General features: G+C 46.5%; 4 protein-coding genes across 6 annotated transcripts; 3 read left to right on the top strand and 1 right to left on the bottom strand.

The window, feature by feature from the left end:
• Positions 1–72,533: 72,533 nt before the first annotated feature.
• Cldn5 (claudin 5) lies at positions 72,534–76,612 on the top strand. The gene has a single exon (XM_075969376.1). The coding sequence runs from the start codon at positions 75,342–75,344 to the stop codon at positions 75,996–75,998; it is 657 nt and encodes a 218-aa protein (XP_075825491.1). The 5' UTR covers positions 72,534–75,341; the 3' UTR covers positions 75,999–76,612.
• Positions 76,613–78,972: 2,360 nt separating this feature from the next.
• On the bottom strand, positions 78,973–113,361 carry Cdc45 (cell division cycle 45). 2 transcript variants are annotated; one of them, XM_075956005.1, is made up of 19 exons: positions 112,848–113,361; positions 112,637–112,696; positions 111,439–111,531; positions 110,198–110,335; positions 108,952–109,095; positions 106,816–106,871; positions 99,465–99,513; positions 96,281–96,342; positions 94,616–94,666; positions 93,123–93,242; positions 92,169–92,300; positions 91,886–91,984; positions 90,608–90,769; positions 84,285–84,423; positions 84,125–84,208; positions 82,440–82,558; positions 82,205–82,281; positions 80,384–80,450; positions 78,973–79,090 (listed from the first exon to the last, which is right to left on the bottom strand). In XM_075956005.1, exons 1-18 carry the CDS (start codon positions 112,896–112,898, stop codon positions 80,386–80,388), a joined length of 1,701 nt encoding a protein of 566 aa, XP_075812120.1. In that variant the 5' UTR covers positions 112,899–113,361; the 3' UTR covers positions 78,973–79,090; positions 80,384–80,385. The 2 variants fall into 2 exon arrangements, 1 of the variants encoding a protein (XP_075812120.1); XR_012908825.1 differs by lacking the exons at positions 78,973–79,090; positions 82,440–82,558 and having other exon boundaries at positions 112,848–113,026.
• A 252-nt stretch (positions 113,362–113,613) lies between these two features.
• Ufd1 (ubiquitin recognition factor in ER associated degradation 1) lies at positions 113,614–135,241 on the top strand. Of its 2 annotated transcripts, none has more exons than XM_075969353.1 (12): positions 113,614–113,739; positions 116,682–116,788; positions 117,176–117,208; positions 119,919–120,040; positions 122,043–122,173; positions 124,115–124,187; positions 127,915–127,983; positions 128,777–128,842; positions 129,273–129,320; positions 130,026–130,114; positions 130,657–130,738; positions 134,388–135,241. In XM_075969353.1, the coding sequence occupies exons 2-12, from the start codon at positions 116,782–116,784 to the stop codon at positions 134,460–134,462; spliced, it is 795 nt and encodes a 264-aa protein (XP_075825468.1). In that variant the 5' UTR covers positions 113,614–113,739; positions 116,682–116,781; the 3' UTR covers positions 134,463–135,241. The 2 variants fall into 2 exon arrangements, with proteins under 2 accessions (XP_075825468.1, XP_075825477.1); XM_075969362.1 differs by having other exon boundaries at positions 113,615–113,739; positions 116,682–116,814.
• A 2,204-nt stretch (positions 135,242–137,445) lies between these two features.
• Positions 137,446–142,230, top strand: C1H22orf39 (chromosome 1 C22orf39 homolog). The gene is made up of 3 exons (XM_075969342.1): positions 137,446–137,565; positions 137,643–137,810; positions 141,362–142,230. Exons 1-3 carry the CDS (start codon positions 137,512–137,514, stop codon positions 141,485–141,487), a joined length of 348 nt encoding a protein of 115 aa, XP_075825457.1. The 5' UTR covers positions 137,446–137,511; the 3' UTR covers positions 141,488–142,230.
• Positions 142,231–142,707: the final 477 nt, after the last annotated feature.

Genomic DNA, 142,707 nt, shown 5'->3' with positions numbered 1-142,707 from the left:
AGGAGAGGGGGACATGTGGGGTTAGCCACCCAGCTACACAGCAAGCCATGGAGAAAGTAAAGAAAGGTATACAGAAATAGAGAAATATAAAAGCCCAGAGGCAAAAGATAGATGGGATGATTTAAGAAAAGCTGACAAGAAACAAGCCAAGCTAAAGTCAGTCATTCATAAGTAATAATAAGCTTCTCTGTGTGATTTATTTGGGGAGCTGGGTGACAGGCCCCCCAAAAAGAATAAAGAGTAGTAAAAAACCAACAACTACAAGAGACCACTTCTTATTCATGTAATGACACAGTTTAACTTAGAAACCGAATCCTGTGAAACCAACAACAACAGCCAGTAAGAGACAGGACGGCGGCGATGATTACTGTGTATGACTGTGGTCGCTCTCAAAATTATCCACACCCCCTCCTCTTTCTTCCTTCAGGCCAGGCTGGCCTCAGCGTCACAATTGTCCTCACTGTGTTTCCCAGGTACCGGGGTTATAGGCACATACGCGCAATAGCCCAGTGTCGAGCACTGCGCTCCTCAGCACTCTCTCCACACTCTGGGGACTGGCCACAGTGCCACCACCACGTGCTAGGCAGTCTAGACAGCACGTTGGGTTGCCACATGGCTCCATCTAAAATGGGAACAGTCTCTGGGGCTCTCTGTCCCTTGGAAGCTCAGGGCGGGTGAGGGCACAGGGGCAGGTGGTGTGGCCTGCAGGGGGTAGGGCGGGGGCATGGCTGATGATGTCTGGTTTTGTTGTCAGTGCGATGGAGAAGAAAACCGAGTCACTCATTTGCTGTGTATCACAAGCTCATACTTGGGGAATTCTTGCTGCTTCGGGTCCCTGCTGGTGTTGGCCACCCAAAGCCGTCACCTGCTGCTTCCCAGCACCCCAGAGAGCATCATGCTGCACACTTCCAGGGCTGGGGTGATAAGAAAAAGATCACAATTAAAAATGAGCTGGAATCGGGTGGTGGTGTATGACTTTAATCCCAGCACTCGAGAGGCAGAGGCAGGCGGATCTCTGAGTTCGAGGCCAACCTGGTCTACAAGAGCTAGTTCCAGGACAGGCTCCAAAGCTACAAAGAAACCTTGTCTCAAAAAAAACACACACACAAAAGAAAAACCAAACCAAACCAACCAAACAAAAAACTCCACAAAAATAGAAACCAAAATATGTAAGTGGAAAAAAAAACACATAAAAAACAATCCAAAACAAAACCACACACAAACACACAGAGTTGGTATGTAAGGTCTTCTTCATGACAGTAAAAAAAAAAAAAAGACTTCATGATGACATACAGACCCAGAAGCACTAGAAAGGGCAAACCTGAGATCGTAGTCACTCTAATCCCACTCTTGTGAGCCAGCCGATGGCAGACACCTGCCTCCGGTGTCAGAGCTCTGGGTTTCACTCCCCAGCATGCAAAAAGAAAAAAAAATCACATTCTCTAAATTAAAGGAAAGAGGAGCCACAGCCTGGGAGCCAACAGAGCCTTGGAACTTGGAATAGTCAAGGGATTTTGGCAAGGCAGCAAGATAAAGACCTTCAACCCATTTAAAGGAGTTGATAGATTGCAGATTGGAGACAGAATGGACGCAGAAGTATTATAGTAGCTCTCTTTCTGTCTGCCAGTGGAAGGTGACCTGGCGCAGCTTGGCTGGAAGGCAAGGTGGCTGTTGGAAGCACCATCCAGAGGACTCAGCAAGCTTATTTCTATCCAGCTGTAGAACGTGTTGGCATGTTGAGCAGATATTCTATGCTTCCCTCTCAAGTACCTGTTATCTGTCCATCGACCAATCTGAACAGACCGTATGACCCACAGTGATGAAGAAATAAGAGCTCAAGCATGGTAAGAATCACACGTGAAGGCATGGGGGGGGAGGATGCTCTGCCCGTAGGCGGGGAGGGGACAGCCCTTGGCAACAGCCCTGAGACGGGCCTGAGCACTATTCTAGGGCACCTGTGTCTTGACTCAGAAACCTGAAGAAGGGGAATCAGCTTTTGAACAACCTTTTCCTGGATGGCCATTGCCAGTCCTCCCTGGCTCAGGGAAACTGCTCTGGGACATGGTGGAGGCAGGTGGTGACCAGGACAGGGCTTCCAACAGTTGGCTCTTAAAGGGAGCGCTGCTGGGTTTTCTTTCCTTTTGTTCTCTGAGAGAAGAAAATCTCAGCACAGGGCCGAGGGCTCTGAGGATTGCTGGCTTACAGGTGAACTTACACGCTTAAAAACGCTTAAGACCATGAGGCATGGTGCTGCCCTCCTTTGACGCCAGCCCTCTGGAGGTGGAGGCAGGTAGATCTCTGTGAGTTTGAGGCCAGCCTGGTCTATACTGTGAATTCGAGACTAACTAGGGCTCTATATCAAGACCTTGTCTCAAAAACCAAACCAAACCAAATCAAGCAAACACAAAACAAAACAAAAAATTAAGAGTGCTGGCTCTGTGCACAAACCTACTTGGGAGGCTGAAGCAGAAAAATCTTGAGTTCAAGTTCAAGGCCAGCCTGGGCTACAGAGTGAGACCTGTCAAAAGGAAGGAAATGAGAGACGGGACAGAGGAGGGAGATAATTAATACCTTTTGGAGCTGGGTGTGGTGATGCACGCCTTTAATAGCAGCACTTGTGGGGTAGAGGCAGATAGATCTCTATGAGTTTAAGGCCATCCTGGTCTATAGCCTGAGTTCCAGGACAGCAGGGCTACACAGAGAAACCCTGTCTCAGAAAAACAAAATAAAACAGAGAAAAGACCTTTCATTTTATGCTTATTTTTTACCACAGTTTTTTTTTAAAAAAATGTGTTTTGTTTTTTGTTTTCTTCACTCTTTTGAAATGCGGTCTTAAAAACAAGCCTGCTTGGTTGGGCCTTGAACTCCAGATTCTTCTGCCTCCACCTCTCAAGTGGGATAACTAGAGCTGATCAGACATCTCAGCAATAAGAGTGCCAAGGACCAGAGTTCAGTTCCCAGCTCCCACACTGGGTGACTCGCAACTGCCTGTAACTCCAGCTTCGGGGACCTGATGCCCTCTTCTGGCATCTGTGATAACTGCAATCACATGCTTAAACACACAGGCATACAATAACACCACCAGCAAGGTAAAAGCAGAGCCTTAACAGCTCACTGCTCCCAGCCGTCAATCTATTTTCTCCTGGTGGCTGTCCTCAATTAACCATCCCTGGCTTGAAAAACCCTCTCTCCAAGGAGGTCATGAACAGCCCTCTGCAGACCTAGTCCCCTGCTGGAGGTGCTGAGCTCCCAGGGACGCCGTGCTGAAGCAGGATGCCCATACGCAAACTCAGCCCACAGAGTGGGGACCAACTTCAGCAGTGAGACCTGTGGAGATCGTGCAGCTTGGTGACAAGATGGGTGCCCATGTCTCCTCAGGGTCAGACTCAATCTGATCCTAAGTCAAGCAGTCAAGTGGAGCAGCCACCCCAGTGCAGAGAAACTGACCTTTAGGGGAAAGAAGTGAACTAGAAACCAGTCTTTGCCTGCCTAAGACGCTGAAGTTCTAGACTCAAAGCCAGAGGCCTAAGGAGGTGACTGCCTGGAGTGGACCCTGTTGTCCTGAGGCTGTGGAGGGAGACAAGGTCTCCAGGGCTCTCTTTTGGCCCAAAGGAGGACGGCGGCAGGACTGGATCAGGTTCCTGGATGACTGTGGGCAGTGCTGTCTGGGCAACATCCTCATTGACCCCATGTCACCAGTCAGGTCCCATTCACTCATGGGTATGTTTTCCTAAGAGAGAAGACCACCACACCCTAAAGAGGCGCCTCTCTGCCCTCGCCCTTCTGAAAATACTTGCACACTGCGTTGTCTTCCTCTGTCGTCTGGTCTGCTCAGCACCCTCTGTCACGTGCTAGCCGAAACAGCTGCTGGGGCTCACAGTGGAAACACAAAGCTTTTGCTGGTGCCCTCACAAGCTGCTGTTACAAAGTATCCAAGCCCAAGGGGAGGGGGAACCACCTCACCATACTGCCCATTCCTCACCAAATCCCCCCCCCCCCGCCAGGGTGCCGGAAGGCAGCTTTCTTTCCAGGTTCTTCAATAGAGGGTGATATGTTCTTAACTGCACGAGGATTCTGAGGTTAGACCACCCTGTGGTAGCTGAGGGTTGGAGCAGGGCACTGGAGACAGGCCAGAATAGCAATTGAAGCTCCAGCTTCGGCAGCCCAGGCTGGACTTGGGAACAGTCCTCCAGACAGCTGGATCAACCTCCCGGAAGCACCTGGCCTGATACCATCCAACTGTCCTGGAGCCGAGGACACTGCATCCTGTGCTAGGTCCCCCAAAAGCAACACAGCAGGCCTGGGTTGGGGGAGGGGTGCGGCACAGAGAAATGCCGCGTTAGAAACACGTTTGCCGATGTGGACCCTCTGCTTCCCAGACTCTGGGGAAGCCAGCATGAGTGGTGGTGGTGGGGGGTGTTAGTTCACCAAACCCCTTCCTTCCTGTCCTCATCTTGAGCAGTGAGGGCAAGAACAGGCACCTCTCTTCCATGGGACAGAAACCTAGAGGTGGGTGGGGATGGACTGATGGGAAAGGGTGAGGAAGAACTTTCCAGGGCGGCAAACCTTTGGTTTGGCAGAGATGTGAGTGTGCTCATCTGCCAGAGGCCCGTCAAGGGGAGGCAGCTGTGTGTTTCAGAGGAAGTTATGGGTTATCTAGGAGAAAGTCAAACAGAACAGAGCCACCTCTCACCCACTGGCACGGGCAGGGGCAGCGAAAGAGCAAACAGCAAGTGTGGGACAGGACGTGCCGAGGCTCGGGACCTCGGGCTTTGGGAGCCCACTTCTGCTGGTGGCCCCCAGAAGGCAAAACAGGCTGGGTTTCTCCCGCATGCATTCAGTCTTGGGTTCCATCCAGGACATAAGGCAAAGTGGCCCTTGTCTGTAATCTCAGCACTTTGGAGGCAGAGACAGAAGGATCAGAAGGTCAGGGTCGTCCTTAGATACATATTGAGTTGGAAGTTAGCCTGGGCTAGAGATTGTCCTCTTTTTTTTTTCCTGGAAATAAATGACTACAAGCGAGAAACCCCCTTTTGGGTATATATCCAAAAGAATTAAAAACAGGACGCTGGGGATGTGGTTCAGTGGTAGAGCACACAGCATAAGGCCCTGGGTTCCACACCCATGTGCAGAGCGAATTACTCACAACACCCAAAGGTGGACGCCAACTGGTGTCTGTTAATGGGTGATTGGATAAGAAAAGGCACTGTGCTTCTATGGGAACATTACTCAGCCTTAAAAAAGACTACATCTCTAGACCAGGGTACGGAAGTGTGTGCCTTCAACCCCAGAACATGAGAGCTAGGTGGATCTCTCTAAGTTTGGGGCCAGTCTATTCTACGTAGCAAGTTCCAGGCCTGCCAGAGTTACACAGTGAGACCCTGCCTTAAAAAACAAAAAAGTTCTGACACCTGTTAGATCAAGGATGAACGTTGAGGACATCACAGAAAGGAACGAGCACGTCTCTAAAACCAAGGGCCCTGGGTCTATTACAGGAAGCACCTAGAGGCTCACGTTAGAGACAGACAGAATGGTGTTGCTATGGCTGGGCCGAGTGGAGACAGGAGACATTGCTTATTGGATGTGGTTTAGTTTGGCAAGGGAAGCGTTCTGAGATGCATGGCGGTATTAGTGGCACCTGTGGATGGTCTCAGTGCCTCTGAGCCGTGTGTTTACAGTTGATCAGGGCTAAATTTTACATTCTGCATATTCTACTATAACTGAATAAAAATTAATTGTCACCATTTCCTAGTGTTAGATTAGGTCAAACCTCCCCACTTCTCCCGATGTTCGGACTCTTGCTTTTCACATGGCAGCCAAGGACAGGCAGAAATGTGCTGTGCCCTGCAACCTGACTTCTTTGTGAAGGGATAGTGTCTTAGGGTTCCTGTTGCGGGGACAGCGCCCCATGACCAAAGCAGCTTGGGGAGGAAAGGGTTTATTAGGTTTATTAGGCCCACACTTCTACACCACTACTCTTTATTGAGAAAGTCAAGGCAGGAACTCAGTCAGGCCAGGATTCTGGAGGCAGGAGCTGATGCAGAGGCCATGGAGGGGTGCTGCTTACTGGCTTGCTCCCCATGGTCTGCTCAGTCTGCTTTCTTACAAAAGCCAGGACCACCAGCGGAGGGGCACCACCCACCATGGGCTGGGCCTTCCCCCATCAAACACTAATTAGGAAACCGCACTACAGCCGGATCTTGAGGAGGCATTTTCTCAATTGAGGCTTCCACTTCTCAGATGACGGCACCTTGTGTCAGCTTGACATTAAAACGAGCCAGCCCAGACAGTCAGGGCAGACTCATGAGAAGCCCAGGGGTCCCCACAGGCTAAGAATACCAGGCCTGCTTCTCATTCAGCTAGCTTGGAGTTGTCTGTAAGAGCCATTTTCTCCCTCTAGTCCTGGATGGAGGTGTCACTTCCCAGAGAAACACAGTCACATCAAGAAGACAATGCTGACTTCTCAGGTTCCAAATGCCATTGTCACACAGGGTAGTGGTTTAAATGAGAATGGCCCCCATAAACCCTCAGATTTGAAATGCTTGGCCACCAGGAGTGGTGGAAGGACTAGGAGGAGTGGCCTTGTTGGAGGAAGTGTGTCTGTCACTGGTTTTAAGGTTTCACAAAGCCCATTCTGAGCCCAGTGTCTCTCTCTTCCTGCTGCCTGGGATCCAGATGTAGAACTCTCAGCGATTTCTCCATCACCGTGTCTGCCCGCACGCCACCATGGCCCCACCATAATGGCAATGGACTAAACTTCTGAGGCTGTAAGCAAGCCCCAATTAAGTGCTTTCCTTTACAAGGGTTTTCAGGGTCATGGCCTCTTCACTGCAATAGTTCCACTGACTAAGACACACAGCAAGGCCGCCAGCACGGGCAGGTCACCAGGGGGTGGCTCTCTCACAGCCTAAGAAGTTGTGTTTCCAATCACTGTTCCCTGAAGAGCACAGCAGATCTGGTCTTCCCGGTCATGATTCAGATTGTCCCTAAGAGACCTTGGCCAGGAGCGCTTCAGGGACAGGCAGCTTTAGCAGCACCTTGCTCAACCTACCCCCTCCCAGTCTGACTAAGGACAGTGGTTGGGGCCAACTGTGTGAGATGCTGCTACATGCTGAGTTCTGTCAGCACAGGAAGGCAGGAGGCTCCGTGCCCAAGCTTAGCCAGCATCTCCCGGAAAGGGCTGGGCAGTCAGTAGTTTCAGGCTGGTTGTGTGGCCTCACAGTTCAGCTCCACCACTGCAGAGCAGCAGCGAGCACAGTGTGGGAACACTAGGCTGACCGTCCCGACAAGGCTTTATTTCAGCTCTGAAGGTGGCGGTTCAGACCCTCTCCACAGGTTGCAAAAGCTTTTGCTAATTTTTTCAATTGACAATGCCATAAACTAGGCCATAGGATATTGGTTTGCTCTTGCTTGTCCCTCCTTGCCCCATAGGGTCAGGTGATGGCAGCATCTGCTCTTGCTCTGCCCCACAAATGAACCAAGCCTAGCCCTCCCCCTACCTGTTTCTCACTGCCCCTTCCATGCTGGCACGGATTGAGGAGGAAGCATAAGCGGGCAGTGAGGAGGAACGCCACAACCCACATCCCAGCCTGGCCTGTGTCTGGTTGACACTGACCCTCAGAACAGCTCTGGCTCAGCACCCTTCACTGTCCTCTGTCTACCCCTCACATCACTCATACAAACTCTCAAAACACAGTTCACCAGAAAATGAACTTTAAAGTACAGAAGGCACTGAGGGAAGACACCCTCAGACACACACTGGGATTTGATGAGAGAGGTATGCTCATGATCAGAATCCCAACCCCACAGTACAGGTGATAGTGGTACCCAATAGGCATAGCCCAAATCCCTGCCTGGGAGCCTCTGGCTGATGGAGACCCCTCCTGGCTCTCATGCTCTGCCCCCTACCCACCTCCATTCAGCCTGTCTATGGTGCCACGTGCAGTCAGTGTGTTCGGGCCTCCAGCCTCATTTTCAAGGGGACCGGGATCTTAGACCCATGCCTTTGAGTTGGTTTCTGTGCCTGTTTTCTTGCTCACACATGGGAGTGAGATATCCATGCTTCATCTTGTGGGTGCTTGTGGGGATGGGAGCCAACACAGAAAGAAATAGAGGCTGAGTCTAGTACCAGGCATAACTCCACCTAAGTCAGGGGCCAATTAAATCCGTTTCCTATGGGATCTACATTATAAGTCCAAGACAAGTCGGGGGAATGCCAGGGTGGTCGGCTCTGGGAGTTGGCAGCTAGGGACACTGGGTGGAGACACTGTTACACACTATGATTTGCAGAGCCCAAGATCTTCTCAGAGTTCTCCCCTCAGGCAGAAAAGATGTCAGTATAAAAGATGGAGTACATCAAGGGCATGTTTCAGGGTCTGGGGAGATGGCCGAGTGCTTGTTGCACAAGTATGAGGACCTGGGTGTGAATCTCCAGCCTAGGTACAGAAAGTCAGGCACGTGACACAGGGGTCACCTGGCTGTGGGGTGTGTGGAGACAGGAGGATGGCTGCCGCTTGCTGTCTGCCAGCCTAGTTCCAGGCTCAGGGAGAGACTTGGTCTCAAGAGAGTGAGGTGGAACTTAACAGAGGAGAATGCTGGAGTCTTCCTCTGACCTGCACACACACATGCACACATGCACACATGGGCATATGCACACACACACATATGCGTGTGCACACACACACTGTGCAATACAGCCACACAAGAAACGGTCTTCACACAGACTGAAGAGCAGACTTAACGGGACATGAACACATGAAACTGAGTATGATCGCCAGCATGGAACGAACAACGCTTTGTGGTTCACACCTAAGATACCAGCAGCCAGAAGGTGGAGGCAAGATCGGAAATTCAAAGCCATCCTCAGCTACTAGTGAGTTTGCAGCCTGCCTGGACTCTGGGGAAGATGAAGGGTGTGACAATAGACCGTGAGAAGGGCAGCTCAGCCACCCACGGGAAGTCCTGCTTATTAAGGACTTATTAAGGGTTGGACATAGCTCAGTCACAGAGCATTTGCCTGGTATGCACAGGGCCCTAGCTCTCATTTCCAGCACTTTGATAACAATATAAAAGTTGATGCTACAGATACTTTGCCATAATTTTTTTAAACAAAGGAAAAAATCACCTAGTGGAGGAAAATAAAATCTGGAGAAAAGAAAAATAAAAACCTGGGAGCATTTCCAAGGTCATACTTGGTTTCTGCTTTCCAAGCCAGGAAATATGCAATTTTGCATTTGATTTATTCTGTTCCATCTTATCAGCACTTCCAAAGAAGCACAAACAGGCGATTGTAACTCTCCTAGCAACCAGGCAAAGATGGACAGAAGATAAGCCCTGGGGGGGGGGGGAGGCAGCCTCCAGCCTACTTCCTGTGCGCAGGGGTGTGGAGCAGGCAAACAGGGAGGCTCCTGCTTTGCCACCTTGAGATAGGACGCAGCCAGTCCCGGCTTGGGCCAGAGGAGTTGAAACCCCAGGTGACTAGGGCCTCTCTTTCTCTTGTGTCAGATAAGATGGCACCCGGTGAACCCTCCCAAACCGTGCTCCTGAGCAATGTGTGTACATGCGCAGTTGAGTCTGCGCTGACAGCACCATTATTCCGGACACCGCCGTTATGCTGAACTGCTACCCTGCTGGAATGTTTCAAACAGAGCTTTCCAAAGACGAATGTTAAAATAATGAAACATGCTTCAGGTCTGGGCGGAAAGGGCCTTGCATATGGCCTTACCCCTTCCCCAGATACAGATTGAATTGTTCTGGAATCTTACCAACGTGATGATCACTTCATTTACAGTGAAAACACCTTAACTTCCCCTGCGACCTTTTACCCCAGCTGTGATCCCATCCAATGCATGGACCACCTTATATCACCCAAGTTCCTTAGCCATCCTTTGAGACGTATATTTTGAAGTTTCCAGAATCATACACCTTTGAGATGTGCCTTCAGAAGGCCCAGATTCACCGTGTGACCCTCTGGAGAAGCCACACCTTCGCTTCCGTGTGTTTTAACCTGCCCGCCCAGATTCTCTATTAACCTTTCTGTTGAAATCTATGTTAACGTCTCTCAGAAAAGTCCAACAGAGCCTCATGCCCACTTGTCCTGAAATTGTTTCTTTGGCAAAGTCAGGAATCCTGACTTCTCCTGAGTGTAGGTCTCTGAAATGAACTCAGGCCTGGGGAAGTGGGCGCTGCCTCCGATCTGACCAAGAAGGTATTTGTAGTTGATACCAGCTGGGAACAGGAAAATCGGTTTTCTCCAGTGGCGTGTAAGCCCCTTGCCCAGGAGTAGTTGGCCAATACACAATAAACTCCATGGTGGGTGTGTGTGCGTGTGTGTGTGTGTGTGTGTGTGAACTTTTTGTTTTGTTTTGGCATTTTTGTCTTATTTATTTATTGTTTATTTGCTTTAATTTTTGCTTTTGTGTTGTTCTTTAGTGTTGAGAGGGAGAAAGAGAAAATATAAAGTTGGGTGGGTAGAAAGGTAGGATCCAAAAGGGAATAAATTAAAAAAAAATTATACATAGATCTATGGCTATGGACATATATCCATTCATGAAGAAATAAGGCTGTGCGTGTCTACCCCAAAGTGCTAACAGCTTATCATAGTAGACTACAGTTGATTTTCATTTTTTCTATTTTAAAAAATGTGTTGCTGTTCTTTGAGACAGAAGACAGGGTCTCACTATGCAGCCCTGACTGTCCTAGAGCTCACACTGTAGACCAGGCTGGCTCAAATTCCCAGAGATCCACCTGCCTCTGTGGCCCAGATGCTAGGATTAAAGGTGTGTGCCACTATGACCAGCTATTCTTTTCCATATTTGCATTTTTCTATGTGCTATGTAATGAGCACGTGTTATTTCATCAAAAATAAAGTTATTGATATAAGAATAAAAAATAGAAAAACAAAACCCGAAGCTGCTGAGACCCTGGTTTTGAGATCCGTGGCCCGGAGAATGGATTGTAAGGAGAAGCGTGTGGGAAACGAATGAGTTCCTACAAAGCAGTGTTCTAGGCAGGCATGGCAGTGTACATGTGTAATTCCAACACTTAGGAGGTGGTGGCAAGAACATCACGATATCAAGGCCAGACTTGGATATGTAGTGAGTTTGAGGCCAGCCCTTTCTACCGAGACTCTGTATCCAAAGACAAAACCAACCAAATAAATAAAACCACCATAAAAATACCTATTTGTTCAGGCCAAAGAACAAAACTGGAGCCTTCTGAGGACCACCCAATATCCGTGATAGGCACGTCGAAGAACAAGTTCAGTCATGCTGTAGAGAAGGTGAAAAGCAAACCCTGTGACTTCATGTGAATACATATTCTGTGCACTTTGAAACTTTCCAAATTAGCACAGGGCAAATGCGAAGCTCCCTGCCGCTTCTCCAGAAAGGTCTCGAACATTCCGTTTGCTTCTACACAATGCACTGCTTTGAACTGTTTATAATCTAATACAACAGAGGCCGGATCGCTCACGAACACAACAACTCAGCCCTTTGAAGCTGCCTGCCGTCCCTTCTTGCAAGGCAGGAAGTAGAAGTTTCTGCTTTGATTTGTTTAAATGAAATTAAACATAACTGGAGGCCATGTTTCCTCTTATTCAGGGGACATTACAAAAGGCACAGAGCACCAAAAATACCAGGTGACTTGGAAATGATGAGACCGTCTTTTTATAAGCCCAAAGCAAACAAACACCGGCCTCCCACATGCACTCGAAGGCCTCCTGTGCGTGAGCCTTGGAGAGCACAGCCCTGTTCAAAATCATTAGGAAATATGTGCTTCCTTTAAGTCAGAGGGCAAGTTGTTCAAACAAATGTAGAATCAAACTTTTTTTCCTCCTTTAAATCTAAATCTGCACTCAACGTGTTCAGCTGCAACCTTAGCTAGTTTAAAACTTTCTCAAGGGATACGATGACAGCCCACGGTGCCCTGGCTCCAAGGGTCGCTCCTCAGGGAATACCTGGTGTCACGGCTTGGTTCTGGGCAGCACAGAAGTGCAGACCTGAACAAGGGGCACAGACCTAAGACCTAGGTACGTCGGTCTTCTGAAACCTATCTCCCGGAGGAGAACCGGCCACATGGGGTTCAGGTAGTTAGAGGGGCTCAGCCTAACACCCAGCCTCTCTGCCCACCCCACAGGAACTCAGGGGCAGGCTTAGGCGTTCACTTTCTGAGCCCTCTCAAGTCACAGTCAGAACTCCATTGTGAACATGGCAGTGCACACAACTGCGTCTAAATCTCAGAGTGGTGGAGAGTGTGGGCCTTGACTCTGGGAACAGGGTCTCAGTTTTCCTGTTTGTGAAATGGGAAGGAGGCTTGTGAAGAATTTTGGGCAGTAAACTCATGCTGGGACCACCAACTGTGAAGAGGGAGGGTGCCAGGGTTTTGTTCTAGTTTGCTGGGCATGAACTGCTGACCTGAGTACTTCCTAGGTGGGATAGCTAATTTATTTATTTATTTATTATTTATTTTGGTTTTTCAAGACAGGGTTTCTCTGTAGCTTTGGAGCCTGTCCTGGAACTAGCTCTTGTAGACCAGGCTGGCCTCGAACTCACAGAGATCCGCTTGCCTCTGCCTGATGAGTGCTGGGATTAAAGGTGTGCGCCGCCAATGCCCATCTTGTGATAGCTAATTTTAATTTTCAACTTGACCAAATTTTCCCCCAGCTGGTCAGGTCCTTTAACTCTGGCACTCACGGCCGGGGAAACCGGCACAGAAGACCAGTCACAACCACAGAATAAAGGAAGTACCACATTTATAGACTTTAGAGAGTATAGAGTGCTACCCTAGCAGATTACTAAAGGTTCTCAATAGGACAAAAAGTAGTCATTTAGGGAGTCAATCCTATTCCCATCATACCTTGGAGACATAGCAGCTTTAGAAGGTTCTAGAAAAAGACAAGATTTGACTGCTGCTTTTCTGTGGATTGCCTCTCTGATCTACATTCCAGTCATTTTGCTGATATAAAAAAAGAAACAGCTGCATGGAACAGGGCTTAAAAGGAGGTGAGGGCCATGGGTTTTATGATCATCGCTTTCAATTCTTGTTACTTCCTGCTGAAAATTGAGGCACTGTGAAGATAGGGCCAACTCCCCCCATTCCCATGACTCTCAGTGATCCCTGAGATGGGGCTTGTGTCTGTATTTATACACTGAGAAAATGATATTTGTGTTAGTCTGTGTGGCATGGGGGATGGTGATGTGGGTAAAAAGGACTGATTGGTTTTGAACGGGAGTTTGGGGTCCCCCAGAAGGCAACAGGAACAGGTGGAGCCAGCTGAAGGGTGGCTCTCCGAGGGGCTCCTTTGGAATGGAATCAGGAGTTGAACTCCCTGGGCCTTGAACTCCAGCGTGGCTGTAATTCCAGTACTTGGGGAGCAAAGGCAGGTTATTCAAGGTTATTCTGGTCAACACAGTGAGTTCCAGGTCAGCCAGCCAGGGTTACATCATAGACCTTGGGGAGCTGGGATAACTACACTGACCCATCCCCTTCCAGGTCCTCACCTCCATAACCACTGAGCCCTTCCTCAGCCCAACTCACTGACCCATCCTCTTCCAGGTCCTCAGCTCCATGACCACTGAGCCCTTCCTCAGCCTGACCCATCCTCTTCCAGGTCCTCAGCTCCATGACCACTGAGCCCTTCCTCAACCTGACCCATCCTTTTCCAGGTCCTCAGCTCCATGACCACTGAGCCCTTCCTCAGTCCCTCTCTCCTTGTTTAGGGCAGCAATCACCTGGCACTTTGACCTGCTCCCTGGTGAGCAGTAGGGAAACATCAGGGTCATGCCTTTGGTCCTTCCCTTGTTTGTCTCTCCAATTCTCAAGTCTGAACTGAACGGAGAGCATGAGACACCTCGAGACCAAGTTCTCAGCACAAAAGAGATTTATTTGCCCCAGAGACAAAGGGCAGGGAATAAGAGACAAAGACGGGAGATAGAGAATGACAGAAGGGGAAAGGACAAGGGAGAAGGGGGAAGGGATATTTGTCCCAGGAGGACACAGGACTGCCTCTGGATAGACAGGAGACAGACAGGGCCCATAGGCAAATAGCAGTTTATAAAGATAAAACGGGAGGGCTGGAGAGATAGCTCAGTGGTTAAGAGCACTGGCTGCTCTTCCAGAGGACCCAGGTTTCATTCCCAGAATCCACATGACATCTCACAACTGTCTGTAACTCTAGTTGCAGGGGATCTGACACTCTCACACAGATGTATATGCAAGCAAAATACTAATGCATATAAAATAAAAATAAGTAAATTATATATAAAAAACATACAGAGGGAAACCCTGTGTTAGTATGAAGTGTTTAATTTTGATTGGGCATGTTAATTAGATGAGCCAAAGGGGGGGATTTTTTTGATTGCTGGACTCCAATATTTTGATAGCTGGACCTTGGTAGTTAGCCTCAAGGAAAGGAAGTGGCCAAACAAGGAAATAGACCTTAGTGGCTAGCTTTAGGAATGTAACCTAACAGTTTAGCAAGAAAAAAGAGTGGGGGAAGGGCAAGGCCTGCCAGAGCCCTGTTTGCCATGCTCAGGCCCACCAGAGTCCTTCATGAACTTACCACTCTGGTGTCTTCATCACCCCATCTCCCGGAAGAAGTCTATACCTTCCCACAACACCCATTCCCACCTCTGAGATTTCCACCTTTAAGTCTGGGAACTTCTCCTTGGGACCCAGACTCCTTCCTTGACTCTCATCTCAGGTCCTCAATTCTTCCAACTACCATGAACAAAAATCAAAACTCAAACTCCAAACAACCCACTCCCCACTAAAGAGTGAAATTAATTGACCACATTTGCACAGGGTCATCTTGTAGTCTCTTTAAATGGACATAGATGTTAGGGTCCCACACTCTCTCTGGATGACTGTGACTTTGGTTTATGCTGTTTTGTTTTATGAAACAAGGTCTCATGTAGCCCAGATTGGTCATGAAATCTCTCTGTATCTGAGGCTGGCCTTGAACTCCTAATCCTCCTGACTCTAGCTCTCAAGTGCTGGGATTACAGGTGTGGGCCACCCTCAAAGCCATTCTGTCCGTGGAGCTTCATGTTTTCCCTGTGAATTTTAGCATTGCTCATTAATTTCTATAGTAAAGGCTGCTGGGATTTTGTCTGGAACTAGGTTCAGTCTCTAGATTAGTCTGTGGACATAGCCAAGCTACTATAGTTTGGGTCTTGAGTACCCCTCAAGGATCTAAATGGTAAGGGCTTGATCTCCACCACAATGCACTGTAGTCGGAGGCTGTTGGTTCATTCCCAGCCACTCAGACTCGAAATAATCACACAGAAACTATATTATTTGTGATATTGCTTGGCCAATAGCTTAAGTGCACTTCTGGCTAACTCTTATATCTCAAATTAACCCATTTCTATTAATCTGTGTATCGCCATGTGGCTGTGGCTTACCGGCATGGTTCCGGTGGGTTCCTGTGGAGGCATCTGTCTCCTGCAGACAGCTACATGGCTTCTCCATGACTCACCTTCTTTCTCCCAGCATTCAGTTTAGTTTTCCTGCCTAGCTCTATTCTGTTCTATCACAGGCTAAAGCAGCTTCTCTATTCATTAACCAATAAAAGCAACACATATACAGAAAGACTTCCCACACCAATGTGCTAGGGAGGTGTGACCAATTGGTGGAGTTCAGGCCACTGGGAGCTTTATAAGCATCCCAGGACCCCACTCCTCTTTCTTTCTCTCTCTCTCTCTCTCTCTCTCTCTCTCTCTCTCACTAGCCACATGCACCTGCTAAGGAGTGCCACCTTACCTCAGGCCCAGAAGCAATGGGGCCCATTGATCAAGGGCTGGAACTCTAGGGTCATGAGCAGAGACAACTCCTCTCTGTTTTGCAGATCGCCTAGCTCAAGCACTGTTATCTCAGCAAAAAAGATGTTACTTTTCTCATTGACGAGACCAACTCACTTCAGGTAGACAGCTTAAAAGAAGCAAAGGTTTATTTCAGCTCAGTTTCTAAGAAGGGAGAACATGGCAGAACCCCCCAGTTCCTCTCTTGTCAGACCAGGAAGCAGACAGCAAGACAGGAAGTAGCCCAAGGACCTGTCCCCTGTGACTTGCTTCCTCCAGTTTGGCCTCACATCCTAGTGACTCCACAGCCCCAGCAGCTGGGAGCCAGGTGTTCAAAACGTGAGCCTGTGGGGACCGGCACACTCACATGAGGAGACCCTGCTCTGTTTGAGCCAGTCTCACTGTGGAGCTGCAGCTGGCCTGGAACTTGCTTCAGCCTCTGTACCTGCTCATCTCTTCGTTTGGGGTGAAGCTCTGGTTTTTCTCATCAGCGCTTTTGTAATTCTCAGGATCTAGATCTCGCATGTATTTTTTTTTTTTTAGGATTTATGCCTAAGTAGTCCTTGTTTTTGCAAATGGAAGTGATTTTCTTTTGTTGTTTTTTGTTTTGAGACAGTGTCTCTTTACACAGCCTTGGCTGTTCTAGAACTCACTATGTAGACCAGGCTGGCCCTGAACTCACAGAGTTCTGCCTGCCTATGCCTCCAGAGTGCTGGGACTAAAGGTATGTGCCACCATGCCTGGCTTGGAAGTGTTTTTACTTTAATATCTGCTTTTTGTAGACTGGCAGCTAAGTCTACCTATGCGTTTTATTAGCTGTGGTGCAAATTTCCTGATTTTTCTACTTAGAAATCCATCACCTGCAAATTAAAGACGGCTAGAGTTCCTCCGATCAGTCTGTGTGCTTGGGCTTCTTGGCCATCCTCGTGAACTTGCTAACTCTCCAGTGCGACGGTGGGCAGAAAGAGCAAGGGCAGACATCAGCCTTGTTCCCAACCTGAGAGGAAAAGTGACGAGACAGCCGAAAGCTGCAGGCTGTGGGACCTGGCAGATGCTCCTGTTAGTGACGCTAAGAGGACGCGCAGGCAGTCAGGAGCCACAGGGATCCTAACTCACCCGTAGATGTCGAACGCAACATAACCTGGATGAAACTGAGAAGCAAAAACAACATTTAGGACAGATGGAAAATGAGCGCCAGGCTTTCCTACTCCTACCCCCATCCCTGCAAGTGGCCACTGCAAACCGTTCACAGCCAACAACCGAGTGTTAGAGAAACCGAGTCATGCCGTCAGGCTGTACTCTTCAAACCCAACGCAACAATAAGGTCACTGGGCAGGCTTCCTGTGGCTCAGGCTGCCTGGGGCTGAGGACAAAGCACAAGGGCTCAAGAGCACACTCTCCCATGAGTGCAATTCGTACAGACTTTAAAATGAAAATCTAAACTTGGATGGGCTTGGAAACCCATGGTGCAAGGAACATCTATTTTGTGTGGACACTGCATATAGCTGCATCCCCTCTCGATCTCTCTCCCCTCCCCCACTCCTGGTGTCTCAATACAGTCCTGAGTGGCCTCAGTCTGTGGGGTCCTCTTGCCTTCACCTCTGGAGTGGTGGGGTTACAGGTGTGCACTATGGCATCTTGTGTATGTGGCACTGGGCTCAAACCCATGGTCTGGAGCCTGCCATGCAGGCGCATGCGTTCTACCAGCCTCTGGGGCTTCTTCTGTGTCAGCTGGAGTGGAGCCATGGGGCTACCCAGGCTGATGTGCTAGGCCACACGTGGTGTGCTGGTCGGGGTGTTGTTCTGTGGGGCCTTGAAGGAATCACCAACAGTGGTGAGGACAGCCAGGTGTGACCCAAGGCTCAGACCCAGGGACATGGTGTGTGTTGTCTCACCTGGCTTTGCTCCTGGGGTGTTTGGCAGCAGGGGTAATAGGGAGGAAGGATGGGAGGGACCTGCCTAAGTCCCAGCAGCATCAAAGAAATGTGAGCTGGAGGAGTATCCCAGCCTGTGGGAGCCTCTTTTCCTGTGCCCTGTGTTGAAGGAATTGCACCGTGTGGAGTGACAGTCTAAGGGCAGCTGGGCTTCTGAAGCAACGCAGGCTATGCTCTCCCTGCCATAGCTACCTATTGTGTGTCTGCAAGGAAGTTGGCTGTTACGTTCTTATCTCATGAGCTCAACTGCTGCAGCTAAGCTCGGAGCCCTGCCCTGCCCTTGGTCCTTCCACCGGGGGCCAGGGGAGGGTGTGGATGGTGAAATGGCAATTCTAATGAGTACAAGAAAGCAGGGGCAGAAGCTGGCATTGACGACGACGGCATCTGTGCTCACGGGCTCTGTTCTAAGCACGTACACGCATCCGCTCTCTCAAACTTGACAACCACCTTGAGAGTAACCATCTCTCACCTTGTCTGTGATTTGCAGGCCCCAAAAAGAGGCTGCCCTTGAAATCCACTTCATCACAAGCATGCTCACAGAGTTTACACAGACTGTTCACTGTACCCAGTTTTGAAGCTTTCTGTGTTGCTTGTGAGCAGGTGAAATGGGGCAGTCACCATGGAGAACAGTCTGACAACGTCTCAACCCTTAAGTATACAGTTATATCCAGCAGCATTCCACTTCAAAGCAAAGGGAAGGAAAACAAGAAGTGGGACCGCTCCAGACACTCACATTCGTGGCTGCACTAGACGTAGGGCCCAGAGGCAGAAGGAGCCATGTTTCCCTCACAGGTAAGTGTGTGAACAGAACAGAATCTGAGCAACACAACATTGCGCAGCCTCAAAAGGAAGGAATCTGAACATGTGAAACAGCCTTAAAAACTGCACAGAGAAATGACCCAGACACACAAGGACAAACTGCATGGTCCGCCTGTGTGGGTACCAAGCCACAGGAGACAGAAAGTAAATGGACGTTTTCTCAGCTGAGGAGAGGAGGTTCAATAGGCACAAACTTTCCGTTTAAAGTGTTGAAAAGCTCTCTCTCACTCTCTCTTACACACACACACACACACACACACACACACACACACACACACACACACACACACCCTTGGTGTCCGTGAAGCACTGGTTCCAGGCCCTCCCATGGAAACCTAACTGCATGATGCCCAAGTCCTTTGTGTAAACGAACAGCATTTCAGTATAAGTAATGGTCATCCTTTTGTACACTTTAAATAGCTTCAGGATGGCTTTTCAGGTCTAACACAGTGTCAGTGCTCTGACTATTGTCTAGGGAGCAATGGCAGATGTAACTTCTGCTGCTGTTTCAACAGAGGGTCCTTGAATTCACAATCCTCTTGCCTCCACTTCCCAGATGCTGAAATCATAGGTGTCAGATACAAGATTTGGAAAATAGTTTCATTCTGAAGTTGGCTGGACCCGGGAGCACTAAGCCCTGGATGCAGAAGGCGAGCTGTTCCTGTATGTGCACATAAGGAGTGGCTGTCACTTCCAGTTTATTCCAGTTCAGATTGGAAACGTATTGGTGGGGGTCAGAAAGAAGGCTTCTGTTTTGTTGGTCTGTTCATCCTTGGACTGATTTCTGTCCTGGGTTCTAGGATTTGCTAACAGGACAGTTGACATCTCTGCCTGTAGCTGTGTACTTACTTTCTTGGTTATGGCCGTTTTGCATCTTTGTGTTGATGCTGTGTTGGCTGGGTCCATATCTGGAGAAACTCTGATCCCTTCTGTCTGAGACTCATACTGCATGCTCAGGACTTGGTTTGCAGCGTGTACCTGGTAAAACCACCTGTGCACAGATAAAGTGCTCAGGCCAAGGGCACTGAGGACACTCAGCTATCATTCAGATATCAGCATATCCACCTGCAGAACATTTCCATTGCCTCAAACTAAACCCATCAAATAATATCTCCCCACTTTCTGCCTTTGGTCCTTGGAGACCACCATTTTACCTTCTGTTTCCATGAACAAGACTCTGCCTGCTTACTTCACTTAGCACATGGTCTCCTCTGTAGCCAGTTAGCACATAGGAATGTCTTTCCTTCCCAAGTCTAAATAATTTTCTACCGTATCTATGTACCGCATTTTTCTTGCCTTTTCTCCAGTTCACAGACATTTTGGCTACTATGAGTAGCGGTATGTTTGTTTGATGGTATGAGAGTTTCCTTGCAGACCTGTTAGATTCTCCAGTCCTACTCCTGGCAGTGACTGACTCTGACTCTTTTTGAAGAACTGCTGTGGATCTTCCACAATGGCTGTGCCACTGGCTTGGGTTTTTTGTTTGTTTGTTTTGTGCTTTAAGACAGGGTCTGCTATATAGTCCAGGTTGATCTCGAACTGGTGATCTTCTTGCCTGAGTCTGCTCAATGCTGGGGTTATAGGCACTCTGGTTTTGGTTTTCTAGATAGTGGCCATTCTAATAGGTGTGCAGTAGCTTCTCATGGTGTTTTCTTCGGCTTTGATCTTTGCTGCCGATTGAACCCGAGATCAAATGTACAGTGAGTGCCCTGCCACTCATCTGCCTGGGTTCTCCTTTTGTTACTTTTATCTGGTTTCCCATGTGTGCATACATGTGAGTGTGCAGGGCACGTGTGCTGGTGCCCATTGTGAATTCATGAGGAGATCATGGGAGGATATCAGCTCGTTGGAGCTGTAGCTGGACTGGCAATGAGCAAGTCCCAGCGATCCCCCTGCCCCAGTGCTTGGGTCACAGCTGCTGGTACCACAATTGGCTCACATGGGTTCTGAGGATTTGAACTCAGGCCCTCATGGTCATGCAGCAAGTGCTTTTACTGACTGAGCCATCTCTCTGTCTTTTGGTTTGATGTGTATTCTGCCACTAACTAGGAACTGGGCTGCTGGGCTGTTTGTCCATCCTTAGAGAAATATGTATTCTGCCCTTTGCCCATGTTTGAATTGGTTCTTAAGTTCTCTCTTTCTCTCATGACTAGACATTGACTAGAATTCAGTCAGTGTCTCACTGTGTAGTCCTGGCTAGCCTCTAACTCACAGAAATCCACCTACATCTGTCTCCAGAGTTCTGGGATTAAAGGTATGGGCCTCCACGACTGGCTGTATTAGTCAGGGTTCTCTAGAGTAACAGAACTTATAGAATGAATCGCTAGATATATAGAGAAAGGGGATTTACTAGAATGGCTTACAGGCTGTGGTCCAGCTATCCTAGCAATGACTGATTGCCTATGAATGGAAGACCCAGGAACCCAGTCATTGTTCAGTCCACGAGGCTGGAAGTCTCAGCTGCTCCTCAGTACACAAAGAATCCTGAAGTGGGTTCTAATGCCCAAGAAGGAATGGACTTGCTAGAAAGGTGAGAGCAAGCAGGCAAGGAGCAAAACCTTCCTTTCCCCATGTCCTGTATACACTTCCAGCAGAAGGTGCAACCCAGATTAGAGGTGGATGTCCTGCCTCAAAAGATCCGGATCAAACATGTCTGAAAAGATCCAGATTCAAAGTGGATCTTCCCACTTCAAATTCAGCAAAAACCCTTCACAGGTGTACTTCATTTTTGGAGTTTGAGTTAATTCCAGATGTAGTCAAATTGACAACCAAGGGGCTGGAGAGATGGCTCAGAGGTTAAGAGAACTGACTGCTGTTCCGGAGGTCCTGAGTTCAATTCCCAGCAACCACATGATGGCTCACACCCATCTATAATGAGATCTGGTGCCCAAAACGCTATGTACATAATAAATAAATTAAAAAAAATTGACAACCAAGAATAGCTATCACACAAGCTAAATTCTGATTTTTAAAAACATAGTTTTTCATCAGGTCATAGAGTCACATGCCTTTAATCCCAGAACTAGGGAGGCAGAGGCAGTGGATCTATGAGTTCGATGCCACCCCTGGTCTAGAAAATGAGTTACAGGACAATCAGGGCTGTTACATAGAGAAACCCTGTCTGGAAAAATGCAATCTCCCTCCCTCCCTCCCTCCCTCCCTCCCTCCCTCCCTCCCTCCCTCCCTCTCTCTCTCTCTCTTTCTTTCTTTCTTTCATAGAGTTTTGTATAGCCTAGCCTGCCTTGAACACACGATGTACCTGAAAATGACCTTCAGCTCAGGTCCTCTTGTCTCCACATGCTAAGGCCATAGGTATGTATCACTATGTCCCCCTTAAGAAGCTGACTTTTTTTTAAAGCTACATTTATTTAATCTCTGCGTGCATGCGTCCGTGTGTGTGTGTGTGTGTGTGTGTGTGTGTGTGTGTGTGTGTGTGTAGGCATTGTGTGACATGACTTGGATGTGGAGGTTAAAGGACAATGTGTGGAAGTCAGTTTGGGGCCCTAGGGGTTGAGCTCAGGTCAGTGAACGTGGTGGTCAGCCCCTTAACACATTGAGTCATTTTGACAACCTCTTTCTGATTTTTTTTGACAAGTATTTTACCTCAGTTTGTTTTAACAACCGAAACCTGTTTTATGTTAAACTTCAGAAGCAGAGAAAGAGATTAACAAGTCATATTTAAAAGTTCTTTGTTTTTTTTATTATTATTATTTTTAACAAGCAGGATTTGGGCTCTGCGTGAGTGATCAGCCCCAGAGAGGAATGAGGGTCACAGTTCTCGTCTTAGCTAAGGCACCACAGGAGCCCTCTCAGCCCTGAGCAATTCAGAAGGTGGCATGTGCATAGTCTCCGAATGAAACTGCCTGGTCCTTTCTATCCGACCAGGACAGCTGCTGACCTCACCACTGACGCTCTCGATTGCAGGTCGCGCTTCCTCTGAAGCAGTGACATCAGTCCCATCATAAACCTCGTTATCAGATCGAAGACCCTCTTTTCCTGTCAGCTTCAAAACAGTGACAGGAAATGGGAAAGGGGAAACCACGTGGGAGTCTGAGGCCAGTCGCTGAGCCTCTGGCCTCAGAGGAAGGAAATGACACTGGACACCTGTGCAGCGGCAGGAGCCAGGCTGGTCCCACTTGGATGTCATGCAAACAGAATGTCGCGAACACACACTGAGCGAGGTCCCCACCCGCCCAGGCTGCTAATGTGGCTCCTAGAAATTCTCATCGCCACATGCTGTCCTCCTTCCAGAAACTTCTCTCGGGACATGAGTTCTTGCCTGACTTTTCCTTGGAAGTCGTGAGCAAATGTCTCTTTACCACTCTTGCTTGACATTTCCTTGGAAGTGGGTACCAGACCAAGGAAATAGTCCCACCCAAGTCCAGCTTGTGACCCAGTGAGTTTTCTGGAATTACTCACAGGAGCCTGGGTGGGAGCATTCACAGGTGGCAATTCCAAGGCAGCCACGTCACTGGAAAGTCCTGTTCCAACTAGAGGTAGGACTCATGAAAGTTGTACCCCTGGAGCTCCGCTTTCCTTTAACCTCCCTAGATTCCAGCACCCCACAGAACCATGAGCAACTGTGAGCCAGGAAGGAGTAAAGGCTAGAATCTCAGTGAGAGTCCACCAAACCTCCCTGCCTGCTAGTAAAAGGGTTATCAGAACCATCCCCCGTGCCACCACGGGCTCTGCGCTTTTCTGCTTATTTCTTTGCATGACTGTGGAGCCAAGCACTTGCAGGGGGACAGTAGTAACCTCTACCCCATGATGGCTGACTGTCATGTCACACCTGGAGGAAATCCCTTTACCCTACAGATGCTGAAATACTAACAGCATAGAATGATGCTTACGGCTTGCTTCTAATTAATTCAAGGGTCAGATCTCAAGATGATGTTAAATTATCTTGGACCTTTTGAGGCTGCCCCCTGGGCACGAAAAGCTGAGAATTATTCTATTGTGACTACAATTGCATTTTTTTTTAATTTTCTTTGTGATTTATTTATTTATTTATTTATTTTTGAGACAGGGTTTCTCGTAGCTTTGGAGCCTGTCCTGGAACATACTCTGTAGACCAGGCTGGCCTCGAACTCACTGAGATCCGCCTGCCTCTGCATCCTGAGTGCTGGATAAAAGTGTGCGCCATCACTACCTGGCTCACTTGTAGTTTTCTACACAAGTTTTCTAAACTTTTTTTTATCCTGGTTTTATTTTAGTTTTGGGTTCTTAATTTTTTTTTGAGATTTCTCTTTTTGCTCATGGGTGTTTTGCTTGCCTGCACGTCTGTGCAGTATGCATGTGCAGTGCCCACAGAGGTTAGGAAAGGGCAGTGAGTCTTCTGGAACTGGAATTAAAAATGGCTGTGAACCACTGCATGGGTACCCAGGTCCTCTGAAAGAGCAACAAGAGCTCTTCACTGCCGAACCATCTCTCCAGCCCTAGTTTTGGGGGTTTAGAGATGAGTCCTTATGTAGCCTCAAGCTTACTATGTAGACAAGATAACCTTGAACTAATTTACTCCTGATCTGCCTTCGCCTCCCAAGTGCTAGGATTAAAGGTGTGCATTGCCATGCCCAGATAATAAACTTGTTGTTGTTGTTGTAATATTAAGTTGTGGGTATCACCCCAGCCCTCTAACACCCCTATATCCAAGAAGTCTGGGATGATTGGAAGCTACTGGCCTGGGAGTTGTCCCAGTGTGGACTCCAACTCCCAGTCTGCCAAGTGCTGACCCCTCTGGGGAGGGTCAGGACCACTCCCCCAGGCTATTTAGGCTTGCACTGGAAAAGAACGTGTGGTTTTTGGGTTTGCTTGGGTCCCCCCTCTGTCTCTCTCTCTCCCTCACCATGCTCCCGGCCACCCAAGACTGCTGCATTTATTAAACGCAGGCATTTTAATTTGGTCTAATCTGGTTTGATTGGAGTTCTTTTGAGTTGGCAGAGCGGCTTCTCTTAAGATTAAACCAAACAGTTGTTGTTGCTTGTTTGTTTTTTGAGAATGGGTTTCTCTAGGTAACAGCCCTGGCTGTCTTGGAATTCAGGCTGAATTCACAGAGATACCCCCGCTCCTCCCCCCCCCCCCCCCACCTCTGGAGTGCTGAGATCAAAGGTGTGGCCACCACCATCCAGCTAATAAACTTGCTTTTAAAAAGGAAGGCCAGGGACCTGGAGAGACGGTTTAGCAGTTAAAAGCATGTGTTGCTCTTTCAGAGGACTAAGGCTCACCTCCCAGCACCCACATTAGGTAGCTTGAAATCATACAACTATAGTTCCAATGGCCTCTTCTGGCCTCCAGAAACACTAAGTATGCATATGATACATACACACACACACACACACACACACACACACTCACACACTCACACACATATATGTAAGTAAAAATAGTCATACTCATAGTTTAATGGGGGGCAAGGGCTGGACAGGCTTGGTTAGTAAGTGCTTGCACTGGGATGTGCACGATTCAGATCCCTAGCACCCACTAATCCTGCCAGTCAAGAATAAGACCACTACCACGATTTTGAGCCAAATTTGAAGCAAACTTTAATTAAATTCTAGCCAGGATGATGGACTCTGGCCAGTCCATTCCAGGGTTCCAGGAAATGGTGACGAGTCACATTTTGCAAAGGCTTATAAACACTAATCCATATGGCTAAGTATTTCCCATCAGGTCCAATCAGGGGCAAGCATATAACCTGATGTACTTCCTGCCTGTGAACCTCCTGCCTATATCCAATCTGGGGCAAGCATACACTCTGACGTATTTCCTGTCTACACATATGATCGAGCACATCCTGTGTAGTTGGGTCAAACAAACTTGTTTAGGGGAATTAAAACATGTGGTTTCTTATCTTACATAAACAATAGCCTCCAGTATTTCAGGAAGTATCTGTCCTTGGGCAAGGGATTTACCAGTAAGAGGCATTTTTGTTTTATGAATTTCTTAGGTACAGTAATTAAAGCTTAAAACATAACTTTGTCTCTCATATGCCTATTTGAAAAAATCAGGTTTGGAACAACTAGAGAGTTGCCCAATAGCTAAGAGAGCTTGTTGCTTCTTCTTCTTCTTCTTCTTCTTCTTCTTCTTCTTCTTCTTCTTCTTCTTCTTCTTCTTCTTCTTCTTCTTCTTCTTCTTCTTCTTTTGGTTTTTTGAGACAGGGTTTCTCTGTAGCTTTGGAGCCTGCCCTGGAACTCACTCTATAGACTAGGCTGGCCTTGAACTCACAAAGAGTCACCTTCCTCTGCCTCCAGAGTTCTGGAATTAAAGACATGCACACTGTTCCCCCCACCCCCGCCAAGAGCACTTGTTCTTACAGAGGACCAGGGTTCAAGTCCCAACACTCACATGGAGGCTCACAACCATCCACAGCTCAATGCCCTCCTATGATCTTGGTGAGAACTAGGCACATACGTGCTGCACAGACAAACATGTAAACAAACCATTCATACACAGAAAAATGAAGTAAATGTAACAACAACAACAAAATCAAGTTCAGCAGTTGTCTGGTCCCAAGAAATCCCTTTTCCCAAAGCCTGGCTTTTAGACAAAAGCCAGCGTCCCTTAAGGATGTGAGTAAAGAGCTCCCACCTTCAAAAGGGAAGCATTCTCCTTACCTCTGACTCTTCCATAACGTCTGCCTGTGCAGCCTGTTAGCACATCAAGGTTGATGTCATCTTCTAGGCTCCCCCAATCCCCACTCACAAGTACCTGTTTGTTTTACACTTCAATTCCTCCTTCCCAGTGTACAGAACAGGTTCCCCTCCTCCCAGGCAGCTGTTCCCTTTAAGACTCTGGAAGTACCCCTCTCCCCCTTCTCTCTGCTTTCCTTAGTGGTTTGGAATAAACATTTTGCTTTTCTACCTACACAGTGGCTATTTGGTTTCATTCAGCAGTGAGAACCTGTAACCCCAGCAATTTGGACGCAGAGACAGGCGGATCCCTGAGGCTCACCGTCTAGATTCTCCAGCAGTCTAGTTCTAGTTGAACTCCAGGTTCAGTGAGAAATTTCAGAAACGAAAGTGAAGGGCTGCAGAGACTGCTCAAGGTTTAGAGCACTTGCTGTTCTTGCAAGGACCCGAGTTTGATTTTCCAGCACCCGCTTGGCAGTCCACAATCATTCCTACCTCCAGTTCCAGACCGCTGCTCTGTATTTCCTCTTCAGACACCACGCATGCACCACGCATGCACAAAGTGCACATGCACATATAGGGGCAAAATACTCACAACATAAACTAAGAGAATAAATCTTAAAAAGATAAAGTGGAGAATGCTAGAAGAGACTCCATATTGATATGTAGCTTTTGCACACGCGTGCACACACACGCACGCACAACATGCACACACACGAAAATGTGCACACATATGCTCACCAAAAAAAGTAAAAAAAAAATTAAAAAGAAGGCTTACACCTCTCTCTTTTGTTATTGTTTTCTTTCTATTTATCATTTTAACTTTATGTGTATGGGTATTCTGCCTGCATGTATTTACATGTACCACATGCATGCATGTGCGTATGTGCACCACGTGTTTACAGTGCTCTCAGAGGCTGGAAAGCACCGGTTCTCAAAACTGGAGTTACAGATAGTTGTTAGCCACCTTGTTTATGCCGGGAACCTAACTATGGTACCATCTCTCCAACCCGTGTCCTTATTTCCCAAATATAACATTCTCTGTCGGGTTTGAACACAGGGCCAAACATATGCTAACTGTTAGAAACAAACAAAGAATAATCACAAACACAGAGTGTTTTGGCAAGGTATCTTACTTAGGGTTCCTATTGCTGTGAAGAGACACCAAGACCATGGCAACTCGTGTTTTGTTTTTGTTTTTGTTTTTTGAGACAGGGTTTCTTTATGTAGCCTTGGCTGCCCTAGAACTAACTCTATAGACCAGGCTGGCCTTGAACCTGCAGAGATCCATCTGCCTCTGCTTCCCAAGTGCTGGAATTAAAGGCATGCGCCACCACTGCCTAGCAAACATGGTAACTCTTATAAAGGAAAACATTTAATTGGGGTGGCTCACATTTCCAGAGGTTTAGTCCATGACCATCACGGTGTAGCACGGTGGTGTGTAGGCAGACACAGTGCTGAAGAAGGAGCTGAGAGGCCTACATCTTGACCCTCAGGCAACAGGAAGTGGTCTGAGACACTGGGCATGGCTTGAGCGTATATGAGACCTCAAAACCCACACCCACAGTAACTTCTCCAACAAGGCCATACCTCCTCCAACAAAGCCACACCTCCTAATAGTGACAGTCCTTATGAGCTTCTGGGGGCTGATTACATTCAAACTACCACACAAGCCAATTTTTATTGTTAAAATGGTTCACATGTCTCAAGTGGGGCTAGCAAGAACACGGGAGTAGGTTGCTTATTTGGGTTTTATTCCAACATAGGTCGTGATTGTGTCTTTTCTCCACTAGCTACATCTTTGGCAAGTCAAAGGTGAGGTCTGGGCTGGCCCAGGCCAGAAAGTTCTGGAATATAAATTTCCCAAACCCATAATCTCTCCTACCCTGAAAAAACTTTGGCTTATGCAAAGTCCAGCCCCGATTTGTAGATCTTCCTGGGGAATATTGGCTCTTGAAGTGCAAGCTATCCTAAAAAAACAAAACATTTCCACACTAAGCAAGCTTCTGAAGTCTCAATAGACTAGACCTGGCCTCCCATCCCAGGATGCTGATTAAAGAGAGAGGGAACAGCAGAAAGTAGAGAGAAGAATGTTGTCAGGGAATTGCCCACACAGCTGACCCACTGTGCCAATAAAGCAGCCTTGAATCCAGGACAAAGTCAGCAATGCTGACTAGAATTAGCCATAAAGTTCTTGGAGGACTTTGTGGGGTGGCTAGAGGGAACACGGAGACACTTGGGAGGAGTTTGAGGGACTTTTCTGATGCTGGAGGTTCTGGAAAATCCAGGAAAAAGGTCAACCACTTCGCTTTCCTTGGACTTTTTAGGTTTTTATCTCAATTTCTGACTCCTGAGTTTTTATTATACTAGAACAAATTAGTCAGTTGTTTTATCTGGCAGTTACAGAAGAATTAATCAGTTTGCACGGGGAAGAACAAAGAGAGGGGCCAAGTGAGCCCATGTTTACCTTTGGGGTGCTGCTCTGAGTTTCAAATTTAAATGGATGAAGACGTATGGCACAGAAGAGGTATAAGTAACCAAACTGTCCTAGTCTGGCAAGAGTTCAGCTCTGGTACTACCAGGTGGCCTGGAGGAAGTTGTTAATTGTTAAGGCCCCAGGCGGCCAATCAGACTCCAACAAGATCTGCCTCAGGGTGTAGCCTCTACAATGTAAATCAAATGCTCCCAGCCTGGGGGTGGTGCCTCTCGCCTCAGTTTCCCAGAACTTCAGAGCCTGCTGGTTGAAAACACTGACTTTTCTTTATGCCCCTAGCTAGGATGGGGATTCCGCTAGGCTGGGTGTGTGGCACTGAGCAGGTAAGGGATAGATGCAAAACAAAGGCAGCAATGCACTTTGTCCTGGGTTAGCGGCTGTCAGGCTGGGAGTAACACCTGCCCTCACAACAGCTCCAATGACCTTGGGCAGTAACACAAGCCCAAGGATTCAAAAAAAAAAAAAAAACCGGCTATAGTTAGTGAAGTCAGAAAAGGGCTATTCATTCTGTGTATGCTAACTGGGAAACGATCCGGTACCAGGGTGGCAGATGTGTGAGCTGAAGGTGCTGGATACCGAGCACAGAGCTGCAGACATGTTAGGCGAGTCCTGCTGATACGGGAGATGGGGATCCCCGCCTAGTGTCTTGGTCTCAGAAACAAAAAAAAAAAAAGAAAAGAAAAGAAAAGAACTCAAACAGAAACTCAAGGAAAATTTTTATTTTATTATTTTTTTAATATGTATGGATGTTTCACGTATCTGTATGTTTGTGCACCATGTGTGTGTAGTGCCTGCAGAGGCCAGAAGAGGGCATCAGATCCCCTGGAACTGCAGTTATAAAACCTCCATGTGGACTCAAGGAAACTAACCCAGGTTCTCAGGAAGAGCTGTTAATAGCTGAGCCATCTCTCTGGCCCCATGAGGAAAATTTTATTAGCGTTTAAAGGAAGAAAACACTAGGGTGGTTAATCTGTAGATGTCAACAGCTACCCAGAGAGAAAGGAAGAGCCTTGCCATTGGAGCCCTCACGGAGGCAGACACAAGGCCACATGGTGGGACCTATGGATGAAGAATAAGAAAGCCCAAAATTCTGGGGACCCCAAAGTGTCAAGGGAAGCCACTCAGAAAAGAGACAGACATGGGCATGACTGTCTGAATGCGTGCCAGAATTCTCCGCTTCTTCTGGAAGACACTTCCTGAGTGCGTACACCCTTCACAGGCGTCATGAAAGTGGCTTCTCAGCAGACTTGTGAGTGAATGGGTGAGGGAGTGCTACATGGGTGGCCAGTGTCAGAGGGGAGGAGCAGGAGAGGGACAAGGCACTGGGCCGCATAGGTGCAGCCACCCTGAGGTCATTGACTGTTGCTCTGAGTGAGTGGGAGCCATAGTGGGAGAGAGGAGTGCAGCGGTCTTGCCTTCCCTCAGGCGTCACTGGTAAGAAAATGCCTGAATGACGACTATTTAACCTTACTTCAGTGTTCCGCGGGGTTTCCTAGGCAAGCTGTGGCATGACGAGGGCTAGGGATTGAGGGTTCTTATACCGCTTCTGTGTGGATCCAGGCCACCTGGAGGTCTGTCCAGATTGCAGGGTGGAGAGGCTGTGGTCCCGACCACTACTGACACCCCAGAATCCACTCAGAGCCACTGTGCTCAGTTCCCAGAGCTCCAGGACTGTGACTCACCAGGGTCCAGGAGCACCCTGACCTGCTCCAGATGCTTGGCTTGGCTTGGGGACTCGTTCTTGGGAAATTCCAGCTCCTTGAGTACTACCCAAACAGGAACGCAAGCGACTCCACCCGAACTCTGACTAAGCTACCCCAGAGAAGTGGTGGTGGGGTGTACAGACCTTATAGTCATTAACATTGTACCCACAGCTCCCCAGTTCCTATATTAGATGAAGCTCAAGTGAGGAAGGGCACACAGCAGACGTGCAAACCGTGGAGCCAAGTACAGGCTGCCTGGCTTCTGCTACCATTGTGAAAGAAAAACGAGCCAGGTATTTGGATTCTATAAAGTGGTCTCTGTGTGCGTGTGCACGTGTGTGTGTGTGTGTGTGTGTGTGTGTGTGTGTGTGTATACACACAGAGGCCGAAAGCCAGCACTGGCTTCTTCTCTCTGACTCTCCATATTGTTTTTGAGACAGATTTCTTCCTTGCTTCCGTCCCTTCCCAACATTCAGGTTACACTCGCACTTTCGCGCCCTGTTCTTTACCTGGATCCTGAGGAATCAAACCCAGGTCCCTGTGGTTGTGCAGCAGGCACTTTATCCACTGGGCCGGTTTTTTGTTTGTTTGTTTTTGAGACAGGGTTTCTCTGTGTAGCCCTGGCTGCCCTGGATCTTGCTCTGTAGACCAGGCTGGCCTTGAACTCAGAGGTTCTCTGCCTCCCGCGTGCTGAGGTTAAAGGCATGTGCGACCATGCCCAGTCCAATCCCCCTTTCTTTGAGAATGTGTCACACGTAGCCTAGGCTGTCCTTGAACATGTAATGGGAGATGACTTGAAGTTTGTTGATTTTCATGCCTCTACTTCCCAAGTACTGGGATTAAGATGTGCACAAAGTGCTGAGGACTCTCCTCATGCCAGCAAGATCTACAGTGATCCTCCACTAAAATAAAATTTCCAAAAGGCTAATACATTGAGACAAGTTCATTGGTGGTTGAGAGGGTCAGGGTGGGACATGTAACTGTTCAAAGGTCACAGGGCTTCTTTGTGGAGTGTTGCCATGTCTTGACATTGACAGGTTGATGAGAGCTGTACAGCGCTGTTCATCCCAGTCACAGGAGTCATCATCAAGAGGAGAAGACAGAAGGGTGGTGATGGTGCACACTGTTAGCACCAGAGCACCAGGACTCAGGAGGTCAAAGCAGGTGAACCTCTGTGAGTTCAAGGCCAGCCTGGTCTACAGAGCAAGTTCAAGGCCAGCCTGGTCTACAGAGCAAATTCAAGGCCAGCCTGGTCTACAGAGCAAGTTTAAGGCCAACAACAAATATTTATGTGCAGGTGGAGAAGGGAAACCACTATTTTCTGCTGCTGAGGATGAAAATTAAGCAAAACCATTATAGAAATTAAATGTGGTCCTCTCAAAAAATTAATAGAATTACCACATGAGTCAATTCTTCCACTCCTGGATACATACCCAGGGATACCTGTGCATCCATGTTTACAACAACAAGAAAATGGAGCCAGCCCAGATGCCCATCAAGACATGATGGGATAACAAAAATGTGGCACGTATACACAGTAGGTTTATTTAGCTGGAAATAAAGTGAAATTTGCAAGAAAGTGGGTGGACCCGGAAAGCATTATATGAAGGGAAGTTACTCGATCACATGTTCTCTCTCATATATGGATGCTAGATTTAATATATATGTGTTTGTGAGCAGAGGGGAAGCGAATACTGCCTGTGGGTAGAAAGGAGGCGGTAGACTGGGGAAGAGAGGTGCTGAGAAAAGGTGTGAGTGAGTGAGAAGGCCAGACAGTTGTCCTGGAAACAGAGGAGGCTACAGGGAGGGGAAGATACAAGGTGAGTTTGGGAGAAGGAATAAAAACCAATTTTGTTTGAAAATGCCAGAGTGCGTTCTAATACTTTGTATGCTAAAGTCAACGACAGCAGGGGAAGAAGGGAGTGGCCAGAGAGGAGGGACACCCTTGAATGGTGGCTGCCCCTTCTGAACTGGCGTCAATTGCTAAATAACTAGATCCTCAAGTGCCCCCACCACAGGAGAGGAAATAGTAAAGGAAAATTAGAATTAACAGCTTGGAGCACACGGAGACCAAGAGGGGCCTCTAACACATCAGAGGGCCAACGGGAATTCAGTGGAACAATGGAAAACATATCAGTTGCTCTGATGGAAGTGTACTGTGTGTCTGTCATCCTGGCACTCAGGAGATAGAACAGGAAGAGCAGGAGTTCAGGGCCAGCCTGAGCTACATGGGACCCTGTCTGGAAGGAAAGTGAAAGGATAGCACAGGGAGAGTGCCCTTTGCTGCCTGGGGCGTCTCTGAGGGCGGGAAGCTCTGATTAGGGACCGTCCAGCGCTGGGTGTTCTCTAATGCTACTGTGGGCTGTTTGCTTGGACTGGACTAACAAAACATGCTGGACAAGTGTTCTTGTCTAAGAGGCTAGCTGTCCTTGTCCTGATTTCTGTATTAGGCTGCGGTTTGGAACATTTTCTTGTGAAGGCTTCCTCATGACTAACCCAGGTCCACTTTTGCCAAGGTTTGGTACAAGTGGTTCCCTTTTGAATCTGATTACTTTTATACAAGCTACCAGGGATGGGATGTTGAGGACCAAAGCCAGACAGAGGGATGCAGAGGGTGCAGGGGTTTGAGTGAGAAGTGTCCACATAGGCTCAGGTATTTGAACACAATGCCCAGTTGGTGGCACTGTTTGGGATGTTATGGAACCCTTAGGAGGTGGAGTCCCACTGGAGGAAGTACATCATTTGGGGTGGGCTGAGAGTTTATAGTTGGCCCCACTTCCGGTTCACTCTTCGTGCTTCATAATTGTGGTTGAAGATGTGATCTCTCGGCCTCCTGCTCCAGTCACTGGCTGCCATGCCTCCCTCACCCTGGTGGACTCTCCTTCTGGAACCATAAACCAAAATGGGATGTCTAGTCATTCTTTTGGTTAACATGTTTTAACACAGCAATGAAAAGTAACTAATAGAATGGACATCTTTGGATCAGAGCCCTATGGAAGATTCCAGAGTGTTTGGTAGAGGCATTGGGTCAGGACCCAAGACAGGTCAGCTAATGAAACCCAGATAGAATAGGAGATAAGATCCCCTTAGAAAATACACTCTCCTCCTGACTTACTCCATTATAGAACCACACCTCAAACTAAGAACCATCTAACGATGTTTCACCACCAGGTTTCATGGCTTTCTCCCAACAAAAATTATTTCCATGGTGTTTTAGTGCCTGGAAGACTGGAAGGTCCCACATATCAGGCACAGTGTCCACAAGAACTCCACCTCACCCTTCATAACTTCCTCAACTCATTTTGTCAAGTTTGACAGAAGTGACTCCATTTTGAATTTTACAAAGCTGTCAAAAATGGGAGGTTTGGGGACCAAAGCTAGGTTGAGGGGCTCAGCACTCTGTACTTTTCATGTTCAGATGGCATCTTGTTGACATCGACAGCCCTTCTGTCCCTAACTGGTCACCTGGGAAACTATACAAAGGCTGGGCTCTTGATATTAGCAGTAACAAGTCCTGAGCTGGGCCTGGTGATGACCCTTTTCAGTTCAATAAAAGGCTCTTTCTCTAACGTTAATAAACTATACACAATAAGAACAATTATTGGGTAAAGATTTCATTCACAATGTCCAGTCCATTTGTATTTGGCAACTTTAGAGAAGGTACTCTATTACATATACTATCTTGCAGAGTCCAAAGTTTTGTACCTAAATTGCCTTCTATCATAACTTGTATTACCAACTTAAAAATATCTTTTTAAACATTAAAACATTTTCTTATATAAACAATTTAAGCTTTTATTTCTCTCAACCTCCATAAACTTTATATCTCTTTGGAGAGTTTCTTTTCTGAATTTGGTTAACTAGGAAAAATGTAAAGCTATAACTATCTAGTCTTCAACACCATCATAGACCTGAGAATAAAATATTACCCGAGTAAACAGGAAGTATAGAGCAAGCAACTTCCAAAACTATATAAATGACAGAGCCAGCTATCTGCCTGGGCAGCCACCCAAGACTCCTCTGAAACATTGGAGCTTTCACTTTCGGGCTACAAGCCTGACAGACTTTTCTGTGAAGTGAGAATTTTGAAGGATTGACCTACCCTGTCTTGGCAAAGTTTAGCAGTCAACTTCCTTTCTGTACTCCTCATCCAGTTTGGACAGCATACTGTCAGCAGTTGAAGCAAGGGTAGTTTCTTGCCCAGTGGCTAGCTTTGCCACATTTGAAGAAAGCTCAATATGGAGATTCTTTGATGCCCATCTTTGAAGTAGATTGGTGCTGCCAGGAGCAGACCTGTCTCATTGTTATACAAAGACATGGTTATTAAATCACCTTAAATGTCATATTTTATAGATCCCTGAAGTGTTTGAAGACCATATCTCTATCTAAAATATATCTATTTAACCTTGAAAACATATCTAACATGACTAAAAATTTGATTGTTGTTACAAAGTTAGTAGATGACTAACTACTAACCTGCATTTCTTAACCATCCTAAAGAGTTTGTGTAATAGCTTTCAAGGACTAGAACTTTAAATTTTCAAATAAACTACATAGGAACTATGCCTTAAGTAAGAATAGAAACATATATACAGTATGTTGTAAGAAAAATAACCTTAAATTTGTATCAATATACAAAAATCCATACCAGTGTAAAATATTTGAGGCTAGCAGTTGCTTTTTAGCTTAAAAGTAGATTCAATAATCCACCCTTTTATCCTATCATACCTATATCCCTGTTTTTTCTTTTAATCCTGTACCCTTCTTTTTTCCCAAACACTAGATAGGGAGAAAGAAAGACAGAGAAAGGAAAGAAAGAGATACTTAAATTTAACCTCCTTTGTTTAGTTTTCTTCCTGACCATGACTGATAACTTGTAACGAACCCTTCTAAATGATGACAAACATCCATAACTCACCAAATGACCAAAAATTACCCATCCCACCTCTCAGTAATGTGGACATTATGTTTTCAAAATTGTTTCTTGATGTCTAGGAGGACAGCATCTTTAGGAGACCCTGAGAAAATTGGGATGATGGTCCTGGGAGAGCTAGCTGTGTTATTTGTTGTCAGTCTCTGTGTGATGGGAAAGTGCAGAACTTATCTGAAGTCCTAGCTGGCTGGACCCTCTCAGCTCTGAAGATGTCCTGAATGTTGTGCCCAAATCACACACCCCCGCCAGAGGGAGACCACCAGAAACCAGAGCAGACCGGACTGCAAATTGCAAGGTTAACTCTTTTATTACAAGTACAGGTGAGTACAGGCAATTACAGGCTAGCCAGGAACTTTCTCTTCACTACCTAAACAACAAGGTAGGGAGAAAAGTTAAAAACTCCTTTGCAGGGTTAGTATTTTTAAAGGTGGGACTTAAAAAAGGCCTTTTGAAGCTGCTTTGGCAGGGTGCAAGGTCTTTTGCTTTCTCCTATCCTGCTAAGTCAGTTTTCCCTTTGTTTTCTTTATCATCAGGTGGCTGGCTGGGCTGAGCTGAGAGTCCTTGTGCTTGGAATCTCTCAGATTGGGGGGGGGGGAGTGCTGTCTTTCTGGGAATGTGAGGCTAGTCTGTGTTTCTAATTTTAAAACATTCTGCTAGGAAATTCTCGTCTCTTTGAGAATAAGGGGTGAGGGTCTCACGCTGAATGCAGATTTTTTTGAGAAAATGACAACAGAGGTATTCTGTGAGGATAGATCATCTGGGCTATTTGACTTGTCTTCATTGATGTCTGTCTGGTTCTTTTGTTCTGAAAACATCCTAAAAGGCATCTGTCAACTTTATAAGTTCATTAGGACTGCATAACCAAACTGTAATATAAATTTCCATCTATGTCACAAGAAAGGTTGACATGTAATAGGACTCTGTAGCCAACAAGATTTATCAAGCCTCCTCCAGTCTCAGAGCATTCCCATATAGAGGGATCAGTAGATACCTCACCTGTCTTGCAGTTTTCCTTGTTTTCTTTCTTCATGTCTGTAGCCAAGATTTTTATGAGGTCTCCCCTAGTCAAATCTGATCTTTATTAATTTTGAAGGAATCCATAGCTTTTCATTTCCGCTAGAAACAAAGACATAACCTCTTCCCCAGTACAACATATTTCCTGACTTCCATTCTGCAGTTAAGGCATACTTAAACTGAATAGACTGATTTAATTCGGCAATCCCCCCCAACACACACACACACACACACACACACACACACACACACACACAATCCAATGTCTCTCAACAGCTGTTGTGTTTTGCTCATTGGTATTTCAAAAAATTTAAAGTTAATAAAGTACAACATAGGGGCCCATACACCTTGTATTATAATATTTATCATCCTTACATGCCTTATTTTTTATATTACTTTACTCTCTTTAAAGTCTTCACTTTATTATTTTCAAAGTATTTATTATTTTCTCTTAATGACTGTCTATGCCTATTTTCTTTTCTTTCTTCAGCACTTAGGCACATTTTTCAGGAACAGAGTACCTGTTCAGAGGTTTTCTCTGTCTGGACCTGGCTTTCTGCATGTCTGCAGCCATTCTTTGACTCCATGAGACAAGCCTTATAGGACCAGGCCATGCGCCACAACCTACCTGACAGGAAGGGGGTCTCGTGCAGCAGTGACTCACAAGGCTGCCAGAGAGACTGTGGTATTTGCACACCGTGGCTTTTGCGCATCTTCAGGCTCCTTCTGTGGTTCTGCTTAGCACCTGGTGCTGGCAGCTGGCTTCATCCCCTCGGGTCTATCCAGCGACTACTCCACTCATTCTGGGCTGCCACTGCTGCTTGCCCTTCCTTGGGAGCTGAGCCGCACAGTGGCTGCACTGACCCACCCCAGCTCTGGAAAGCTGCTGGTCCTGTGCTGGGCAGGCATTTCTAGCTAGTCTCCTGCCCAGTAGCACTCCAGATGCTCATGGTGCCCAGCTGCACAGCAGGGTCTTCTAAAATAACCTCAGCAAGTCACAAGCATTGGGCCTGCCTGAGAGACTGTGCTTGGTAGGAAGCCTAGGCTGGCTCCCTCTCAGGCCCCCGTACTTGGATTTAGGTACCTCCATGTTGGATGTCAAATACAATGGTCTTTTTTTTTAATCACTAGCTCTCAAATAATGAATACACGGAGATCAAAAACCAGCTGGGCAAACTCCAAATTTGGCATCTCCATGTCTGATGTCAAAACGCTCTTCAGATCTCCAACTCCTTTCAGCTTTTCTCTTGGGCTTGTTCCACTCCCTGTTAGCAGCTCTCCTTGGCAGATATCCCATGGCTCTGGTATCTCTAACATCTTGGGGTCTTTAAGGTATTATCTGAGTCACGCTGGTACCATGAGGGATGGTGGTGGATCACCCAAGGCCTCGGCTGGTCCCCTGGAGGGTGGCCTGAGGCCCCGTGGGAGACATACAGATAGGCCATGCAGACAGAGCTTGGGTATAGAGTTATTTAGTGGGTATTGGGAATGGCATAAGAGTAAGGGGTTATGGAAGGGGAGAGAAGGGGAATGAGAGAAGGGGGGACAGAGAAAGCAATGAGAGGGGAGGAAAAAGAAAGAAGGGGAAAGGGGAAGAGGAAGAGAGGCAGTAGTTACTTCTTCAGAAGAGGGTCGGACTGTGGGGGGAGGCTGGAGAGGAGGCAGGAGAAGCTTATCGGGCTGAAAAAACTTAACACCTGGGCCTGGAACCCACAACCCCCTTATTAATTACATCTTCACCATCTTTTTTTCTAATGGTTACTTTCATTCTCTATGCTTTGCTGTCCTGAACTTACTCTGTAAACAGACCAGCCTCAAAATGAGAGATCTGCCAGCCTTTGCCTTCTGAGTGCTGGGATTAAAAGCATGTGCCACTATTCCCAGCTCTAAGCTTCTCTTCAGTTCCCTTTCACAAATTGGAAACTTAGCTGGGTGGAATCTTCCCTTGATCACCACACCCTTTGTTTCATTTTTAATCTGTTTATCTCCTTGAACACAGGACTTAGTTCCATTCCCCTTTTTGTGTTCCTTTTCCCTACTGTCTTTATGTTCTGTGGTGTTTGGCCCTCCTCTTAAAGTTAACTGGACTAAGAGCTGGCTCAAACAGATGAGACTTAATCTGTGTATCTGTTGGGGCATTTCCAGGAAGACTGGCATGTTTGACAGTGACTAGGGGAAGAAATACGCCCTGGTTGTTGGTGGCACCTTCCAGCAGGCTGACACCTGGGTATTAAGGAAAGTTTGTGGAAGACAGCGTGTGTCACTAGCTGCCTCCCACCCCGAGTAAGTGTGCCTGTCACTGCTGCCATTAGCTGGCACAGACTCCAGCTTCTTCAAGCCTTTCAGTGTGGACTCAATGCCAGCCACTCTCCAAGGGTCCTCTGGGCTTTCAGTGATGGCTTAAAATGCTCAGGTCCACCCCTGAGTTGGGAACCTGGTTCTCTGTCTCTCCAGAATTGCCCAGTCTCTTCTTTCTGCCACTTGAGGATACACTTCCCATATGGCAGGGAAGCAGCAGCCAAAACATCCACACCAGACACCAAATGTTGGTGCCTCCATCTGAACTTCTTGGCCTCTAGAAGTTTAGGAGTTCATGTTTGCTGTGTATAAATTATTTCCATCGTTTGTATTTGGAGTGTCCCCAAGGTCCATGGGGTAAAGGCTTGCTTTCTAGGGCAGTGATGTTTGGAGAAGGTGGAGGCTTTAGGGGACATGATCTGGGGTGTCTGAGGTCATTGGTGGTATGACCTTGAGAGGGAACAAGAGAATCCAGTCCCTTCCTCTCTCTCCTTTACCTCCCAGGTACACAAGACGGTCAACTGTGCCTTGCCAGGGTCTGCCCTAATCACAGGCTTCAAAGCTGCTAGCCGAGTCTGTGGACACAAGGCTCGAACTTGGGCCAGAAGAGGCCTTTTCTCTTTATGAAGCTTTTTAAAGACCTTTTTCTTTATATGTAGGAATGGTTTTGCCTCTATGTGTGTACTACACATGTGCTTGGTGCTTAAGGAGGCCAGAAAAAGGCACCGGGTCCTCTGGAACTGGAGGTAGAGATAGCTGTGGGCCACTACGTGGTGCTAGGAAACAGAACTGGGACCAGGTGCTGAGCCCTGCTCCCTGCTCCCTGCTGTAGAATATTATTTTAAGGTGCATTACAATTGTTTATGTTCTGGAACATCTGTTTAACCATGTGAAGATGTGTTGCTTTTGTTTATGCTGCATTTGTTTAACTCTGTGGAACTGTGATTCTTTGCCTGTCTAAAACACCTGATGGTCTAATAAAGAGCTGAATGGCCAATAGCAAGGCAAGAGAAAGGATAAGCGGGGCTGTCAGGCAGAGAGAATAAACAGGAGAAATCTGGACAAAAAAGGAAAAGGAGGAGGAGCAAGAGAGAACAAGGAGAGGAGGATGCCAGAGGCCAGACACCCCATCAGCCAGAATAAAAGTAAGATATACAGAAGTAAGAAAAGGAAAAGCCCAGAGTTGGGTTAATTTACGAAAAACTGGCTTGAAATAAGCCAAGCAAGCTGAGCAGTGTTGGCACATACCTTAAATCCCAGCACTCAGGAGGCAGAGGCAGGCAGGTCTCTGTGAGTTCGAGGCCAGCCTGGTCTACAAACTGAGTTCTAGGACATCCAGGACAGTTTCACAGAGAAACAATGTTTTGAAATCCTCACACTTTCCCCCCGATAAAAAGAAAGAAAGAAAGAAAGAAAGAAAGAAAGAAAGAAAGAAAGAAAGAAAGAAAGAAGCCACTAAGGCCGGGCATTCATAAGCCTCCGTGTGTGGATTATTTGGGAGCTGGGTGGCAGGCCCCGTCTCCAGCCCCACCTCATATCACTTTGTTTTGGGGGGTGTTTGTGTGTTTGTTTCCCAAGACAGTGTTTCTCAGTGTAGCCCTGGCTGTCCTGGAACTCCCACTGTAGATCAGGCTGGCCTTGAACTCGCAGAGATCTATGGTATATGCCACTGTGCCTAGTTATGTAATTTTAACTTAAATTGTTGTTCATTTTTTTAAAAGACTGGGTTGAATGTAGCTCAATCAGATCTCAGACTCATTGTGTGATCAAAGTTGGCTTCCAGCTCCTGCTTCCATCTCCTGGTTCCATCTCCCAAATGCTGGAATTACAGGTGCGTGCCACCATCACGCTAGCCTTCAGGGCTGGTGTTTCCAATGCCTGACACAGCTACTGAGACTCAGATGCTGGCAGGCAAACAGAATACATGCTTGATGTTGGAACTAGTCTAATGCACAGACATGCAGAAACGGTAATGAGCCCCCACGTACTCATCGTTTGGCCTTAGGAGCTGCACGATTCTGTCATTTCATCCATTTGAGCGGCCGTGTGGTTAATGTGGCCTGTCACCTTGACGAGCTCTAGAATCATCAGGTGCATCAGCTAAATAAGCCTCTGGATTGTGATGAAGAAGGTAGGAAGACCCCCTTTACTGCGGACAGCGCCATTCCACTGGGTGGGGTCCTGAACTAACAGGAAAAGAAGTGAGCTGAGAAATAGCGTTCACCTGGCTGTGCTGCTGGCTGAGGCTGCGACAGGTCCTGCCGCCTCAGGCTGCTGTACCGTGGCTTCTGCCACCATAACGGACCATCCTTCCTATATAAATTGCTCTCTGGGGTGTTTTGTCCCAGCATGCAAAGCAACGAATACACAGCACATCACCCTTTCTTTCCCTCCCAGGTCCTCAGTATTTTAGGAGACGGATGCTGTTTTTAGGAGAAACTGTATGTGTATTGGAGGCCACCAGGCCCCGAACCATACACAGCAGGAACTCAGTGCCAAGGCCATTGCAGAGCCTTCCCTTGCCCACACTTCATCTGTCTGTCTGGCCATCCTGGATGCTGCAAGCCACAGTGAAGGAACGGCCTCAGGTTCAGGTGCTAAAGTGATTTGGCCTTGAGCCCAGTCCACCCTTCCAGGCCAAACAAACACAAAGAGATGCGTCCCACTGAGTCACCTACTTGGCTGAACTGTGCACCTGGTAACCTCCTTGGGAGCTTCCTCCTTGGATATTTTCCTCCACTACACAAAGTGCCTACGCCATCACTGGAGAATGACAAAAACAGGAAAGCCCCGTCTTAGGAGAGCTAAGCGTGAAGGCTGGCTGGTGTGGCGCAAACCCGTGACGAAGACGCGAGGGAAGGCGAAGGATGTCATTGTCCACCTCACGCTAATAGGCGTAGGAAGGAGAGCAAAGCTCACTTACGGCAACAACGGCTACACTTGCCGATCACAGAGTGGAAAGGGACAAAGGTGTTTGTCCTGATTGGTGCCACAAATCATTTCACAGCTGTTACTGTTGGCAGCCACTGCTGTGGAGGGCCTGCCGTACATTATCGTCACCTTAGGCAAAGCTACCACAGGCCAAAGTTCATTGTCATGGGGAGGAGGGGATAGATTTTTTTTAAGACAGGGTTTCTCTGTAGTTTTGAAGCCTGTCCTGGAACTCACTCTGTAGACCAGGCTGGCCTCAAACTCAGAGATCCACCTGTCTATGCCTTCCGAGTGCTGGGATTAAAGGCGAGCGCCACCATTGCCCAGCAAGGAAAAATAGATTTAAGGGAGAAGGTCTTTCTTTTTTGAGACCAAGCCCTATGCAACCAAGACTGACCTTATGTCACTATATGGCTGAGAAGGACCTAGAACTTCTGATCCTCTGCCTTCATCTTCTAAGTGCCAAGATTGCAGCTGTGTGCCCCTGTACCGGGTTTATATAGTACTGAGCCTGCTAGGCAAGCATCGTAGCCAGAACTTCTTAATAGCCAACATAAAAGTGTCTAAGGGCTGCTGAAGTGGTTTAGTGGGTAAGGGTACTTGCCACTAGGCCTGGGGGCGCGAGTTCATCCCTGGAACTGGGGATGGCAGGAGAGAATCAATTCCAGTAAGTAGTCCTCTGGGCTCCACATGAGCACGTGGTGTGCACACAAAGGTGCCCTAAACAAATACACGAACGGAGCCGTATATCCAGACCCATGGGCGAGGGCAGAGACTAGCACGGAATACCTGACTAGAAGTGCGACACCCAGACTTCTGAGTCCCGGTACCCGCAGGAAACAAACAGAACAATGAAGTCAGGCATCTGTGACAGCCAGTGGTTTGCTCATTTGTCAGTCCAGTCATACAACCATCACTAATGTTCTCATTTGGCCAGACGTCCTGATCAAGCCCAGCATGGCAGCGTTCACTGTAATCCCAGCACTTGTGGGCAGAGGCCACATGAGCGCTGCAAGTCTGAGGCCAGCCTGGGCTACACATCACTCTCAGGCCAGCCTGGGCTACACTGTAAGCCTTTATCTTGGTAAAACCAAAACCAAACAAAAGCCAGATGAACCTATAAGGAATCTTAGAAAATACACTGCAGAGAGGACCAAAGCCTGTCCCTATGGAACACAGGCTCTTCCGTCCACATTAAACCAGCTACCGCTGAGCCCCACGTACTTGTCTTCCTCCTGCAAGGGATATACACCCTTCTCCAAATTGGCCCCCTGTGTTGTAGCTAGGCCATGTGGGACTCAAGAGTCCTAAGAGTCAGAGGATCAAGTGACAGCCGTGTACGATATAAGGCTGGGGGAAGGAGGGGCAACAAAGACTGAGAAATCTGAAGGCCCAATGCTACTGAGTCTCATTCTTTACAAAAGAAATATTAATGTAGAAAACCCATCACTTCTTGGTCTTTGGCTAGCACTGGGTGTCAAGAAGCACTAATCCATGCACACGCTGGGCTGTCCTTCTCCAGCTGCCACCCTCTGCACCTTCCTCTCCTACCCGTGTTGTGTTGTCACCGCCACGAGCCAGGCGTGGGGTCCTCCTGAGGGCAGAGGCCATGCTAACCACTCCCTCAGCTCACAGTAGCACAGTCCCCTCTCGCACACCCCTGCTTCAGTTAAATGGAGGAGAAGACAAACTCTTGTTTGCACACCACGAGCAAGAAGTGAAAGAAAAGGTGTATAAAGGTACGTTACTGCAATTTGGAGGAGTTTCTTCTCAGTGCCAGGGGATACTGGGGGAATTTAGGGGTCCCTCTCAGGGAAACAAAAGCTCAAGTACAATTTTCTTAGTGTTGAAAGGAAAAGGCCCAAGTCAGACGAGCTGTACATCTCAGCAGGCTCCAGAGGAGAATGGAGGAGAGAAGGCATGAAGTCTATCACACAGCAGCAGGCAGCTGCACAGGTGTGTTGGCAGAGTTACTTTGGAGAAAAGAAGTTCAAAGTGTTAGGGAAAACATGCTTAGAACACAGAAGGAAGGAAGAGAAGGAGGAGATACAGTGAACCAGATAATCTGGAAAAGTTGGTCGATCTACGAAGCAGTGCGGCTGCAGCCTGGTAGTCTACTGTGCTGGGTGAGGAGGATGGAAGGGAAGTTACAATGTTTCACTAACTGTTTCACTAAAGGACTGGTTATCCACCCCTCTCCCTAGCTTGGCCGAGTCGAGCCTGTCTTCCTAGGAGTGCTCCTTTAGCCCAGCCACGTGACTCGCCTAACTTGACCTGCCTCCGCTAAGGCCAGGGATTCTATTCTCTTAGCCAGAAATTTTCCCTCAACCATCTTTGAGTGTTACTCTTGAAGTGACTAGGGTAACGCCGTCTTGTCCAGACTCCATTTTGTGTCTGTTTGGATGTTTCTCAGCTGGCTACCCACACAACAGCCATGTCTGTTCTGACAATCCATTTGTGATTTCCATGACCTTGACCATGGCCCAGATATATTAATCAAAATAATTAATGTTGGTGCAACCTAGACATAAAGTGAAATAACTGAAAAAGGTGTAAACCAAAGTTGTCATATTTATCTGAAATAACTACTACGTTCTGCCAGACACAATTGTCACAAGGTTAGTTTGACCCTCACCTTAAATTAATGTAATTCTGCTTTTTGTGGGGTTTGCCTTTTAAAATGCTGTACTCTTGAGCTTCGACACTAAGAGATTTTCTGAGGCATTAGGTCACTCTTAATTGCTGACCAAAAATTGACTCTTATACTCTTTCTTCCTTCCTGACTTCCTTTCTATCTCTCTCTCCCTTTCTTTCTTTTCTTTCTTTTTCTTTTTCTTTTTTCTGAGACAGCATTTCTGTTCATAGCTGTGGCTGTCTTGAAACTCTCTCTGTAGACCAGGCTGGCCTCGAACTCACAGAGATCCGCCTGCCTCTGCCTCCCGAGTACTGGGATTAAAGACGTGTACCATTCTACCTGGCTGACTCTTTTTTTATGAATATAAGTACTCTGTCTGCATGTAGCCCTGCATGCTAGAAGATGGCATCAAATGATGTTAGAGATGGTTGTGAGCCATGGTGCGGTTGCTGGGAATTGAGCTAAGGACCTCTGGAAGATGAGCCAATACTCTTAACTATGGAGTCATCTCTCCAGCCCTGTTTGGCTGACTCTTGTACTTTTAATTGGCTTAGTTATTGTGGTGGCCTGCTTTTTTTCTTGTGTGAATTATTTTACTCTAACATCAAAACTTGAATTTAGGCTGTTGAATTATAGCTGGTCCAGTGGGATCTCAGACAAATAAAATAGGGGAAGAATATGTCTGGTAGTCAAGGGCTTAGCCTCTAGGAATTATGGACCAAGTTTAAAACCTGGTTCTGCCTCTCTCTCTAACTGAATGATCTGAAACCAGTTACTTTCCTTACCTACTCTAACATTCTTACCCCCACCCCGCTGCTGTGGTTGGATGTGAAGGGTCTTCAGAGAGTCACATGGTGACCCAGCCATTGAGAGGTGAATGGATCATGGGGGTTCTGTCTTGGATTCATATTCATGGCCTCCTGTATACGAGCCAGGAGAGAGCTGGAGGAAGGCTGGTGGTGACTTGCCTTTAAAAGTTCTTTGCCTTTGACTGTTCCCTGTCTTTCTTAATGATGTTTCCATTGCGGTGACAAAATACACCAACCAATGCACCTTATAAAAGAAAGTGTTTAACTCGGAACTCATGGTTAGAGGGGTTGGAGTCCATGACCACCATGGTGGAGTTCATGGCGGTGGGCAGGGCACTGTAGCAGCAACTGAGGGTGCTCATCTTGAGACACAACCATGAGGTAGACCCTGGGAATGGCACAAGTCTTTTGAAACTTCAAAGCCACTCCCCCAAATGACACACATCCTCTAACAAGGCCACACCTCCTAATTCTTCCCAAATAGTTCCACCACGTGGAATCAAACATTCAAACATGAGCCTAAGGGGGCCTTTCTTATTCAAACCTCCACACTCTTCCATTTTCCGGCTGCCCTGAAGTGAGCAGCTTTCCCGACCTGACTCTTTCACCACTGCTTGCTCTTCCTGTCCATCGTCCACCTTGCCCAGCTCTCTACACTTCCGTTTACCTTAGACCACCTTGCCTCCAATTCCCTCTGACTGCTGGTGGAAACAAGTGATCGCACGGAACACATGGGAAGTTATGTGGGCTAATCAAGAAGACGCAGCTGGGCAGTGGTGGCGTACACCTTTAGTTCCAACACTCAGGAGGCAAAGGCAGAGGGTTTTCTGTGAGTTTGAGGCCAGCCTGGTCTACAAAGCAACATCTAGGACAGCCAGGACTGTTACACAGGTAAACTTTGTCTTGAAAAACAAAAACAACAACAACAACATTAAGCTGTCAGTGCTGAAGAGATGGCTAAGCAGAGGATCCAGGTTTAATTCCCAGTATCCACAGGGCAGGGCATAACTGTAACTCCAGTGCCAGGAAATCTGACACCCTCTTCTGGCTTCTGCGGGCATTGCATGTACATGGTGTGTGGACATATATGCAGACAAAGCATCCATAGTCTGGGATGGGGAGCACCACATGCGGTGGTGCACACCTTTAATCCCAGCACTCAGGAAGCAGAGGCAGGAGGATCTCTTAATTCAGTCTGGTCTGGTCCTTATAGCAAGTTCCAGACCAACCTCAGAGCTTCGCAGTGGGAGCCTGTTGAGAGAAAGGGGGAGGGGATGCAGTAGACAGAGACAGAGAGAGAGAGACAGGTATTTTTTGTCCTTGGAGCCATTCACAACCTCTTTGGCCATCAGTTCATACACTTTCTACACCTGACGCTCCCATTGCCTTGAAGTCCAGGGCTTCCTTCTTCAGGAAACCTTCCCCCCCCTACTCTGTCTTAAACAAAGATAGAAGATACCTGAGATTAAGTAGACGGTATTCTATGCACTAAAGATAAAATTATCTGGATATGTGCCTGCCTGTCACACTCAGTTACGAGCAAACTCTAGACCCTTTGTTTTCCTATCTCTGATGCCCACGCTTGGTGCCAGGTCTGCTCCGGATAGGAACTTAGCTGTCTTAATGATTGCAGCAGGTGTTTCACCCCAGACTCCACTTTAACCTGGAGCCACCAGGCCTGGCAATGACGAACTCAAATTTCTCTGGAACTCTGCTTCCTTCTCTCTCCTCTCCACACTCCAGGTTTGTTCAAGCCCTTTTTATTTCTGGAAGTCTGACTTAGGCCTCCTTCCTCTAACATTTGCTGCGCACGATTCCAGTTCCTGTCTGGTTCCTGACCTAGTGACTTCATTGAAGCACACATCTCCCATAAGTCCGCGCCTGCATACCCTCTGCTCACGTGCTTCCCATGTCTGCAGGTGAGGGAACATCCATGGCCTTTGACACTGCTTCCCACTTCTTGCCTTCTTACAGCTCCCAAACTATTCCAGCAGCTGTTCCCAGGCTGTTCCAGTGCACACAAGCCCTGTGCAGACTTTTCAGACACCCCCTTTGCAAGGAGCACCCCATTCCATCTCGTTCTTCAAGATCAAATTAGCCTCAGTAAGATGGTTTGGTACATAAAACCACACATCTGGCAAGTTTGTAACCCAAGTTCAAGCCCCAGAACCCACCCAGGAGGAAGAAAACAGACTCTAAAAGTCTCCACATGTGCCTTGGCATGATAATGCCCACATCCACTCACACATCTCATGGTGTGGGAAGTCCTCTGTGTATGAGTTGCTCTTATTGGTTAATGAATAAAGAATCTGTCTTGGCCTGTGATAGGGTAGAGTAGAGTTAGGCGGGGAAAACTAAACTGAATTCTGGGAGAAAGAAGGCAGAGTCAAGGCAAAGCCATGTAGCCCTGTCAGAGACAGACAATGGAGCAAACCTTGCCAGTAAGCCACAGCCACGTGGCAATACACAGATTACTAGAAATGGGTTAAATTAAGATGTAAGAGCTAGCCGATAAGAAGCTAGAGCTAATAGGTCAAGCAGTGATTTAATTAATACAGTTTCTATGTGGTTATTTTGGGGCTGAGCAGCTGGGAACAAACAAGCAGCCTCCTACTACAATCTCATACACACACACACACACACATTACATGTTTCATACACATTATATATAATTCACAATATTATGCACACATCTTATACATTATACACACATACTACACACCACACATATTATACCTACACACATATTACATACACATCACAGTATTACACACATCTCACACACTACATACACATCACACACATTATACACACACATTACACACATATCACACATTACATATACATCACATTATTACACACACATCATACACACACAACAATACATTAAAAGAATTACACATATGACATACACATCACATACACCACACACACACAGCACACAGTACATATCAACCTGAGGAATCTCTTGAGGAAGTGTGAGTCACAGCTCCTCCTCCCACGCAGATCTACTCCTTACCTCCATGCTGACCCCAAGCCTCTTTAAGAACTGTTATCCATTGCACTTTTACCCCAGCCCTCCTGGCACTCCACTGCAGCACCCAAAGCAAGTGCATGCAACAAGTCACTCAAGTGGCCATCCGTTTCCTTCAATTTAATAATCTGAAGAGTTCAACACGTTCGCTGCGTGCCCTCCTCATCTTAACAATGGGAATAAAGACCTCCAGGGATATGCCGTGCCTGGCCCCATGCCACTCTGGATGTAGACTTGCCCATTAGAAATCTCATTTCTCCATGGCACTTAGCATTTGGCAGGGGAAAGTGGGACTTGAAGACAGGGAGTGGTTTCCCAAGTGGACCGCAGGCCAGCCAGCTCCAGCGCACTTGGGGCCCTCCGTACTCAGTGGACTGCAATATCCTCTTTCCACAGCTGAGGCAAGCTGGGCTGCTGTCTCGATGGCAGCTGTTTGCCTGGCTGCCTGAATTGACCAACCCATGTAGCAGGAGAGCACACGTGCAGGCACCAGCTTACCCACAGGCCTCTGCTCTAGCACATGGCCTGACTCCCTGGCAGTCTTGTCACAACCTTAGGTTATGGCTTAGCCAGGTGGGCCTCAGGTCCCATGCAGATCTCAGGTGAGAGATGTGTGCGCCAAGCCCCCCTCCACTGTCTGTGCAGCCCTAAGTCAGGGAAGTAGTGCTACGTAGCCGTGAAACATTTCTGCACCCTGGTAAGCCTCTCCACAGACGCAATAATGCAAATCAGACCAAGTCAAATCAAGTTAGAAAAAGCTTAGATTTAAAGAATACCAGTGCTCCCGGATGACTTCCCAGCCCCCTAGCAAGGAGCCAGGGAAGGAAGATTGGAAAACCACGTGTTTGTTCTCTGGGGCACAGTTTAAGACCCTGTGGGAGTGGTCTTAAGTATCTCTGGGGAGGGGTCATCATTTGGCGGGCTTTCTTGGGGGTGGAGTCTGGACTGAGGCAACACCCAGGGGAGGAGGCTTGGGGTGGAACTTCACCCGAACATTCCAAATTCTTTGGATATATGGATGCCAAGGGCTGGGGTGAAGCATGAACCCAAGCATTACAGACTCTTCGGGTATTTGGCTGCCAGAGGCTGGGTGAGGCTTCCAGGATATTGGGCCAGCTATAGGAGGGTGTCCATTGAATGAATGCTGAGGATAAGGTTGTGTGTGTGTGTGTGTGTGTGTTGTGTTGTGTCAGTATGCTGACTGTCAAGCTGTGGGTCAGAGAGGATGGGCTGACATTTGTACCTTTCTTCCCCCTCTTTTGCTTTTTCAAGACAGGGTTTCACTGTGTAGCCCTGGCTTTTCTGGAACTTTGTGGAGGCCCCAAAAATGTGAGCCTATTTCCAGCTTGTCTGAAGGTCAGAGTTTTAGCTTATTCAAAGTTGTTGACAAGTGTGGCTATACACCCTGACCTAGGCTGTGGTTACTTGGTCTTTTTGACGTAAGGTGGACCGTATAGGTAGATCCTCTCCACCCTGACCAAAGGTTGGGATATTCGGCCATTCTTCGGCTCCGTCTTTTGAAATAGGAGGTCTGACCTTGGAGTGGCTACCTTCAGGATACTTGTTCTAGGGTGGATTCACCCCCTAAACAACAGAATGCTAATGACTTGATATCTCAAATTATTAAAGCAAGTAACTGTTCTAATTATTCTTTGTATCATGTTAAGTCTTTTGCCTTCTTCCCCTTCTGGTATTGAGGTATAAAAGTGTATGGAAAATTAAATGCAGGTGATTTCAATATTCACTGGAACTCCCTCCCAGTGTTATTCTATGTTTCTATTTTATTATTTTTATTTGTGTCTCCGTATTCTTTACTAACTCTTCTAATTCCCTACCCTGGTAAGTGGTATTTTTGCCGAAGGTGATCGCCAACGGAACTTCCTCTAGACAAGGCTGGCCTCAAAGTAAGAGACCCGCATGCCTCTGCCTCACGAGTGCTGGGATTAAAGATGTGCACAGCCGGGCGATGGTGGCGCACGCCTTTAATCCCAGCACTAGGGAGGCAGAGGCAGGCGGATCTCTGTGAGTTCGAGACCAGCCTGGTCTACAGAGCTAGTTCCAGGACAGGCTCGAAAGCCACAGAGAAACCCTGTCTCGAAAAAACAAAAACAAAACAAAACAAAAAAAAAGAAAATAAAGATGTGCACAGCCACTGCACCTCGTACCTCTGTGCCTTATTGTTCCTCCTTGTTGGCTGGTTCCCATTTAGCTTCGAATATGCAGCAAAACCATAGCTATTGTGGTAGCTGTTGGGTCCACGGGGTGGCGCAAAGATGGGGACGGACCACTGAAGTCTAGTAAACCAGAAGCAAACTTTATTCCAGGAAGAAAAAAAGAAGAAGAAGAAATAAAAACACCACGGGTCACCAAAGTTTGTCAGCTATCAGAGACCAGAGCTTGGGTTTCTATAACTGTGGCTAAAGACATTTCCAAACTCCCCCCTTTTATAGCAAGAAGCAACAAGCATTAGGTATGAACAAATTTTTGTATGGTTTTGATGCTCGTTTGGCTTTCTTCTATTTTGTCTTTTAAAAATGTTTATTTATTAAAGTTTGTGTGTGAGCCATATGCTTGCAGTGCCTTCTGAGGTCAGAAGAGACATCATATCTCCTGGAACTGGAGTTACAGACAGTTGTGAGCCACCATGTGGGTGCTGGGGATTATATCCAGGTCCTCTGCAAGAGCAGCCAGTGCTCTTACCTGATGAGCCATCTCTCCAGCCTATTTTCTATTTTCTATCTGGACTACAGTCCATGGCATGGTACCATCTGTAAGCATGGTGAGTCCTCTCTCCTCAGTTCAGCCTCTCTGGAAACTCCCTCACAGACAAGCTATGAGGTGTGTCCCCCAGGCGACTCTAAACACAGTCAAGCCGACCATGAAGACAAACCATCGCAATAACTAAATAAACCTACCACCAGTTGGAATACTCTCCGACTAAGGACAAGTTTCCACTGTATTTATATTCAGAAAACTTAGCAGTGCACCGGGCAGGCTAGTCATCTAACAGGCTAGGCATAGTTCTTTCGCCTGTGCCTCATGCAGCCTGGAAAAGATTACCACAGATTCCAGCCCCCGGACATTGCTGCCCTAGTGACAGCTGATCTCATCATTTCTGGCGTTGTCCCGATGGCTTCCACCTGCTTAGTCAGAGCACTTTCATTTTCTGAGTCAATCCGTGTGTGGGCAGCAAAGCTGCATATCTTCCTGTGGACCAGCTACCAGCACGCCTTCCCCTTGGTGATGTAATAGGGACCCCTTTCTTGTGACTGGCAGCAAATAGCAGGGCCACCAGCTGAGCCTTCTTGTTCTCCTAGGTGGTGAAGGATTGACCCTGGCTTCAAGAACAGGGTCTCTTAGAGGGGACATCCCCTCTGCCAGGAGCCTTCTGCTATGCACGGGCTAAGGGCCTCTGCGTCATCTCTGTCTCTGGCCTGTAGCTGTGGCAAAGCTAAGCAGGTGGATGCTGTGTGACAGTCCAGGGCCTGGGGGACTGGCAGAGCAGGGTGAGGTCTCTCTTGAGATGACTAGCCTGCCCGGTGCACAGATCTCAGGCCTCTTCTCAGAGCATTGGCCGTGTCGACTTTGCACTGCTTCACAGCGTCAGGGACAGATTTCCCTTCTTCCCTCGGCCCTTTTTCCTTTTGGCATCTTACTTGGCTCAGCTGGGAAAGTCTTGTCTGCTCCACCACAAACAGTGGAGAACTCTAAACTCCAGCCTTCATAAAAGCAATGAAGACATTAACAAAAATCCTCAGAACCAACTTTTTGTTACAACCATGGAAATGAATTAAGATCTTGAGGAAAAGGAGGGAAACGGTTCAGTAAGATGGCTGATCCTCAGTATGTAATAATGAACTCACTTTCTAGATTTCATCAGTTTTGAGGTGCTAGTAGAATAAGTTCTAGAAAGGCTGGAGAGACGGCTCAGCAGCTGAGAGTGCTCACTGCTCTTCAGAGGACCAGGTTCAGTTCCCAGGACCCATGCAGGTGCCGCCTGAATTCCAGTTCCGGAGATTCTAGAGTCTCTGGTCGCTGGAGGAACCTGCACGCACATGTGCAATCCTGTACACATGAACCAAAGTAAAAGAAATATGAATTATTTTTGATGAAATATCAAGATTCTCAGAAAGCAAAGGTGCTTGCTGTCAAGCCTGGGACCCACATGGTGGAAGGACAGAACTGACTCTTGCAAAGTGTCCGGACTTCCACATGAACTTAATGGCATGTGTGCCCACACAAGTAAACAAATACTTGTGAAGACAAAAGGTAACACAATGTCAAGTACAGTTTGTTTGGGTGGAAAGTCCTCCCCACCTCAAGCCCCTTCCCTGGGAGTTGCCTCAGTCCAGACACCACCTCCGAGCAGGCCCGCCAAATGGTGACCCCCTCCCCAGAGAGATTCAAGACCCCTCCCACAGGGTATTTAAACTGCCCACAGAGACCAAACATGTGGTTTTCGGGTCTTCCTTCCCATCTCCTCTCTGGGGGCTAGAAGGCCACCGGGGAACGCTGGCATCCATTAAACTGGGTTTTTTCTAATTCGGTTTAAGTTGGTCTGATTTGGATTATTGCATCAGTGGAGAGATTTATCAGGGTATAAAAACCTTTCACAATTGGGCGTTGTGGTACAAGTGCTTTTGGTCACAGCACTCTGGAAACAGGCAGGCAAACCTTTTTGAGTTCAAGGTCAGCCTGATCTTCATAGCAAATTCCAGAACAGCCAGAACCACAGAGAGAGAGAGAGAGAGAGAGACTTTGTTTTAAAAACAAAACAAACCCCAATATTTTCTAGCACAAACCCCCCAAGACCACAGACGGATTAGCAAACTCTGCCAGATCCTTAAAGATTATTATGTAACTTCTCAAATATTTCCAATATAGAGTGAACATTTGCAACTTTGTTCTGTGAATTCAATGTAAAGCTATGTCAAAGACAAAAAACCTAAGAAAAATACAGGCCAATATCCCTCATATGCATAGAAACAAAGCCCTCAATAACTGACCAACAAATCAAACCTATAGTCAAGTGAGATTTGTCCCAGAATGAAGAGTTAGTTTAATTTAATCAAGCAATCAACACATTGCATTATTAAAATAAAGAAAAGGGGCGTCTGGAAGGCTGGTGCAGCAGCTAAGAGAACTTGCTGCTCTTGCAGAAGACCCAAGTTCAGTTACACCACTGCTTGCAATTCCAGTTTCAGAGGCTCCGGTGCCCTTTCTGGTCTGTGAGGACATATGCAGCTTAAACACACACACACATACACACACACTCACATACACACAGAGAGAAAGAGATGGGGGGGAGAGGGGGGGCTTACAGGTGAGTATAATCACCCGTAAATAAAAACGAGGTTGGGTTAGCCGGACAGTGGTGGCACAAACCTTTAATCCCAGCATTTGGGAGGCAAAGACAGGTAGATCTCTGTGAGTTTGAGGGCAGCCTGGTCTACAGAGTGAGTTCCAGGACAGCCAAGGCCACACACAGAAACCCTGTCTGAAGAAACAAACAAACAAGCAAGCAAAAAAAAAAAATTCCAAAAAATCCAAGGCTGGGTGTGGTAGTGCATGACTTTAATCCCAGCATTTGGGATATGGACAATGCAGGTGGATTTCTGTAAATTCAAAGCCAGTCTGGTTTATATAGGCAGTTTTAGGCCAGCCAAAGCTACACAGTAAGATCTTAGCTAGGGTAAATAAATAAATTATAATTTTTTTAAAGAAAAGGAACCATAAAATCATCTATACAAATTTGGAAAAAGTTGACACAGAAACATTTTACAAAATAAAATTCCCCTTCATGATAAACTATGCAGCCAACTAGGAAGAGAAGAGAGAATCCTCAGTCTGGTAAGGGTGCCTAGGAAAGCCCACAGCGACAGACAGCTGTTCTGGACACCCAAGAAAGCTGTCACACCTTTCGGAGCTATGTCTACTCTCGGCTAGCCTCCTATTGCTGTGAAGAATTCAAACCTGGCTTTTCCTGAATTGCCAAACCCCACATGGCAACCTGTTTAAAGTGGTTTGTTTTACCTCACTTATGGCTGATAATCAAGCATCTCCCCCATTCGTGGTCTTCACTACCCACTCCATCTCTGGAGGAGGGAGGGACAAATGCCCGGCTCCTAAGGGGTCCAGTCATTCAAGATCCTGGAAGTCACTGGCTCAGAGTGACTTGGATGGGTTTGGAGTTTCCCAGGCCCTAGTTCTCTGGGTTAAGCCCACATGAGTCAAGAAATGGAATTGACCACATTCATAGACTCCACAAAACTGGTATCAAACCAGAACTTTGTAAACACATAGAAATAAATGGCGCTAAAGCACAAAAGGAAGGAAGGATGTCCTGAGTTCGAGGACTAGACAATTTACTATCAAGATCTTCAGATTAGCTGGGCAGTGGGCACGCAGGCCTTTAATTCCAGCCCTCAGGAGACAGAGGCAGGTGGATCTCTGTGAGTTCGAGGCCAGCCTGGTCTAAAAAGTGAGTTCCAGGACAGTCGGGGCTGTTACACAGAGAAACCCTGTCTTAAAGCACCAAAAATAAACAATAAATAAATAAATACAAATACAAATAAATAAATAAAACCCTTCATATTAAATGCAATCCTTATTTATGTTGCATTAGAAAGCTAGAAACAGGTAAGGTTATTCTAAGTTTGATATGGAATTGGGCAGGGCTTTTACTCCCAGATACTCAAGTCAAGGCAGGGGAATCATAAACCTGAGAAGTTCGTGGGTTGCAGAGTGAGTTTGAGGCCAGCCTGGGCAACTTAATGAGGCCTTATTTCAACATAAAAAGGGCTGTAGGTACTGACCCGTGGTCCAGCACTTGCCCTTCATGTCCAACCCCAGCACCACACATACACACACACACACACACACACACACACACACACAAAAGAACCAACAGAGAAAAACCAAAACAGTTATACAAACAACCATGTTGAAAGGTTCACTCCTGATCTGATAACTTACTAAAACAGTGACAGTAACAAGATTATGCAATTCTTGTGTGAGCATTAACGTAGACTCAAGGCACAGAACTGAAAACCTAAAGATAGGGAACTTTTTGGTTGATTTTGACAAAGCTGATTGGAACATTTAGTGGGGAAATAATAGTTTTTTTCAAGATGATATTGTGTGCCATAAAAAAGAAAACATGGACCCTTATCCCAGAACATATATAAAAATTAATTCAGCTGTGTAGCTCAGCTGTAGAACCCTGTCCTGGCATGCCTTTGATCTTCAGCAAAACAAACGGAACCAAAAGTGGCCTAACTATCTAAATGCAAAAGTTAAACTGCAAAACTCACATTAGAGCAGAGGCGACGTTTCCTCCACGCTGAAGGACCCTCTCCTGGAGCGAGGGAGGGAGAGACTCAGAAAGCTCAGAATCCTGGGGAGCGGAGTACGGAGATGGCAGAAATTACCTCTAAGGTTCACAGCCCCTCCCTTCCCAGGGCTTGAAAGCTGCAAGCCTCTGCTGGAGGACTCTGAGGGATGGCCTGCTGCAGAGCAGGGAGCTGCAGAGATGCAGCTTTCCTGAGTCATCACCTGTACTGGGGTGGACATTTGCGTGATACCACTGCATTCCAGTCGCCGCGATTCTGTGAGTGACCCGGTAAACTCGCCCAGCCAGATGTGGGAGCCTTGTTTTTCTGGTCTGTAGTTAATTGCCTGTCTGTGGTGAGTAGGGGTTTGTTTGTGTCTCTCTAGAAAAATCACACAGCAGGTGAAAAGTCTTCCCCCCAAACAAAAACAAAACTATAAGCTACCATAGTAGCGCAAGCCTTACAATCCCAGCATTTGGGAGGCAGAGGCCAGCATGATCTACACAGTGAGTTCCAGGACAGCCAGAGAGCTACATAGGGAGACCCTGTCCTGTCTCAAACAAACAAACCACCCTCAACGAAAACAAAAACTGGAAAACTAGGCATGTAACTCAGACCTGTAATTTGAGTACTTTGGAGACTGAGGCAGGAGAATCACAGCAAGTTCCAGAGCAGCCTGAACTACCAGCAAGATCCTGTGCTAGTCACCTTCCCCTACCACAACCCCACCCAAACAGAAACACACACACAGACACACAGACAGAGACACATGCAGAAACACACAGACGCGCACACACACACAGAGACACAGACACACAGAGACACAGACACAGAGAGACACACACAGACACACAGAGACACATGCAGACACACAGAGACACATGCAGACACACACAGACGTGCGCGCACACACACAGAGACACAGACACAGAGAGACACACAGAGACACATGCAGACACACAGATGCGCACACACACACACAAAGACACAGACACAGAGAGACACACACAGACACACAGACAGAGACACATGCAGACACACACAGACGAGCGCACACACACACACAGACACACACACACACAGAGACACAGACACAGAAACACACACACAGACACACAGACAGACACATGCAGACACACACAGACGCGCGCACACACACACAGAGACACAGACACAGAGAGACACACACAGACACACAGACAGAGACACATGCAGACACACACAGACGCGCGCGCACACACACAGAGACACAGACACCGAGAGACACACAGACACACAGACATACAGACAGAGACACATGCAGACACACACAGACGCGCGTGCACACACACAGAGACACAGACACAGAGAGACACACAGACACACAGACATACACACACGACTAAATTGGACACCATCAGAGTTGAAAACCTTTCTCCATCACAGGACACAGCTGATTAGTGTAGACATTAGTCTTTCCCAGGGAACTCCACGGGGAAGCTTGCAGAAGGCTCTAGGACCCTGACCTGAAGCTAGATTATCTTCACACTCAGAATTGATGTTTGACCCCTCTTCAAACTCCTTCAACGTGTCTATCGATTATTCTTGAAAATTGTTTTCTGAACTGCTGTGTGCTTACTAGCTCTCCATGTCTTCACTCATGTTAAATGGGACTTGGGAAGACAGGGAAGTTAACACACGGGTTCTGTCTGCTCTCGGACTTGGGTCCCAGCCCTGGATGGTCTGAACCCTGCCGCACTCCCAGCTCTTTGTATTTTGTTTTGTTTGTTGTTTGTTTGCTTGCTTGGCTTTTAGTCGTTTTTCTTTATTTGAGACAGGGTCTCAGATAGTCCATGTTGGCCTCAAATTCCCTCAGAAGCTGAGGCTGGCCTTGAACTTCTGCTTCCACCTCCCAAACTCTGGGATTACAGATTCCTGCATCTGTGTGGGTTCTGTTGTTTTGTTTTTTGTGGAGAGGATCAAACTCAGACCTCTGACTGTTAGACTGTTTGCTGCTGAGCGCCGGACGGAATGCAAAAGGGCATATTCTCTTCCTACACAGAGGCAGAAGCCGCTAGGATTTGCTGTTTTTTGCTGTTGTTGAGACAGGTTCTCTCTATTATTCAGCCCTGGCTGTCCTGGAACTCACTACATAGACCAGATTTGCCTTGAACTCAGAGACCTGCCTGCCTTTGCCTCCTGAGTGCTGAGACTAAAAGCATGCACCACCAAGCCTTATATACATATATACATACATACATACATACATATATCTATACATACATATCTATATCTATCTATGTCTTCCCAACTCTGTTCTATGTTAGTTTATTTCCTATTGTTATAACAACAAGTTAGGAAAGAGCACTTCAAAATGAAAGGATTTATTTCACAGTTTACAAAAGTGAGAATTCCAAGAATTCCAAGGTCAGGTGCCCCCACCCCCACCCCCAGACTGAACTCTCTGGTAGGGGCGCCTTTGGAATCACGTGATTGTAGAGAGCACTGGGTTGAGAGCGTGAGCTCAAGGTCCAGGAGTGAAGGTAAAATAAGAAGCCACGGAGCGGTTTAGGCTTTAAAGCCTGTCTTGGCCTTGCTCTCGGGTTCCCATGGCAACCGCTTTAAGCCTTTCAAAGGCAAGACCGCCCACTGTTCTGACCACCTTCCCCCAGGCCCAGCTTTTTAAAGGTCCTACTACATCTCAACACTGCCCACTGCCACTGGGCAGAGTCAGACCATCTCACAGTGCACAGCCTGCAGTGACTTGGTTTCCCCTTTCCTCACAGCTCGGAGCGGCCACATCGCTGTAGCAGTCTCTGCGGGGCTTTGGCCCCTAAGCTCCTTTCCTGGCCTCCACCGCCTTGACGCCCGTGCGGTTCATGGATGCTGCGCATGCCCGGATGCTCCCCCTGCTGTCTCCACCTCCTTTCCTAGGTGGTTGTGAACTGCTGATTTCTTACTGACTCCGCAGCTTCCTGGGTGGGTGGCCCTGTTCCTGTCATTTTAGGCTGAGGGCATCCTTCACCCCAGGGTTGGCACATTTGAGGCTGGAATGAGAACAAATGAGCAAAGCGTGGAGCAGTGGCAGCCTCCCGGGCAACTTGAGGCTCCAGAGAATGTGCTGCGGGTGAGCCTGATCAGGGCCACTCGTGCTCTAGAGGCTCCATCTTGGGTGTCTTCGTGTCATATGAAGGATAGATGGGTGGGTGCGCCCAGGCCCTGCTGGTCTCCCCACAGCTGAAAGGAGAGAAGGTAGAAGGGAGGCGCACCACATCCCAGGGTGCCCTCGTTTCCAAGATCAGATCCTGGTGAGGGTTGCAAGCCTGAGAGAGCGGCCTTATGTTCCTGGCACAGTATGGCCTGGCCCTGGATGCCCAGCTCTGGCTTCTGCCTTGTTTGGGCAATGCTGACCCAGGCCAGGTCTGGGTGCCAAGTCCTGAGGGCTGGACAAAGGCAGAGAGAGCAGATAGGATCTGAGGTCCAGCTCCTGGGAACTTGAGGGTGCCCGCCCTGTTCTTATACTGACTTCCTGCTCCAGAGATCTCTGTCTGGCAAGTTGGGCGCGGCCACAGTCTGAGGGTAGGGAGGTGGGAGGGGGGCATCCTCTCTCAATCCTCCTCATGGACTCTGCACACCAGGCACAGAGCAGTGGGAAGCGACAGTGTGTAATGGGGTTAAAAAACCCTAGGTTTCTGGTGTTTGGTGGGAAGGGGCCAAGGATACTGAGTTGATATGTTATTTTTTTACGTAAAGAGTGACAGCTGTGTCAGACACAGGACATGGAACAATAGGACAATAGGAAACACAACACACACACACACACACACACCAATTAATTTAAAAGAAGATAGAGTTGGCCTACCTTTAATCCCAACACTCGGGAAGCAGGTAGGCAGATTGCTAGGCGTTTGAGGCTAGTCTGGTCTACATAGGGAGCTCTAGACCAGTCAGGACCACATAGTAAGATCTTGTTTAAGAAAAGGAGATGGAAAGAGACATGCAGGGATGAAACACAGGTTATTATAAATGAATTCAAAATGCAGCTGTAATTACAAGATGTGAAAGGTCACAAAAGGTCAAGTACTCTGGGTCAGAAAAAAAGACTGCACACTGTAATGGCTTTATGCTATGTCTTATTTAATTTATGTTGCTTAAACAAAATGCCTGAGACCTGTTAATTTATACAGAATTTTTTTTTCCTCTCAAGTTTGAGAAGATCAAGAGTGTGACCTTAGGATGTGCTTGGCCTCTATCCAAGACCTCGTGTGGCTTCAGCTTGTGATAGGAAGAGACAGGACATGTGGGCACATGAATTGAAAAAAAAAAAAGTACAGGAGCAGCCTTGTTTCATGGTGGTAATTAGCCCAGTCCCAGGGACCAAAAACTTGCTTCTTTGAAGCAACATTAAGCCTTTGCAAAGGCCCTGGGTTGGCGCCCTAAAGACTTCTGGCTAGGAGCCACCTCTCAGCCCTGCTGTGCAGAACCATGACGTCTCAACAGGTGTACCACTGTGGCCAGGTGACAGGGGGCAGGCCAGCATAATGCCTGAATGCTAACACATACCACAAAACAAAACAAGCAAAAAAACCACCAGCGGTGTCAGATCAAACAGCAGGCAACAAGGATGCTAACTGCAAATTAAGTTCCTGGAAATTCTAGAAGAGGCAGGGAGGAGACACAGATGAGAACACAGAGAAAGAAAGGGGCTTTCTGTCTGTGGTATCTGAGTTGTGCTTCCTCTGTTGCTCAGGTTGACTTTGAACTCTTGGGATAAAGTGATTCTCTTGCCTCTGAGAAGTTGCTGATACTGTAGGTGTTATGGCCAAAGTCCAGAACCCAGAAATATCACCATGAGACTGAATCTGATGCAAAAGCATAGAGCCTTTATTGAGAGTTAACTCGGGTCCCTCCTTTTGTCCTGAGTGGCATCAGCAGTTGCTGCAACAGCAATAATAGCAGCTACAGGAGCAGAGCAGGAAAGACCCTGGTGGTAAGGGGGTGGGGGGTTTAAAGAGGGGAAGACTTGGGGAATTCCAAGTCTGCAGGCTTGTGGTTGGCTGCCCACTCTGGGCGAAGGTCCAGAAAAAGTTATGGTACAGCTGTAGGTTAGGGGTTACTACTTCCCTAGGCTTAAGGTCTATGGGGAGTTGTGTCTCTAGACTAGAAGTTACTAATTCCCTACTCAGGGATTGGTTGTTTTGTGTCAGGGGCAGAGATGGCTCTGATTTCAAGGCCAGACTGTGTTTCTTTCACTTGTCTGTTTTAGCTTTTAGGCTCCAATTTTAGAGCCAGGGCAAATTTCTTTAACAGGGTGTCATTATAGGGGCAAGGTATGTATGTGTTCTTTTGGCTCTGGCTTCGGGTACAGGGTGTTTTTCTCTGGCTTTGGGTTCAGGGATAAAGTGTTTCTTTTGGGGGGCTGGAGAGATGGCTCAGTGGTTAAGAGCATTGCCTGCTCTTCCAAAGGTCCTGAGTTCAATTCCCGGCAACCACATGGTGGCTCACAACCATCTGTAATGAGGTCTGATGCCCTCTTCTGGCCTATAGACATACAGACAGAATATTGTATACATAAATATTTTTAAAATAAAGTGTTTCTTTTGTTGGCTCGGGCCCCAAATCTAGGGTGTGTTTCTTTTACTGGCTACAGTGTTCATGGATTGTGCTAGGGCTACGGATCACAGATCTGCTGGGGCCTGGGTCTCCCAGTAGGCACCTGCCATTGGCCTATGTTGATTTAAGAGTTAGTGGGTATTTTTACATTAATTTATTCATTTTATTTTATGTATAAGTGTTTTGTCCACACGTGTGTATGTACACTATGTATGTACTCAGTGAGCGCCAAGGCCGGAAGACGACAGTCTGGGATCCTCTGGAACTGGAGGAATGGACGGTTATAACAAGCATGTGGTGCTGGAAACCTTAGTCTTCTGCCAAAGAAACCAGCACTTTTAACTGCTTAGCCATCTCCACCTCCGGGAGTCAGCCTTTGTGTGGGGGTTGGGGTGCATGAACACATGTGTGCGCGTGTGCTGAGGCTGGAAGTCAGGCTTGAATATCAATCCTCAGGATAGTCAAACTTTGCTCTTCAGACAGGGTCTCTCACTGGCTCTTGCCAATTGTGCTGGCTGACCAGGAAGCCCCACAGATCCTCCTGCCTCCGCTTCCCAGCACCAAGACCACAGTGTGCTTTTTGTGTGGGTTGTGGGAGTTGAACTTAGGGCTTCATGCTTGCAAATCAAGCACTTTACCCTGCTGGGAGCTGTGTGGTCTAGTTTTGGACCAGTATTTGAGTGCTTGTCCAACAAGTCTGCAGATGAGGCAAAGGCCACAGGACAGTCTCACTAGGTGAGGACCAGAGGACTTTGGGATAGAGCAGAATTCTGCCGGGACCATGTATCCTGTGATGATTTAGTGTCACTTTGTCAGTCACACATGGGACAGATGTGATCAGTCTTGGAAACCACATTTTTTTTCTAAATTATTTTCCCCTTAAAGTCTTTGGGAACTGATGCCTCTCAGGTTTCTTGTCTGGGGATGCCAGCTGTCACTCCAGACCCGGAGCTTTCTGATTCAGGGCTGACAGGATCGGAAGCAATTTACCCCTATTTCTGTAAATATGCTTTGTTAAGATTTGAATGGTATTGTTGTTCTTGAAACTGTGTGCCTATGTTTATCACCTTTTAGTTTTGTAAAGACAGGATGTGCCTGCTCGATATTTGGCCAGACTAGCAGAATGATAAGTGTTGTTTTTGGTTTAAAAGATGTTTTGATGTTAAAGTTGTGGAAAAAAACATATTTGACATTTTTGTTTTTGCCGAAGGTTAATGTTGGAGGGTAGGAAAAACATATCTGTTAGTATGGAAAACATGCTTGTTTTGATATGTAAATTAAGGACGCCTGGAGCTATTTGAGGGGGTCACTTGTGTGAAACTCACCTGGTGGTTGGACAGTTCATTTGCACGGACACCCCTTCCCCTTCTCAGGACCTGAACCCAGGCTGCGGCAGGAACTTTTGTGTCAACTTTTGCCAGCACAGTGAAGACAGATAGCCTGGATTTCTTGGGAAAACACAGTTTTCCAGAACAGAATGAAACTAAAAGAAGAATTTCCAATTGTGATGGTTTTACAAAATGATACAAATGTGGCCAGTGATTTCAAGGCTTTATGCACAGTCCTTAGTGGTGCTGAAACAGCTTCACAAGGAAATTCTGACTTTCAAGAAATCAATAATTCCAGTCACGTACCAATGGGTTTCAGAAACCAGAAAAGTAAAGAACACTCTTGTTCCATTTTTTAAAAATATTTATTTATTATGTATACAATATTCTGTCTGCATGTATGTCTGCAGGCCAGAAGAGGGCACCAGACCTCATTACAGATGGTTGTGAGCCACCATGTGGTTGCCGGGAATTGAACTCAGGACCTTTGGAAGAGCAGGCAATACTCTTAACCACTGAGCCATCTCTCCAGCCCCTCTTGTTCCCTTTTGAAAAGCCAATACGAGCTTGGTATGCAAACCAAGAAGAAAGGGACGAAAGACAAAATGATGCTAAATTCAGCTCACAAACAAAAATGCAAGCTGAATCTAATATGTGCAAAAAAGAAAATTCTTCACAGTCAATGTGAGGCTGGGCAAGGCATGGTGGCACACCCCTTTAATCCTAGCACTCAGAAGGCAAAAGTAGGCTCTCTGTGAGTTTGAGGTCAGCCTGATCTACATAGTGAGTACCAGGGCAGCCAGAGCTACACAGAGAGACCATGTCTCAGAAAGGGGGTGTGGAGAGCTGTAGAAATGGCTCAGGGGTTAAGAGCACTTACTGCTCTTGCAAAGGACCACGGTTTGATCCTAGAACCCACATGTTTGTTCACAACTGTACCTCTAATTCTAGAGGATCTGAGTTCCTCTTCTCACTTCTAAGGGCACCAAGTACATGAGTAGTGCATACATGCAGGCAAAACACCTACACACATGCATGTTTGAGTATCTGCATCAACAAAACAAAAGAGAAAACTTCAGAAACACTTTAGTAGATGCTGGAAATCACACAGGGAATTCAGTAGTCACTCACTGAACAAATTAGCAATGAAAAGAGGAATCTACTGAGAAAGAAAGAGGAGTACTCGGGAGATGGGAAATCCTGTGTAGACGCCATCACCCAAGACTATTCCTGAGAAGCATACCCATAAGCACCTTAAAGAAGGGTGGGTTTATTCTGGCTGTGGGTTTAAAGGTATCCATCAATATTCTAGAAATAGAACTGCAAAGCAGCAACCATAGGGGAGCAGGGCTTATCTCGATGTAGTGTCCTTGGGAACTATCCAAGTTGTATAAACCAGATTGGTCAGTTTTTGTTTGTTTTTGAGACAAAGTCTCCCTGCTGGCCTGAAACTCACAGAGATCTGCCTGCCTCGGCCTCAGGAGGGCTGAGACTAAGGTGTGCGCTCCCACTGGCCAGTTTTGGTAGGGCTGTATTTTGTGCTGTGGCTATAGCGTGGCACTCAATCCCTAACCTCCTTGGGGACATTTATGGTGTTTCCACTTTGGGCCTATCATAAATATCGCTACTCTGAGGGCTTCGGGGGAAGACTCAATGTTGGTAAAGTGCTTCTGCCTAAGCATGAGGACCAACTCCGAACCCACATAAAAGCTGAGCGTGGCAGTGCGTGTCTGTAACCCCAGCACTGAGTGGAGGGGGACCTCTGTGGCCACCGGCTAGCCAGTGTAGCTAAAATGACGAGATTCGGTGAAGGACCCTATCTCAAAAGATATGGTAGAGAATGAGAGAGAAAGGAAACCAATATTAACCTTCATTCTCCATCTGCACATCCGTGCATGCATCTAAGGGAAGATTTTTAAAAACTGAAAACCAAAGCTCTCATGAACAATCATGTATATGTTTTTGTGGGGACATGGTTTTCATTTTTTCTGAGATAAATTCCTAAATGTCCAGTTGATAGATTATGTGGTAATATACATTTAGCTTAAATTTTTTTAGATTATTATTTTATGTATTACGAGTGTTTTGCCTTCATGTATGTTTGTGTGCCACATGTATGCCTGCTGCTCAAAGAGATCAGAAGAGGGTATTGGATGCCCTTGGACTGGCGTTAGGGGTGGTTATGAGCTGCCATGTGGGTGCTGGGAACCAAACCCAGTGCTCTTAACCGCTGAGCCATATCCATGCTTAGCTTTAGAGGAAACTGATGAACTGCTTCCACAGGCGCTCAGCGCATTTCACTCCCCATCGCAGTGTGCGTTCTGCTTTCTCTGTATCCTCACAGAACTTGGTGGTGATGTTTTATGTCTTGCTGCATTTTTTTCTGTCCCATAAGGACCCTATTTTTCACGTGCCTGTTGGGCAGCAGTGTTGAAATAGGGGGCACCCGGCCGCCCCCACGGCTAGCTTTACCCGAAATAATTACACGGAAACTGTATTCTTTTAAACACTGCTTGGCCCTTTAGCTCTAGCCCTTACTGGCTAATTCTGATATCTGGATTAACCCATCTCTAATAATCTGTGAGCACCGGTCTTACCCGGAAGATTCTAGCCTAAGTCCATCCTGGGTCAGAGCTTCATTGTGTGTGTCTTCCCGGGAGCGGGGCATGATGTCTCTTCTGAGGCATCTGCTCCCGAGAGGAGAGCTGTCGAGTCTCTGAGCTCACTTCCTCTTCCTCCCAGCATTCTGTTCTGTTTACTCCACCCACCTATGTTCTAAGCTATGAGCCAAGCAGTTTGTTTATTACTTAATTAATGAAATCAACAGATTGATATATGACACTCCCACATCACAGCGGTGTAGAACCTCCTTTGCCTGTTCATGGCCATTTTCTCTGCAGAGAAGTCCTTCATGTCCTTTGCTGAAGTTCTACTTGGATTGATTTGGTTTTAAAATATTGAACTTGGGGCATGTTTGTGCATTCTGAATGAGAGTCCCTCGTTGTGTGTGGCAGTACAACTGTTTCTGTCTGTGTGCCTTTTTACCTGTTTCTTTCACAAACCAAAGGCTTGTAAATATGTAAATACATATTATGTATAATTGGTTTTTCGAGACAGGGTTTCTCTATGTAGCTTTGGAGCCTGTCCTGGAACTTAGCTCTTGTAGACCAGGCTGGCCTTTAACTCACAGAGATCCGCCTGCCTCTGCCTCCCGAGTGCTGGGATAAAGGCGTGCGCCACCACCGCCCGACACAAAGGCTAGTTTTTAATGAGCATCAGTTTTGTCATTTTCCCCTTTTGTTGAGCAGGCTTTTGATGGTCTTTAACACCTCCCCCAATTCTCTCTCGTTCTCATCTAAAAGACACTGGGGTTGCTCCCCATCTCAGCTGTGAGCTGTGGTGAACTCATGTCAGCGACAGCCATTGAGTTCAGCTCTCGCGTTGCTGAGTTGCTTAGAATGCTTGTAAAAATGTCAGTTGGCTAAACTTGGGTGGGCCTAGTTCTGGGGTCTCTGTTTCACTGAGCACATGCATCCATCACCCTATAATATCATACAGTTTTTCTGTAAGCCTGAAAATATGGTATTGTGGGTTAAGGGATGGCTCAGCAGTAAAGGCACTTTCTGTGCAAGTGTGAGGACTTGAGTTAGAATCCCGAACACCAATGTTTTTAAAAAACAAGGCTTATTAGGCATGGTGGCACACCTTTAGTCCCAGTACTCTAGAGGGAGAAGAAGGCAGATCTCTGAGTTCGAGGCCAGCCTGGTCTGCAGAGTGAATTCCAGGACAGCCAGGGCTACACAAAGAAACTGTGTCTCAGAAAACCAAAACCAACCAAACAAACCGACACACAGCGTGAACAACTGTAATCCCCATGCTTCTATGGGGTAATGAGAGAGAGAGGTAGAGACTAAAGAGCTCCTGGAAGCTCATAGACCAGCTAGCCTGACACAGAAAGCAGAACACAGCAAAGACCCGATTTTAAAACAAGGTAGAGGTGTTGCCTCCACCGCTCCACTCTGTTTACAGACGTTCTGTGTCTTCCTCCACGGTCTAGCCTAGTCTAACCTTCCCTACCTTTAGTGCAGAGAAGCTCCAGGTTTGGGCCAGGATCCTCCCTACCTTTCTGCCATTCTCTAGAACTCTCCCACCTCTATCTACCCACACACTCCCAGCCTGGAACAGGAAGCTCTGCCCACTTGTCTGAATACTACCCAAACTACTTCTAACTTCTAGCCTGCATCCATGCCCTCTCTTCTCTACCATCCTGCTCCATCCACAACAAACCTAAAACTGACAAAGGAGGGCCACATGCCCAGATCTCATTGCAAGGTGACAGCAATTTAAAAGATCAAGCCCGTATCTTCTCTTCAAAAGCAGTAGAAATGGCGGCCAATAGAATTACCTGGAGGAACTCTAGGACACAGAAGTGAACAATCACAAATAAATGGCTTAATGGTGTAACTCAAAATTTGAAAATAAGAAGAACAGAAACAAGCACAAGGAAATTGGAGAGATGGCCCAGTGGTTAAGAACACTGGCTGCTTTTCCAGGGGACCCGGGATCAATTCCCATCACCCACATGGCAGCTCACAACTGTCTGTAACTCCAGGATCCAACACCTTCACACTGACATACATGCAGGCAAAGCACCAATAAAATAAAAATAACAACAGGCCAGCCTGGTCTACAGAGCAAGTTCCAGGACAGGTTCCATAGCTACAGAGAAACCTTATCTCAAAAAACCAAAATAATAATAATAAAATAATAATAACAACAACAACAACAAGAAACCAAATCCAAACCCAGCCAAGAGTGAAAATAACAAAATCAAGATAGTGATGTCTTCTTAATTCACTGCCCTTGATTAGATGAAGTGTCTCTCTTCATCTCTTCTGATTAATTTTAGTTTGAATTTTATTTTGCCACATATGAAGCTAGCACTACCTGCCTACTTCCTGATTCCTTTTGATTAGAGTTCTTTGTCCAACCTTTACCCTAAAGCAGTGCCTATCTTTACAACTAAAGATGGTTTCTTGTAAGCAACAGACAGATGCGTTTTGTTTCTTGATCATCTACCGTTTTTTCTGCTGCCAGTTTTAAGTTTTAATTCATTGTGGTCAGATATGATACGGGGAGTGAAGACCTATCTATTGGAGAATTTGAGGTTTGTTTTTTTTTTTTGGATTTTTCGAGACAGGGTTTCTCTGTAGCTTTTGGTTCCTGTCCTGGAACTAGCTCTTGTAGACCACGCTGGCCTTGAACTCACAGAGATCCACCTGCCTCTGCCTCCCGAGTGCTGGGATTAAAGGCGTGTGCCACCACCGCGCAGAATTTGAGGTTTTGAATGGATTTATAGTTCACAGCAGACTCCTACTAGATGTTCAAAGAGCTACAGTCAGTTCTTCTTTAGCCATTCAAAAAACAAAACAAAACAAAAAACAAACAAAAAATAAGAAATAAAAGGAGCATTTCACTTCTATGAAGCCACTATAACACTAATACCAAAGCAGGTAAAGACACAATAACAAGAAAAGAAAACTACAAGCCAATATCCCTGATGAATACAGCCTCAAAAACACTGAATAAAACACTTGCAAACAGCTGAGTGGTGGTGGTACACGCCTTTAATCCCAGCACTGGGGAGGCAAAGGCAGGTGGATCTCTGTGAGTTCGAGGTCAGCGCAAGTTCCAAGACAGGCTTCAAAGCTACAGAGAAACCCTGTCTCGAAAAACAAAACAAACAAACAAAAAGAAGAAACACTTGCAAACAATGCAGACATACATTTAAAATATTATACAACACGACCAAGTTGGCTTTATCCCTGAAATGCAGGGATGACATACTCAAGTGAATAAATGTAATAAACTATATAAATGAACTTAAAGACAAAAATTACATGATCATCTCAAGAGACGCAGGAAAAAAGCCTATGACAGAATCCAACATGTCTTCATTATAGCAGTTTTGGATAATGTAGGCCTAGAGAGAACATATCTCAACATATGAGAAACCCACAGTCAATATCATCATAAACAGAGAAAAGATTAAAGCAACCCCACAAACGTCAGAAATGAGACAGGGATGCCCACGGTCCCTACTCCTTTTCAACACCGTGTTTAAAGTAGTAGTTGGAACAATAAGGCCAGAGAGAAATTAAAGGGATACAAATAGGGAATGAAGAAGCCACACTATCCTAGTTTGCAGATAATATGATCCTCTCTATTAGAGATCCCAAAAATTCCACCAGAAAACTTCTAGAAATGATCAACAAACGCAGTGTGGCAGGACATAGAATCAACTTGCAAAAAATCAATAGCTTCTCTGTACACCAACATCAAACATCCAGAGAATAAGATCATGAGCACACTCCTATTCACAACAACCTTAAGAAAATAAGGTGTCCAGGAATAAACCTAACCAAGGAAGTGAAGGACCACTGCAACGAGAACTTTAAAACTCTGAAGAAAGAGATAGAAAAAGACACCAGAGAATGGAAAGACATCCCCTGTTCATGGATTGATAGGATTAAGACTGTGAAAATGACCACTCTACCAAAAGCTATTTACAGCTTCAATGCAATCTCAATCAAAATCTTATCTCATTCTTCTCAGAAGTAGAAAAAAACTATTCTAAAATTCATATGAAACAACGAAAGACCAGAGAAAGCCAAAAACAATCCTGAGTCTCCCTGCCCCACCCCCACAAAGCTGCAGGAATTAACATTGCAGATCTTAAAAGATATTGTAGAGACAACATAACAAAAATTAATAAGGTATTGGCACCAAAACAGACATATAGATCAACGGAACAGAAATAAAGGACCCCAAAATGAGTACATGTAACTTTGGTCACTTAATGTTTGATGGTGATGCCAAATGCATCTCACTGGAAGAAAGAAAGCATCTTCTGGAAAACCTGGAAGTACCCATAAAGAATGTGATTAGACCGGTCTGTCACCTTGCACAAAAACTAACTCCTAATGGATTAAGGACCTGAAGTACTGAAATTGCTAGAAGAAAAGATGGGCAGTAGCCTATGTGGTACGGGTGCAGCAAATGACTTCCCGGATAGTATTCCGCTTGCCTGAGAAATAAGGCCAAAAACTGAGTAGTGAGAACCCATGAAACTTAAAAGTTTCTGCACAGGTTGGAGAGATGGTTCGGTGGTTAAGAGCCCTTAATGTTCATGTAGAGACATCTGACAACCTTCTGTAGCTCCAGTTCCAAGGGATCCAACACTCTCTCCTGGTCTCCTCGGGTACCACATGTGTCACATGGTGCACAGACATACATGCATGCAAACACCTATACACATAAAACAAAAATAAATAAATCTAAAATAAATAAACCCACAAATGTCCATTTTCTGTATTCAGGGATTATTAGCAGTAAGATGTGTTTTATACTTAATTTTCTAGGTTAACATACAAAGTATTGGATTTCACATTTTTTCACCTCTTTTACACTAGTTTTAAGCAGACTGTAATGCTGTCCTTTAGTGATGCATGTGTTTCTTGTACTTGCTACTTCTCCAAGCCCTTGGCTGCCTGACTGTTATGATGTTAAATGAACCTGATAAGTTCATCTGTTACATTTGGCTCCTAGTTGGTGGCACTATTTGGAGCAATTTAGAACCTTTTGGAGGTGGGGGCCACCTAACTGGAGGAAGTGGGAACCCTGGGGACAGGCCTGAGGGTCACAGCCTAGAAGCAGCTTCCATGCACCCTGCAGCCATGCTTTTACCATCACGATGGGCTGTACACCCTGAATGTATGAGCCAAATGCACCTCTCCTCCCTCAAGTCCGGTAGCCGGTCATACTGATAGGAAAATCACGAATACAATGGGTTTATAGAGTTGAACAAATCTGCAAATTTTCAGTTAGTGTTTCTTCAAGCACATATGTTTTATCTCCCTTGACTTTTTTAGAGACTCTAATTACATGTCCACTAATCTGTCCATGGTGCCTGGAGCTCAGCTTCCTCCCCACGCTGACAGCTGGTCCTTGTGTGCCGTAGTGGATTCAGTTTCTACTTTTAGGTCTGTATGTTCACTAACCATATCTTTTGCAAGCTATTCCAGATTTTTTGTTTGTTTGTTTGTTTGTTTGATACAGGGTCTCACTATATAGTCCAGGCTAGCCTCTAACTTGCAATCCTCCTGCCTCAGTCTCTTGAGTGCTGGGATTACAAGTGTGTACCACCGCATCCAGTGAATTAATAAACTTTTGAAACTGAGGTTGCCTAATGCTGATTGCGGGCAAGGAAAGGTGGCATCAGATAATAACACCGGTAATATGACCTCCTAAAAACAGTGAGAAAGTACACTGATAATAGTATTGTTTATAATAGAAATGTGTCACTTGCAGGGGCTCAGTATGTAGATTGCTTGTCAAAAGCAAAACGATGATCATGTATCAAAAGATGCCTGGAGGGATGGCTAAGTAATTGGCTGAATGCAGTCAGCTCTCTGGGTCTACAATCACAGACTCAACCAACCGTAGATGAAAATATATGAAGTCAGGTATGGTAGCATATACCTTTTATCCCACCATTTGGGAAGCAGAGGCTGGTGGATCTCCAGGCCAGCCTGGACATACCAAGTTACTGGACAGCCAGGTTTATAGAGTGAGACTTTGTCTCCACCAAGATAAAAAATCGGCATGTGAAATATATACTTACAATATATGTGTGAAGTAATATGTATTCATATTATATATACAAAGAAAATTGTATCTGTACTGAACACTTCTGTATGGTTATGATTCTCTGAGCAAAGTAGTGTACCAGTTATCCATACATCATCTGCAATGTTCTAGGCATCTACAGAAACCTAGATATGACTTAAAGTACACAGGGGAATGTCCGCAGACTGAAAGATCACACATTTATACACCAGCTCTGGGCATCTGTGGATTTGGGGAACGAGTCCCTAGGTGGCATCCTAGTTCAGTGTCCCTTTGAACCAGGGCTCGAGCTCCACTGATCCCTCTGGGGTCGTGGCCATTATCATCTGTGACTCTCAGAGCTTCAGAAGAGTTGGCCACATTCACACTCCACCTGCAAGTGTTGGGGACAGACACCACACTGGGCACCAGAAACATCCCTAATCATGTGGGTGCTTTTAACAAAGCAGGAGGTGTTTCTAATCTAGTGACAAAGGAGACTCCAGAATGACTCGGTGATTTCAAATAGACAAGGGTATAAAGTTGTGCGGTGGTGAGTGTGACAAAGGACAGAGGTCAGTGTAGACGCTAGAGAGTGGAGGGGAAGGGAGTGGAGGGAGCAGAAGTTGGCTTTGGGTCCTGGAGCATCACTGCTACCTCTCTGGGGCTTGGGGAGAGACCAGGCTGGGCAGCATGGAGACTGCATCCAGTGTGGGCTTTGAAGTCTACAGGACTCCAGGACTCTGTTACATGGAGTTCCCTACCCACCCTCACAAAACTCTCCTGTTCATTGGAGATGCTAAAACCACAGCGACCTCTGATGTTGTTGGTTAGTTCGCACCTACCTGGGCTTGAGGTTCAGTGAACTGCGAAGGTCAACTGAGCCAGTGAGTGACTTCAAGCCCCTCTCGGGCTCCCAGGAATAGCACTAGGGGCCTCCAGATTATAATTAGTCTCTTCTGCAAGTTTATAAAACTGAGGCAGGGGCCTGCACTATGAATGGAGAAAATGTGGCACAGAGAAGTCAAGTTATTAGCTCAAAGAGCAGGGGTGACTCTAACTGGGCCGCAGAAGACACCCAGGCCAGCAACTAAGAGTAGACTGCAGGGGCCCGTGCCCTCCTACCCAGGCCACCCTGGGTTTCCAGCCCAATGGTTAGTGACATGGGAGGTCTCAAGATGCTGCCTTGGGGCCAGCGAGAGCCCAAGCTCTTGGCTTCCGCCAGAAATGGCTCTGGGAAGAAGAATTTAGCGGTTCTGTAAACATCTGCTGGACGAGGGGGAAACATCCTGGACCAGAAGCTGAAAGATAGAAGGAAGGCTGGCTTTTCACCCCCTTTGAAATAAAACCTGTTTGCTACGAGCTTCCCAAATCCAAGCCTCAGGAACCTGGGGCCTAAATTTAGATTGTCCATGGAAGGTCAACGGATCCCCCCAGGGCAGGGTCAGCCAGCAGCTGCTGGAGATAAACTTTGCTTTTCTGCAGACTCAGGCCTTTCTCTCACACAATTAATGGGATCCTGTGCCACTTCCCCTGGGAAGGCAGAACAATAGCTATCAGGAGCAGGTGGCCGGCCTGGCAATCCCCTGCCAGAGACTGGGATTCATGTCCCCATACAGTCCCAGACTCCCTGGTCCTGGCTCCCTGCTGCGCTCTAGCCGTACTGACCTTCCCTACTCCAGGATCAGATCCCTTCAGAGCCTTCTCCTACCTCAAGGGCAATTTATTTAGCTTTATTTTATTGACAAGTGATGGAACTTGCTAAGCAAGTGCTTTTCTCCTGAGCTGCCTTGCCTAGACCCAAGCGCACATGTACACCAGGATCCGTCTGCTCCCTGGGAACTTCTTCCTGGAATTCTGCTGAGATGTTCTTCTTCAGGGAGCCCTTTGCTGCTTTCCTCCCTACCTGTGTGTGCTGTGTGCTCTGGTGGAAACAGTGTCCAGGGCACAACAAATTCCCAAGGAAGAAAAGCACTTCTCTTGGGTCTGGGATGGGTCACTTGGACCACCTTCAGTCTCAGAGGAGGCTTGAGGAAGCAAGGTGAGCCCTAGCTGTCTCTTTCTGGGGTGGTTCTGGTCCCGCTGCATGCTGGGGAATATGAAGTCTGAGATTCCACCGCCAGCTCCTTGAAATACCATGAGACTGTTACCAAAGGTATGTGAACTTGCTGGGACCACGCTGGGTGCCAGACTGAGGACAGTACCAAGATGGTGGAGAGGAGGGCAGGCAGGAAAGAGGGCAGCATATCTTGCTATTTGCAACCCCAACTAGGTGAAAGCAGCAAGCTGCCTCTTGTCTGGAACAAATGGATGGCAATGATCACTGTGCTGAGACTCGCGACACTGTTAGGAAAGCCAACAGGTAAAAGCTATCCTGGCTTGAACCTTTAGGGCCTGAATATAGGGAGATGTCCATCAGGTGTATCTATCAGTGCAACCTTGCAGAACAGCAAGGCAGACAGATAGAAAGATGGACGGACAGACAAAGAAGTCATCAGCAAAAGGTAGACCCACAGGAAGATGGATCTGATCAACGTGTGGAGTATATGCTCCTAGCCACATGGTCAGTCCAAAGCGCTCACAGCCACCTAAAACTAGGCTGCTCCTAGAATCCAGTTCTTTGTCAATGGGCAGTGAGAGCCATAGAAGATTGTAGATGAGGGCCTGTAAAGGTTGCTTTGTTGGGCGGTCTGAAGAGGCTTCAGTAGTTGCTCCAGGAAGATAATATGGAGCTCAAACGGAGGGGACTGGCAAAACGCATTTTCCTGGCCTGGAGCCAGGAAGTAGGATGGAGAGGGGAGCCTTGGAGTTCCGCACTATTGGGCAGTGGAGAGGGTCTGCAGAAAGGCAGGGAAGGGCTTACAGAAGGTGGAAGGCAGTAGACAATAAATGGTGGCTGGAGGGAGCTGTCCTATCCATCTGGAGAGTTGGCTGGGGACAGAAAGGGTGTGTATGTGAGCTTCTCCCAGCACCAAGGCCTGGCACCTTGTCCTAAGCATCTTTCCATGTAGGGTGAAGCAGGCACTGGGCTGGCTCCATTGACCTCTCACTCAGAGGCATCTCTGGAAGGAAGTTGGGGCCCAGAAGGGAGAGATTTACCAAAATTCCCACATCTGTGGCTGTTCTCAACAATGTCATCTTTTCTCTATAGAGGCCCTGAGTTCTTTTGAGCAGAGGAAAATAAAAAAACAAAACCCCAAGCACAAAGACAAAAAGCCCATCCGGAGTCTGGGGCTCGTTGGAAACAAAGAGAATGGGGAGGCGAATGCTGGAAAGCGGCTGGTGCCCTAGTTGGGCTGTGGGCTGTGGGGCCGGGTGCCCCCACCTGAGCCTCAAGGACCCAGAGAGTCCAACCCAGTGTACCTTTCAAGAAATGGCTGGGCCATTGTGCAGAAGAATGCCCGGAAATCCCGCGACTCCCTCCTCCAGCGAGGATGGGGCTTTTCCTCCTGGCCAGGAAACTCCAAGTTGGCTTCCGGAGGGTGGCCTGGGGGCTGGGGTGGCAAAGTACCACAGATGCTTGAAGGCATAGCCTCTTTACGCCCCTGTGTGTCTCTGCTGTGCTGGGATCACAGTCTATGTGCTGGAGGAGACTGGGGACTGAGTGGCGCACTGGACCTCAGAGGATGGAGGCAGGCAGCATCACAGAAGAGACAGCTCAGGTCCTTGCACCGCCACTTTGTGTCAGTCCCGAGGTTCCAGGGAAGGAGTGAGTGTAGACAGTGGTTGGGCAGGATCTTGGAAGAAGTTATATATAATATAACTAAGGGAGTGACCAACACAGGCTTGCCTAGCATCTCTGGTTGGCGTGCGAAGGACAAACAGTCTAGAAGTTTGTTTCACCTGTGCACAGGGGCTCCCGGAACCTCCATGACAAGCCGTTGCTTGAAGGGGTCGGAATGATCTGGGGTGTAGGGCGTGGAAATGGTTGGTGTAGGCTAGAGGTCATGCAATTAAAGTGGAGAGACGGGGCACGCAGATCGCCTGTGAACCAGTCAAGGAAAGCCCCGACTTGGACAGAAACCGGTAGGGTTTCAAACTGCTGCCCTGCTGGGAGTGCTGGGGGTCGAGTGGGACTTGTCCTGCGCTCTGTGGTTTCAACTGTAACTGCCAAGGGGTCCGCGATTGGCTGTAGGCTGAAGGTCTGCTCATGGATTGGCTGGCCTAGCTCGGGGGCTGCGCCCTGGGGGCAGAGACCGCCCTTCCCACCCCCAGACTTCAAATAAGAAATCCCCAACAACAGGCACTGAAGAACCGAGCTGGTGTTGGTGATCCTCCCTTCTGGTCCATTTCAGGAGGCTCCGGAACAGAGGCACCACAGAACCAGCTGAGCGCACAGCCCAAGCAGCGCCAAGCGCACCCAGCCGCCCCAGACGATCGTTCGATCTTTAACCATGGGGTCCGCAGCGTTGGAAATTCTGGGTCTGGTGCTGTGCCTGGTAGGTTGGGTGGGCTTGATCCTGGCGTGTGGGCTGCCCATGTGGCAGGTGACTGCCTTCCTGGACCACAACATCGTGACGGCGCAGTCTACTTGGAAGGGGCTGTGGATGTCGTGCGTGGTGCAGAGTACAGGACACATGCAGTGCAAGGTGTATGAGTCTGTACTGGCATTGAGTGCCGAGGTGCAGGCAGCTCGGGCACTCACCGTGGGCGCTGTACTGCTGGCACTGGTGGCTCTCTTTGTTACCTTGACCGGCGCGCAATGCACCACCTGCGTGGCCCCGGGTCCAGTGAAGGCACGCGTGGCACTCACCGGCGGAGCGCTTTACGCGCTGTGCGGGCTGCTGGCGCTCGTGCCGCTCTGCTGGTTCGCCAACATCGTGGTCCGCGAGTTCTACGATCCGACAGTGCCGGTGTCTCAGAAGTACGAGCTGGGCGCGGCGCTGTACATCGGATGGGCAGCCTCCGCTCTACTCATGTGCGGCGGCGGCCTCGTGTGCTGCGGGGCTTGGGTCTGCTCCGGCCGCCCGGAGTTCAGCTTCCCGGTCAAGTACTCGGCACCGCGGCGGCCCGCAGCCAATGGCGAATACGACAAGAAGAACTACGTCTAAGAGCGGGAGGCACGGCGGGGCCCTTCCCGCAGCCAAGCCCGTGATCGGAGGGACCGACGTGGGAAGCCGCACGTGGATGGCAACCACCACTGGTTTGCGCATTGCAGACTCCGAGACAAGTCAGGCTGGGTTCCTGCCAGGCTTTTTCGCGCCCAGAGAGTCCTCTGACCGTCACCATCTAGACTCTGCTTAGAACAGACACTAGTGAGGACTTGACCGACCTCATTTTCTATGCGCAGTTGGCCGCGGCATGGATGCGGCTCTCGGATTTCATCGGTGAAGCAGGCACTAAACTGCAGGTGACAGTTTCTATTGAGCAGTTCTGGATGCTGCCTTAATGTCCAGTAGCTCCTACTGACCTGAAAGGGCAGCTGGAGAACCCCAAGCCCGCAGACTGGGCTGCCAGAGGCATGTGCTATAAAGGGCATTTTCCTTGTTAGTGAAGAGGAGCCCATTGAACCAAAGGACTTGGTCTGAACCTCGTCTCACTCCAGTACTCCCCCAACGGGGGCGCCTGTAGGTACCAGAGCCTTAGAGGGGCTGCCCTCCTCGCAGCTTGGGGGTGGGGCGGTGCGGGCAAGAATTTGCTTAGTAAATGGTTTGAACGCTTTCAACCGTGTCCTGTCCTCTGTCCAGCTAGCCACTGCCTGTGCCCAGTACCGCTATTCATCCAATCGCCCATCAACCTCCTCAGTCTCCCACGGGTATTTCTCCAGTCCTCAACTAGGAGATGCAGTTAGACTTGCAAGAAGCTAAGAATGTGGACAGAAAATTCCAGGGCAAGAGCTGGATTCAGGCTGGGATAGATGGGGGAAAGCTGACTCCAGGAAAGGATCCAGCTGGAACCTCACATCATGGGAATGGACTGGGTAGTGGGAAATGCTGAGGGTAGGTAGCTAGCTAACCAGCAAGACTGGTCCCAAACACATTTCCTCCCAGTGCTTGCTCAGTTCCAAGCACCACGAAGCCGCCCCAGGCAACTGTACACAGCCAGCACTTCTTGTGTTTGCGAGCTAGGGTGAATCAAAGATGTCACTGGTCCTCAGCTGACTGCATGCTTAACTGTTAAATGGGAGGAGAGGCACTTGCTCTGGGCCTGACTCCAGCTCTTTGACCCAGCCCCTCAGGTTAGTGTGGCTCTACACAAGGTCTAGCTAGGGTCTGTGTCCATGCCGCTGGTAATGCAACTGTGTTGACAACCACAGGGGATCTCCGGTGTGACTGTCCTGGGAGAAAGAGGGTGAGGGGCCAGGATTTGGAAAAAGACCCCAGGAGGGAAAGGCAAGTAAAGCCAGCAGAGAGACAGAAAGACAGAGGGAGGAAGGGAGGAAGGAAAGAAGGGAGGGAGGAGAGGAAGTGTGTGTGTGTGCGCGCGCGTATGTGTGTGTGCGCGCACGCACAAGTGAACAAGCTTATTGTTTCTCCCTATTTGGGTAGTTTTACCTTTTGCTAAAAGACCAGGAACAGGAGTGGATGGAGGAGCAATGAAGCCCTGAGAGTAGGAAGACTTGGCATCTGCCTCCACCCTGGCTTCCACATTCATTAAAAAGTCTTTCAGGCCTGGCGGGGTTCATCACAGTGAGGAAAGGAAAGGAATTAATCCTAAGGATATGAGCTTAGAGAAGCTCAGCTCAGGAGAAATTCTGGAATTGGGGACAGAGAAGGCAAGGGTGGAACTTATGAGGAGGTTGACTTCCCAGTGGCCTGAGCCCCAGTGAGACAGCGTCTGTGGAAACCTCACTGGACCAATTTGAACTTAGCCTAACATGCGCATGTGCAGGAGGGAACAAGCACAGTCCCAAGCTTGGGGACACATGATCCTAGAGCTGGTCCTGTGCCTTAGCTGGCCCACTTGGCTGGCGGTGTACTCTTCCCACAGAGGTCTTTACTGAGCACAGAGTACGGGAAGGGAGCTGCTCCACCTGAGTCTTCCGAACAGCCAGAGTGGCCCTGAGAGTAGTCAGCCGGGGCACTGCTAACCTCCAGGGTCAGGAGAGAGGAGCCAGTCCTCACCCAGCTCCCGCCCATTGCAGTCCCTCATTTCCCCAAGAGCAGCCTGACCACTCGGGGCCCCTCTTCTAGACCACTTTGTGGGCTTCTCACCACTGACTTAAAATTACCATCAGTACTTGGAGTAAGAGGGAGATGGCTTAGGCTACATAGTGAGATCCTGTATCAAAACCAAAACTGAAAAACATTTGAGAAACCCAAACAACTCCTTCTAGGACTGTGTGCCATGCTGCCTTCCTCAGGAGCTCAGGTGCCCACAAATGGGCATCTCCTCCTACCATGTTTGCTTCTGCAGTACCTACATGTCCAGGCAGTAACCAGCCCCTCTTCCCCTTCCCACCTCTCCAGGGACAATGACTGTTGGCTCTACCATTCTAGCTCCACCACAGCTGAAATGTTCTGTGTGGGTATGAGCAAGGTTGACAGGAGCCTGGGACAGTGTTTCCCTTCAGGCATCACTCGGCAGCCAGACCTCCTTGATCTGAGGCCTTCCCCCATACTTTCCCATTAGCAAAGCAGTGTGGCCCTGCACGCCGGCAGGATCAAGGCATGTGAACAGGCCTTGCACGCCTAGGGTGCCCAGGGTCGAGGCATGTGAGCAGGCCCTGCACGCCGGCAGGGTCGAGGCATGTGAGCAGGCCCTGCACGCCGGCAGGGTAGAGGCATGTGAACAGGCCCCTGCAGGGTAAGCTGAAGGCCACGGTGGAGGGGTGGCCAAGAGGGTAATACAAGTAGGCAGTGTCCAGTCCTTCCTGGCATTGCTGGGCAGCAGCCATCACAGGTACTGAAGGGTTGGCCCAGCCTCTGCCCATTGAATTAGGAAGCCAGGAGAGCAGGTGAGGGAGACCTGGTCCTAGGGCTGAGTAGAGAAGTCTCTGTACTTCCTGCTGGCACAGAGAATGGCAGCACACAGGAACAAGGCTGCCTTGAATCCCAAGAAGGTTCAGAGTAGGCACACAGGGAATGGAGCAAACATTTTATTAAAAACCACATAGTCCCACACATCAAATGTATCTTGCAATCTACTAGAGGCCAGGTGATATAAATAAGGAAAAGGAGGTCATTTCTGGAGAAATCAGATTCTGGAAGGAAAAAAAAAAGGTTTCACACAATTCATCCTTTCTCCCCATGCATCAAACAGACTGAACCAAGCAAGCCCTTCCCGTGTGTGCTGGGCTGCTGCTTTCAGCCGCTCCCGTGGCAGGGTGAAGGGAGTGTGCAGGTCTACTGAGGTGTGTGCTGTCCTCTTACAAAGTCTCAACTGTCCCCATCAGAGTACCCGGACCCTCCTCACCTGGTAGACCTTGTCTGGAAAGGTCTTGACTTATCCTGCCAGGGCAGCTCTGTGGCTCGAGTACAGGGCCTCCCTTGCCTGGTCAGTCTCTACTGCTTTCCCATGACCTAGCAGCCTCTTCCCCTTCCCCTGCCTGTTACAGCCCTGCCCGGATGGCCACATACACAGCCGAGCTGCTGACGTGGGAGGTCTGCCTCCACCTGGCCCTGGCACGGGCTGCTCCCCACAGCCCAGTACACACTTGCTACCTGTGGGCTAAGGGTGCTGTTGGCTCCTTTTTGGAGTCAGACTAATTACTTACTTACACAGCCCAAAGTCGCTGCTGACTACCTGAAAGTCTGACCAAGGATTTCCTGGTCCAGTCTAGACACCTTTCTTAATATGGCCTTGAATGCTCAGGCTACTCTGAATGAAGCTCCTAAGACTCACGAGGCCACTGTAGTTCCCTACAGCTCAGACTTTAACAAGGACAGGGCAGCTCCAGACTGAGCTGCTTCTCGTGTCAGAGCCTTGGAAAGGCTGCCTGGTCAAACAGGCTGAGATGGCTACACAGGCCTCAAAAAGAAGAGTCATGTGGAAAAACAGTGAGGGCTTCCCAAGGGAGCCGTCTTGGGCCACATGCAGTAGGCCTCTCAGGATAGCTGTCCACAGCTGAAGCTCACACAGAGCCAGCATTTCATGGTCTGTGGCTGGGTAGTTGCCAATAGCTTCCTTTCTTACTAAAGACTGAGTGCAGAAAGGCTCAGAGTGCCACTTTTGTAGGCTCCAGCCTGGGGCTTGTGGCTGTAAGAAACTGGGTGACCACTGGAGCTTGCACTGGGGTAATCACACATGATGCGCAGTCCCATGGTTGTGGGCATTAGAGAGAAAATTTGAGGTTGTTCTGAGGGGTCAAAGGTACTTAATGAAATTAGGCTTTCTCAGAAGTGCTCCATTGTGGCCCTGCTAGAATTCTTAGGACAGACATTCCTGAGAAAAATCTCCAGACCCTGCTGTGATCTGAAACACAAGTAAAAGTCTCTGTTGAGGGAGACAAAGCAGGAGTCGGCTTGAGACCCAAGGGCTACCCACCCTGGCTTACCCTCAGGACAGCAGAGACACGAGAGCATCCAGGAACTTGCTCCGGTCCTCGACTTTCAGCTCAATTACTGAAGTAATGAAAGGAAAACATCTTGTGAGCAGGGAGGAGTGAGAAACAAGGCCTCGTACATGAACTCCCCCTCCTCCCTCAGGCTGACAACTCTCCACCACATTCCACAGCCAGGCCTGGAAGGCTCTGCAGTACTGGTATTGACCTCTTTCCCACTATACTCCCACGTCAGACCTGCTGGCTGCTCTGCGGAAAGGCCAGAGCCTTGTCCTGCAAGGACTCCCAGGGCATACAAGGGTCAACAATGTCAACCAGCAGAGGGGACACAAGGCACGTGACAGCTTTGATACAGACTTGGACAGGGACTGGTATCAATGCCTGTCCCCACATTAGTGCAGGCCACAGCAGACCTGCTTTGTCCTGTGCCTCAGCTTCAGCGTTGTCTTCTGCAGAGGACATAATATGAACTACTTCTGTTCTAAAGGGCAGACAGATTCAGACAGGCACAATGAAATGATGCCAGAGCCTGGTTAGGGCTGGTTTGGGCATTGCAGGATGTTCCATGCTGTTGGCCAACTCCCCAGGAGTGCAAAGCCTTGCCTATCAGGCAGGAACTGACCACAGCTACTTCCACACTCCCTACCTAGGCTCTCCAATCCCCAGGAGAAGCCAGGGATCTGCCAACCCAAACCCTCCCTGTGTATAAAGGTGGGCTGTGGTCAACCTGCATATCTCAAGCAGAAAGCAGGAGCTAGTGCTCAAGATGGACCAACCCCATAGTGCCACGGCTACAACTGCCTGGCACAAAGAAGCCTGCCTGAGACAGTGCAGGCAACCCGAATACAGGTCAGTGTTAGGGAACCAGAGAGTGATGACGTAATGTCCTTTCTGAAAGACGCGGGTAAAATGCTGGGGTAGCCAGGTGGTAGTGGCACAGTCCTTTAATCCCAGCACTTGGCAGGCAGAGGTAGGAAGGTCTCTATGAGTTTGAGGCAGCCTCATCTACACAGTGAGACCCTGTCTCAAAAATAAGATAACAAGCTAGAGACAATGGTATTGCCTTTAGTTCCAGCACTCAGGAGACAGAGGCAGGTACAGGTGGAACTCTGAGTTCAAGGCTAACCCTGTCTACATAGGGAGCTTCAAGACAGCCAGAGCTGCGTAGAGAGAACCTGCCTCACAAAACAGAACAAACAACAACAACAAGAACAAAAAATCAATACCTAAACAAACAAAGCAAAGCCAAAGCAACAAAACCATTCAACTGAACCGACAAACAAGATACAGCACATGTAATCTCAGCACTCGGAAGGCTGAGGCAAGAAAGTTATGAGAACAAGGGCAGCTTAGACGATATAGCAAAAATGAAAAAAAAAAATGGAAAAAACAAAACTATGTCTTGTGCTGCTATGTGATGAAGCCATTCTCCGACTAACCAACACATGCAGTGTGACAAATATTGGACTGCCCACCAGTATAGTGCTACGGCCTCAGGTAGGGCTCTTCACGCTGCCAGCCTTGGGTCACCACAGCTTGTGCTGTTTCCTTGTCTACTCGAGGGAGATTGATGAGTGGCCTCTAGGGTCATCACAGCCTGCCTGTCAGGGGTGGGAAATGATTTGCAGGGCAGGGCAGTAAGGCTGTATTCAGGCTTGTAGCTCCCAAGCTGAGAGCAGCTCACCGAGGACTGTTTTGGTAGGCCGAGAGGGCTGCTGGCTCGGTACCATCACTACCAGCTTGCCTAAGTCTAGGGCCTGTGATGGCTTAGCGAGAATGAAGGCAGAAGTGTGGCCATGGGGCAGAGATACTCACCTGAGAGGTCAAAGTGGTTATGTAGAGTCCGAGAGCTGGTACTTTCTGCTGCCTTCTCAAATGCCCGTCCAAAAAAGCTATAGGTATAGGACAGACATGTGGGGAGACAGACCACAGACAACACCCTTCCCAAGCCTGTCCCTGTGAGAGACAATGAGGGGCGAATGGCACTCAGGCTCAGCAGAGCTGGTGGGCCAATGCGCTGACACACCCAGGGCAAGGAGAAGCTACTCACTTCTTCCTATCTGAGCTGTCAGTCTCTGGGGGGATGCCCACCACGGTCACCGTGCCCTGCTCTATGCTCAGGGGGGCAGCCATGACCAAGGGCAGCAGCTTGCAGCGTCGGTTCTTTGTCTATGGAGACAGGGGCACTCTCAGTCACAGCACTGCAGCGTGGGCCACATGGCTCAGGACCTAAAAACTGATACCATCAGGCTCCCCCTAATGCCTACAGGGTGCAGTCACCAGAGGACGTGCGACAATTCCAACTTGACTCCCAGTTATCTACGGGCCCAACCCTCTTAGCACCCTCGCTAGGCCTTCAGGGACTCAGCCCTGACTTTCCTTCCATCACCTCTTCCAGGTCTCTAGGAGCCCCTTCCAGCACCCCTGCCTTGTTCTATTCTTCTTCCTCTCAGGGCTTCCTGCTTGAAACTCATTCATGCACTCACTTCTCGTGGGTCCCTCCTGCACACAGTTAGGGTGGAGGTGGTGAGGTCTCTCTCAGTGACACACTGACAGCTCTAACAACATCATCAAGGTGACCACTTAGCTGCTTGGCTTATGTAGGACTAAGGTATGACCCAGGATGTGAACTTGGCCAGCTGGGGGCTGTTGAGGCAATGTCTGATAACTGACTAGGCCCTGTGAAGTGGCCGCCTTCTACAGATGAGGAAACGGAGGTGCGGGGTCAGAGTTCTTTCTCACAACTAATACATGAGGCCGAGATGTGAACAAAGCCACCAGGACTGCAAAGCTCCCGTTTGGTCCAGTTAGTTCATCTTGACATTTTCGTCATTCCAAGCAGGTGAAGGGATTGGTTCTAGGACTTCTATGGATACCCGAATCCAAGACTGTCATATCTCTCATGAAAACACTGTACCGCTGTAATCTATGCGTGCCCCTGCATACACTGCAATCATTGAGGCCACTTACACTGCCTATACAATGCCTCCATAACACTTCACTTGCACCAAGTCAGGACACAACAAATACAAGTTTTGTTTCTTACAAATTTCTCCAAAGAATTCTTTCCAGGGCTGGGGGTCAGATATCCTGACAGGGCCTCACATACACTAGGAAGGCTCCAGCACTGAGCTACAGCCCCAGTCTTCATAAGATAGCTGTGAGTACAGACTGCTGAGACTGCGGAGCCGAGGCCCAGGAAGACAGCCCTAGGTTATCTTCAGAACGCCAGCTTCGCTGTTTTACTGGCTGAGTTGGCGTAAGTCTCCTACCCCTCATCCTGAAGCAGACTGACAGCTGGAGTTATCAGGAGCCATCTTCCCTGCTTCCCTACCTAGAAGTCCTCTATTAGCTGGCTTAGCACCTGTCTAAATACCAACTGTGTTAAAATGCATTCTAAGAAAGGTATAGAGCCATAAATCTACAGAGACATTACTCAAACCTTTGTTGGGAAGCAAGTGTACATGACTGACTCCATCTTTTCCTGATTTGCCACAGATGAACCTAAGTCCCAGTTGCACAGCTTTCTGGGTGTCCCTCCCTATTCAGCTGAATGACATGAATAACAAATGATAATACGAGAGCTTGTAGGAAACTGGAAGAAGTATGCCCAGTTCCCACAGCTGGTGCATAGTGTGGGTAACTCCAGGCCATCATCTACCATATTAACCCGTGTACCTGCCCTCACATACCCGTGCCGCTGCCACCTCATCCCCACCCCATCCAGCTCCTCACCGAATGCACAAAGGACTTGAGTAGATGTCTGCTGAGCAGACTCAAGGACGCTGGCTTGGAGAACAGTGTAACATCTGGAGTGCCCTGGAAGGGGAAGAGAGACGGTCAGAGGAGGTCACTAGGAGGTGTGCGTGGCATTGCATGTGTACGGGAGCCTAACCTCCATGAGTGAGCAGTAGAGAAATGGGCCCTGGGAGGTGACAAGGTTGGTACAGAGGCAGCTGGCAATGGTCTGCTGGGTAGCTTGCAGATGCTTCTTGGCGAGCTCCAGACCAAGGTACAGCTTGTCCAGATTACTCCTGAAACAGGACAGATAACGGGCTTACATGCTGCTTGTTGAGTACCATTGCTAAAATACCAATGTTAGATAAACTTTGATTTCTGGTTCAAGAAGGGGCTTAGGGATAAGAATTTATCTTCTCAGCCAGGTAGTGGTGGTGACACACACCTTTAATCCCAGCACTCAGAGGCAGAGGCAGGCAAATCTCTGAGTTCAAGACCAGCTTGGTCTACAGAGTGAGTTCCAGGACAGCCAGGGCTACACAGAGAAACCCTGTTTTAAAAACACAAAACAACAAACAAAAAACAAAAACTATCTTCTTTCTCTCTTGACATGAAAGGAAGGAACAAAAATATGTATAGACAGTGCTGGAGTAAGAGACTGAAGATTCTGGGATCAAAGGAGAAGACTAATGGGTATGGTGGTGCACATTGTAATCCCACACTCAGGAAAACTGTAACTCCAAGGCCAGCCTGAGCTACAAAGCAATATGGAATCTAAGGTTCCCATAGGAGGACCCAAGAGTGTACCTGGAGGCTCCAATAGTGCAGGCTTAGGCAAGAGTGAAGGAAGCGTAAAGAGGCCCACATGTACCCAAAAGAGGGACTTTTATTCTTCTTTCCCAAAAGAGAACGTTCCCCTCTGAATATTTTAAATGAGCCCTTTGGAAAAGTAAGGCTGGCCTTCAAGCAAAACCTCTATGCCCAACAAGCTATGTCCAAACACACAGGGCTCAGCCAAGATTCCATAGTTTCCTTCCTAAATACAAAACATATCAGATTATTTGAGAAAAACTTATGGCCTTAAAAAGAAAATGATCCCGAAGGAAACAGATGGTCAGAGAACAAATGAAACTAAAACGACTCCATCATGTTCTGAGAGATCTGGGTGACCATAACCTTCCTATAACAAGAACAGGATACTATGAAAAAAGGCCAGAAACCAGGAAGTGTTGGCAGAAATGAACACTTTGGGAAGAAATAAAACATTTAGTCAAACGCTAAAGAACAAAGATAAGAAAAGCACCTCAAGATCCATAATGAAATAAACCCAAGGAAAATACAAAGCAAAAACATACAACGGGACATCTTTCTGGGAAGACAGAACACGACTAAGAAGCACTGATGCTGGAGGGTCCAGAAACTAAAGAAGCAACTGTGGAGCTGCAGAGCAGGGTCCACGAACTGAAGTGACTTGTCTGCAAACTGAGCACAACGGGGGACACGAGCTAGAGCAGATCGTGAGAGTATCTGTCAGCGGGCAGGATTGGTCACTGCAAAGAAACAATAATCGAAATGGGTGTGATGGCACAGACAGCAGCCTCAGCACTTGGGAGGCCAAGAAAGGAGGATCATAAATTTGAGAGCAGCCTGAGATATACAGAAAGATAAATAAACAAGTAAAAATTAAAGAACAAGAACAACCAAAAATCAAAAGGACTCCCACACTTTTTTTTAGCAATGTTAGTTGCTGGAGGACAGGGCACAATGGAATCTATAGTCAACAGAAAACTACCTTCAATGAAACCAGAGATCATTTGAGGGTAGAAAAGGGCATTGCGTGACAAAGGACGCAGGATGCCTACTACTACATGTGCTCCCTTTCCCTGAAGGTTATCTGAAATTGTGCTCATACACAACTATGGGGAGAGCAGGCAGCAGGCTTCAGCAGCTGCAGGTCCAAGCCAGGGTAGGAAGGCAGAGGTGCAGGCTCTCCAGGAAAGAGGGAGTAAGAGATGACATGGGGGCTCAGTCACAAGTACTTACCACACGAGTGTGAAGACTTGAATTCCATCCCAAAGACAGCGGGCACATGCCTATAACTCTAGCACTGGGGAGGCAGAGACAATAGGTTGCTGGTCTCAAAGCTAAAGTGAAGTTAATGAAGAAGACACCATGCACACACATACACACACAAAGAGACTACTTATTGAGAGAACTGGGGAGAGGAAGGGGCAGAAAATGGACATGAATAAAGGAAGCAATTAAATTAAATCTTCAAACAGGAGCTGGAGAGTTGGCTCATTGGTTACGAGTCTCATCTAATTTTGCAGAGAACCTGAGTTTGACTCCCAGTATCTACGCAGTGGTCCACAGCTGTTTACAAGTCAGTTCTAGGGGATCTTATGCTCTCTTCTGACATTCGTAGGCACCAAGCATGCATGTAGTGCGCATACAGATATGTAGGCAAAACACTCATACATGTAAAATAAAATTTTAAAAAATTCTAGAAAAAAATAGACCAAACCAAACAATACAGAGGAACTAGATTATAAAAAGCAAACACGTAGGTTCTAAACTTGCAGGAAAACAAATGAACAAGGGACCATCATAAACTCCAAGATACAAGAAAAGTGACAGCAATCTGTCACACAGCCAGCATCACTGTGGGTGCTTGGAGTCAAGCAATGAAGACTCCAGGCAACTGAATGTTAGATAACAAAACTGAGGGGGGTTCTGCCCTGTTCAACAGCACGTAAGTGTAACAGGACACAGTAAACTACACAGAGCCATGCGACAGAGCAGAGAACTTGGTAGAGATTGAAGAGTCAGAGCAGTGTAGCTCCAAGAGTCCACCCAGAGTTTCTGTCTACACTGCCCTTTAAGAGGACAGTGGACAAGAGAGCAGGAGAGGAACGGTAAGAAAAGGAAAGGATGGGGCTGAGTATGTGCACATGTGTAAGACCCTCGGTGTAACCCCAGCATTAAAAAGCAAGAGGAAAGGCACAGGCAGATGGCATGCGCAGGACTGCACTGCTGATGGAGGACTGACCTGTATGTGATCTTTCCCTCCCAAAATGTCAGACTAATGAGTGCAGCACAGGCACAGGGTACATGATAAATACACAAAAATTGCTTGTATCTCTATGTGGTAGCAATGAGAAAACAAAAATGAAATTGAGAAAACATACAAACATTTATGTCAAAATTACCAAGAGATGGGGCTGATGAGATGACTCAGGAAATAAAGGTGCTTGCTGCACCAGGTTGGCAACTTGAGCTCGATCCTCAGAATTGGAAGAGAGCAGACTCCACAGAGCTGTCTTCCATATACATCTCCACCCACCATGCTCGTATACACACAAGAATAATACTTCAAATTTTTCACAAAGTGATTATAAAGTTAATCAGGCAACATTCAGCCAAGTGAAGCAGTGCATGCCTGTAATCCCAGTGGTTGGGAGGCAGAGTCAGGAGGATTAGAAATTTAAGGTCATTCTTAGCTACATATCAAGTTCAAGACCTAGGCTTGAAACTGAGGGATCTACAGATTGAAAACAGGAATGGAAAATAGTAAGGGAAGACTTCTTCAGGGACTGCTGGCTGCTGATCCCAAGGTTAAATTCCAGTTACCTAGAATAGCAAAGATAATCCTTTAAAGAAAAAAAATGGAAGTCATGCTTTCTAGTTTCAAACTCGCTACAAAGTTACAGGAATCAAAACAACGTGGTGCTGGCATAAGGTTAACATTTAGATGATGGAAGAGAACCAACAGTCTAAAATACATCTTTATGCTTATGGCCAACTGATTTTTAACACAAGTGTTAAAATAATTCAATGGTATAAGAAAAAAAATTAAAAAACAAATATTCCTAGGAAAGGTAGGTGTCCACATTAACAAAATAAAGTTGGAAGTCATTGAGACGGCTTAGTGAGTATAAAACCCAATGACCTGGTGGCTGGAGAGACGGCTCAGTGGTTAAGAGCACTGCCCGTTCCTCCAGAGGACCTGGGTTCAATTCCCAGCACCCACATGGCAGCTCACAACTGTCTGTAACTCCAGTTTCAGGGTATCCTATATGACACCTTCGCATCAATGCACATAAAATAAAGTTAAACAAATTATTATTATTATTTTTTAAATATTTATTTTTATTATGTGTACAATAGTCTGTCTGTGTGTATATCTGCAGGCCAGAAGAGGGCACCAGACCTCATTACAGATGGTTGTGAGCCACCATGTGGTTGCCGGGAATTGAACTCAGGACCGTTGGAAGAGCAGGCAATGCTCTTAACCACTGAGCCATCTCTCCAGTCCCTTAAATAAATTATTTTAAAAACAAAAACAAAAAAATCCGCTGACCTGAGATCAATCCTGGAACCCATATGGTGGAAGGAAAGAACTAAATCCTGCAAGTTGTCCTCTGACCTCAGGCACACAATCTGTGGTATCCACGTGCACAGACAATAAATAAATGTAGGAATAAAGTTTTAAAAAGAATAAAGTTGTTGTATGCCTTTTTGTTCTAACCACAAAAATTAACCTCCAAAGAGTTACATACCCAGTGTAAGAGCTAAAATTATAATACACGGAACAGAAAAAAAATTGTGAAATTTTTGTGATTTGGATTTAGAAATGGATCCTTAACAACACCCAAAGCACAAGAAGCAAAAGGAAAATCAGATGATCTGGACACCTCAAAATTAATACCTAACTTACAAATGGGAGATTTGAATAGACAAGCTGCACAAATGGCCCCATCCCCATCAGCACATGGAAGGATGCTCTAAATCATTAGCCTCAGTCACAAACCACTTCAAATCACAGACCACAAGTGTTGGTAAAGACGGAGAAACTGCATCCTTCCTACACTGCTGCTGGGACTGGAGCAGCTATCATGGAAAACAGCCTGGCAGTTCCTCAGAAGGTTAAACCAAGAGCACACATAACCCCACAATTCCACTCCAGCAAAAGACGTGAAAGTCCAACTACAGAAAAACCTGTACAAGATTACAGAAGATCTTAGGAAGGAAGAAAAACCCACGACTATCAGCTAATGAAATGGCACATAAAATGTGGTATATTCATCCAGTGGAATATGATTTACAACAAAGAGAAGTCCTTATAAAAGCTATAGCATAGACACTATAACCACTACACTAAGTGAAAGAAGCCAGATGTGAAGAACTACACACTGCACATCATACAAAAGCCCAGGAGAGCAATCTTCAGAAGCAGTTGTTCAGGGCTAGGAGGGCTGGGTGGTGATGGCTAAGGGGTGCAGAGCTTCTGGGACAATGAAGAAGCTCGAAAACTGCACAGTGCTGGCTGTTGTGCATGCTTTTCTTTGGGGTGTGCTGTACATGTGTGTTGTTTTTTTAGGATAGGATCTGACTATATTGCCCAAACTGGCTAGTTTTCAGCTTTTGAGGTTCCTGCCTCCACCTCCTAGTTCTGAGATTACAAGTAGGCACCACTACTTATGGTTGCACCACACACTTTTAATAAGAAAAGAACTATATCTCAATAAAACTACCCGTTTAGAAAGAGAGAAGGGAAGAAACTGAGGAAACCCAGAAGGCAGGGTCCCATATTTTTTTGTCCTTGCACAAAACCAACGGAAACAACAATTCTATTAAGTTAGAAAAGCAATCTGATTTAGCTTTTTTGTAAAAACCTATGGAATTAAATTTATAATATTTACATAAATAGAGTATTATGGTCCAGTCCCCATGAAGTCAATATTAAAAACAGAGAAGCATCAAGCTGAATATGGTGGTGCATGCTTTTAATCCCAGAACTTGGGAGGCTGAAACAAGCAAATGTCTGTGACTTTGAGGCCAGTCTGGTCTTTTAAGCTAGTTCTAGACCAACCGGGGGTACACAGTGAGACCCTCAAAACAAACTAACAAGTCAACAAACAAACTAAACAAACAAGCAAAAATCAACAAATAACAAAATGAGGAGCAGAATAAGATCACCTTTGACATACAAATGTACCAGAAAGTCACAACTCCAAAACACCAAAACTGGAATGTCCTACTTCAAGATATATTAACAAACCAGAGAATTAGAAGTAAAAGAATTAAAAATGAAGAATTAGAAGAAAAACAGGAGTGAATAACAATGTCTTAACAGAGTCAGAAAGCATAAAAGAAAAGAAGACAATCAAAAAGGGAATGAAAAGACTCAATTCCAGCTCTTGGGAGAGTGGGGCAAAAGGACCATGAATTTGAGGCCAGCCTGGGCTATGTGTTAAATGTGATGCCAGCCTGAGCTACAGAGACTTTATCTCAAAAAAATACAAAAAGGGACCCAAGAAGTAATGAACCTGGAGCAGGGCCAGCAGCTTAGGAACAACAGCTTGCTCTCTGTGGTTGCTGTAGGAGAGCCATTCTCATGCCCAGGGCATCCTTGTGATTGATCTTCTGTGCAGTGTGGGACTAGGGCCAAAGGATGACTGCCCGGATCATGCCCATTACCTGGAGAGGCTATCGAGAGCCTGGATGAAGTGGTCTGTCCCTGAGCTATCCTTCTCAGGATTCTCCATCAGAGACATGGTGGCAAAGACTACGTCGCTGGCCAGGAACTTATGTTTGAACCCAAAATGAATGCTGAAAGTCTGCACACGCATGTCCTTCATCCTGTCAAGGGAGGAAACAATGTGGCTGTCACTCTCAACTTGTCCAGATCAACAGATCACCCTAAAGCTCCTCACAGGTCCCCAAGAATGTGACCAATGCTTAGAGGATGAGGTAGACTAGAACACCCAGCCCCTGCAGCCCACTGTCCTGACCTCAGTTCTTGGCCTAGGGATGAGTAGTACATACCCATCAGGCCTGAGGTGAGCAGGATTCCTGTCTATGTCCTAATGTTAGCTGGCCGGGCAGGAGCCCCCAAGCCCAGGGCCTCAGTGGTGCCTGACTTCTGATTCCAGTAGTCTATCTACATCACAGTCCAAGGATTTAAAGATCTTACACATGCTAGGCGTGTGGTGTACTGAGGAGGCAGAGGCAGGTGGATCTCTGTGAGTTTGAGTCTATCTCAACAAAAAAAAAAAAGAAGAAGAAAGAAAGAAAGAAAAAGAAAAACTCTAAACATTAAGGGCAGTTTAAAAAAGTGCATTTTAGTTTATTTTTTAAAATAATTTTTGTAAAGTTATTATGTGAATGTGTGTCTATGTGCATATATGCCCAAAGAGGCCAGAGGAGGATATAAAATCCCCCTGGAGCTGGAGTTACAAGTAATTATGAACCATCGGCCACAATGTCAGGAACTGGAACTCAGGTCCTCTGGAAGGGCAGTGCGCACTTTAAGAAAAAAAATATTTACTTTCATTTTATGTGCATTTGTGTTTTGCCTGCCTGTATTTTTTTTTTTTTATAAGAACGTTGGAAATCCAGGAACTGGAGTTACACACAGCTGTGAGCTGCCATGTAGGTGCTGGGAATTAAACCCAGGTTTTTTTTTCTTTTTTTTTTTTTTTTGATTTTTCAAGACAGGGTTTCTCCGTAGCTTTTTGGTTAAACCCAGGTCCTCTAAAAGAGTAGTCAGTGTTCTTAACCACTGAGTCATCTCTCCATCTTTTCAGTCCAAGAAGAACTGAATCCAAGATCTCAGAACTTCAGAAACAGTCAAGTTTGAGTTAGTCATAATAGTTTGTACATTCTTGGGGTTTGTTCTTATCTTTGCATCAGTCTAGGTGAACGGCTAAAGCAGAAGCCCTATCTTTAAGAGGCATAATCCAGAAAAGTATTTACCCAAATTTATTTGCAGATTCTTCAATCATTTCCCGCAAATTCTCCTTCAAGGAGACGTCCATGGACTGAAACTTCTGTTTCACTTGTTTCAGTGGAAGCCTGGAGAGAGCATTTGTGTGAGTGAGACTCAGACACCACCAGCAGGGAGGGGGCTTCATGGGTCACGGTGCATGCCCGCCAGGGGTGCCCTGACACTGCATTCAGACCACATACCAGGACACGGAGGAGGAGCTGTACTGTACATCCAAGTAAGTCACAGCTACAGGGCAGGGCAGTCACTCACCCCATGTCTGCAAGGAACTCCTGGAGTCGCTTCTGCCCGTGTACAGACCAGAGCTTGAACCTGGCTGCAGTGTAACTGGTGTTGTACAGGCTTTCGTGGAGGGACCAGTGCTGGTACAGTGCCAGGCGGAGGCTGGGTCCAAGGTCAAGGAGCACAAGTGGTACCCACTGCCCACTACCTGCTTGGAGCCACCAATGGCTTATATCCTTCGGTTGGTACGGACCCACCCAGAATTCTTAATGGACAGCCCTGTTTGTGGGAACCTTTTGTTGGGGCCTTTCTGTGTATCTATGTTGGGGGCTGCTTGAGAGCGGCAGAGACCAGAGCTGCCCAATTCATGGAGGGAGCACCTGAAGTTGAATCATTTCCTCCTTTTGCACCATGCACCATTTTCTCTCTTTGACAGACAAGATGCAGAGTTTGAAAGCCAGCCACTATGGTCACAGCCCCATATACCATAAGAAGCAGAGTAAGCAGCCCAGGTCACTATTTTGGTCTGTTGCCACGGTCTGCCTACCCCAGCCCAACTCTCCCTATTCTTAAAGCCCTTTCTCCATCCCTTCCTGAACTGGCCCTTCACCAACTACAGCCCCTTGAGTACACACAGACCCCATCACAGGGTCTCCTCTACAGGGATCAGGCTAGCTCTGCAGTCTTGCTGGAGCCTTGCTACTGCTCCATTGGATACTTGGTGTTTCTTGTCCTCATCAGTGCCCTTCCTTCCCAGTCCTGGGGCCCAGGGACTGGGCAAAGCTGTCCACTTTGCTTCAGCTCTCAGTAGCCTCCCACATGACCCAGACACAATCTGTGGCCAGCAAATACACCATAAACACACTGCTTATAGGAGGACAGGGGCAGCTCTATCACCAGAGTGATGGAGCAGAAAGCACCTACTGAGCAACATGCAAGTGGTGAGTGCTGCCTCAGACCCAGGGCGCCGAGCTGCAAAGATACTCATACTCAAAAGAGATCCGGGTGCAGTCTACAGAGAGCGTGTTCTCCTCTGCCTCATTCCGGTGGTTATGCCGGGACACGTGACGTTGCAGGATACCAATATCAGTCACATACTTCATTCTGGAAGAAAGCATGACAGGCTGAGCCAGCTCTTTCCCCAACTCAGGAGCCTCCCCACCAAACTGCTGTTCCTGAATGAGGATCGAGGAAGCTTGTTTAGGTATAAACCAGCCAGCCAGGGATTGACAACAGAGAGAGAAGGGCAGGGTAGCCTCTGGCCAGGCTATCTCCCATCTTGAGGTAATAAGACACCTTTTGTGAGCATCATGGAGGGGGCTGGCTACTAGCCATACAAGCAATTAGATCCCCATAACAATGATCCACACAGAAAGTAGACCGGCACATGTATCAACAGCAAGTGCAGATGGGGTAGGCAGACCCCACTGGGATGAGCCACAAACCATGATGGTGACAAGAAGGTCTCATCTGAGGCCACCAGCAGGGGAAGTTCCTAATGCTGTATGCACTATCATTTCTAAATGTCACTCACATGCTTTCCCTATGCCATCCTTTTTAAACAAAACTATTTATTTTTAAGGTGTCTTTAAGCCTGCAGCCTCCCAACACGGGTGCCGTGCTGAGAACTGAACTCAAGTACTCCATAAGAGCAGCAGGCGCTCTTACTGCTGAACCATCTTCCTAATGCCTCCACGCCATCCTTAACAGGGAAGGACTGAGGCAGAGCAAGGCCGGAGGCCGGCTCAAAGAGGCAATCCAAGCAACAGAACTGTGACTTCAGCTTGAGTTCTTTAAACTTCCTGGGCTACCTAGAAGGCCTTATACACAGTGGGGGATTCCGAAAACTGTGCAAGGAAGAAGGTGAGCAGTTGAAGGTGATGCTTAGGGACATTCGTGGGGTCTCCTGAAGAGGGTTAGAACTGCAGGCCTGACCTGTTCATTCATGTCCTACTTGGTATCTAGGAGGCTGAACTGCCTACGGGAGGCAGAGAGCTATTACTTTCCCCAGTTCACAGAGTCCAGAAGGGAGCGCACCACACTCACAGAGGACCAGCCCTTCTTAACCCTGCTTACCTTTTGAGAGCAAACCCATTCTCCCTGCCAGGACCCCTAGGCCTTCACTTTCTCTTTCCTTACTTCTTCCATGCATCCACGTCTCCCCCGAACCTCTAACATGCATGGGCTACTTCTTATTACCTGCCTCTAGGACACAGAATAATGAAGTCAAACAAATCCTTCCTCCCATTGTTGGCTCCGCCCAGTGGACTTCACAGGGTGATAAAGAGGCCAGGCTAGGCCAGAAGTAAAGACAGAGAACTGCTACTGTGTCCAAGAGCCCAGGCAAGGAGAAGAGCCACCCTTCTCCTCCTTCTCCATAAGCTTTTCAATGACATTGCCTCCCATCTCCTCATGACAAACTCAGGGGCTGCCACATAGCACAGAACTGTCCCCCAAACTGAGGGCATCCTCCTTACTGAGTGATCTTGTCGTGCACCCACTGGTCCGTCAGTCCAACAATGGCCCACCTGGAAGAAAAGCAGAAGATGACGGTCAGCCATAAGCTGCCTGTGCTTGGTAGGCTATGTGCCATGGAGCCAGCTGACATGAGGGACAACCCAGGCTCGACATTCCCAGCAGTGTCTTGTTAATATGGCCTCCCAACTCACCGTGCCCAGCCCAGGATCTGTAAACTATCAGTCTTTGGGCTTCTTTTCTACTGAAATATTTGACTTTGAAATATTGACATTTTGAAATTGTGCCTTACATCTTAATGAACAGGATATCTTACACAAGGTTTTTCCATAAGGTTAGGCTTCCAGTTCTAGGGCAAAGCTTAGGTAGACATAAAGTATAAATAGGTCAGACAGAAGCCACCAGTGTAAACAAGTGACGTAAAGAACCCATCATGGGTCAGACAAGAAGGCATTAGGCCGTCCATCCAGTAAAAGAAGTATCCTATGTAAGGTACACTGTGTAATCCCAGGCCCAGCCCTCTCCAGTTCTTGTCAAGACTGGTTGCTACCAGCTTAGTAGGAAACTAATTTAGCTTGAATACCAAAGCAATGTGGCCAGCAGGTCCCTGTCACGGGTACAGGAGCCCTGCCTCACCTAACTGTAGGATCTTTTCATGTTAGACTCCAACTCAGTACTCAGCACTAAGCGACCTGACTGGGGCAGTGGGCGGGCAAGTGGCCAAGTAATGGCACAGAGTATAAGAATGAGAGCTGAGACCTGGTGAGGCAACAGAGCAGCATCCTTGCATCTGAAGAATGGTGGAGCACCCTTGGGCTTAGAGGTGGCCCTGCAAAGTACTAGCCTATCCTGGTTCTTTTTTTTTTTTTTTTTTTTTTTTGGTTTTTCGAGATAGGGTTTCTCTGTGGCTTTGGAGCCTGTCCTGGAACTAGCTGTGTAGACCAGGCTGGTCTCGAACTCACAGAGATCCGCCTGCCTCTGCCTCCCGAGTGCTGGGATTAAAGGCGTGCGCCACCATCGCCCGGCTTATCCTGGTTCTTTGTAGACCCGTGTAACTATCACAGTGGTGATCAGAGTCGAGGGGCCTTGGCAGACTGCACAGAAAACAAGGACCACAAACAAAGGGCCAAGTAAGTGGAGCCAGGTCAGATTTACAAGCTGCTTCTCATGTATAAAGACCAGATTTTACTTCTGGATTAACCGAGTTGGCAGTGACTGGCAGGCCCATTGGTCTGTGTGTTCAAGGCCCTGGTCGCAGTCTCCAGAGAGAAATAGCAGGCAGGGACAATTCTGCACTGGACTGTACCAGTGCCAGGGCAGCAAGGATGTCTAATAAGGTCTATCTTACTCAAACCTCAAATTAAAGTACTTATAGGACAGAAGACTAAGCAATAGGGTGGAGACAGGAGCTGTACTGGAGCCTCATTGTTCTCTGTAAGGTTGTATGAGTTTCCTAGCTTCACACTCAACCCCAAGAAACCTAGGGTTATAAATTATTCCGGGGAGGGGCTGTACCTAACATTCCTGGTGGAAGCAAGGGGCTGTCATGTGACACTGACGTTTGCTGGTGGCACGACTCCCAACATGGATGCTGCAGAGTGTACAGGAATGTGTGTGTGTGTGTGTGTGTGTGTGTGTGTGTGTGTGTGTGTGTGTGTGCTACATACCACAGCATGTCATTCAGGTCCTTGGACATCATCCATGCCAGGTCAAACATCACCATGGCTGACTGCAAGGAAGCAGAAAAGTCTGAAGCCAAGTCACTGAGTTCATAGAAGGGGCACTACAATGGGACAGTTCTAAGTCAAGGAGCCCAGCCACGGCCTGCAGATCAGGGTACTCAGGCTTCTTTCCGGTATGTGAGGAGAAAGTCCCCATCAGAGTGAAGGAAGGAAGACTGAGTAATTCCACTGACCCGAACAGTAGTCTCTGCTGTCTAAAGACACTTGTATCTGTGCTTTCATCACGCAGCAAACGAAGAGTGGAAAGAAAGTGCCACCCAGCGGGGAGCCCAGGCACAGCACTGTGAGGAGACCTCTGTGCACTTATAGGTCATCTCAAGGCTAGGATGAGAACATAGGTCCGGAGGCCCTATTGTCTGAATATCCACACTGACTGCACCTGCATCCTTCCTGCTTGGAGACAGGCTCCAATTCATCCCCAGAGAGGCCAGATGAGGCAGGGCTCTGGTTCTGGTCACCAGGATATTAAAGTGGGAGGGGCTTCTGGACTCCCCCTTAAGGCCTTTCAGGGACAGAAGAGGTAAACAGGCTGAGTGGTGAGAGACTGTGAAAGTATCTGACCAGCACACTGAGTGTGAACATATCCTCCAGAGAGAACAATTTCAAGGGAATTGTCCGCTTGTCTGGAGAAAGTTTCTAGCTTGTCAGTTCCCTCCCTAACCCACTGCAAGGGCTGAGCAGATAGTCAAAGGATGGCAAACCTTGACTACAAAGGAGACAAGGGAAATATAACATCAAGAGTCCAAGGTCTAAGAGCAAATTTGAAGACTGAATACAGAATTTTTATTGAAAACAAATTTGATTTGTACTGAGCATATATCACTTTTGCACTATCAAAAAGTAAACAGAAAAATCTTAAGTCAAATTAACATATGCTAAGAACCATATACCTTCTAGAGCTACTGAAGGCCCTAAATTCTGGACAACACTAACAGAGCCTAGCCATAGGCTTTCCACACTAAATTCTATTTAAAAATCAGATGTGCCACTGTAACTCTACAGTTTAATCTTCTCACACAGATATTAATACAGATTACTTATTTATTTTGAGGTAAGTCTTATTATATAGCTCTGGATTGCCTGGAACTTGCTAGGTAGATCAGTCAGGCCTTGAACTCAGAGATGTGCCTGCTTCAGACTCCTAAATGCTGGGATTAAAGGTGTGTGCTACTGTGCCATTGTTAAGGCAGTTTAGCATAAACTAAAGTCCTCTGAAAGGAGGGAAGCCTCAATTGAGAAAATGCCTCAGTAAGATCCACAAGCCTATAGGGCATTTTCTTATTTAGGGATTGATAAGAGAGAGCCTAGCCCATTGTGGATGGGGCTATCCCTGGTCTATGTATTCTAAAGCAGGTTGAGCAAACCACGAGGAGCAAACACTCTTCCATGGCCTCTGCAACAGCTCCAGCTCCCAAATTCCTGTTTTGGGTCTTTGTCCTAACTTCCCTCAGTGATGCCCATTCCTCTCCAAGTTTCTTTGGTCATGGTGTTTCATCATAGCAATAGTAACCCTAACTAAACAGCTACCACACCCAACTTAATCTGTATTTTTAATGATCTGTTTGCCTGCACGTGTCTGTGTAGAACACGCGTGCCTGGTGCCCACAGAGAACAGGGGAAGGAGACAGCTTTCTGGACCTGGATCATGGACAGCTGTGAGCTGCCATGAGGTGCGGGAACCAAACCCGGGTCCTCTCTAAGAGAACTTGCTGCTCTTATTTGTTGAGCCGTCTCCCTAGCTCCATTACTTTGTATTTTTGATGATGAACATAAAGAACAGCTGCAGGCAGTTACATGGCATGAGGGTAGACTACCCGAGCAACTGCCTCTGAGAGGAGTGGAGGTGCTCTCTACTTGAGTGGGCACACCCAACACTGCAAAAACAAGACAAAATAAGCAGTATTCAATACATCCATCTTGCCCAACATTCTAACTTTGCTACACCACCCTGTGAGCACGCTTGGTTCCTCTGGAACTTCTGGCTGATTAGATGCTTGAGACCACTATGACTGTGAGGCACAATCTGAGAGCAGCCCAGAAAAGTTCAAAATTCAGAATGTAAAGCACAGAGAAAACACACTTTCTCTCTGAGATAGGGTTTCTCTTTGTAGTCCCAGTTGCCCAGGAATTCACTCTGTAGACCAGGCTGGCCTCAAACTCAAGAAATCTGCCTGCCTCTGGCTCCTGAGTGCTGGGACTAAAGGTATGCACCACCATGCCTGGCTTTACTTTATGAAATGAAATTTTGCTTGATTCAAGAATTAAAAACTAACTGGAAAAGTGTCGGAGGGTAGCTCACTGGTGAGCACCTTTCTAGCAACAATTGAGTGCTAGGTTTGATCCCTAGCACTACAAAAGCCGAGAGGAAAACCAGAAATTATTATTATTATTATTCACAAAGGGGGAAGGATTTATCTTGGATTGCAGTTTCAGTCACCACAGTGGGAAGGACACAGCAAAGCAAAACAGCTCAAGTCAAGGCTCCCAGGAAGCAAAAGGAATCCACTATGGTCTTTAATCTTGGTAGGCACAGTAGTGTATAACTACATTCCCAGGGAGGCAGGAGGGTCACTTGAAGCCAGGAGCTCATGGCTATCAGAGCTGTATAAGAGGTCCTTGTTGGGGGCTGGAGAGATGGCTCAGAGGATAAGAGCACTGGCTGCTCTTCCAGAGGTCCTGAGTTCAATTCCCAGCAACCACATGGTGGCTCCCAACCATCTGTACTAAGATTGCACCCTCCTCTGGCGTGCGGGCAGAATGTTGTATACATAATAAATAAATAAATCTTTAAAAAAAAAAAGAGGTCCTTGTCTCAAAAAAATTTGATTTCTACTGAGTATGTATCACTTTTGTTCCACCACAAGTTAGTAAATAAATAGAAACATAAGGTGAACCATCAGAGTACACTGGGAAACACCCATTCTATTCAGTTTCCAGAGAAGGAGGAGTGGACAGCTCAGAGACGCAGTACCACCACCCAAAGGTACAAGTTGGGGAGATGCAGCTCAAGCCAGATTCTTCTGGCTGTAAAACCTTTGCTCTTTTACATTCTAGGACACTGCCCCCTAGAGTCAGAACTTTGCAGTGCGTTAGGTCTATTCCTACTTACCGATGTCCCATAATATTCATACTGCTCGTAATCAAAGAGGATGTCTTTCCTGAAACAACACAAAATGGTGTCTGGCTAGAGGTGGCAAGACAGGAAGGCAAACATTTTAAAAAGGCTAAAATTTTAGTTAAAAAAAAATTAAATCATGGTACCATTTGTTTTCACTTACTGATTCTTTCGCAGGATATACACATATATTTTAGGCAGGTCTGGTCTCAGAATCTTGAGAAATTATCTCAAAGCAATTCAAAAGAACAAGAAAGACACACTAGTGTGTGAATGGAAAAAAGAAATAAAAAAGGAAGAATGGCTGCTCCTAGGTATGGTAAAGGAGAAAGTTTATTGGAGATAAAGGAAGAGCATAGGCAGAGGAAAGAGCATCTGGGAGAGTCCAGCGTGGACGTGACCAGGCTGAGATGAGTCATGTGGTGAGGGAAGGAAGGGAAAGCCAGACCAAGAAGCCAGGAAGGTATAGGGTAGACGAAAGGGGCCAAGTAACCAAAATGGTTGGATTATATAGGGAAGGGCAGCCCAGCCCCTGGGCTGGAGAGTACAGGGTAGGGGGCAGGGTATGCTACAGGTAGGGACTGAGGATGCTGAGAGAACCTGGCAGTCAGGTCTGCTCTGATATGTTAAATAAGCACCACAGCCAGTCATTCGTCCAGGGTTTGAGACCCAAAACTGTGTACACAATGTTATTTAACTGTAAACTTATTTGCAATGGTAAAATGGAGAAAAGGGCCAGATGTGGTGATACCTGTAGTAACAGTGCCCAGTAGGCTATCACAGGAGACTGAACAGTTGAAGGCCCGCCTGGGCTACATGGTAAGGCAATGTCTCTAAATAACCAAATAAATGAACAAAAAAGCTCAGGGATGGGTCAATAAAGGATACTGCTATCCAAGCATAAGGAACTGAGTGTGGGTCCCCAGCACCCACATAAAAAGCTAAGTGTTGCGTGTACTGGGGTCAGGAGCAGGGAAGCAGAGACAGGGGACCCCCAAAACTCACAAGCCAGTCAATCTAGCCAAACTGATGATCCCCAAGCTCAGTGAGAGACCTTGCCTCCAAAAAATTAAGTGAAAAGTAATCAAGAAAACCCTTGAATATATCACAGCCACAACTACAGCGGAAACCATTTGCTTCACCAGAGGCCAGGTGGAAAACCAGAGCCCCAATTAAATGCCCTAACCCCCACCATCATACTGCCAACACTCTCAGTTCCTATCCACTCTACCCCAAACCTCCCCTCCCTCCTTGTCAATGTGCCCACCCAGCATATGCCAATCACCACTCTGTCACCATATCCTGGCTCTGAACTGCTGCAGAGAACCCTCTGCTACATCAGAGGCCACCTGGTCACCAGAAGTCTAGCCCCCAACTCTGATGAAGACCCTCTACTCAACCATAGGCCACTTGGGCCAGAAGACTAGAGAGGAAACAGAAACCAAGGAACAAAACATCCATACAACAAAGACAAACTCAGAAATCGGCACCTAGACCTATAATTTCCGCAAACCCAGATGCCTAGATGCCAGTGTAAGAACACAATCAATGACAGCCAGGGCAACATGGCACCACCAGAGCCCAGCTATTCAATAACACCAAGTCCTGGATATTCCAACATAGCTGAAGCACAAGACAATTTTAAAACCAACTTTATAATGAAAGTCGTTTGTAAAGAGGAAATTAATAAATCCCTTTTAAAAGACCAAGAAAAAACAATAGAAGGAAACAAATAAAACTGCTCAAGACTCAATAATGGAAATAGAAGCAACAAAGAAAATATAAACTGAAGGAATTCCGGAAAAGGAAGACCGGGGTAACTGAACAGGAGCTACAGAATGCAGGACATGGAGGAAGAGAGTTTCAGGCTTTGAAGATACAATAGAAGAAACAGATAGATAGGTCAAAGAAAATGTTAAATCTAAAAAATTCCTGAAAGAAAACATCCAGAAAATCTGGTACATCATGAAAAAATCAAATCTAAGAATAATATGAATAGAAGTATCCCAGCTCAAAGGTCCAGAAATTTTGTTTTTGTTTTTTTGAGACAGGGTTTCTCGGTGTAACAGCTCTGCTGTCCTTGAACTTTCTTTGGAGACCAGACTCACAGAGATCTGCCTGCCTTGGCCTTTGGAGTGCTGGGATTAAAGGTGTGCACCACCATCAACCTACTCAGAAAAATTATTTATTTTTGGTTTTTCAAGACAAGGTTTCTATCCTTGAATTCACAGAGATCTGCCTGCCTTTGCCTCCTGAGCGCTGGGATTAAAGGCGTGTGCCACCACCGCCCAGCCAGAAAATATTTTAAACAAAATAAGAGAAGAAAAACTTACTAACCTAAAAAAAGATACAAGAAGCATACTGAACACAAAATAGATTGGAAGTCCCCTCACCATATAATAATCAAAACACTAAGAAAGAATATTAAAAGATGCAAGGGAAAAAGACCAAACAACATGTAAAGGAAGACCTATTAGAATGACCCCTTGACTTTTTAATGGTGACTCTAAAAACCAGAAGGGCCTGGACAGATGTCCCGCAGACTCTAAAGTCAAATTTAAACAAATATCAAGCCCTACAGAAAGTACTAAAAGGAAAACTTCAACCCAAGGAGGGTAGCTACACCCATGAGAACACAGGAAATAAATAGTTTCACACCAGATAAACCAAAAGGGTGTACACACCCACCCACACACTCTATTACCATTACCACTACCAACAACAAAATAACAGTAATTAACAATCATTGGCCATTAATATTTCTCAATATCAATAGACTCAATTCCCCAATAAAAAGACAGAGACTAAAAGAACAGATGTGAAAACAGGCTCCATTCCTTCTGTTACATACAAGAAACACACCTCAACATCAAAGATAGAAATTACCACAGAGAAAAAGGTTGAAAAAGATTTTCCAAGCAAATAGACCTAAGAAACAAGGTGGTATAGCTATCCTAATATTTAACAAAATAGATTTCGAACCAAAATTAATCAAAGGAGATGGGGAAGAAGATTTCATACTCATTGAAGGAAAAATCCACCATGATGATCTTTCAATTCATAACATCCATGCCCTAAATGAAAGAGTACCCGTATCTGTAAAGGAAACACCACTAAAGTTTAAATCACACACCAACCCTCACACATTGACAATGGGAGACTTCAATACACCACTCTCACCAATGGGCTGATCATCCAGACAAAAACTAAACAGAGAAATACTGGAGCTAACAGATGTTATGAACCAAATAGACCTAACAGATATTTAATAAAACATTACACCCAAACACACACACAAATACACCTTCTTCTCAGCACCTCACAGAACATTCTCCAAAACTGACCATATACTCAATCACAAAGCAAGTCTCAACAGATATAAAGAAATTGAACTAATCCCTTGCATCCTACCATTGTTTTTTTTTTTTTTTGTTTTTTGGTTTTTTTTGCTTTTTTTTTGTTTTGTTTTGTTTTTTTGAGACAGGGTTTCTGTGTGGTTTTGGAGCCTGTCCTGGAACTAGCTCTTGTAGACCAGGCTGGTCTCGAACTCACAGAGATCCACCTGCCTCTGCCTCCCAAGGGCTGGGATTAAAGGCGTGCGCCACCACCGCCTGGCCATGCCACCATTGTTTAAAGCTGGATTTCAACAACAGAAACAGAAAGCCTACAAACTCATGGAAACTGAACAACTCTCTGAGTTACCACGGGTCAATGAAAATGAATGCACAACATACCAAAACTTATGGGACACAGTGAAAGCAGTGCAAAGAAGAAAATTCATAGTACTAAATGTCTATATAAAGAAATTGAAGAGATCTCATACTAGTAATTTAATAGCACATCTAAAGCTCTAGAACAAAAAGAAGCAAGTCCACCCAAGAGAAGTAGATGGCAGGAAAAAGTTAAACTGAGGGCTGAAATCAATAATGTAGAAACAGAACAATACAAAGAATCAATGAAACAAGGAGTTGGTTCTTTGAGAAAAATCAACAAGATAATCAAACCTTTATCCAAACTAACTAAAAGATGGAGAGAGAATATTCAAATTAACTAAATCAGAAACAAAAAGAGGGACATAACACCAGATACAAAGGAAATGTAAAGAATACTCCACAAAGTTGTAAAAATCTAAAGAAATAGATAATTTTCTTGATAGATACCACTTACCAAAGTTAAATCAAGATCAGATAAACAATTTAAATAGGCCTACAACCCCTAAGGGCCTATAAAGCCCAAGGTCGGATGATTTTAGCCCAGATCCTACCAGAATCTTTCAAAGAAAAGCTAATGCCAATACTCCTCAAATTATTACATGAAATAGAAACAGAAGGAAAATTGCCAAATTCATTTCATAAGGCCACCCTGATGCCCAAAATAGACACAGATTCAACAAAGAAAGAGAATTATAGACCAATTTCCCTCATGAACATAGATGCAAAAATACTCAATAAAATACCCAAAAACTAAATCCAAGAAAACATCAAAAAGATCATCCAGCATAAGAAGGAGGTCTTCATCCCAAAGAGAGCTGATTTCAACATATGAAAATCAGTCAATGCAATCCACCATATAAACAAAGACATGATCATCTCATTAGATGCTAAAAAAGCCTTTGACAAAACCCAATACCCCTTCATGATAAAAGTCTTGGAGAGATCAGGGACACAACAAACATACCTAAACAAGGCAATTTACAGCCAACATTAAATTAATAGAGACTCAAAGCAATTCCACTAAAATCAGGAACAAGATAAAGCTGTCAACTCTCTCCATATCTACTCAATAAAATAGATGAAGTTCTAGCTACAGGATTAGGCAACTGAAGGAGATCAAGGGAATAGAAATTGGAAAGGAAGAAGTCAAAGTATCTTATTTGCAGACGATATAATATATACATAAAATGACCCTAAAAGTTCTACCAACAAACTCCTAAAGCTGATAAAGACCTTCAGAAGTGGCTGGATACAAGATTAACTAAATAATCAGTAGCCCTCCTATATACAAATGACAAATGGGCTGAGAAAGAAATCAAGGAAATAATACCCTTCACAATAGCTATAAATAATATAAAACATCTTGTGGTAACTCTAACCAAGCAAGTAAAAGACTTGTATGACAAGAACTTCAAGTCTTTGAAGAAAGAAACAAATGTTTTAATATTTATTTTATGAGTATGAATATGTACCCAGAAGGTTTGATGCTTGTGAGCCACCACGTGGGTGCTGAGAACCAAACCCAGGTCCTCTGCAAGAGCAACAAGTACTCCTAATCACTGAGCCATCTCTTCAGCCCCTTGTTTCATTTTTTGAGTTAGGGTATGATTAGGTGGCCATAGCTAGCCTGGAACTTGCAGAGAACCACCCGCCTCTGTTTCCCAAGGGCTACGATTAAATGGGTAGTGTATATCACCACAGCCTTAAACACTAAGCAGTTCTAAAAACTGTTCAGAAGTACAAAAATCTGTGACTTGAGGATGTGGCTCAGACCACAAAAATCGGTCATGGTGGCACACACCAATAATCTCCTGTAAACCCATCAATAGAGAGGTAGAAAATGGTTAAAAGTCATCCTTGACTGCACAGCAAGTTTGAGGCCAGCCTGAACTACACGAGACCCTTGTCTCAATATCAAACAAACAAAAAATGAATTCATTTATGAATATAAAAAGTGATTATAGCCGGGGGTGGGTGGGCTGGAGAGATGGCTCAGTGGTTAAGAGCACAGACTGCTCTTCCAGAGGTCCTGAGTTCAATTCCCAGCAACCACGTGGTGGTTCACAGCCATCTATAATGAGATCTGGCGCCCTCTTCTGGCATGCAGGCACGCATGGAAGAAATGCTGTACACATAATAAATAAATAAATCTTAAAAAAAAAAGTGATTATAGCCACGTATAGTGGCACATGCCCATACTTTCAGCACCTGGGAAGCTGCAGGTAAATCATAAGCCAAAGCCAGTTTGGGCTATACAGTGAGATCTTGTCCCAACCATTTTAAAGAGAAAGTGCAAAATTAGATGTATAGATTGATAGTAAAATATGCACAAATATTGATAATTCAGAGAAATTCAAAATGTTCCAGAAAATAATTCAGCAAAGAAATTCAAACAGCTTAAACTGCAGTCAGCTCATGGATGGTTTTCCACTTATCCATCCTTACACTTCCAGAAATGGCCTGACATTGTCTTCTATAGGAGGGCAGTCTTCTTTCCCATGGCTGGTAGGCAGAACCTTCAGCTGGACCAAGAGGATGCCAGCTAAGACCTTTAGCAAGCAATTCCTCCTATGCCCGGTTCAAACAGACAGCTACATGATTACTTCAAGTTAGGATGACCATTCTAGCATTTTCATCTCAAAGCACCTCAGCTTTTTTACACATACAATAAGAGCAATTATAGGTAACTTAGTTTCTGCTCATATTTTTTTGTTTTCTTTTTTTTTCTTTGGCTGTCCTGGAATGTCACTTGTAGACCATGTTGGCCTCAAACTCACAAAGATTTGCCTGCCTCTGCCTCCTGAGTGCTGGGATTAAAGGTATACACCACCATGCCCAGCTCTGTTCATATTTTTTTCCATGAGAAGTTTTATACAATTGGCAGGTATCTTCTCTTCCTAACAGAAGGGCCTGGACTGAGGAGACGGTCCCGTCATTCTAGGAACCCAAGGACAGTACACAGGGTGACTCAAGGTGGTTTTCAGGCAATGGTCACATACTCCAATGTGACTGACCCCAAGATTCTTATTTTTTCTTTCTTTCTTTTTCATTTTCAGACAGGGTTTTTCTGTGTGACTGGTGTAGGAGGTCCTTCTGTTTATGTGTTGCTTTCATTGGTTAATGAATAAAGAAACTGCCTTGGCCTACTTGATAGGACAGAACTTAGGTAGGCGGGGGAAGACAGAACTGAATGCTGGGAGGAAAAAATGCAGAGTAGGAGAGAGACACCATGGAGCCGCCAAAATCAGACATGCTGAATCTTTCCTGGTAAGTCACTGCCATGTGGCGATACATAGATTAATAGAAATGGGCTAAATCAAGGTGTAAGAGTTAGCCAATAAGATGTTAGATTAGAGCCAATAGGCCAAGCAGTGATTTAATGAACACAGTTTCTGTGTGGTTATTTCGGGGCTAAGCTAGCTGGGCAGCCAGGAAGAACAAGCGGCCCAGCTCCCGGCAACACCCCTGGCAACACGTAGCCCTGGCTGTCCTGGGGTTAAAGGTATGCACCATCACCACCCTGCAGCCCCAAGATTCTTAACTAAGGCAATGTGGCATTCAGGAAGCACTAAAGGTACTGAGGTCCACAGAGTCTAGGCTCCTGCACCACAGAGCTGCTTCATGGGACTCACCTCCGGGCCTCCCACTCTCTTCGTTGCCTCCTCTTTGTGGTTCGTGCCAGAATCTCCTGAAAAAGTGACAAAGGAAAAATGTGGTGGTTTGAATGAGAATGGTTCCCAATTGGTTGAACTGTCTGGGAAGGATTAGCAGGTGTGACCTTATAGAAGAAGGTGTGCCACTGGGGGTGGGCTTTAGGTTTCCAAAGCCTACTCCAGTCCCAGTGTGCTCTTCCTGCCCCCTACTTGCAGTTAAGAATGAAGTTCTCAGCTACTGCTCCAGTGCGAGCCTGCCTGCTGTCATGTTCCCTGCTGCGGTGATGAAGACTAAACCCTCTGCAACCATGAGCTCTAAATTAAATGTTTTCTTTTATTAGCTGCCTTGGTCATGTTGTTTTGTCACAGCAATAGAAAAGAATCTAAGACAAAAAGGTTAAGCTTGACAAGGCACACTGAAAGAAGCCCTAGGCATCGACTCCCTGAAGGAGACTGCAGAGTTTGTCCATGATCCGAGTCCAGCCTATACCTGGAAACCTGAAGAGCTGAGGAAGAAGATGGCTGGGTCACTTGGGCTCCAGAACCTGGCACACAAATACTGAAGAGCATAGGCTTTCTTCACAGGTGTGCCACACAACACTCACTCAGCATCTGGCCACTCTACCTATCTGGCATCCAAAATACCCAGCTATTATAGCCAGGAAGATGGAGCTGTGCTATCCCCAGTGCCTGCTAGACATACCTAAACCCTCAGACATTATAGAAACTAAGTATGATTCCAAGGTGGGAGGGTACGCACGGCAGTTAGGGGACTTCTAGACATACCTAAACCCTCAGACATTATAGAAACTAAGTGTGATCCCAAAGGTGGGAGTGTAGACACGGCAGTGAGGGACCTCTATGTGCCCTGGTTTCCATTTTTGGCTCACCCAGACTTGAAGGCCAAGAAGCTGCCAATTTGGGCACACCAACAGGAAGGAGAAGAATAAAACGCCCAACAAAAGCTGCCTTATCCGGGGATGGAGGTGGGGGTGAGCAGGGCTTACATAGTGAGACCATGTCTCAAAAAGAACAAACAAACCACCCCAAAACCACAAATTCCCATAAAAAGTCAAAGGAAGCTCACACAGAATAAACTCAAACTTCTGATACACACACACGCACACACACACACACACACACACCAAACAGCAAACAAACAAAAAAATCCCTTATGTGTATGGGAAAGCAGAACAAATGACTGGATGTCTTATCAGAAGCCATGGAGGCACAGACATACAGGCTCAGCATTCAGATGGACAGGAATCAAAGTCTGAGGCTAACCTGGATTATACTGCAAGACCCTGTCTCAAAAATAAAACCTAAGTCAGGGGAAGATTATGCTTCCATGAGAAAAAAACCAGCAAGTCTGCCAGAAAGTGAAGGGATGGATAGAAGAAAAACAAGAATAATGAGGTCTGGAGACAGCAGGCTACTTTAGTTTTGAAGGACTCTGACCTGTCTCGGACTGACCATGCCTTGAGTGTCACAAATATGGCCAGAAAGGGTTCCATTAAAGCAATTCCAATTGTGCCACAAAGATCAGGAGGCACGGGCTTCTTCGACAATAATGCTGAACAGAAGAACAAAATGCAGCTGTCCACTCTAGAGGGACAGTCCCCACCTGTCTGCTGTCCTTCAGCCAGAGGAAGCCCGTGCTGCGCAGATCCCTCCCACTGGCCAATTAAACCACAAAAATGTCTTTCCTGGAGTGTTTACACAGAGCAGGCCAAGGAATCACAGACACACTATACCGTTCTAATAACCACAATGAGCAACACTGTGGGGAAGCAGATATTTAGTGTTTCTCCATGGTGATTTTTTTCTTTGAATATTTGCTACCTTTTTTCTACATAGGTCTAAACTGACTTAAATTTCATTTCCTCTCCTAGTATCCTCCTGTAAGATAAGACACAGCTCAAATAACTCCAGAAATCTGCCTGAGGCCACAGACACAGGGAATAGGAGTCAGAGTCTGTACCCAAACCTAATAACTCCTCCACTCCCCACTGCCTGGTACCCCCAGCTGTGCCCAGGCCTAGAATGCCACACCTGGCTCACACATACCTCTCCTAACTGTGCTTCCAGCAGGATGCCCATCCAGCCCAGACATACCTCTTCTAACCGTGTACGCTTCTCAGAAGGCTCTGATCCATCACTGTCACTTCCTGAGAGATCTTCATCCTCTGCCTCATCCCTGAAGATGTCATCATAGGCAGGAACCTCAAGGTCGTCCTCCTGTTTAATGAGCAATTTGATCTAGGGAATAAAAAAAAGGAATCAATTTTTTCTCTCCTTGCCAGAAAACAATTTCTCATGATGCTCATGTAGAATCTCACTCTGGCTTCTAAGCTTTCTGCACATTCAGACAGCACCCGTCTAAGAAGAGTCCAGGCTTTTCTGTGCCACTCAGTAAGGCACTACCGCTGTCCCGCATGGCATGCAGAAATTATGAAACTAAGTTTTGAAAAGCATTTACAGTCTATTTTAAATCCGGGCAACATTTCTTTCTTATGCTACACATAAAAAAAAAATGTTCCTTTTGATAGAGGGTATGAAAATGTTGCTACAGTTAGCTAACTGGATATGGTTTATCCCCCAAAGGATCCACCAAGCCAGAAGCTTGCTGCCTGTGTAGGGTGTTGAGTAGAGCCATTTAAAGGTGGGGTCTGGAAAGTGTTAGGTCAGTCAGGGCTCTCCCCTTACTGACGCAGTAACACCATCTCTCGGAAGTGTGTCAGGTCTCGTAGAGACCTAGTCTCCATGTGCAGGATGGTTATAAAACTTCCTCAGCTTGCTCTGTTGTTTCCTGTCTAACCATGGAATGTTTCTCACTCTCCCCCACACTCCCTCTATTGGGAAACCATTCCCCATAGGGGTCTCACAAGAGCTCAGAGGATGTTTGCACCCTGCTCCTGAATATCGAGGACAGTAAGTTAAATGTAACTTTTACCTATGAAGAAGTGCCTAGTCTCAGACATTGTCTTATACAGAACAAATGGGTCAAGACAGACATGAGGATTTCAGAGTTGAAAACCACGTAGAAGGAGATCAAGTCATAGAATGCTTAGACAGGTGGTCTGTGCTAGGCTGCATATTTAACAAGAAGTTCAGAATAAGTATAGTAGAGCCATTTTGGGCTAAAATATTCTGACCCTCCCCCTTCCAGATGATGCAAGCTCCACGGAAGTGCTGTGTATGTACCCACAAGCAGATTAAGATGAGGTTCTTGCATTGAAGATACCCCATAACTGGAGAAACGGGAAGCATACTTTGCAAATAAGATCCTTGCAATGTTGCCACAGCATAAAAAGACAGACTGGTTAAAGGGAGAGCACATATAAGGGCCGGCTCAAGGTACCTGAGTGTCATTGTACACATTCACGACGTTGACTGGCCTGTGGGTATCACACACAAAAAATACACTGTCTTCATCAGGTTGAAGGATTTCCAATAGGTCGACATTGGCTCCACAGTTTATGAGGATGAAATAGGAGAACTGAAAGGAGATGGAGACACTGTAAAGGAAATGCGCCAAGGAGGCCCCTCCTCCTTCAGCCCTGTCAGTCTCTGCGTTCCTCTGCCAGCAAGGCCCAGGAGGAGCGGTGCAGCTTGAAAACTGCCCACAGCAGGCTTGGCTATTGCTTTTCCGAGGTCACACTGTAAAATAGGCTCTGGGGCGATTCTTGCTTCCTGAAGATCGTGCTGAGGCTTAGCAAACTCAAGACTGTGCAAAGATTCAAACAGCTAGTGAAGAACAGACCAAGACTTTACACATATACCGAAGGCTATCTGAATATTGCCGAACTATACCCTCCTCTGCTACCTTAACACATTAATAACATTGTGTGTGTTAGGTTTGCAGGAAATCTTGGGCAGCCCATACTTCATGGCCTCCTAAATATTAAGTCCTTTATCAAATTACCCACTACAGCAAAATCTTCCCTTAGTAACACCCAATTGCCTGGCTGTGGGCTCACATCTGTACTATAACCCTTAGAAGGCCAAGGAAGGGGGAACTGCCCAAGAGTTAAGGTCAGCCTGGGCTATCAAGAAAGATCTCGTTTCACAACACTGAGGGAGAAAACTCAATTGGTGTAGGTGCTTCAAATTATAAATAAATCTCTTCCAAGTCATCCTAGAAGTGGCCAGGGACTCCAGAGACCCTCTGACGTGCCCTACCCCCTCCCTACCGGTCCCACAATGTCCCATATTTTTGTCTGATCCCAGGTACAGGTAAGGAGTCTTGGTTCTGCCATTTAATTCCAAGGGGAAAACATGGATTTGGAAACTGGAATGGATTTTCTTGGAGATAACAGAAAGAAGTAGTGTATCCTAGGAGAATAAGTGAGGTCAGAGCAGGTGCTGTCCATATCCATACCATTTTTATTTTTGAGACAGGATCTTGTTATGTAGCGGAGGCTGGCCTCAAACTTGCTATATGTAGTTCAGACTTGCCTCCGATTGTTTTTTTCTTTTTTTGGCAAAGTTGATACTTTCAAAACATACTTATCCTACTTTAGAACTAGAAAGAACACTAAGTACTAAGAAACATCTATCAAGTAGAGAAGCCTAATTATTCTAAAATTCATTATTTCATACCTGCTCTTTATGTTCAAGAAATGCAGTTTCAAGTTCTTGCCACCCAGAAACTGGAACCAGAGTATACTGCACGTGGTCACACTGAAACAGGGCCTGGAGGAAGAGCACACCGTTAGAACCCATCATCCAGGATAACTTACCTTGAGTCACCATAAGCAAACAAACAAATTAGCTGAGCTGAAATAAAGATCTACGTGACATGCTATTTGGTAAAACGTCAGGAGCTTGGTGGTGGTAGCATAAACCTTTAATCCCGCACTCGGGAGGCAGAGGCAGGCAGATCTCTGAGTCAAGGCCAGCCTGGTCTACAGAGCTAGGTCCAGGACAGCCAGGGCTACATGAAGAAACCCTGTCTCAAAAAAAAAAAAAAAAAAAGGAAAGAAAGAAGAAAAAAATAGATAGATTTGAGGTTTATGTATGTTTTAAGGGTCTGAGAAAATAATTTTTAAAAATAATAAAACTTACAGACTGCCAGGAGATGGTGACACACACCTTAAATCCCAGTTCTCGGGAGGCTGAGGTAGGCAGATCTCTGAGTTCAAGGCCAGCCTGGTCTACAGAGTGAGTTCCAGGACAATCAGAGCTACAGAGAGAAACCCTGTCTTGAAAAAAACAAAAAACAAAAACCAAAAAACTACCACCACCAACAACAAAAAATCATCAGTAGGAAAGGTCAGGGTGTGAGTGTTCAATGTACAATTCTGTCAAATCTGTCAAATTTTGCTGAAGAAAAACACTGAGGGAAAAGGTAGTTTTAATTACTGGTGTTCTGAAAAGTTTCTGACCCCCACTCAATGTAAAAACCACAGTATAGTCAAAGCCCAAACTAATGATCTTCTCTAACAGACTGGGGACTCCAGTTTTTCCAGCACTCATTGTGACGCCACGCCCAGCTATCACAGCCCTCTCTCAAATTCCATCTTTGAGAGGTCTTTTACAGGTTCAAAGATTCCAAAAGTGAAACCCTTTACATTTGAGTTAATGTAAAACAAAACACGATACACTACTGTCTCACCACTTACACTACACTCCTCTAGTCCCAGCATATTTCAGAGGGGCGGTTGGGCCCCTCATTGGGTCACCAGCTCCTCAGCTCTCTCAGGTCATTCCCTTTCTGTGTCCCACCTCCTCCTGGGGTCCAACCCCGTTGCCTCACCTCTCATCCCTGCACTATCTTCCTAAGGTATTCAAAGCTCACCTGAAGAATCTTGCAAGCACACAAGGCATCCACATCCGAGGCCACAAAGAGAAGGACCCTCTGTTGAAGGAAACGCGGACAGGTAGGTTGAGCACAAGGACCTCAAACTCTGTGGCAACACCCCGTCCTCCTGGCCCATTCACGGACATTCGCCCTTATTATCCCTTCCCCTCAGACAGGGTTTGGACCAGGATCGTGGAATGGGAGTCACCTGATTGTGGACCAGCTCGTAGAACTCCTTGCGGAAATCGGACACGAACATAGCCACAACAGCCGGATACCCAGGGCTGACGCTAAGACACCGATAGCCCCTGAGGTGGTCAAGACTCGCGCCAAATCACGGCTCTCCCGATTGGCCCACGCCAGCAGCCAATAGTTCTTAGCCTTTCCTCCTTTCTGATTGGGTCCTTTTGGAGACAGCCAATGAAGTTCTGCTATTTGCAGTTAGAGAAGTCCCGCCCGCCCCCCTAAAGAAGCATCATCTTGAGTCAGGCTACGAACCTTGTTACTCCCTTTGACGCTAGCTTCCAGTTACCCAAAGCTCCCTACGCTCGGCAGGCATATTTACTTCGGGAAGGGATGCCTACCATCTCACCCTGGGAAAAATATACTCGTAGGCATAAATAAATTCAGTTACATATCGTTTGAGGACGGCAATTACGTTTTCAATGGACTGGTAGAACTGGAACGTTGATATATAGCGTACTTCCGCCCGAGTCCATAATGGCTGAAGCCAAACCCGGAAGCTCTAGCTGCATTCTGGGTATTGTAGTCAACAACAAGACTGGGTCGTACCAAGTTTATTCGGAAAGGACTACTATCTAGACATTACAGATAATTGCTGTTCTGTGAAATAAGTTATTAAGTGTTTTATTCTTTTCTCTGAATACTTTTCAAACTTCAGGCCTCTCTGTGGCTCTCTGGTTTCCGCTTGCGACGCCAAGCCGCGGTATCCTCCCTGAGGTCTCCCTTTCGTCACTTCCGGAGAACCTCTCGCGGGCTCTGGGTTTCAGAGCGGCGGCTGCGGCTGTGTAGAAGGAGCTCGGGGTTTCTATTGTAAGGTTCACGAAGAGAAGCGGTGTCACCAAGTGCTGTCAGCCATGGTAAGTTGGTTGGGGATCGGGAGCCGGGTGAGGCCTGTGCTGCCTGCGGCGCTCGGCGGGAAGGGCCTGGACCTGGCGGCGGAGGTGCCGAGTCACCCCGGCCTGCGTCCGGCTCGTTCCTCCGTCCTCCGAGCAAGCGCGTCTGTCCCAAGTGGGAGCCATCGTTACGAGCCGCCTCTTTTCCTCTTAGCTTGTCGGAGTTATGATTCGTATGCTTCTCCGCGGTACTGCAGGCCTCGAGAGTAGAAAGGAACCTGCTACTTTGTGTCCATAGTTCTCCTAAGAGCTCGATACGCAACAGGTTTCCATGAATTCAAAAGTTAACTGGAGAGAGTTCGTGGGGAGTGGCGCCAGGGAGGAAAATCCGAAGGACATTAGGCTTTGCCTAAGTTCTGCGGCCTTTTATGCAGTGGAGATAATGTCTTAGGATATATGTCACATTGTGTTCCTCACGTGATAACAACAGTAGATAATATTTTGGGCGCTTTTTTCTGTCAGTGCATCCTTGTTTAACTCCTGCAGCCCTCTGGGAACATACGTAGTTATTATACGAACCGAGAAATCTAAAACGTACAGAGGTAGTAATCACGAAAGCGAGGCACTGAGATTTGAAGTCACACCCATCTGGCTGTAGTGATGTTTCTTTATGTAGTGTTGACTCCATGTCACTTGTTTGTTAAAAAATAGGAAGTGCTTATTAGATTTTACCCTGAGTGTCACTGCTATCCAATTTCTAAGTTCACTCATGTAACCCGCACTGAGTACTTTTTTTTTTTTTTTTTTTTTGGTTTTTCGAGACAGGGTTTCTCTGTGGCTTTGGAGCCTGTCCTGGAACTAGCTCTGTAGACCAGGCTGGTCTCGAACTCACAGAGATCCGCCTGCCTCTGCCTCCCAAGTGCTGGGATTAAAGGCGTGTGCCACCATCGCCCGGCCCGCACTGAGTACTTGATGTGTTAGGCATCAAAGCTTGAAACATGGATGATAGAAGCAGTAAAGGAGGAGCAGGCAGTCATGTAACATAACTCTAAGTGTGTTATTTATGTTTCAGAGAAGCAAGTAGTGTAGCTTAGGGAAGGGGTTTTGATGAGCGCACCTCGCACCCCTTCATTCAGAAGGGGTTTTGTGGATCATGCACCTAAGACTGAGTCACACAGTTCTGATGCTTAAAGACAAAAATAAAAGATTGAAAATGTCTGTGCTAGTAGCTGAAGAACCATCTTTTAAGATTTATTGGTGGGGATGTGTGTGTGCGCGCACATGTGCTTGTGCAGTAGAGGTGTAGGGGGTTATGTGTGTCTGTGTGCTTGGGTGCACGCGTGTGCGTGTGGAGGTCAGCAGACCACCGTGGGTGTGCCTCCTCACGTCTTAACTTTGCTTGCCAGTGTGAGAAAATACTTGAGACAGCACAGGGTGCATGTGTTCTGGGCTGGGAACATTCTGGAGAAGCACTAACCCTGACTCATGGCCAAGCAAAGGAGGCTTGCTGCAGAAAGAAAGGGGTTGTAGTAAAAAGCCCCGATGAGGGCAGGCACACATGGGTGGGCATACACACAACTGCTTTCCCACCACCCGGAATGCCTTTTTGTTCTCCTGCCCAGTTGCTTCTCAGGGCATGTGGGTCTCTAGTGAGGATCTCCTCCAGAACACTTGTTTAACATCCATCCATTCTCAGGTGCTCTCTGCCCCCATAGCTGCTTCTTGTCTTTAAAACTCCCGGGCATTCATGTTTTATTGTTATATTCCTTGTCTTTAATATGAGATTCACCAGAACAGAGGTAGTATTTTCCTTGTTGGTACCAAATGTTATGAAAGTGATGTTTCTTAAAACCCCGATCAGAGCTGGGCGGTGGTGGCACACGCCTTTAATCCCAGCACTTGGGAGGCAGAGGCAGGCGGATCTCTGTAGGTTCGAGACCAGCCTGGTCTACAGAGCTAGTTCCAGGACAGGCTCCAAAACCACAGCGAAACCCTGTCTCAAAAAAGCAAAAAAAAAAAAAAAAAAAAAAGATGGTAGCTAGACGCACCCAGATACAGTTGGGGCGGGGAGGGGGGCTGGCCTAGAAGCCACCTTGGAGGCCACTGGTATGACTAAGTCTCACATTTTTGTTGTGGTTTTTTTTTTTTTTGTTGTTGTTGTTGTTGTTGTTTGTTTTTCGAGACAGGGTTTCTCTGTAGCTTTGGAGCCTGTCCTGGAACTAGCTCTTGTAGACCAGGCTGGCCTCGAACTCACAGAGATCCGCCTGTCTCTGCCTCCCGAATGCTGGGATTAACGGCGTGCGCCACCACCTCCCGGCTAAGTCTCACATTTTTGTAAAGTTGCATTGTCTACAGAAAGTGGAAACTGGACCTAAGGGAAGAGACTGGGGTAGAAAAAAAGGATGAGGTTCTTTGTGCTACCTAGTAAGTCAGGACATTCTGGTTAATGAGAGTTTAGTTTATTGTAGTCTTTGGCCACATTTATCAGCACTGATGACGTGACATGTCCAGTATTTGGCCTGAAGAAATGTACCTTTGAGCCAGATACAGTGGCTGCACTTGTAGTTCCGGTTGTGTGGTGTAGCACGGGTAATAACCCAAAGATGGAAATTGTGGTTCAACCCCAAAACCAGAAAAGCAAGGCAGCGAAATCACTGGTCTTCAGACGAGATTTTTTTCATCAATATACAAATAATAAACCAGGCGGTGGTGTACGCCTTTAATCCCAGCACTCACCTTTAATCCCAGACAGGCCTCAAAGTAACAGAGAAACCCTGTCTCGAAAAACCAAACAAATAAGTAAATAAAACGAATGGTATACAACTACGAAGTGGGAGGCTGAGTCAAGGTCACTCGAGCACGGGACTTCACAACTAGACTGGCGAGCATGGGGAAGCCTCACTTTATGATTTTTTTAAGTGCCTTTGTTTGTTTTGGTAATAATACCATTTCTTTTTTCCTTCTAGTTTTCATTCAACATGTTTGATCACCCGATTCCCCGGGTCTTCCAGAACCGCTTCTCTACGCAGTACCGCTGCTTCTCCGTGTCTATGCTAGCAGGGCCTAATGACAGGTCAGATGTGGAGAAAGGAGGGAAGAGTATGTGCTTGTTTTTATTTTGAATAGTTACCTTTCCTGCCCCCAAAGTCTGTGAATGAGCCTTGTAGCCTTCCATAACCCTTATTTTGCATGTGGGCATCAGACACTCGCATTATAGTAAAAATGTCACTCATCCTAGGGCATGGACGGTGGGAGCAGGGCGCTAATTATGTTTGATGACCGCGTGCCATCAGAGCACAGAAGTTAGTAACGTCAAGTAAGACTGTTTATGAGAAGTCATTATGAAGTTCTGATTACCCCAAAACCACTGTTTAAAGCTTTAAGATGCATCTTACCTTGACTTTGTTATAGCCCTTTTATTTTTATTTACTTAACATTCCTGAACTATTCTTTTTCACAGTAATTATGCCGCCCTCAGCCCTCGATCAGCTCAGTAAGTATGTTTTAAGTGACTCAACATCTGGGCAATAGAAGGGTGCAGGCATGAGCATAGGCTCCTCGTTGTGCACAGGTCTAGGTAACACTTGTCAGGGTCTGCTGGGCTAGGGGGACCAACCAAGGCCACAGTGCCTTACACAAGGCAAGGTGTGGTTGAGCTTTCCACGGCCTGGGCCCCATAAGCACCCCTCTGAGAAGGGTATTCCTCCCTCCAGCCCCTCACCCCATTGCCTGACTTGCCTCAAGCAGTTGTCCCAATACAAAGGTGCAATGCATAGTGTTTGAGCAGTTCCTGTGGTGGTGTGGGCTCACTCGGTTGTCCCCTAGAAATGGTTGATTTACAAGAGGACCACGAGAAGTAGGTCTTCATCTCCTTTCCAGATAGCTCTTCAGAGCTCCAGACCGCCAGTGTGGCGTTGCATCCTGAAGAAAGTGGAGGCTGAACTGTTTGTTGCTTTCTTCCTATGCAGATAAGGCCTCTTGTGAGAAGAGTCTCAGGCTTCCTTTCTTGGTTATGGATAGCCTTAATTATGGATGCGCTCATGGCTTTTGGAGCTTGATGTTCCCACTTGAATTCACCCTGTGAAGATTGGTTATGGGGTGAAGTAATGACTTGCCGAGAATAGGTGCCGCTTTGCAGTGTTTGGGCTTTGTGCTTTGCCCTGCCCAATTATTGACTTAGAGTCTGGCTTTTCATAGTATCTCCTTTAAGCAGGGACACTATCAGTGCTTGCTCGTTGGAGCTGCAGTGTTAATTGGGTACATATCAAGCCCTTCTGGTTCTAGTGACAAGTGGGGAAGTGACCTATGTCCAGTGAAGGCTTCTACTTAGGCAGCAGGTAGAATAAAAGCCATGGGGTTCACAATAGGCTATCATTACAGAGGAAGGATGGGTCTTTGGTTTTGCTTTTGGGGTAAGCTGACTAAGGAGCCCAGGTGTGTTCCTTAGAACAGTGTCCTAGAAGATGCCCAGGAACTGGATCAGTGGGTTTCAGACCAGATTAGATCAATATTCAGACCTCTTTTTTTTTTTTTTTTTTTTTTTTGCTTTTGCTGTACTGGCGATTTGGGTAAGCTAGGCGAGTACTTACTGAGTTATACCTTGAGTTCTTTAAAAGGTTTTTTTGAGACTGGGTCTCACCAAGTTAACTAAGCTGGCCTTTTCTTAAAATCTCCCGGTCTTGACTTTGTGAGTATCTGGGGTTACAGGTATTGCCACTGTGCTCAACTGTTGATTTCTTAAGTTACTCTTCTAACCAAGGAAGACCGAGGGAGTCCTGATTTGTGAAATGCAGGTTATTTCTCTGGCTGGAGGTCTGGGGAGCTCCAGGTCAGGCTCTCCATCCGTCAGAGGCTGAGGGGTACTACAGCAGTCTTGGCCCTGGGCTACTTGTCTTAGTCACCCTTATGCTAGCAAGGTCACCTTAGTGATACTGTTTTCTAAGCTGTTGTGAAGCACCCTACTCAAGCCCTTCCCCGATTCTCCATATTCTTTCAACATTTAGAGAGAGGCCAGAAGTCTGTTACCTCTCAATGCGTAGTGGATATTTCTTGCCAGATGTGGTGGCGTACAACTGTAATCCTGACACAGGAGGTAGGGACAGGCCTCTGAGTTGGAGGCCATCCAGTGCTGTGGAGGAAGTCCTGGTGTGTGTGCTTAACCTGACAAGCTGCAGTCTACTTCAGTGGTAGAGTTCCCAGACTTAAGCAGATTTGTTCTGGATCTTGACATACCATTCCTGAGCAGAGTAGTTTGGGACATGCTATTTTACCCACATGTCTCAGTTTTCCCTATTATTTGAAAAGGGAGAGATGATAGTGCCTTACTGCTCTGGGAGGATTAAACAAATGCCCAGGACATGGCAAACACCATTGGTACCCTCTCAGTCCTTTCTCTGGGTGCCCCGGGCTTTTCTTGTCTCTTGTGGCCAGGCTCTCCTTTCTCTGACCTTGTGCCTTTGGAGTCAGTGTTCCACCTGTCCTGTTTGCTGTCTCCTACCCTTTGTGCAGCCCTAACGGAACTCTTAGACCACTGCAATGTGGAGACCTACCGTGTTGTGAACTTGCTGAGCTGGGGCTGCGCACTGGGCCTAGATATGTGCTCTGTTCCATGTGTTCTCATCGTAGGCTCTCCCTTCCTGACCCCCACTCACACCCGACCTCATCCATCTTGCCTCACTGCTGGCCATTCTTTGAACTGGCTGAGTTCTCCATTTCTTTGCTCAGCTGCCCCCTTCCTGGATTGTGTGTTTGCTGGCTGACCTGGAAAGCTGGCTCTTCGGGGGCTAGGAAGCCTGTTACCTGGTCTTTCTCCCTTCCCACTCTTTCCTTCCCGGGTTCCTGCAGTATCTGCCGGTGCATATCAGTTCCCAGTCTCACCTCTCTAAAAATCCTTTAAAGGAACAGATTTTTGTGTGGCACATGGTTGCCACTTAAATTGTTAATGGATAGATAAATGAACATGTTACTTTTATTAACCATGAATTTAGAAAATCATGTCTGTGCTGGTGCTGCATGACTTAAATTACCAAGTTCCTCTAAGGCCACATGGTGTGTTCCTGCAGACAGTGATAAGAAGATGTGAGCGCAAGCACTGAAGTTTAGGGTCCAAGCACAGTACAGGCATTGGGTGAATAAGGTTTCTTTCACGGGAATTGGTGTTGGATGGGATACCTGACTGTATCTTATAACCTCTTTGTTCTTAGGCCGGCTCAACATTACCTATCCCATGCTGTTTAAATTGACTAACAAGAATTCAGACCGAATGACACACTGTGGTGTACTGGAGTTCGTTGCTGATGAAGGCATCTGTTACCTCCCCCACTGGGTGAGTTGGGCTGCGAGGGTCTGTAGAGAGTCCTTCCCATGGGAACTTTGTAAATAGAGACAACTCTTCTGCCTATATGTGCATGCCTGAGAGTCCTTCCTTCAAGTAAAAAGGCCCAAGAGGAGAACATCTTCAGCAGTGTGCTGTACCATGTTTAAAACATCCTGCTTAACTGTGTAGACACAGGTCATTGCAGACCTGGGCCCCTCAGAGAGGCTAGCAGAACTACCCATTGAAGGAGGATCCCGAGGTGGCAGTCATTCTGAGGGTGGTGGTGGAGATTTCACACCTCTTCCCTTTCTTTCCCTCCCTTCTGTCCTTGCCCACTTGGCAAAGTCAGCTTTAGGAAGTCTTCCCAGGGAAGCCTTATCCTGTTGTAGTAGCTGGCCTGGTCTCTGAAGCTGCCCTGGATGGATGAAGTGCAGGGTAGCCTCTCTTTCAGTCCTTCTCCTGCAGAGGCCCCTGTGGCTCACCTGTTGAAGTGGGAGGTAGAACAACACTGCTCTGAAGATCTCCCTTTAAGGCTCAGGCTTGCGGCTGGGATGGCTGCTTGCCCAAATTCTTTGACAACTTTAGCTCAGGAAACTATCTGAATTCCTTTCTCTGAGATGCTACACGGCACCTAGGAAACCTGTATGGTATGGGGCTGTTCTCCCTTTGTGGGCTGTCCTAATTCATGCATGGGCAGGCATTTGCCTGCTGTCTCCCAGCTTCTAGCTCAGACGACAAGGGGGTATGTGCGTGGGTGTTCAGTGTGCTTTATCTTACCTGGAGCTGCCAAGTTTCAGGGAGAACCAGGCTACATAAATGCTAGCCTGTCTGCTAGCTGCTGGACCCTCATCTCTTAACCGTTTGCCTGCCAGCATTGGGGTACCACAAGGCCAGGGCCTGCTATGCTACCTGCATCAAAGTGCCCACTAATGGGCCAGGCAGAGAGTGACATCTCAGGTCCTTTTGCTTCCTTGTCCTCAAGTCATTTCAGAAGTCTGTTCCCCAGGGCTTGGTCTGACACTTATTCCTTCTTCGTGCTACACTCCATTTTTGTCATTACCAGCCCTTTTGTACAGTGTGCTGGAGTCTCAACCTGGGGCTGCTGCTCAGCACACCCCGTTCTTCCGTCCTGGGCTGCTGCTCAGCATAGACTAGTGCCTTCTTACCTGCACCATGGCCCTCTGTCCCTGTTTCTTATTTTGGAATATTTTCTAAGAGATTTGCATACCTAAATAAAGACTTGCTTCAGTTAGCCTTTCATGGGAGGAGCCAGCATTGGGACCCCTAAAAATAAAAGGAGGTAGCCATGTCTTAATTACTGTTGAGGTGTTAGGGAAGGCCAACGGAAATTCACTTTGCAGTTCTTTCGACTCATTCATCTATGTATCCAACTTCTATCCAAAAACAATTTAAAATTAGCAAAAATCTATTCTGGGACCTGCAACCGATCCCTCTTCCCGGACCATGTCTCCCTGCCTCTGACTAAAGACTTAGTGGTACTACAGTGCCCAAGTTTCCTACATGCCAGATTCCCCTGTCCTTTGTTCACGTCTGTCTGTCCCCATCCTCAGTCATTATCTGCCTTACTGGGTAGTTCATCAATGCATGTCTATTAGTGTTTCTATGACCCTCTGTAGCAACATCTCTGGGGCCTTCCGTGACCTTTCATCGTGTGGTCATTCTATCATAAGTGTGGTCCTTATTACTTAGGGCCCTGAATGCTGCTTATGAGATAGCTTTAGAGCTGGGAGGTAAGCATCCCAGGGAATATTGTATACAGGGGTCTGGAAACTGATGACCTGTCTAGGTTGCCTTGGCAGAGACAGATCACAGTGATGCAGCCTCAGTTGAATCCCTTTCTTGGTCTGCTTTCCATGTATGTCCCTCACTTGATTTTTCTTGCATGGCATCATATTACAATTAATTTGCTTGTTCCAAGTCTTCAACCTGGCAGATGATAGCTATAGAGACTTCTTAATTGTTGAGTTTCATGCAGATTTTTTCTTTTTAGATGATGCAGAATTTGCTGTTGGAAGAAGGGGGCCTGGTTCAGGTGGAGAGTGTCAACCTTCAGGTGGCTACCTACTCTAAGTTCCAGCCTCAGAGCCCGGACTTCCTGGATATTACCAACCCTAAAGCAGTGTATCCTTTTGACATAAGAGTTTCTCTGTAAAGGAAGGGTTCCTGGCTATCACCAAGCAACATGGGAACCAGACGTGTTTCTGATTGAAATTGTGATTGATGGTAACAGCACTTGACTAGCTCATCCTCTTGATCCTGACCAAACACGGCAAGTGCTCTCTGGCCTTTTTCAGTCACTTTACAGGCACCTTTTAGTTTTATGGCTACCTAGACAAAGACCAAGACACACAGTATATCCAGTGGAGCGGCAGAGTAGCTTATGAAATGGTTCACAATCACCTCTAACCCAAGGGACCTAATGCCATTCCTTTTCTGGCCTCCTTGAGTCGCTGCATGCACATGCACACACGTATCCACACAGACATGCCCCAAAGAAATGTTGTTAATCCACAGTGTAGACAGTGGTAGAAGTGACCTGTACTGCAGGCAGGGGACATCTGTGGGAAGAGCTGCTTAATCTGTCCTTCAGAATGACCTACAAATGTTTTGCTGTCAATGCAGGAGGAGTCTTGTCTTCACTATAACCTTTTAGGATTTTGAATTTTCCCGTTTTATAGTGCAGACTTATAAGATTGCTTTCAGGGGCTCTTTTTCTTTCTTTCTTTTATTTTTTTGAGTATCCTACCTATGTCTATACCAGGTAAATACAAAAAAAATGCTTTGAATGGGTATTTAATGTTTCTTATATTCTCTTCTGTTAAGCATTTTGACATAAACGTTATTAAATCATGTGGACAAACCATCACACATTTGGAATGCATCATCTACCTGTGGAATTGTACTCGAGAGGCTGACATGAGGATTATGAGTTCAAATGTATGCCTGAATAATTACTGACATCTAAGCCAGACCAAATAACATACAACAAAATCTGAAGGGAATTTGTGAAAATACAAAAACCAGAATTAGGAACAACAGCCCACCATCCTTTTAAGACATCCTTGCTTGAAAAGTGTGATGACACAACTTTCCAGTATTTAAAGAAACTCTGGACCACTTAGATATGAGCATCCCATTCTGTACACTACAGCGGAAAAATACCTATCACCAAGTTAAAAAAACAAAAGAGGGTGGACAACACAACAGAAGGAATCGGGCCACAAATTAAACTTCACTAAATAGATTGGTCGCACGTATAGCACACTTTAGAATCTGCCTCAGATGGTTCGAAGTAGAAACCTCCGTGCAGTGATCTCTGCTATCACTCTTGAATGAACACGGTAATTTACTTTCTTCAAAGCACCATGAAAAGGAGTGAAACAAAATATTTGTCTTGAACCTGAAAACAACTATGATGTTTAAAGTCTTTACCAAATTGTTTTTATGAGTAGGGTTTTTCTCTTGTATGAGTTCTGCCCTATTTACTAACTTCAAAATGATATAAATAGGCTTTAAAATATTTGTAGGGCTAGAGACATGGCCGAGCAGTTAAGAAAAGTTTATTTCTAGAGCTAAGGTCTGGTTTTTTGACAACATTTTGTGATTTCTTCTGTAAGAATCTAACGGTCTAACCTCTCAGGAGCGAGCATATACATTTACGTAGCCACACAAACACCCATGACATCACATAATTAAAATTAAAACAAAGCTTCAAACAGTTCTTCACTCAAGAAACATTTTCTCTTGGAAGGTTTCATTTTTGTAAAACAGGTGTTGAGGCATTTAAAGGCTTACTTTCAGAGTTGTTTTTTTTTTTTTTCATCATGAACTGGTTCATGTAACAGCATGCGGGACTGAAGTCAGAGAAATCAATCCTCAGTTGGTATCATTTGGGAAGATTTAGGAAACGCTGTTCTGCTAGAGGAAATAGACCACTTGGGTTAGGCTTTGAGAAATTACATTCACACACCATCTGAGATGAACAGCCACAACTTCCCACAGACACTTGTTTCCGATTGAAGGTATGCGCTCTGTCACATTGCCTTGACAGCGTGTATGCAGATTAGAAAATGCATTGAGAAACTTTGCCTGTCTGACCACTGGGGATGTGATCGCTATCAACTACAATGAGAAGGTAGGTGAGCCTGGCTACTTACCCCTAAAAGAATGTTCTGTTACTGTGCCTTTTTTACCCCAGAGAGAGGGAAACGACAGGCCAAAGAGATGATTCCATCTAAGTCTGTTTTGGTGATCCAAAGAGTTTATTGGGGTGAGTTACAGGAGCATGAGTAAACTGGGGTGTGGCATGGAGGCTGCATCAGTGGAGTTCTGTAGGTGGGCTTCTATTTCTTGCCTGCCAGTTCCCAAAAACCAACACGGATACTTAATTATAAATGCTCGGCTGCTAGCTCAGGCTTGTTACTGTCTCTTACAACTTAACCCATTTCTATTAATCTATGTATTACCACATGACTTGTGGCTTTACCTGTCGTCCAGCATGTCTTATTCTCTCTGTGTCTCCTGACAACTCATCTGACTCTGCCCTTCTTCCCAGAATTCTAGTCTGGCTCTCCTGCCCAGCTGATAGGCCGGCCAGTCAGCTCTTTATTAGCCAGTCAGAGTAGTACATATTTATAATGTACAAAGATTGTTCCCCAGCAGAGTTCCTTGTACAGTTTACAGGCAGCTACTCTCAGGGAGGGGCCTCTTGAGTCTGGGAACTTTCTTCTGGTCTTGGTGGGCTCCAGGAATGCCTGTGGTACACATATATGTATGAGGCAAAACATTCAGAGACTTAAAATAGAAACAAATGTTTCTTTTTTTTTTTTAATTTGTTTTAAAAAGCCGTTGCTGGCTAAGCCTGGTGGTGCGTGCTCATAATCGTACCATCTAGGAGACAGAGTAGGGTTGTGGGTCCAAGGTTTCACTAGACTCCCCACTCCACAAGAGAATGTTTGAGTCCATCATCATTGTCCACTCTGGTATTGAATGAGGCTTCTTTCTAAAAGCGGGGTTTATGGCCTAATTGCTGCCTATTTGATTTTTTTTTTAATTTCCTGGGTTCATATTTAGAGTCCTAATTCTTCACTTAGTGTGATAGAAAGACGTGTGTGTGTGTTTATCTATATATAAAGTAAATCACTGGGCCATCTCCTTGTGGTAGTTAATTTTGATTGCTATTTATTAATAGGATTTAGAAACACCGTTGAATCAAACCTTTGAGCATGTCCATGAAGGAAGCATTTTAGATAAGGTTGAGATGGGAAGACCCACTCTAATTATAGGTGACTCCGTCCCATGGCTTGGGTCCTAGACTGAGTGAAAATACTTCAGGCTTAGTGTTAGTATCAATTTCTGACTGTGGAGCAGTGTGACCTTGAGCTGCTTCAGCTGGGAGCCAAAACAGACCCATCTCCTTTGTTGTTCTTGTCAGCTATTTGTCAAAGCAGTGAGAAAAGTCACGGCCATTCAGAAACTGTTAAGGACTTATTACATATTAATAAGCTTAATATTTTTATGTTTACTCATTATACTTCTGCTTTTAAAAGCATCTGTTAATGGGCTGGAGAGGTGGCTCAGTGATTAAGAGCGCTTCTTGCTTTTGCAGAGTACCCAGTTCAATTCCCAGCACCCACTAGAGGTTCACAACTGCCTATACCCCTGGTTCCGGGGGATCTGATACCCTCTTCTGGCCTTTCAGCAACAGGCATGCATCTGGTGCAAATATATACATATATGCAGGCAAAACATTCATAAACAAAATAATCTGTCTTTTAAAGCCTTTGCCAGCTGAGCTTGGTGGCCATGCTAGTAATCTAACAATCTAGGAGACTGAGGCAGCAGGGTTGTGGGTTCAAGGTTGATCTAGACTACAAAACAAGTTACTTCCCTCTCCCCCCACTAAAGGTCTTTTCTTTTTTTTATCAAAGTCAAGCCTTTTGCCATGAGGGGAGTAACCAAAGACAAGCTGTGTCCGTGTCCTTGTTACACCCTCTGTTGAAAGCAGGCAGCCCTTTGAGGAGCAGAGCCTGCTGTGGGACAGACTGCAGTTAGTGACTTTGGAAGTAGAATTTAGCTGCTTGAGGATAGTGCCTCTTGGGCTCTCTTCTCATGCATGGGAGCGTGCATTTTCTTATATGGATCTTCCATTAGCTGCTTCCTGACTTAGTTCTGTTGAATCTGAATACTACTTATGTTCATCCATGGTTCTCTGCTTCTTAGGTCTCTTAGTCAAGACAACTGAGTAGACGAAATGACAGGGAAGTTCCCACAAAGCTCACGAAGGCATCACCTCCCCACTATCCACAGAGTATTTTGATGGAAGGTGTAGTACGAGTCTTGCCATCAAGGCTGTCGTGGCCAACTGTAGCGATGAGCATGACACTGTGGGTACAAACAGACAGCTGTGGAGCTGTGCTAGGACCCACCTGCAGGGTTCAGTAGTGACCCTAGCCAAGCATAGCCTGGCTTCCCTGAGACCTGTGCTGAATTCCTTCAAAACACTCTAGTCCCCTCAAACTAGGTCCCCACAACTGTGTCACAGGAACTTGCTCAGCCAGTTCCTCACATGGTGTAACTGTAGGGATGGTTCCCTTGTATCTTGAGTGTTCAAGTCAGCCAATATTGAGAATTCTTACTTTCTCATTTCATAATATTTTGAGGGTATAAACTTAATAAATGTTCTTATCTTGCGCTTTGTCAGATTTTTTTTAGGTAATACCTTTTAAAATAAGCTTCTGTAATCTATAAGCAGCTTCACAGTATTGTTTATAATAGGTGATAATGACTTTTAATGATGATATTCAAATTATTGATGAAGTTTTTGCACAATAAGGAAGAATAGGTTAAATAGCATGTAGATTCGAAATGAGATTTAAATGCTCACTTTAAAAAAATCTGTTCTTGCCTTCATTTCCTTCCTATTTTAATAATTACTTTGAGTGTATGAATGTGGAGGGGGGGTCAGACGACAATCTCGTGTGTTAGTAGGTCTTGCTGGTACAGGGAAGGTCTCCGTGTTCACTGCTGTCTGGGGCACACCAGCTACCCTGTGTACCTCTAGCCATTTTCCTGATAGGGGCATGCTGGGAGTACAGATTTCTGTGTCACTGTACCCAGCCGATTTGTGTGTTCTGTGGATCCCAACTCAGATCATCAGCCACTGTTTTACCCAGTGAGCCAGCTCTTCAGCCCCTGTCATTTAATTTTATTCATTTGCTTTTGCAGTGCTGGGGATTGAACCTAGGGACTTGCACATACTATTCAAATGCTCTACAGCTAAACTGCAGGGCTGGGGAGATGCAGGTAAAGATGCTGATCCCTTGAGCCCACATGGGAGGAGGAGAGAATCAACCCCTGAGGGGTGTAGTCTGACCGCCACCTGTTCATTGCGGCCAATGCATGTCCATCTACACTCTAGGTGTCTGTGTAAAACAGCTGAGCTCCATCCAGCCTCAGCCCAGATTCTTTCCTTCCCTCCCTCCCTCCCTCCCTCCCTCCCTCCCTCCCTCCCTCCTTCCTTCCTTCCTTCCTTCCTATGTAAGCAATACAATCCATTTATCTACTGATAGGCATTTTCGAAGGATAAACTTAGCATTACTGGTAGGGGCATTCTTACACTTTTCTCCTTAAACACTTAGCTAATTCTTCTCTTAGAATAAATTCCCAGATGTGAATTTCTGGGTCACCCACATCTGGGGACCAGTACCTTTTGACCCGACCGCATAGCAGCATAATCAGTGCTGAAAGGGATGATGTGATGTGAAGCTTGTGTGTAGAGGCCAGGCGGTGAGCCACAGTAACGGAGATGTTGCTAGTCCCTGTTAGTACCTCAGAACTTCAACTTTCTGTTCTTCCTGCAGATCTATGAGCTGCGGGTCATGGAGACCAAACCTGACAAGGCAGTATCCATTATTGAATGTGACATGAACGTGAGTGACTTTTTCAGATTTTTAAGGAGGTCAGGCCGGGTGGTGGTGGCACACACCTTTAATCCCAGCACTTGGGAGGCAGAAGCAGGCGGATCTCTGTGAGTTTGAGGCCAGCCTGGTCTACAAGAGCTAGTTTCAGGACAGGCACCAAAGCTACAGAGAAACCCTGACTCAAAAAAAAAAGAGGTCGGGATCCAGGAAGGTATGCAGAAGAGGGAGAGGAGGAAGATGCTATCACGAGTGTTAGGAGGAGGCCATTCACCTAGTGGTCCCTAGGGAATGGGAGTGACAGTTAACTACTTAGGTGGCTGGATCCACAGTCCCCTCAGACCTGCCAAGGAGTGAATGTTTGATTATTAAGAGCTAAGTGGAAACACATTATTGACAAGCCTCCTGGTTGTCAGAAAGAAAAAAAGTAACACCGTCTCCTTTCATTTATATGATACCCTAAGGTGTCAGACTTTAGAAATAGAAGACAGATTAATGGTTGTTGGTAACGTGGATCGTTGTAGTACTGTTTAGTGTCTTCCCTGTGGTAGTGACTACACGGACCTCCATGCTGATAGTTGTAGTTAACTAATCACGCACACACAGCTCCCGGTAGCAGTGGTGTCTGCAATGCTGATGCTCCTGTAGTGGTGCTGACCTGTCTAAAGTGCTGCCGTTGGGAAGGCTGGGCAGAATGCATGGTCAGGACTGTTTCCTAGAACTCTTGAGCTACTGTTATCTGATTAGTGAGGGAGACTGAGTGTGGCCACATCTCAGAATTTCACCTTTTGTTTTCAAAACACAGGTGGATTTTGATGCTCCCTTGGGCTACAAAGAACCAGAAAGACCAGTGCAGCATGAGGAGTCAATAGTAAGTGGTTTTCTTGAGTTCCTCCTGATTAACCGTGTGTGTGATGTTTATACCCATGCTTTTTGTTTGTTTTCATTACATTTAAATGTGTTGTGTGGGGACTAGGGGCGCATGTGCCTTGCATGTGTGTGATGGTTAGAAGACAACTTTTGGGAGTTGGTTCTCCTTCTACCATGTGTATACCAAGGATTGAACTTGGGTCTTCAGGCTTGGTGACAAGTGTTTTGCCTGGCCCTTCCTGTCTTTGTTACTGAGTGGACTCTGCAGGGACTGCCTGGGTTACGGTGCCTGCTCTTTTCAGGCTTGCCTCCTAAGAGTATGGTGTGTTCAGTTGATGAAGACTGGGGCAGCAGTGGAAACAGGAGGCTCTGGGGAAAATTGACCATCTAGTCTGAGAAACTCACTTCCTGTTTTTCTGTCTTCCCGTCAGGAGGGAGAAGCTGACCACAGTGGCTATGGTGGAGAGGTGGGCTTTCGTGTGAGTACCAGGCAATGTGTCTCTGCATCCTGATACCAGGAACTGTTCTCATTGACGCTTTGTGAACATTAGCAGGACGTGAGCTCTGGGTACCCATATGAGCAAACAAATTGGGAACTTGTTCAGTTACCAAGCCTTTCAATATGTGCTTTCTCCTGGAACCTTGACAACTCAATAAGGCTTCCAACTTCTCTTGTTTCTTTCAAAACTTACACCTAATATATGACTTGGGTATGGTCCCTAGATAATAAGTGTGGGGGCAGAGTGTCTACCAAAAGTTCAGTTAGTGTAAAAGATAAACGCAGTCCTTCCTTTAGGCTCATTAATTGTTAGCACGTCCTGCTTTTAATTAACTGTACCATTTGAAAAGTAGCTGCATGTTTGCCAGCCAGGTTCCCTGGTAAACAGGTAGAAGTGGCGCATGTGCAGGCGCTGAGGTGCTGGGTAGAGTGGGGAGGTATGACTAGATGTGGGGAAAGGGGCCTGGCAGGTGTTTGCCACGGGGTCTGCCATCACTGCTGCTGCTTGTTTTAGATGGGTTTCCTCCATTTCTCAGAGAGGTTGATAGAGATGTCTTGGCTGGCAGCACTTAAGGGGATCTGGACAATGCCAACAGCTCACACCTATTCTGGGGTCTCTGAGTAGAAGACACATAATTGTTCACTATTGAACTTTAGCATATATCCTCTGGACTTCTTTGTCTAGGCCTTCTCTGGTTCTGGGAATAGACTGGATGGAAAGAAGAAAGGGGTTGAGCCCAGTCCCTCCCCCATCAAGCCTGGAGATATTAAAAGGTAGGTCTGACCTAGTGTGTCCCTGCTGAATGTTTGCCCTTTTGCAAGAAAGGTCTGACACAGACCTTTGTGCCAAAGCTCCCAACATAGGAGAGCCTCGTTCCAGTGCTAGAAACAGACCAGCAAGCTACTGGGTAGGCTTAAAATCTTGCTTGCCCTCTGACAGTGGTAGAGTGTGATGGTGCTGGTCTAGGGATTCAAGGTAAATCCTCTTCTAGTAGCTACCAGGTCAGGGATAGGGATGTGTTAGCTGTCTAGTCTACTATTTGTGTGACCAGAAAGAGAACACTGGGGATGGGTTCCTGTGAAGAACTATCAGAGGAAGTCTGAGTCTGGGCCCAGAGCCCACAGTCCCCTATTTCACACCCAGTGGTTTTTACTTCGTGATTCCCTCCTAGAAGGTGCAGAGAGAGTAGCGCAGTGTATACCAAAGAGCTACAAAGAAGGCACTTGCCGTCTCTCCCTACCTTCCTCTTGATTGTCGGAAGCAGATCTTAGTCCTTCTTGGAACTAACCTTTCTCCTTGTTCATTATCTTCACAGAGGGATTCCTAATTACGAATTTAAGCTTGGTAAGATTACTTTCATCAGAAATTCACGTCCATTGGTCAAAAAGGTTGAAGAGGTAAGTTTATTTCATTGGTCATTAGTTTTACTTACTTGTAATGACTAGTGTTTTTGTCATTCAAAATAGGGTGCGTCTGTTATATTTACCCACCTTCTTGTGGTCCTCCTGTTCTTAATGGCCTGATAGCTCTGTAGATCCATTGCAGGTCTACTGGCTAAGGCCTGGCCACCCAGAGGTCAAGAGCTGACTCTAGGTTTGGCCACGAAAGATCTAGGGCTCCAGGTGGGTCTCATCTTCTGTTTGCTTGCTGTTTGTTTCAGGATAGTAAGTTGAACCTAGGGCCCTACACATGCTGAACTATACTCTTGCTTAACTCTGGTTCTTTCCAACCTAGAACTAGAGCTTGGCACTTCTGTATAGTGACTCTTGAGTAAGTAGAATGGCTGTAAGGTAGGGATAATAGGGCTAAGAGTCCTGCAGAAATGAGCACAGTGAACAGTCCCAGCTGATTTTGTGGCTGGACATGATACCTGGATGTAGGTGCATGTGCTAGCATGAAATCAAATTGATCAAAATTATCAAGACATCGAAAGTTAGCATGAATACCGTCATAGATGTTCAGGCCTCTGCTACAGGCCTAGCACTACCTAACAATGGTGACTAGCCTGATACTAGCTCACAGAGCCCTGGTCAGGTGCTAGGTACCTTCTGTGTACATCGTAAATAATATCTCGTTGCTGGGATATACTTGTGAGCCTCATGCTGTGATTGTGTTTGTACAGATGTATGTGTGCAGAGCCAGATCCCCTGACCACCACACATGGTGTCAGTGTCATTCCATTGAGAAAATGACCTTCACAGCAGGCCTCTATGACCAGCATGTTCCTGTCATGGATTGTGGTATGGGGAGAGGCTGCCTTAGAAGCAGGAGGCATTACTACACAGAAACTTACTCTAAGGCGTTGGGCATCAGTTATAAGTGGCTCGTTCTGCTGAAGATTGCATTCTACACAGCAGTTGTATCTGGACTACAGCTACCCGAGGTGTTTCCCAATGGCAAAGGGTTACCTTGTCTGTCGCCTGTTGATCTACATTCTTTAGTCCAATGTCAGTCTTTTCCACACCTTTTGCATATTCCATATGGAAAGGGCATTCTGCTTAGATTATTCTTGGAAAAAACTTTGTTTCCAGGAATGCCCTGCCTACAGTTCCTTTTTAAGTGACCTTGTTAACCATAATTAAAACGTCTGGTATTTTGATTTTTCTTCAAGCCTCTGGAAATCACCTCTCCTATCCAAGCATCATGATGGTTATAAGATTCAATATTGACTGTATCTTGGATCCATTCCTCTAGGGTGCTAATCTTGCCTTTAAAGGCCTAATTATCCTTTTGCATTGTAAATTAGTATTTTCAATTCTTACTTGTCTAGCTTCTTAATTTGGTATCATTCTATTTATTGCTGAAGTCAATCTTTGAAAAAATTAGTGAAGGTTTCTTTCGGGCCCTGTACAACTTTAGTAAATGACTCAGTTCTCTTTCTGACTTCTCAATTCTGTCCCAAGCATTCAAAGCTGCTGCATGGCATAGAGCTAGGGTGTGATCATATGTAGATTGTCTTTGTACATCAGTATAATTGTCCTCTCCAAGAATTTAGTCTTGGGAAATCTTAATACCTGTAACCCTACTTCGTTGTCCAGTGGTCCTAGCCTCATCTTTCCATCAGGTCCTCTACTGTAATTGAGGACCAGGCTTCAATACTGCTGTAACCAAGTCTCCAGTTTTGTGGAATAACCAGATGGCCATGAATTTAACCTCTGCCTCACAAAAAGTGAATGCATACCAAATGCGACCATTGCTTCCTTAAATCTCCTCAAATCTAAAACTTGCATGGTTGTCACCATATAAACATCAAATTAACTTAGAGATTCAGTGAGTCACACACAGCAGGTGTGAAGATATGTTTTGAAAATTGCAGATTCCTCTACCATAGGAAACCAAGAGATATTCCTCAACTCTCCAGCAGTAAAAGCCTGTTGGGGGGAGGGGCACCCTGTTGTTTTTCCAGTGTTGAAGACAAATCTTGCTGCTTGTAAAAGAATTGATTGGTAGTCGTTTTTTATGGTTGCTTGGTCGTATATAAAAAGCTTTTTGAAATTTGTGCACCTTTTAGTCCAGAATTCCCTGCTAGAAAACAAAAGAGAACAGAGCTGTGTGCAGAATGTAAGCTGCTTGTCTCAGTAGTTTAGCAAATTGCCACCCTGGAAGTAAGGAATTTAGATTAGAAACTCAAGGGTCTGAGATTTGGGGATTAAGGAAACGTGCAGAAAAGTGACTGGCAATAACATTTGGGTTGGTGAAATAAGTGGACGGTGATTTTCCTCTTGTGGAGTGTACACTTTTTACACTGAAAATGATTGTTTAAGGTTGGAGAAAGGGCAGCAACACAGAGGACCAGGATTCAGTTCCCAACACCCACATGGTAGCTCAAAACCATCTGTAACTAGTCCTAAGGGGAATCTGGGTGGTGGTGGCACATGTATTTAATCCCAGCACTAGGGAGGCAGAGGCAAGTGGATCTCTGTGAGTTCAAGGCCAGCCTGGTCTACAGAGTGGGTTCCAAGACAGTCAGGACTACTAAACAGAGAAACCCTGTCTTAAAAGACCAGGGGAAAAAAAATTTTTTTTATAAATACAAAATAATTATTGTGTAAAAAGCTCCCAAACTATCGTGGTTCAGTTTAGAATTTTTCAGAATTTCTATTACTGTGAAAGTGATAAATGTTGAATGGAAACTGTATTTAGAGTTTTAGATTTTGATAATTTCCTGGGCTAATAAGTGGTGTGATCCTTCTGAGTGCTGAATAACAGCAAGGAGCCATAGGTTCCCTTCCCTCTCCATGTCCCAAGGGAAGCCACCAGAACACTGGTGTGGAGTTGTTGAGCTGGAGTGTTCGGAAGGGAGATGTAGGAAATGCCTTTTCACCTTAATGGTAACTTCACCTGAAAATGGCTTATCAAGACATAGCCCCTCCATAAGTTGAGGAGTGGTTGTGCAGTGAATCTAAAAACAAGGTGGTAGAGACTCACAGCTGTGATCTGTGGGTTTCTCACTTCCATAAAATCCAGAGACCGTGTGTGTGTGCATGTGAGAGAGAGAGAGAGAGAGAGAGAGAGAGAGAGAGACAGAGACAGAGAGAGATAGAAAGAGACAGATGATTGATTATGTGAATATATGCTGTGTATATATGTTCTCTATGCATGTGCCCTAGGATGCTAGAAGAAAGAATCAAGTCCCTTGGAGTTGGAGTTACAGGCAACCCAGAATGGATGCTGAGTATTGAAACTGAATCCTCTGAAAGAGCAATACACACTTTTAACCACTGAGCCATCTCTCCAGCCCCTCAAGAAGCATTTCTAGGGCGGTGGTGGCGCATGCCTTTAATCCCAGCACTTGGGAGGCAGAGGCAGGCGGATCTCTGAGTTCGAGACCAGCCTGGTCTACAAGAGCTAGTTCCAGGACAGGCTCCAAAACCACAGAGAAACCCTGTCTCGAAAAAACCAAAAAAAAAAAAAAAAAAAGAAGCATTTCTAATTATGAATAATGAAGCAGGGAAAGTAGATAGAGGACACATGAGTTCGTAGAATAAAGCAATTGCTGTAAACTTTGAGGAATTTCTGAAAGTGCTATCCTGTTTTTACACCTAGGATGAAGCTGGGGGCAGATTCGTTGCTTTCTCTGGAGAAGGACAGTCACTGCGGAAGAAGGGAAGAAAGCCCTAAGTCTAAAACTGTCAGCTGGAAAATAAAAGATCGTTTGCAACAGACTGGCTGATAGTTACTTGCTCTGACAAGTTCAGAGAATGCGCTCTTATTTATGGTTTGTTTAGAGTTACCTAAGAACCATTAAGCTTGTTCTGGGTACAAAACAGCAGAACTGGAGGGTATGTGCTTCACCTGGGGAAGAGAAATCGCTCTCAGGTCCCCAAGGACCTTCTCTGCCTCCATGCATTCTGTTCCAGGGTTCTCCAGGCCATGCAAAGCAGTTCCCCTTCCTGCCTGTTCTTCCTTCCCAGATCTGTATAGGGCCTTGCCTTCAACAGAGTATGGCTTCTCAAACCAGGAGCTGAGTACCTGACAAAGATGGCCCCTGCCCTTATTTACAGTGACTCTTCAGAAGGGATCTCATCCAGACGAATTTACTCTCATTTTGGGTAATTCCTGATCTACTGGCTGTCGGGAATTCCATGGTGAAGCCAAATGTGAAAGTTAGAATGAGTAGATGCTGAAGTTATGCCCCCATTGCAATTTTATGTATTACCCAAAGTTCTGATAGTTTATCTGTTTTTCAGGTACTAGGATTGAACAAAAACTTCATGAATATTAAGCATGCCACACACTCTGCTACTGAGGTTCACCTATGCCCCATTTTCTTATGGTTTTATTGTCTCAGATCTGCACTTTGTATGATGTAAGATCTTTTGACATGCTGATCCAATTATTTAATTTTTTTCCTTGAGAATAATTCTTATTCAAAAATTAAATAAACTGAATAAAACTTGCCTCCAGCTGTTTGATAAGGTATGTCATGGATTGGTAGTTTGGGCCACTAGTCAGAAGTCACAAGAATGCCCACTTATAACAGCCCCGCACTTCATCCTGTCATTAGAAGTGTCGGGGTCCAGCCTCAATGGGTTTGTATGCAGGGTAGGGACATGTGGTTTAGAAATATTAGGCAGAAAACAACAAATATAAAAGAAATATAGAGTCAGGAGGGCAAGCCAGTGAATACTGAATTTGCCATGTTTATTTTTCATACACTATATACCCCAATCCAAAAGAGGGGAAGAAGGCAAGACTTCTTTACCATGATATAAACAAGGAACAAAGTAATTACCTCTTCAATACTGGAAACATGAAGTATCTGTATTCTGAGTTAAATATTCTGTTGTTTAGACAGGATGTGCAGTGACCACATCCTGTAGGCAGCCAAACTTGTCATAACCTTGAAGGAGCAAGAATAGGCTTGAACTCTGATCTTCGATCAAGGTGGAGTGAATTTCTGTGGGCCCTGACAAGAACAACTCAGAGGTTTGTGGAGATGGTAGGATGAATGACAGTCCCTGAGGCTTGCAGTGGGGATGGTCAGGACTAACAAAGTCCCCATGGAGGATGCACTTTCCCTGTGAGTTGATGGGTAGAGTGTATCCATTCACTCTTAGTGAGAAATAGCCATAAACACAATTGGCTCCTATCTCTGTGGCACATACTTGTCACTGGCCAATGTGGCTTGGGAAGGCAGAAATGCTGTGGTAACCTGCCAGACCTGTCATGGGGACATCTCAGTTTCACTAGCAGTAAGGCAGCCTTCATTTGTGGAATTCTGTTGGCTTACATAAAATTTGTCAGGGGCTGGAGAGATGACTCAGTGGTTAAGAGCATTGCCTGCTCTTCCAAAGGTCCTGAGTTCAATTCCCAGCAACCACATGGTGGCTCAACAACCATCTGTAATGAGGTCTGGTGCCCTCTTCTGGCCTGCAGGCATACACACAAACAGAATATTGTATACATAATAAGTAAATAAAATTTGTCAGGCTGGAAAGATGGTGCAGTAGTTAAAAAAACACTTGTTCTTGCAGAGGATCCAGGTTTGGCTTCCAGCACCCACATGGTTCACAGCCATCTGTAATTTCAATTCCAGAGGTCTGTGTACACGTGGTGCACATACATTTTTTTATTACACTTAAAATGAATATATAGTAAAAATGTATGTGACTGCATGTACAGGTGTGTATATGTGGAGGTTGGAGTACAGTTCTCAGGGGTCAAACTTAGGTCCTTGGTTCCATTCACAAGTGAGCCATCTCATGACTGATGTTGACCTCCAGTTAGCATTCTTTTCTCCTCCCCCCCTTCTGTCCCCTCCCTTGCCTTCTCTTCTCTTCTCTTCTCTTCTCTTCTCTTCTCTTCTCTTCTCTTCTCTTCTCTTCTCTCCCAGAGGTGTTTTGTCTGCACGCATGTTTGTACAAGAAGAGGGTATGGGGGCGGGGGGGCTGGAGAGATGGCTCAGCTGTTAAGAGCACTGGCTGCTCTCCCAGAGGTCCTGAGTTTAATTCCCAGCACCCACATGGTGGCTCACAGCCATCTGTAATGAGATCTGGTGCCCTCTTCTGGCCTGCAAGCACACATGGAAGGAATGTTGTATACAAAATAAATAAATAAATAGATTTTTTTTTTTTTTAAAGACGAGGGCATTGGGTCCCCTGGAACTGGAGTTTTAGATGCTTGTGAGCTGCCGTGCCTGTGCTGGGAATCAAGGGCAGCCAGTGTTAACTGTGAGCCATCTATCTATCAAGCCCCGTAAGTTGGCTCTTGTTTTGAGACAGGGTCTCACGGTATAACCCTGACTGACCTAGAACTCACAGAGGTACCCGTTTTCTCCAGAGTGCTGGGATTAAAGGTGTGCACCTCTGAGCCTGTGGCCTCTAGAGCTTCTTTCACCCTTTAGCCACTCCGCGCCTGCTCCCTCCTCCTTTTCATACACGGAATCAAGCTCATCTATACGCTTCCTGTATGCTCAGGCCAAATCCCCGTAGTCTCAGATCGCCAGGTGGGTTACTCGGAGTTCAAGATTCTGCACTTGCAAAGATAAACTACTTCGAGATTTGAAAAATAAAAACCGGGCGAGTTGGCCGGAACTGCAGGGTTTCAGACTGTCAGGTGGCTTTGAAGTCGTGGCACCGGCTCGACGCCAGGTGGAGAGGCCTCTGACAATCGGCCACTCAGTGAAGACGTCCTGTTCGCTGTGAAGTTACTTGGAGCTCATTGGTTCATGTCTCTGTCAGTCACACGGGGCCTGGACATGGCGGTCGCCGGCGGCTGGCAGGTCAGTGTGCTGGGCTGCTGGGCTGGGTGGTGTTAGGCTACCGCGTGTGCCCGCGTTCACGCTGTCCCTTCCCGCAGCCTCCCCGACCCTGCGAGGTCTACCGCGCCGAGTGGGAGCTCTGCCGCAGCGCCGGCCACGTCCTACATCACTACTACGTCCACGGCGAGCGGCCCGACTGCAGGCAGTGGCTGCGCGACCTGGCCAGCTGCCGCGAGTGGGAGGAGAGTCACAGTCCCCAGGCCCAGGTGCGCGCAGGGTGTGGGTGTGTGCACAGATCTTTCGGGGACATCCCCCTTGTGCTTCGCTCCTGAGAAGAGCCCCAAACTGCGGCATCGAAGGGACTTTAGACCGCGTCAAGTACAAGGAGGGAGGCAGAAAGAAGGGAGGTATAGAGAGGCTTGGGGAGAGGAAGGACAACTGCCCAGCCTTAGGGTTATCCGCCGGCCCTTGGGGACAGGACAGAGAAAAAGAGCCAAAATGCCTGGAGCATGAGGGTGGCTGTAAGGGCATAAGAGTGAACCTGAGAGTACCCAAAAATGTTCAAGCACGTGTGACTGGAGTTACCTTTGGAGGCCAGCCTGGCTCTGAGAGCGTGGAGAGTACTGTAGAGGACAGGGACCAGTACTGAGGCTGGACCTTCGCTGGGGAGCTGTGAAGAAACCTCTACTTTTTTTTTTTTTTTTTTTTTTTTTGGTTTTTCGAGACAGGGTTTCTCAGTGGTTTTGGAGCCTGTCCTGGAACTAGCTCTGTAGACCAGGCTGGTCTCGAACTCACAGAGATCCGCCTCCTCTGCTTCCTGAGTGCTGCCTCTGCTTATTCCGAATAGCATGCGAAATGATGGACCAAAGAAATGCTTCCACTTAATCTAGCTAAGTGAGCCAATGACTCTTTTGGGTCACGACACAAAGGCAGCAGCATTGCCTGAAGGCCCAGCATGCCGACACCTTCCCTTCCGAGTAGCTCTAGCGTCCCCTCTCCCAGTCATTGTTACTGCTTTTATAGTTTTGGGTAAGGAGCTGGTGAATTTTTAACTCTGAGCTTCTTGCTCCGAAATTTCATGTGCTTCCCGTGTCAGTGAGCCTCTCTTCTAACTCCAAATGGGAGTGATTGAAAACCTAGGAAGAGCTAAGATACATTAATTAAATCCATTCATTACATGACTAGTTTAGTGATGGAGGTGGGTCTTGTATCTTATCTGTTGCTTTCATTGGTTAACTAATAAAGAAAACTGCTTGGCCCTGATAGGACAGAAAATTAGGTAGGCGGAATAGACAGAACAGAATGCTGGGAGAAAGAAGCCAAGTCAGGCAGTCGCCATGATTCTCCCACCCGACACAGTTTAGGTTAAGATCTTCCCTGGTAAGCCACCTTGTGGGCAACACAGATTATTAAAAATGGGTTAGATCAATATGTAAGAGCTAGCCAATAAGAGGCTGGAACTAATGGGCCAGGCAGTGTTTAAAAGAATACAGTTTCCTTGTAATTATTTCGAGGCATAAGCTGGCCATGCGGGCGGCCAGGTGCCGGGGACACAGCCCCGCAGCTCTTATTACTTCAGTTTAGGGAGCCATTCATTAAACAAGTAGTTGTCTCCTTGAGTGATCTCTGATTCAGGGTGGAAAAGGGAGCCCTGCCTTCCTGGGGCACACTCCAGTCTGCAGTGTGGTATTGCTTTCGTGGTCACTGTGATGGGGAACAGAAACTCCAGTACACAGGGATAGGGATATCCAGAAACAAGAGGTCCAGTGTTGAAGACATTCGTAAACATTTTGAAACAGACAAACCAATGATGAAAACAAGCGGCTAAAACATTTTTTAAAGGGATTTATTTATTTATTATATAGAGAGAGTTCTGCCTGTATGTGTCTCTGCAGGTCAGAAGAGGGCACCAGTGTAGCGAGCTGCGTGGAATCACACCTGATGGAGATGTATAATCAACTCCTATGGCTAAAGTCTGACCTATGCTATGATCACGCAATGATTATCAGCTGCCTGCATATGCGTGAACCTATGGGCAGTGCCCACCTGGCAGTTCGGGATTGGCAGCCCATGCCTACTTAAGGGCTGGGAGAGGTTTGCCCGGAGAGGGAGGGGGAGAGAGGAAGGAGAGAAGAGAGAGAGAAGAGAGAGAAGAGAGAAAGAGAGAAAGAGAAGGAGATAGATTGCTGTGAATAAAGTCCTGAAAACTGCTGCAAGAAGAGCTCTGGGTGTTGCGTTTTTCCTTGCTGGTCGAGGGTGGACGCGACACACCAGATCTCATTAGGGTGCTTGTGAGCCACCATGTGGATGCTGGGAATTGAACTCAGGACCTTTGAAAGAGCACCTAGTGCTCTTAACCTCTGAGCCATCTCTCCAGCCCCTAAAACATTTTTTTTTTTAGTACAGAAAACAGAAACCCCCTAGTGAAAGTAAAAATCATGGCAGAAAGCGTGTTTGTATGGCAAGAAACTGGAGACTTACTGTCTGCAACTATAGATGAGCTTTCATAAATCGGGGCAAAAAGCAAAGATGTTTCTGAGTAGAGAAATGGGCAAAGGTCATGGAGGAGCAACTCACCATGAAACTCAGTACCTCAGCACACAGAGCACTTATTTCTTTACCATCTTAAAGTGCTTTTTTTTTTTTTGGTTTTTCGAGACTTTTATTCTTATTTTATGTGTGTTTTGCCTGCATATGTCAGTACTAAGTACATACACTGCCAGAGGATCCCTGGAACTGGGCTTCAGATGGTTGTGAGTTTTACCACATGGGTGCTGGAAATCAAACCCCAGTCCTCTGGAAAAGCACCTGGTATTCTTAACTGCTGAGTCATCTTACCAGCCCCTATAAAGAAAAATAAAAGTCTTTGTATATGTGTGTGTATGTCACGTGTATGTGTTTGCGTGTGCACATGTGCACACATGGCATGCAGAGGCACTCTTTGGGCATCAGGCATTTCCCCTAGTCACTCTCCACCTTATAAATTGAAGCAGGATCTCTCACTGAGCCTGGATTTCCCTGTCTCCATCTGCTGAGTGCTGGAATTACAGGCATGCACCAACACACTCAGCTTCTGTTTGCTTCTTAAACAATAATGATCTTTTTAGAGACAGGATCTGGCTGTATAGCTCAAGATGGTTTGAAACTTCAAATCCTTTTGGCTATGCCTGCTAACTTCTTTGAATACAAATAGTCACTACCATGCCCAGCTTCAGAAGCCTGCATAGCACCTAAGACCTCACCAGGGTCACCCCTGTCATAAGGGGACCTTTTGCTCACACCCTGTCCAGAGTCCAGGAGTAACTTCAGACTGCTGTCTCTTCCTCACTCGGTGTCCCCACTCTACAGACTTACTCCAGGCTCTCCAGGTCAGCTGTAGCTGAGGCCTAGGAAATGTTTGTTATCAAATGGCTGAAGTCAGAGTCTGGACATGGTTGTGCATGCTTATATTGCTTAGGAGGTGGAGGCAGCAATATCAGAAATGGAAGGTCATACAGAGTGATCATGAGGCCAGCCTGAGCTACTTAAGACCCTGTCTAAAAATGCAAAGGACACAATAAAACTGCTGAATAAGATGATACATTAAGATGACCTGTGCTGCAGAGAAAGAAAGGCCTAGAAGTGTGTGTGCTAAAATGGAACAGTTGTCAAGGTCCGGTTTATAGAGTCAGCTGAGCTGCGGAGCTGTGTGGGCTCCCATCTGTTCCTCTCTTTAGCAAAGTGCTGAGGAAGAGAGTGGTGTAGGTGCCGTGTGATGGTACTGGGGTGTTGGGATCCAGTGGTGAAGCAGGAAGTGACCAGAATCTCATTTGTACAGCGATCCCTCTGTGAGAGTGAGCAGGCACGGGTCCAGGCTGCTCGGAAGCACACCCTGGTATGGGCCTTGAGGCAGAAGCCCCCTGCAGACTGGAACCTCCCTCTACCACCGGAGAAGGACAAGTGATGAGTGACGAGCAACTGCAACCCTGCCCTTGCCCTGGACTTGGACTAGCTTCCACCTGACCTGGAACACAGAGGAAGGCACTTCCAGGTCTGATTGCCATTGTCCACCTGTACCCAGGCGTCTCACCATTGTGACACTCTGAAAGACACCTGTGTCCACAATGGCAGGAAGCCAAGTACTGTGGCAGGTACCTATGAGAAGCCTGGTTGGTCCATCTTGTCCATGCCACCACCCCTGAGAACAACCACACCAGAGGTGGCAGTCCTGATGTGTGAGAATCTCAAGTCTACAGTGGCAGCCCTGCCCTGTGTGGGCACATAGCACAGTAGTCAGAATAAGGTTGCTAAATGGTTCTGCTGCACATGGCTCTCTCTGACCATGAGAAATGGACCTCGATGGCTTGGTTTTGCTGATTACCATGTTATCCAAGCATGGACCTCTTACTTGCTCTGCTCCCCTGGAGATACAGTAGAACCTGCTTAGTGGGCAGGGCAACTTGCCCCTCTGAACCGGCACCTTTTACTGTTTTTTGCAGACTTTTAAAAAGAAATACACACAGTCTTGCAGGAACCATAGACTCTGGGGTCAAGAAATCTAAGTCACAACTAGAGTCAGAGTTCAAGTCCAAGGAATATGGGATTTAGGTCTTCTGATTTCTCCTCGTCGTTATTGTATTAAAAAGTGTTTCACATGTTTGATTCCAAAAGCAACCTGAAAATTAAAGCCATGTTTGTTACACTTTATACCTGTCCTAGTTAGAGTATCTATTGCTTCAATGAAACACCAAGTTGGGGAGGAAAGGGTTTATTTGGTTTGCACTTCCAGATTGTAGTCCATCTTTGGAAGGACTCAGGATAGGAGCTCAAACAGGGCAGGAACCTAGAGGCAGGAGCTGATCCGGAAGCCATGGAGGGGTGCTACTTACTGGTATGCTCCTCATGGCTTGCTCAGCCTGATTTCTTATAGAACTTAGGACCACCAGCCTAGGAATGGCACCATCCACAATGGGCTAGGCCCTTACCTATAGATCACCAAGAAAAAGCCCACTCGGTAGTGGAGGCACACACCTTTAAACCCAGCACTCTAGAGGCAGAGGCGGCAGGTGGATCTCTGTGAGTTTGAGACCAGCCTGGTCTACATAGTGAGCTTCGGGACAGATAAGGCTACATAGAGAAACCCTTTCTCAAAAAACAAAACATACAAATGCCCTAGAGCTGGAA

The sequence above is a fragment of the Microtus pennsylvanicus genome, chromosome 1, assembly GCF_037038515.1.
Source record: "Microtus pennsylvanicus isolate mMicPen1 chromosome 1, mMicPen1.hap1, whole genome shotgun sequence".
Taxonomy (NCBI): Eukaryota; Metazoa; Chordata; class Mammalia; order Rodentia; family Cricetidae; genus Microtus; species Microtus pennsylvanicus.
This window is presented reverse-complemented; position numbering and strand designations above follow the sequence as displayed.

Excerpts from the sequence above, each read along its gene's own strand:
- C1H22orf39 (XM_075969342.1), top strand. The coding sequence starts at position 137,512 with ATGTCTCTGTCAGTCACACGGGGCCTGGACATGGCGGTCGCCGGCGGC. Across the intron at positions 137,566-137,642 it reads CGGTCGCCGGCGGCTGGCAG|CCTCCCCGACCCTGCGAGGT; the intron begins GTCAGTGTGCTG and ends CCCTTCCCGCAG. Across the intron at positions 137,811-141,361 it reads GTCACAGTCCCCAGGCCCAG|CGATCCCTCTGTGAGAGTGA; the intron begins GTGCGCGCAGGG and ends TCATTTGTACAG.
- Cdc45 (XM_075956005.1), bottom strand. The coding sequence starts at position 112,898 with ATGTTCGTGTCCGATTTCCGCAAGGAGTTCTACGAGCTGGTCCACAAT. Across the intron at positions 106,872-108,951 it reads AGCGTACACGGTTAGAAGAG|GAGATTCTGGCACGAACCAC; the intron begins GTATGTCTGGGC and ends TCACTTTTTCAG. Across the intron at positions 80,451-82,204 it reads TAACCACTTTGACCTCTCAG|TAATTGAGCTGAAAGTCGAG; the intron begins GTGAGTATCTCT and ends TCATTACTTCAG.
- Cldn5 (XM_075969376.1), top strand. The coding sequence starts at position 75,342 with ATGGGGTCCGCAGCGTTGGAAATTCTGGGTCTGGTGCTGTGCCTGGTA.
- Ufd1 (XM_075969362.1), top strand. Across the intron at positions 129,321-130,025 it reads GTGGAGAGGTGGGCTTTCGT|GCCTTCTCTGGTTCTGGGAA; the intron begins GTGAGTACCAGG and ends TTCTTTGTCTAG. Across the intron at positions 130,739-134,387 it reads TGGTCAAAAAGGTTGAAGAG|GATGAAGCTGGGGGCAGATT; the intron begins GTAAGTTTATTT and ends TTTTACACCTAG.